This window comes from Primulina tabacum, chromosome 2 (genome assembly GCF_025594145.1).
Source record: "Primulina tabacum isolate GXHZ01 chromosome 2, ASM2559414v2, whole genome shotgun sequence".
Lineage (NCBI taxonomy): Eukaryota > Viridiplantae > Streptophyta > Magnoliopsida > Lamiales > Gesneriaceae > Primulina > Primulina tabacum.
The window spans coordinates 36313103-36457281 of NC_134551.1; the positions used below are offsets into that span (position 1 = coordinate 36313103).

The following is a 144179-nucleotide window of genomic DNA, read 5'->3' on the forward strand; positions in this document are numbered from 1 at the left end:
TCTGACACATCCCTCTGATTAGTTGAAGTACTACCTCGTTCTGGAATTCTTCGAGGAGGTATATCTAGTTACCACAAAAGTTAGCAATCACAGGAGATAAATCCATCTCAGTCCCTTTCTGATCAGCTTACCTCTAACCAAGAATGGGTTCTGATTCATTCTCAAATAATACACATTACCAAATCAACTCAGATATTCAGGTAACATGTAGTTTCAAAAACATTAAAAACATACTGCAATATTAACATATACAATGTAATTCAACATTATAATAAATCACATGCTAGCAATCACATGTAAGGAAAGAAAATTCATTCTACCCCGCTCACTAGCTCCTATCTAAGTCTAAAGGATCTATCGCTCTGATACCACCTGTTGTGGGGACCCGGACGCTAATCATACTCTGAATCATCATTAGGACAATTTAATCAATTATAATAAACACGGTCTAAATTTCTTTTTTTCTTAATGCGGAATGTAATGGGATTCAATCTAATATACATATCAGTATTAAAGTACAAGTCTTGTACTATATATACAATCATTCAACTAAGTTTTAACAACTAAATGTCAAGTGTCCAAATCCTATCTCTAATCCAAGTCCGTAGTTTCCACTCTAATCACGATCTATCTTCATCTCCTCGACCCTGAACCTGTCCCACCTGTTGTCATGCACACATACAAACACGACAACAGCCAAATAACTCCGGTGAGAATAAAATCCCAGTATAAATCAATAAAACATGCAATCATATAAACAAATGTCAAAGCATGTAACAAATATCAGTAATATGTATCAAATCCGAAACATAATCAATATGAAATCGTAAATCATACTCGTGACTCCACGGCTCATACTAGACTCAATCCTAGTCTAGGGATCCCGGTTTCCAGATGTTGGTATTCCTATATCGACCAACAGTAATAGAAGAAACTTCAATTCTATCCACGTCGATATAACCGAACATCCAGTGTCTTGACCTATCTGTCACAGACTTTGGCACTATACTTGCTTTCTATAAATCAATAGAACAAGCATATCAAATCAAATCAATGCATATAATAACAATAAGTATGTGATTTAGGGAAACTCAAGTATATCCTACTTGAGTCGATCTCCCAATACCACATTGACTTATACCTTTATCTTCTTGATCTGATGAAGTCGAAGTCTTGAAGTCAAATCTGTCCATATCAAATCTGAAATAATCATATCGAATATACTGTATCATTGTATAACTCAATTCAAAACCTGTTCCGATCAATACTCAAATCAAACATAATCTGATCCATATCAACGATATCATGATACAATCTCAATCAAAACTGAATCTGATCACAATCAATCTACTGATGTTTCGATGGCATAATAATACAGTCTTGATCGCCCCGTCAATCTCAACATCACAGAAATAATACCATAATTCATAATCGATATCAATAGGAATCATAATCTTCAATAAGAATAGGTCACGATATCAAATCTGTAAATTCTCGATTATATCACTTCAAAAAAAATCATAACAATTACATACACAGCCCGTTCTTCGATCTGTCTTCAGTTATATACTAATCAGTATATCCAGAACACACTATATCAGTCAAATCACAATTCCCCCAATATCATAATTTCAAATGATACAAGAATTCAATAAAACTTACGTCCTATTGTAGCTGTCGTCGCTAGAAACTCGACTGAAGTCAGATTACAAATCAGACGGACGGATTCCACAAAATCCTAAATTGAAACCAAAGTGAAGTTTGAGGGATTTCTGAAGGTTTCTCGATTGTCTTCTCTCAAGAAATGAAGCTGATATATATATATATATACATGTTGCATGAGAGGCTAGGTGGCTCATTGCATGTTCTGCATGTCTCGTCGCGGGTGCGCTGAGCGTGCTGTACTACTTCCACAATTTCAGAAGGCACGACCGCGGGTGCGGTGCATTTTTTACCGCGGGTGCGGTGACTCTACTGTACCAACTCTAAAATATCAGAAGAACCACCGCGGGTGCGCTAGCTCTTTTACCGCGGGTGCATTGGTCTTTCTACTCCAACACTATACTTTGCAACTAAATTCAAATTGCAACGTCGCTTCTCCGTGTCTGTTCTTCCATTCCCTTATTCATAATATAGGATAACTCAAAAGTATTAAGCTAAAATCTCGGGCATTACACCAAAAACTCTTGGCAGCCTCTCTTCATGAGCTTCCTCACACACTTGCAGGAAATGACGTGCGACATCTGTTGGTGTCTGGCTGCCTCAAAAATAAACGGCTTACCGCTGGGCGGTCAGAAAGATACTGGTCTCTGTGGAAAGTTTATGACAGCTAAGTTCAAGAAAAGCAAGTCCATACCCAAAATAATATCAAACTCCAGCAACGGTAGCACAATCAAGTTTGCCTGCACCGCATACTTCAGTAACCGAAGCTCCAATTTCCTCACAATCAGAGAAGTTAACATATGATCCCCGGATGGAATCGTTACTCTGAATCCTAATTCCATCGCCACCGGTATGATTCCTAGTCAGTTGGACAAACGTCTCAAATATAAACGAATGTGTAGCTCAGGAATCTAGCAATGCATACGTGGCTACACCTGAAACATATATCCTTCATGCGACAAAATATACCATCAAATCTGTTCGCGTTGAAATTTAAGAAATCTTCTACCAGCAATTATCCCAAAATCCTCAAAAAATTACTATTTTAACCCAAGTGTCCCTCAAAAAATTTCGAATTTTAAATCCTCAAAATTTTCGAAATTACAAATTGACCCTTAAAGTTTCCAAAAATTAAAGTTTTGGCCCTACAATTTTTCGAATTTTGCAACTTGGCCACATAAAATTTTTCGAATTTAGCCCATAAAACCGTAAAGTTCTCGAAAACTAAGAATTAAGTCCAAAAAATTCAAAAAATTTTAAAATAAACCCTTAAAATTTTTATTTTTTCAAATAGCTCCTCATATTTTTGGTATTACAATTAGGTCACTAAAATTCTCAATTCACGCAATTTAATCTTTAAATCCAACTAGGTAGAGCATGCATCCTAATTTAATTTATGTTTTCAATCCCATAATTTTTTTTCTCATAACAAACTAATAACCCATGCAATCAAGCGATAAATTAAAATCTTAAACAAAAACCGGTGATCAACGTAGAATCTAACTCCGCCTCAACCTCCTCGGCATGCATCACATATGTCCTGTCAGTAGTGGGGCCCTTCTTCCTAGGCTTGTCTATCGTCTTGTGACTCTCCTGCTAGTAAATGAAGCATTTGTAGGTTCCCCATAAACATTTGCCGAGGTGGAACCGGTTGCACTGCTTGCACGGTTGTCCCTCTGCCGGCTTCGGAGCCCCTGATACCTGTGGTGGCCTCTGCTGACTAGGCCTCCTAATCTAGTCCTTGGGGCTTCTCCTGCCCTTGATGCCTCAGTGGCCCTGTAAACTGCCTCTTTTGTGGGTGGGATCTGGACTGAGATCTCTTCCTTTGCATCTCAAAATAAAGGTCCCTCAGGGCCTGCTCAGCCTGAAAGCCACATGCGATGGCCTCACCATAGCTCGCCGGTCTCATCAGCATAACATCCCGACGCAGCGTGGGTCTCAAACCATCCATGAAATGTCTCAACTTCTGGGTGGCATCTCTTACAATAAGGGGCACAAAATGACAGCCCCTGTCAAACTTCAGTGATAAAGTCGACCACATTCAAGTCCCCCTGGTGGAGACTCATAAACTCCCTAATCAGGCAACCCTTGACGTCTGCTGGAAAATACTTGCCATAGAACACATCCTTGAACTGCTCCCAAGTGAGGGTAGTCCAGTCCACTCCATGAGCGGCTCCCTCCCACCAAAGGGATGCGTAAATCTATCAGAATTTAAGTGGCGCACCTGACCCGGTCGCTATCCGTCATCTACAAGTACTGGAAATGCAGATCCATGGATCGAATCCAACCCTCCGCTACGAAAGGGTCAGTAGTAGACCGACCTCCTTCGGGTTGAGCCAACGAAACTGCTCAAAAATGACGGTCTGAGGTCGAGGAGGCTGGTGCGCCTGCTCCAAAATTCTAGCCATAGCCTCCAGTACACGGGTAGCTGCATCCAATTGCAGTGGTAGTAATGGAGGTGGGCCTCCGCCGCCTCCTGAAATATCATCCAGCCGGTCTATACTGGGGGCGCGTCTATGAGGCATGATATCTGAAAACAGTCCAAATTCTAATTGTAACCCATCATGCAATTTAATCTAGTTTTTAAAACATTTAATCATTAAATCATCTAAACATGTCTTGAAAATCGTTGTAAAACGTAAATAATGCAATCATGCAGGTGATAGCAGTAAACCATTTAAAACATAAAAGCTTATAGACTTGATGCCTGATGATTGAGCTACAGAAGCTAGCGGTGGCACAACTTTATACAGGACCTTTGCCCTGATACCAACTGTAACGTCCCAAATTCGACGACTGTCCTCATTGTACCAAGACGAGTCTTTTCAGCGTGCTTATGTTGTAATGCCCGAAATTTTGATTATTGTAATTGGAAATGATTTGTTGATAATTGAGGTGATTATAGACGGAACGGATCGGACCGAAAAAGCCAGAAAGAAGATTGGAAATATGCGCGAGGATGAGCCCTCGCGCATATGCGCAACCCAGCCGGGCGCATATGCGCGAGGTAGGCAGAGAACCTCACGCATATGCGTGACAGGACCCGCGCATATGCGCAAGATTGGCACAGAACCTCGCGCATATGCGCCGGGAGAGGGCGTGCATATGCGTGAGCTGCCGTGAAGATACGCGCCGAAGGATGTCGCGCATATGCGCGAGACGTGTAGCACCTAGAGTGAGCCACCCGTCTTGTGACATGCAATATATATATATCAAAAACGATTTTGTCCCTCAGAATTCAAGAAACAAGAACGAGAGGCTAGAGAAGAATTGTGTTTTTCACGTACTAGAATTTGGTTTGTGAATGATCCGTCCGTTAGAATTTCAATCCGACTTCAGTACTGTGTTTTTATCGACGAGAGCTTTAACTGGACATTAAGTATGGACAGATGTGAATTCGAGACTTCGACTTCGTTAGAACAAGAAGAGAAAGGTATAAATCAATGTCTAACTGGGGAGATACGACTCGAGTTGGATTTGACTTGAGTTTCCCAAAACCACATACTTTACATTATTGCCTTGATATTTGCAATTCATGAGATTTATATGCTTAGTCTATTGACTTATAGCAGAGCATATATTGAGTCATGGGCGGATATTCTTAGTCGTGGGCTGATGTGCCTTATTATTGGCTGAGGTGCCAATGGGCTGATGTGCCTTATTATTGGCTGAGTTGCCAAGTCTTCGGCGGAACCGCCAAGACATTAGACTTTTGGTGAATCGATGTTACGTAGGAGTGGATCCACTTCTATTGCGGAGATTCGATATAAAACGCCAAAGTCGGACTTAGACTGGGATCCCTAGGTTAGGAAAGAGTCGAGTCTGAGATGACGAGTCTAGAGTTTATTTACAGCTTTATATTGATTCATGTCTTTCAGATTTGATACATGCTATTGATATCTGTTTCATGCTTTTATATCTGTTTATATGATTGCAGGTATACATTGTTTATACTGAGATTATATTCTCACCGGAGTTATCCGGCTGTTGTTGTGTTTGTATGTGTGCATGACAACTGGTGGGACAGGATCAGGGTCCGAATAGGATGAGAGATTCAAGTTTAGCGTGGAGATCTGGACTTAGGAGCAGATTTAGTTTCCAGCACTTGATATAGTTGTTGCACACTAGTGGATTTGAATATTTGTTGTACAAGACTTGTACTTTATGTTGATATTTATATCAGACTGATTTCATTATGTTCCGCACTTATGTATTTTAAAAAAAAATTTAGACCCAGGTTAATTAAATGATCCTAATAATGATTAAGAAGATGAATTAGGTTCGGGTCCCCATAGCAGGTGGTATCAGAGCAGTAGGTTACCTTAGCTTGAGATAGCAGATAGTGAGCGGGGTAGAACGAGTTTTCTTCCTTGCTTTTGATTGCTAGCATGTTTTACTGCTTTGAAATGCATGTTTACCTGATTATTTGATTTGATTGGAAACATGTGTTATTGAGAATGAATCAGAACCGATTCTTGATCAGCAGTAAGATGATTAGAGGAGGACTGAAACAGGTTTGTTGTATTTGGTTACTAATCCTTTTGGTAATCAGGTATGCCTCCTCGAAGAATCCCAGAACAGGGAAGTACCTCGAATAATCCGATGGATGATACAGCAACACCGATGGAAACACTACTGAAGAGCTCTCAGTTGTTTGAACCGTCGACTCTGAAGGGACACTGAGACATCTGGTGATTTGGAGAGTGGTGATAGTAGCACTGGGAAGAAGAAAGATCATTTGAAAGCTAGAAGAAGACAGTTTAAGAAGTATGGTAGGGGTTCATCCAGCTCAAGTGGTTCACTACAGAGCCAGAGTTATACCGGAGTCTATTGTAGCACATGTGGAGGGAGACATCCCACAGAGCAATGCTACGGAGTATCTGGCAGTTGCAACATCTGCAAACAGTCGGGACATTTTGCGAGAGTATGTCCACAGAGAGGTTCTCGAAGATCCCAGGGAGCAGAATCATCTGGACCAGTGGCACAGATTGATAGACGATCATCAGTTGTTCACTCTTTCCAGCCACCATCGACTACTCCTCAGTCGCAGCAGAGGCCAGGAGGAAGCCAGACTGTTATTCAGCCTCCGAGACAGCAGGCCAGAGTATTTGCTTTGACTGAAGAACAGGCTCAGGAAGCACTAGATGACGTTGTTGCAGGTAACTCTTATTGTGTGATTATCCTGCTTATGTATTGATTGATACGGGTGCTTCTCATACATTTATTTCTTAGCGGTTTGCATTGAGTTATGCATTGCCTATTGAGTCTTTATCATCTGTAGTATCTATCTCTTCACCTTTGGGAAGAGGTCTTGTATCATTGACTTCTGTTAGAAATTGTATGCTACAGTATGACATACATGAGATTGAGTTAGATTGCATTGTACTTGGGTTTTCTGATTTTGACTGCATTATTGGCATCGATATGCTGACCAAGTACAGAGCTACCGTAGATTGTTTCCAAAAGATTGTGAGATTCAGACCTGATATGGCTGATGAATGGAAATTTTACAGTAAGGGTTCTAGATCTAGAATTCATTTGATATCTGCAATGTCTATGACTCGATTATTACAAAAAGGAGCGGAGGGATTCCTTGTGTATTTAGTTGATTTAGTGAAATCGAGCCCATCATTGGCTGATTTGCTAGTGGAATGTGAGTTTGCTGATGTATTCCCAGATGAGATTCCGGGTTTGCCTCCGATTCGAGAGATAGACTTCAGCATTGAATTGGTACCAGGTACAGTTCCGATTTTTAGAGCTCCGTACAGAATGGCACCGATTGAACTGAAAGAATTGAAAGATCAGTTGGAATATTTACTGGCCAAGGGTTACATCAGACCGAGTGTTTTTCCTTGGGGTGCTCCAGTGTTGTTTGTCAGAAAGAAATACAGATCAATGAGACTTTGTATTGACTACCGGCAACTGAACAAGGCTACGGTAAAGAATAAATACCCTTTGCCTCGTATTGATGATTTATTTGATCAATTGCAGGGTTTTTCTGTTTTTTCCAAGATCGATCTGAGATCTGGATATAATCAGCTGAGAGTCAGAGATTCTGATATCTCGAAGACAGCTTTCAGAACCAGGTATGGCCATTATGAGTTTATTGTCATGCCGTTTGGTTTAATAAATGCTCCAGCCGTATTTATGGGTTTGATGAACCGTGTATTTCAGAATTATCTTGATGATTTTGTGATTATATTTATTGATGATATTCTGATATACTCGAAGAATATGATTGATCATGCTGAGCATTTGATAACAGTGGTGAGAATTCTGAGAAAAGAGAGATTGTATGCTAAGCTGTCTAAATGTGAATTCTGGCTGAAACAAGTTGTATTTTTGGGTCATATTATATCTGAAAATGGTATTTCTGTTGATCCCAGCAATATTGTGGCCGTGATTAGTTGGCCGAGACCGACATCTATACCAGAGATACGCAGTTTTATGGGTTTAGCAGAATATGATCGTCGATTTATTACAGATTTCTCGAGTATTGCTAAACCAATTACTCAGTTGACTTAGAAGAATGCACCATCTGTATAGTCAGAAGACTGTGAGTCCAGTTTCGTTGAATTGAATAAGAAATTGACCAGTGCTCCTGTATTGACTATTCCATCAGATACTGATGATTTTGTTGTTTATTGTGATGCTACTCACAGAGGATTGGGTTGTGTTTTGATGCAGCGAGAACATGTTATTGCCTATGCCTCAAGACAGTTGAAGCCACATGAGTCTCGCTACCCAATTCATGATCTTGAATTGGCAGCCATTGTATTTGCATTGAAGATATGGCGACATTATCTATCTGGTGAGAAGTTTGAGATCTATTCTAATCACAAGAGTTTGAAATATCTATTTTCACAGTCAGAATTGAATATGAGGCAGAGAAGATGGCTTGATTTACTGAAAGACTTTGATTGTGAAATCAAATACTATCCGGGGAAATCGAATGCAGCAGCTGATGTATTGAGTCGAAAGTTATGTTCTTATCTTTATCGACGCTTGGTGTTTCGAATTTGATTGAAGACTGCTGTTTGCCTGTATTAGCATTTGAAACAGATTGTAAACCGTTGAAATTGTATACTATTCAAGTCGAACCAGAGCTGATTTTGAGAATTAAAGAAGCTCAGAAAGTTGATCAAAATGTTCAGAACTCGATTTCGATGGTCAGAGCAGGGCATCGATCAGAGTATCAGGTACGTGATTATGTACTGTATGTGAATAATCATCTAGTTGTGCCAGATGTTTCAGATTTGAAGCAACAGATATTGTCAGAAACGCACAGTAGTCGATTCAGTATTCATCCTGGTGGCAGAAAGATGTATAATAATTTGAAAAGATAGTTTTGGTTGAAACAGATGAAAGCTGATATTGCAGAGTTTGTATCAAAATGTCTGAATTGCCAACAGGTGAAAGCCGAGAGAAAGAAACCAGGAGAATTACTATAGAGTTTGTCCATTCCTGAATGGAAATTGGATCACATTTCCATGGACTTCGTGACGAAACTACCGCGTTCCTCCCGAGGTTGTGATGCGATTTGGGTTGTGATTGACAGATTTACCAAATCGGCATGTTTTATTCCGCACAAGATGACGTACAGACATGACCAGTGGCACAGATGCTTGCAGGTATGACTCAGTTTTTCGCACAGTTTGCGGGGAACCAGACTGCAGTAGACACAGGGGCGAGGCCCAGACCAGAGGCTGTGTACGAAAGGTTTAGGAGGATGAATCCTAAGGAGTTCTCGGGGACTACTGACCCGATGATAGCTGAAGGATGGATTAAGTCTATCGAGGTAATATTTGTGTTTATGGAGCTGTAGGATGCAGACAAATTTAGATGTGCCACCTTCTTGTTGACTGGAGACGCCAGGCTTTGGAGGGAAGGCGCGTCAGTGTCAGTGAACTTACAAATACTGACGTGGAATGGCTTCAAGGAGGTTTTCTACTTCAAGTACTTCACTGAAGAAGTACGATCCCACCTGACCAAGAAGTTCATGTCGCTGCGACAGGGAGACAGCAGCGTGGCAGACTTCGTCAGGGAGTTTGAGAGGGGGTGTTACTTTGTGCCCCCTAATTATTAACGATGCCCGGGAGAATCTGAAGCATTTTATGGATTTTTTGCGGTCGATCCTGCACCGTGGTGTCAGGGTTGCTGGTCCTACGACTTATACAGTTGTCGTGTCGAGAGCTTTGGCGGCAAGGCAGTACCAGATGGACATTGAGGTCGATAGGCGTGGCAAGAGGCCCTATCATGCACCTTGTTTTGAGGAATCTTTGTAAGTCATTAAGAAACTTAGGGTTAAGTGGATATGAGTACTGGAATTAGTTTATCTAAGACTACTAGGGTTGTGTAAGTTTTTATTTCAAGTTTATGAAATAGGTGATCATACGGGGATATTGGGTGAAATAAAAACAAAAGGGAAGTAGTTGTATTCAATATAGGTTACCAATGGTTGAATATTAAGATTTTTATCGAGTAAGAAATCTAAAATCTTTATGTAAGGATTCTAGAATTATGTGGGTTATAAGTGAAGTTGATTTATTAGAATTAGTCCATCATTAACAGGGGGGAAACTTATTAAGCTTTATACGTTAGAATGAATTAAGTATTGAGGATACGTCAAAGTGTGAAATTCGTTCCAATGAGGAAGGTTTAAGTGTCTTAGGCCTCAACTATAATGTAATTGGGAAGGAAATAGTTTAAGCATGTGTTTGATGCTAGGAAGGTTTTATTATTTAAGCAGAATATCGATATTGTATATTTTGGGGTTTTATGGATTAACGTTAATCGAAATTTAAGATTAGCAACAATCTTTATTTGGGATGTACTTATAAATAGCTAAGTTACGTAAGTTTGGTGTCGTAAGGTAAAGATTCGATTCAAGGATCGTAGGTCAATATTATTACGGGGTTAAGATAAGGTTTAACTTTTGAATGTATTACCACGGATAGAAGTTGATCAGTAACTTTTGGTGCTAAGATTTTTTAGGTTGAACTTCATAAATGCTAAGGTAATAGATCGATGAACATTACGGATATAGTATAAGGAAAATAAGATACAATAAGTTTGAACCTCCATTTCTAATATTGGGAATTGTGAGAAAAGTCAGAATTCGAGGTCATAGTAAAGTAAAACTAAGAAAACATTCAGGACTAGATATGGACAGTACGAGATTTTAGTGATGCCGTTTGGACTGACTAATGCTCCAGCTATTTTTATGGGCTTCATAAACCGAGTATTTCAGCCCTGCTAGATCAGTTCGTCATAGTGTTCATTGACGACATTCTTATCTACTCGAAGAGCCATAAGGAGCACGTTCAGCATTTGAGTACAATGTTGCAGATTTTGCAGAGACACGAGTTGTTTGCAAAATTTAGTAAGTGTGAATTCTATTTAGAGAAGGTAGCGTTTTTGGGTCACATAATATCTAGTAGTAGTATCGAGGTGGATCCAGCTAAGGTAGCAGCAGTAAGGAATGGGTTGAACCGAAGAACGCTTCAGAGATCTGTAGTTTTTTAGGTTTAGCAGGTTATTACCGTAAGTTTATTCAGGGGTTTTCGTCGATAGCAGTGCCGCTCACTTCACTGACCAAGAAGAATGCTAAATTTGTGTGGAGTGATGAGTGTCAGAAGAGCTTTGATACCTTGAAGCAAGATCTTATTTCATTGTCAGTGTTAGCCATGTCATCAGGGCAAGGAGATTTTGTGTTATACACCGATGCATCTAAGCTCGGGATAGGCATAGTGTTGATGCAGCATGGTCGGGTTATAGCTTATGCTTCCAAGCAGTTGAAGGTGCATGAGAAGAACTACCTGACTCATTATCTTGAGTTAGCCGCCGTTGTGTTTGCTTTGAAGATATGGAGACATTACTTGTACGGCGAGAAATGCCAGATATTCACTGATCGCAAGAGTCTCAAGTATTTCTTCACGCAGAAAGAGCTGAATATGAGACATAGACGGTGGTTAGAACTGGTGAAAGACTACGATTGTGAAATTAGCTACCATCCAGGGAAAGCTAATGTTGTGGCAGATGCATTGAGCCGTAAAGTTGCAGTCGTAGCACAGTTGTCAGTACAAAGATCTCTTCAGTCAGAGATTCAAAGATTTGGGTTAGAGGTTTATCCTAAGGGCAGAGCTCCTAAGCTGTCTAATCTGACAGTCAAATCCGATTTGCTAGACCGAATCCGTAGAGGACAGCCTTCAGATGAGTAGTTGCAGAAATGGAGGCTGAAAGACGAAGCCAAGGGCAGTGTACTCTACACAGTGTCTGATGGTATTGTGAGGTACAGAGGGAGAATGTGGGTGCCTAGTGTTGATTCGATCAGAGAAGATATCTTGTCAGAGGCACACGCATCTCCGTATTCTATTCACCTAGGAGGTACCAAGATGTACAAAGACCTGCAAATTTTGTATTGGTGGCCAGGGATGAAACGAGACATCCGCAGATTTGTGTCTGAATGCCTCACTTGTCAGCAGGTGAAAGCAGAACATCAGAGGCCAGCAGGATTGATTAAGCCACTCCCCATCCCAGAGTGGAAATGGGAGAATATTACAATGGACTTTGTGGTTGGTTTGCCGAGGTCAGTCAGGGGATCAAATTCTATCTGGGTTATAGTGGATCGACTCACTAAGTCAGCGCACTTCTTGCCAGTGAAGACGACTTTCTCCATGACGCAGTACGCGGAGCTTTATATCAAGGAGATAGTTCGATTGCATGGGATCCCAGTTTCTATTGTGTCCAAAAGGGACCCGAGATTTACATCGTCCTTCTGGAAGAGCCTACATGCAGCCATGGGGACGAAGTTGCTTTTCAGCACAGCTTTTCACCCGCAGACAGATGGCCAATCTGAGTGAGTGATTCAGATTTTGGAGGATTTACTGCGAGCGTGTATGAACGATTTCCAGGGGACTTGGGAATCGAAGCTACCTCTAGTGGAGTTTACATACAACAACAGTTTCCAATCATCGATAGGTATGGCTCCCTACGAGGCGTTGTATGGAAGAAAGTGCAGATCACCAGTTCATTGGGATGAGGTCGGTGAAAGAGCAGAACTTGGTCCGGAGATAGTTCAGCAGACTACAGATGTGGTGGTCAAGATCCGAGACAGGATGAAGACTGCCCAGAGTCGTCAGAAAAGTTATGCTGATAATAGAAGAAGAGACCTCGAGTTTTCCGTAGGTGACCACGTTTTTGAAAAGATAGCACCCATTAAGGGTGTTATGAGATTTGGGAAAAGAGGCAAGCTCAGTTCAAGGTTTATTGGGCCGTTCGAGATCCTTAAAAGAGTTGGGACACTAGCTTATCGTGTTGCCCTTCCGCCGAGTCTGGCCGGGGTACACAATGTGTTCCACGTCTCGATGCTGAGGAAATATTTAGCTAACCCTTCTCATGTTCTGAGTTATGAGCCGTTGCAGTTGGCTCCAGACCTGTCATATGAGGAAAGACTCGTCCAGATCCTAGACAGGCAGGAGCGGAGACTTCGAAACAAAGTGACCAAGTTGGTCAAAGTTCGGTGGTTAAATCAATCAGTGGAGGAAGCCACTTGGGAGGCAGAAGCAGATATGAGAATTCGCTACCCGGAGTTGTTCGGTAAGACTTAATTTCGAGGACGAAATTTTTATAAGTGGGGGAGTAACTGTAGTGCCCAAATTCAGTACACATATAACCTTAGCATTTATTTAATTATTAAAGCATTTATTTAAGTTAAATTGAGTTTTAGCCATGCATGATTTATTTAAATGATTATTTTAAATTAATTATGTTTATGTGATGCACGTTAAAATTTTTTTCGAGTTTCATGTTTCAGGCGATTATTTGAGGCAGGATCGAGGAAAAGACCGGTGACGATTTTGGCAATTTAAAACATGGTATTTTTATTTTAAGATTGAGGATGGGGCATTTTAAAAGATTTACTAAGTTTTAGTATTTTAAAGTCTTATTCATGTAATTAGCGATTTAAGAGTTTAAAACTTTTAAAGTCCAGCATATGTACCTCTTTATTTTTAATTAGAGATTGTGTTAAGGTTAAGGGAGAGTTAGTATTTTAAATTAGTTGCTAATTATTATTTAAGCAAATTTTACTCTCCCTAATTTACTAAAACACACGCACACACACACTTTTACACACACCTGTACACGACTAAACACACACACTCACTTCACATTAAGATTTTTATTATTTTGAGAGTGCAAACCTATGGTTCTTCATCTAGAAAGCGGCCGCCCCTCCCCTTCGAACTTTCCAGCAAATTTTCTTTAATTTCGTTGCAAGATTATAGCGCCACGTTCGTCCCGGATCGACCCTCACTCCGTCTCCGCTTCGATATCGTCGTTACGGTATTCTAAATTATCAAAAGGCACGTATAATCTGTTATTCCTGCGTCGATCTTGTCATAGTATAAATTTTGATGCGTTTTGTATGAAAACATGTGAATGTTATGTAGTAGTTTGAGTAGACATTTTATTGGATGTGCTTTGAAGAGAATTTTAGATCTGAAATTTCGAATCCTTATGTATTTTGAATTACTAGGATTTTTCGATACAGATTTTGGCAAAACTTTCAACACAAAAAACGTAGAATTTTTTGATAGCTTCGATTTGATATAAAATTCGAAATTTTTGGATAAAAAATGAGTGACTTATGACGTTTTTCGTGGAACTGCTCAAGCTGCGACTTTTACGAAAAATTGTGTTTTTGAAGTTATATGTTGCAATCTTCGTTGGGAACGATGGGTAATTGCTGCTACGTTTAGGTAAGTCAAGAAAGATATTGGGAGTATTATGTGGTGTCTTACTTCGTGTCGTTAGGCACCAAGTTGAATCAAGAGTCGTAGGAAGAAAAATGGTGTCGAATTTCGGGTTGTATCATTGGTTGTTGCTTGGCGCTCTTTGGAACAATTTTAATGATTTACTTGGGTTTGGTACAATGTCGTAACGTCCTAGGATGTGTCTCGAGGTGTCGATTCATAGCCATTTGGGTTGGTTGAGGAGAATGAATTATCATGTCAAGTTTTCACGCAGGTTTCGACCTTCAGTGCCTAGCCGGACTCTCACACGGACCCTGACACGGGGTCCGTGCCTTTGTTTCTTCTTGGTGCCATTTTTACCGAGTCTACACGGACCCGGAGCCGGACCTGGGCACGGGGTCCGTGTCCTTTCTCCTTCCAGAGTATTTCTTTTGCGGACCCATACACGGACCTAGGCACGGGGTCCGTGTATTTCATGTTTTGGGAAATTTTATACTTTGCTTTGGGGTTTCATGTCTTGGGTTAGAACGATGATTAAAATGAGTTCAAGTCCCGAGCGTTTTAGAATGCCTTAAGCTATTTAATTGATTCGGGTGAGTACGATTTCCTACGTCTAGGTTATGTAAGTTAAGCTTAAATTCATGTTAGTATGTGCAGCAGCGGCCCCAATCGAAGTCCAACGAATCCCTCAACGCCAAGTAAGTATGTTTGACGTGCAAAGAAAATATTTTCAATTTTTTGAGGTATGCGAAATGTCTTGTGGCCAATGTATGTATGGGGTTGGAAAGCGTTAAATCATGAACGGGGACCAACCCACTTCGTTAAAGCATGAACGGGTTTAGATCAAGATTGGAAAGCGTTAAAGCATGAACGGGGACCAATCCACCCGTTAAAGCATGAACGGAGATCTCATGTATGTGGCAGTGGGTTCGTCCCTGTCATCCCAGTAGTGTGGTTTAGTCTGATCAGGCGATTATGTTATGGGTCACTTGCATTGAAACATATCTCTACGCAAAATAATGAAGTTCATGTATGTTTATGTATGTACAAGTATGCAAGCATGTTTATGAAAGTTTTCACGTTATGGCACGTCTATGATATGTATGAATGTTAAAGTTTACTTCAAGTTCAAGTTTCAAGTATGTATGTTCTATTTTTAAGCTGCATGTGGTTTTACTATGTATTATTCGTTATTCCTAGTTTATACGTGTTGAGTCTTTAGACTCACTAGGCTTGATCGATGCAGGTGAAGATGTTTATGAGGAGACTGGAGGTGGGGACCAAGGAGCAGGCTTGGGCTGAGTGGGTGGCTAAACCAGAGGACCGGCCACGTTTTGAAATTTTTATGAAATGATCAAAAAAAAAAAAAACTCTGATTTTTTGTTTTGTTTTATGAGGCTTTGAACAAGTATTTTTTTAGCAACTTTGTACCTGATCAATTTGAAAGGGTATTTTATGTTTAAAAAAATTTTAAATTTTTTCGCAAATTTTAGTAGTAAAAGTACGGTACGTTACAGATATCATATATATACTACCTATAGCAGAAGCATATGGGATGCGGCTCATGGTTTCTATTTCATCGTCGGTCTTAGAGAACATAGGCTTAGATAGAGTCACACACGACACATTGAGAGATATCTTCTCTTGGACTCTTCCATAGAAAATCTCCTTAGTATGATATCGACATAAGTGGATTGGGTGAGCCCTAAGATCCTTTTTTATCTATCCATATAGATCTGTATTCCTAATACATAGGATGCTTCACCTATATCCTTCATTGAGAATTTACTAGCTAACAATACTTTAGTTGGCTGCAACATCCTTACATAAATCCCAATTAGCAGTCTGTCATCAAATAAATTACTAGGAATGTCACTACACTCCCATTAACCTTCTTACATACACATGGTTCCTCATATTTAACAAAAACAAACTCTTCGATAGTATTGTCAAATCTTAGGTTCCAGCTCCTCGATACATGTTAAGTCTATAGATGGTTTTCTGAAATTTCCTTAGTGAAACGTCCACTACTCGTTTCTCTTTAAAATATACTAGAAATTTTTTTTCCTTACCCTCCTAGTCTCGGCCGAACACATGCATACATGTATAAAATATTTTGACACCATTTTAAAATAAAACATACCAACTATATTTGTAAATTCAAAAGAAAGTAATTTGAATCATAAATTTGTCACGCGTTTACCAATCCTAAATTTAGCAATATTTCAAAATCATCCTAACCCTAACACCCTCTCCAAAACCACTCAAAATCATATAAAAGTCGCAAAAATCTTTTAAGTAAACTTAAACGTAAATCATAATAATAATCATAATCATAATCGTAATTATAATACGGAAAAACTAGTGTTGGTCCTCAGGTTGTGCGCACCTTCAGTCGAGAAAGATCATACATCAAAACCTCCATCAACATTAATATCATTCTCACCTACATCCATCACACCTAATGAATCTAATGACTCGACAAACCATAACCTTGATAACAAGTAATACATATACAATCGCATGCAACAGTGAAAATACTTTTACTTAAAATAACTTTTCATGAACATGCATAAACATAAACATTTTTCCTTTTCATCATTTCATAACATATGTCATTTCATCATAAACATTTTTTCTTTTCATCATAAACATATATTTTTTCCTTTTATTGAATTCAGATCGTTAATTGTGACTTTCATTTCATCATAAGGTCGATGGATCCATCTACATATAACCACAGTACTACGGCGGGTACATCAGCCACACTCTCACCCGTCAACTGAGCATTGGCCTATCATAATCACAAGGAAATACGATCGTCGTGCTCTCTCTTGGGCCTTCTCCCATAGACAGGCTCTTTCTGGGGCATTCTCCCCCAAATGGGCTCCCGATGGGTCTTTTTTCCTCACGATATCCTCAATAATATCATCGTATCATCGTATCATCGTAATAGTCACAATTACTTCACATTCTCAAACGTTTCATATTTTCATCACTTAAATAAATCATGCATATAAATATCATTTTTCTTTTAAGTAAAGCATGCAACATATCTTTTAGCTTTAACATTTTATCATAAAATTCCTTAAACATTTAAAATAAGCCTTTTATCATATATTATAGCATTCAGGCACTGCCATGATGTCTACCTATTTTTGAGTGTAAAAAGATCGTTTTTCCCCTATAAGTATAAATTTTCGTATTTATCCTTAGATCTCAAAACAACATCCCAAATCATTCAAAACTTAACATATAACCTTAAAACAATCCCATATATATTCCTTAGACATAGAATTTTGCCCCTCGACTATTTCCCAAATCGTTTTTAAACTTAGACGTACCTCCCGGTTTTGACTCGTATGGACTCGAAACTTATCCAAAACTTACCAAACATGAACCAAAGCTTAATAACACCTAAATAAACCATATTCAACCTAAACTAAACCCATTAGGACCTTATATCATGCCTAGGAAGATGCTGCATTTTTCTGCACAAGAGTCCTAGTTTTAGTGTGATTCGAACCTAGTCTAGCTTCGACCCCAGCCCTTTTGCTTCATGACCAGACCATTAGCCACCCTCTTAGGACCCTAACCGAACCCTAGGTAAGCTTCTGGAAAGTAGCTAACCCATTGACAGCTGCCCGTCCTCCCCCCTTACATGAACAAGTCATGCGCGGCTCCCATGGAGCAACTCATGCATAGCCTTTGCTCCAGCCCTCTTGCGGTTAACCTAGGATCATGGCTAGCTTCTCTTGAGGCCTCTGGATGAGCCCTAACCCAAGCTTGCAGCTGCCTGCCCCTATGAAGAAAAACCGAAACCCTAGTCTACCCTTGACTCCAAAATTTCATTCATCTTGGTTGCCCTATTTTTCCAGCCTTCAAAGCTGAACCTAAGGGTCATTAAACATGTGAAAAATCATCCCTTCAAGTTCCCATACCATGACAGCCCTTTTGTGCCTCATTAGGAAGAGTTTTAAAAGAAGAAAACACTAGTTTTGTGCATGTATAGCCATAAAATCGAAAATATATAAAGTGTATCATGTTTTTCATGAAATCATGTATCAAACACATAATATGGTGTGAAAGATGAGAAAAAGAAGAGTAAGACGTGCCTTTGAGTATATTACGCACGAAAAATGACTTTCGATGAGAAGAACGTCGGCAGGAGACGAGGGATGAAACCTTGATGATTTTTCCTTCAAATTTCATGGCTTACCTTCACAAAATACGTGTGGTGTGTGGGTTGGCTGATGGAGGAAGAGTCCTTGTAAAATTTAGGGGGATAGGGCGTGTGTTTTGTGGGATTGGGTGAAGGGTTTTTGGCTTTTGATTTTGAATAAAACTCATGGTGTAAGCTTAGGCACATTAGTCTAGTATATTAGGCCCATTAAGCCTATTAATTAATATTTAAAATATTTTATTTAGAAAATTTTGTGAAAATAATAGTCAGGTTCTCAAAAAGTCCCAATTTTTCTCGAAAATCAAATACCGTTTAAAAATATGACTCCGCATATAAAAACACCTCATTTTTCGAAATTTCCATTTAAAATACACCACACCTTGACAAATTAAAAATAATTATTTAATAAAAATATTTTCCTTTATGTGGTCATCGGTCTCCGTTCCTCGATCGCGTCTCGAATAACCTTTAAAACATAGTTTTACGCATTCTAGTAGAGAACCATCTTTTAAACATGTAAACATGCCTACCATATTTACTAGATGCGATTAAAACAACTTAATTAAAATACATAAGAAATTTGATAATCTTGCATGCATGTGGTTTACGTGAACCTTCAAATTTTCGGGACCTTACACTTAGTTTATGCTCACTTCCCACTTATGTTAATCCTGGAGGTTCACATCCACCTGCTATATTTCTTAGTTATTCCGTGCTACAATGGCTATCAATATCCTAATGAACTTAAACATTGCGACTGGAGAAAAGGTTTCCTCGTAGTCAGTATCTTGTCTTTGAGTATATCATTTTGCTACCAATCTTGCTTTGTAGGGTATTACCTTCCCATCCGGCCCAATTTTTTTTTTCTAAATCAATCTGGTTTGTATGGGAACAATTCCTTCAGGTGAATCTACTAAGGACCGTACTTGGTTCGAATATATGGAGTCCATATCGGACAACATGACTTCAAGCCATTTGGATGAATGAACATCAGAAAATGTTTTTTTGAAGTTTCTTGAATCACATTAAGGAATGAGCTCATCTTGTCCTTCTTCAAGAAGCAGACTCATCCTCTTAGATGACCTTGAGAATTTTTAAGATCCTTTAGGAACCTGTGTTTCTTAAAATAGCTATTAGGTTGTGGGTTCTATGATTTCATAAGTGGGTGGTTCCAGAATTTCTTCGAGTTCTATCATTCCACAATTTCTATCCAATAGAAACTCTTTCTCCAAGAAGGTGACATTCCTTGAAACAAACAAATTTATTTCTTTGGGATTATAGAAATAATATCCAATGGAATTTTTTGGATATACCACAAAGTAGCACAAATTGAATTTATTATCCAATTTTTCTCTCGCTGCCTGTTTCACATAAGCAGGACATCAACATTTTCTTAAAAAAATATTTGGATGTTTTCCCATTCGTATCTCATATAGATTTTTATCTACTACATTTGTATATACATTGTTCAAAAGCATTGCCGCAGTTTCAAGCGCAAATTTCCAAAAGGATGGCATCAATATAGTGAATCCCATGATAGATCGAACCATATCCATCAATATTCAATTACGTCATTCAAAGACACCATTCAACTAAGGTGTGATAGGTGGGGCCCATTGTGAGAGAATCTTATTCTCTTTAAGATAATCTTGAAATTCAATACTTAAGTATTGTCCACCTTGATTTGATCAAATTGTAATACTCATTCCTAATTATTTCTCTACTTCAACTTTGAATTGTTTGAAATTTTTAAAGGTTCAAACTTGTATTTTATTAAATACATATACACATACTTCGAAAAGTCATCAATAAAGGTAATAAGTAAGACTGACCATATTTTGTGTTAACACTTAGCGGGCCACATAAATTTGTATGAATCCAATCTAATAGATTATGAAAGCGTTCCATTTGCCTAGGAAATGGGCTTTAGTCAACTTTTTTTAGACATGATTCCATGTTTCAAGAGAGTTAATCTCCGAAATGTCAAATATGACATCTCCCAATAGTTTGTACATCCTTATTGAGAAATATGCCCTAGCGTAGCCTGCTACAAGTGTGCTTGATTTACACTATCTTGTTTTCTTTTGTTTGTTATTGATATCGTGTTTACTTAGATATTGTTAATTGGAATATCTTTTATATTTAAGTTATAAAGATTGTTTTGTAATTCGTCTGTTTCAATTAAACATTCATTCTTGTAAAAATTGCAAATATCTTTAGCAAATAAACAAGAAAATCCATATTTATCAAGTATAGAAATGAAAACAATGTTTTTAACTAATTTAGTATCATATAAAACATCTCTTAAAAGTAACCTAAACTTATTGTTTAATACTAAAATAAACGTTTCCTATGGCATTTGCATCAACTCTTGCTCCATTGCCGATTCTCTGGAAGGTCTCACAATTTTTTAATCTTTTAATTCTTGTCATCACCTGTATATCACTGGATAGATGAGATCCACATCCATCATCTAATACCCTAGAAGTTGAATTAATTAAAACATTAAAATTCAATACAAAAAATACCCTTGACATAACTCTTCTGCGCTAGATATTCCTTGCAATTCCACTTTGAATGTTCATGTTTCTTGCAGTGGAAGCAAATATCTTCTATCTTATCGGGCTTTGTGGGCCTTAAGAAGTGTATGGTGCATACTTCTTTTGGAACGTCTCTAACTCCTTTTTCTTTAAAATGTACTAGAATTTTTTTTTCAAACCCCTCCGAATATAAACATATATATTTGCACCATTAAAATAAACTCAAAATTTATTTTACTCGAAATCTCAAAAGTCCAGTAAAAGTTATAAAACCGATACTGTCATATAATACCTAAAACTAACATTTTTAAAAAGTAGCATAAACATATTAAATCCTATCAAAACCACTCATAAGCTTAAAAGTCACGAAAATGTTTAAAGTACTATTTTATCAATAACTGCGCTGAAAACTAGCAATGCATAGGTCATCGGGCTAGTGTACCATCTGCGCAGCCAATTCAGTCATTCAACCCTCCAGTCTCAACATCAAAATCCTCACTGCGTAATTTACACCTAGTGAGTCTATTGATTCAGCAAGCCTTAACCATAGTAACAAGTAATACCTATACATCCACATGCAATAGTGAAAATACTTTTAAGAAAAATAGTTTTTCATGAATATGCATTAACTTAAACATTTTCTTTTATCATATACGTATACCTATACGTTTTCCCCTTAGATGAATTCATATCATTAATTGCGACTTTCATATCAGTTGTTTGTCGATTGATCAATCTTACGTATTACCATGGTACCAGGTGGCAGGGACATCAGCGACACTCTCACCCGTCAACTGAGCCTTAGCCTTACATGTCATCGTATCATTTAGTATTTGTATTAGTGTTCGTATTAGTCACAACCAAATCACCTGCTTCAAATTTTTTTTATCATATCCATCATTTATAAAAATTCATGTATATATATAACATTTTCTTGAAACCAATCATGCAACTTATTTTTTTAACATTTTACAATTTTCATTAGAAAATTCTACAACCTTTCAAAATATACATTTTAACGTTTTTACTGCATTCAGGACATTTCCAAAACTGCTAACCTAATTTAGGTGCGAAATGATCATTTTGCCCCTGAAACCCTAACTTGAGCATTTTGCCCTTGGATCTTAAAACGACGACCCGAATCCATCCAAACTTATCATGACACCTTAAAATACACTAATATATATTTTTTAGACGTAAACTTAAAATCCTTGACTAATTTTGAAATTCGTTTTAAAACTTGAACTTAAGTCCCTGTTTTAACCCGAATGAACTCGAAACTTAACCGAACTTTACAAAACTTTAATCATAGCTTAACCACACCTAACAATATACTATGCAATCCAAATCAATCCATTTAGAACCCATAGAAAAGCCTAGAAACCTTCTGAAAATTTCTGCACTTTCGAACCAAACCATTGCCCTAACCATCCTCGAGTTCCTTCGATCCTAGTCCTTAACCAACAAGTCCAAATCCTAAGCAACCTTCCTGGGACAAAAAAATGAACCCTAGGGACCCTAATGGTTGCAGACTCGATCGCGATATATGTGTTGAAAGGGCCGTACTATATGCTAATATGATTAAAGACTCTTGGGGGCACTATCAGTGATACCTAGGAGATAATGGGGCAATGCTACTAGACGCTCTTCCATTATCTGATGGGTGCAATCAGAAATGAGTTCTGACATTCTTGATCAAATAGTTGATGAAAAGAATGGAATTAACTAGGGTAAACCCGAATAAGAATAAATGTTATTCTGAATCATATGGAGATGTGAACTGACAGCTAGCTGTATCCCTGATCGATTCAATGCTTTTAGCTATTAGTGGTGGTCTTTGAGAAGTCATAAAAAAATCAACTTTGGCTTTTTCTCATTCAAGATTAATCATCACACGATAAATAATTCAACGCCCGACGCCCGCAAGCTAAAGTTGAAAAAGCAGGTATGTTGCGCTTTAAAAAATTCCATTATGCTGCCTTTAAAACTAGAAATGGATTGGTGGGGATTCGTTTCTATGTGCATGTGGAATTTTCTTTTCTTCCACCACCTTTTTGTTTTGTTGTTTCTTTATTTTCGGCATTTTTATAGCGGCTCTTACTATATAATTCCTCAAAATATCAATCTACCAGCGGAATAAGCTTTCCATACAGATCAAAAGGGATGTGTTAGAATGGAGACTGCAACTATAATGTTGAGTTTACGTGGAGTTGATGTGTAACTATCAGCTCACTCTCATAGTGAATAGTCAGCGCACACACACAGTCAATATATTGAGCACTATAAATTGGGGGGTCAGGTAGTCAAAGTTTAAGCGAGTATTTTCTTGTAATTGGTTTCCATCGCAACATGAGTTTTGCGGTTTTCTCATCAATAAATTTGTTTTTCTGATAAGTTGAAATCAAGAATCTGTGTGATGTGAGCTTAGGAGTGATCACTTCTCTCTGCTGCCAGCCTGCCACCATTTGATTTCATCAAGGTTGGCGAAAGGAAAATGGCGGTTGCTTTTTTTTCTGCCTATTTTCTTCCTTTTTGCAACTCTTACTCTGTATTTAACCTCTGCATTCTTCGCCGCAATTACTGTATTCTTCAACACATGGCTCGCCAATTTCAAGCTACATCTATGTGCCTTCGATCAGGACCCGCTTTCATCAGACCCCACAAAATCCCTTCCCGTTTTCATTATCATAGCCGCATGACTGTTTATGATCTAGCCGAAAAAGAGTACCCCACCGCCCCAAAAATCCAAGAAATTGCCGCTAAATTTAACAACTATATATTTAACCACTGAGATCCCAGTTTTCTGCTGATGTTAGCTGTATTAACTGATCAGAAAGAACACGTCCATCTTATTATTTTGTTACTCGGGTATTATTTTCTAGTATTTTTAATGGTGGATAATATAATTTCGCTATCGAGTTTCTGGGTTCGGATCCTGGTGGGACTGGAGCTCGAGCCCACATCCGACGAGCCCTATGTTGCATCCTCCCTTCAAGAATTATGGGCCAAGAGGTGGAACGTAACAGTCAGCAGTTTACTGCACAAGGTAATATACAAGCCTGTTCGATCTGCAACTGCGGAGGTGCTTGGGAGAGATTGGGCGGCACTCCCGTCGGTGCTGGCGGCATTTCTCGTGTCCGGACTCAAGCACGAGCTTTTGTTTTTGTAAATAACGAGGGCCTGGCCTTCTTGGGAGACCACGGCGTTCTTTGTGGTTCAAGGGGTGGGTGTGGTGGCGGAGTTTAGTTTGAAGGAGACTCTGGATAGGAAGAAATGGCGGCTGCCGCGGTTGGTGAGGTTGGTGTTAACGATAGGGTTTGTGGTGGGGACTAGCTTTTTGCTTTTCTTTCCGCCGTTGATCAGGAATGGAGCTGTAAAGTCCAGGAATTTAATTCACGTAACATTAATGCATGCAATTTAGGATTTTTATTTAAATTATGTGTTTAATTATTTTTATGCATTTTATGCATAATTATTGCATGGTAGGATTTAATTCATGCAATTTTAAAAGTTAATGCATTAGGATTTTTATGTGCATTTCACGCTCAAACGAGGAATGAAGACCAGAAAATTTTCTTGAAAACTATTTTTATTACACGATTAATTTTTATTAATTATTTTAAGATATTTTAAGTTTATTTTTCAAATTGAGATTTATTGGCTTTACCCGCATGATTTTAATTTTTAAAAGTACGTAAATTTTATCGAATCGAAGGACTTTTTTAGGATACGGCTAATATTTTCAAAAATTTTCCAACACGAAATTTTTTTCGGGAGTGTGTTTGGATTTAATGGACCTACTTTTAGACTTATTGGGCTTAAAACTCTTTTAAACTTTTAATTAAATAATTTAAGGCCCATTAGCTAGTTGATTATTATTTAATTAACCTAAACCTAAAAACCATATCAGCCGACACTCCCCTCAAGTCCTTTTCCTCTCGGTTTTCTCATCAACAACCTCAAGGTGCTCGGTTTTCACTTGTTCTTGCAAAGGAAATCCTCCCGGTGTCTCCCTCGTCTCGTTTTTGTTCATCGATCATCAAGGCACGCATTGTACTTTCGTTTTTGCATCACATACATGGTATACATGCTATTAGTTGTTTATTTGTGGGTGAAAGTCTCGATCCAAGTATGAGCATGGTTGGTTTTCGGTTTTTTCATGTATTTTTGCATTCCATGCTTTGCTACTCACGTTTTTCTAAATTGAGGTGCAAGGGGCTGGGGCTTGGGGCTGTTCAGGGTCTGAAGGTGGTGTCATGATGGAGTCTTGGAGTGAAAATTTTTCGGTGTTGCTGTAGGAGGAGAAATCGAGAGGTGGAGTCTTGGTTTTGCTCGGTATGGCAAGATCGAAAGATTTGGGGTGTGCTGCGAGGCATGGGCTATTAGCCATGAGTTTTTGGTCGAGGGAGAAGCTCAATCCTTGGGAGCATGGCGTGAATCGAGAGGGAGGTGATAGGTTCGGCTGGTTCTACAAGTGGCTTGTGCAGCATCTTTTTGTGTCGGTTTGGTTTAGTTTAGAAGGTCATTAGGGTCATTACATCTAAGAAAGCTTTAAAAAAATTTTGGGATATTTTAAGGAGTTTGGTAAGTTTCGGGTCAATTTTAGAGGTCCAGGGTGAAACGATAATTTTGGGTTTCCAGGGGCAAAATGGTCATTTCGCACCGGGGGTGAGATTTTCGTCACGGCAGCGCCCTGAGCACAAATTTATGATATTTTAAATGTTTATGCATCACTTTTATGATTTTATGAAATTATGATAATTGCGGTGCATGCTTGGTTTAAAGAAAAAATTATGTATATGCATGCTTTTATTTAAGTGATGAATATGATGACACGTTTTTGAAGGAATTGATTTAGTTGTGAATAACACGATGACATGATGACACGATGACATGATGACACGATGACATGTAAGACCGGGACTTAGTGGGCGGGTAATGCTGTCGCTGATGATCCTCGCAGCCGGGTACCACGGTTACACGTAGATTGATCCATCGACTAACATGATGATACGAAAGTCACAGCTAATGAACGGAATTCAAATTATGACATTTAACACGTATATGCTGATACGATGATACATGCTATAATTATTACCATGTTTTGACATGACACATTTGCATATACAATTTTACTGTAGACATGAAATGTATGTTGATTATGCTATTTTTCACTGTTGTGTGCTACATATATGCACTCGTTAATTCACGGTACAGGTGTGTTGAGTCCTTAGACTCACTAGGCGTGTGTGATGCAGGTGAGAATTTTGATCAGGGGAATGGAGATGCCGAAGACTGAGTAGGTAGGCGGGAGGCGCGGTGACACGACCCGAGGAACATTATTTTTCAGGATATTGATTCATGCGTTTTGAGAGGAGTTACACATTTTTATACGTTGGTGATATTCGATTATTACACGTTTACTTTTACCTTGATTTTGGATGATGTTAATTATTTCTAAACTGCGCTACTTTTATTGGCAAATAAGTACGATTATTTCAAATGTTATTTTGTAATTGCGAGCTTTTAAAATAAAATATATATATTTCCGCACTTTTAAAATGGTAGATGTTACAGGAGCGGATGTGAGAGTTCTTGAAGAGTTCCGATTTGTTAGCGAGGTTGCGAGGGAGAAGTTGTCAAAATCATGGTTGTGTGAGATCTCTGTTTTCTCGTTCCTAAACGCAGCGAAAATTTTAAAAAATTTTAGATCTTGACATTCAAAATATATTTGCTTGAGCACTCGTATGGTTCTAATAAATAAACTTACATAAGAAGTTCAAAACTTTTACCTTTGGTGAAAGATTCACTAGGCTCCAACTATTCCGGGATTAGCGGAGATAGCTCTTGATGTATTTTCTACGAACTTTCTTCGAGAACTCTTTTCTTTAATCTTCAAATCAGGTCCATGACTAGAAAATTTATTCCTCTTCCAAATAGCACTAGAATATTTGGAAGAAGTTTCAACATTGGAGATTAAATTCAAGAGGCCGCTCAAACCAAAAACTCTTTGATGTGGCCGAAAATTTTGAGAGGAAAGTTGGAGGAATTTTTGAAAATCACAATGAGAGTGGAGGCTTGCTTGGTGGCTAGGGTTATGGTTTATTTACTATCTTTTATAATCAAGCCATGACCTAATTTTCATAATTAACATTAATGATCTTTGTTAATAAATTGGACTATTCCAACTAGTTTAATTAATTAACCAAAGTCCATTAAGAACTTTAATTATTTAGTATGTTAGATTTGTACTCCTACAAGTCCATTAAATATACTTCCCGCTATATTTAATTTAATATTTAATAAACTCAAATTTTGTGTTTAATAAATTAAATTCTCAAATTTTATAAATTCAACTCTTTAAATTTGTTCTCTCCAAATTTTATAAATTCATAAATTCAATTTTTTGAATTTACTATCTCATAAATTAATTTAAAAATTAAATTATCATAAATTCAACTCCTTGAATTTACTCTATCATAATATAAATTCAACTTCTTGAATTTATTCATTCCACGGGAACAAATGATCAAGTCCTTGTGCGACTCTCAATGATGCAGGGATACAGTTAGCCGTGGGTTCACAACTCTTTGTGATTCAGGACATAATCCTTTATTCGGGCTTACCCAAATTTGCCACATTTTATGTATCAACAATTGATCATGAGAATGTCAGAAACCATATTTCTGATTAAACCATCGGATCATGGTAAGAGCGTCTAGTAGCATCGCCCCATGATTCCCTAGGTATCACTGATAGTACCTCCGAGAACCGTCGGTTATGATTAGCGTACAGTACGGTCCCTTCATCTCATATATCACGATCGAATCTGCAACCATTGGTTTATCGAGGGTCACAGAATAATTCGATAACTATGTGACACTTCTTTGAGATTAAATAGTGGCATCGCATGTACAATTGGAGAACTTCTTCTCTAACGTACATCTCATACTCTGGCCAAAGATTCCATGTCTATCATTTCATCATATCACAAAGGATATTCACACTCGTAGGTGAGCGGTGAATTATACAATGCACTAGCTCCTACATGTGTCGCAAATGTACCCAATCTCTCCACCTTATGACCCTCCTGGAGTTGATAAACGAGTCAAAGCACAGCCCTAGCATATAGAACCTCATTGTTGTCCCGGGTCGTGAGGACTAATAGTGTACAATCATAACCACGAACTTATCCTCTCGATGAATGATAACAACTTGAAAAGTCCGAGGGAGGGTAGTTCGGTATAATCATAATATGACTACCCATCTGCATGTTTGGACATCTCAATGTCCTTACCAAGATACGCGATACACAACGTCACAGATGCCAGTCTCGAGCTCAAGAGACCTTTATCCACGTTTTAGGCGGATGAATCAACTAGGAACGAATTTAGATTATACAGTGTTTACAAATTAGTTTCAACATCGAATTACGATTACATGGGTATACAGATAAAGAAATAACAAACTATGAAATAATGAATTATATTAAAATAAAGATAGTTTCTTACAACCTGGTTAATAAATTCTCTAGCCAACAGTTGACTTACATGGCATCTACTTTAACAATCTCCCACTTGCCCTAGAGCCAACTATCCATAAACTTTAATCCCATTGCTTCGCGATGCTTCTCAAACAATGGTCCTGGCAAGGGCTTTGTAAGTGGATCAACAACATTTTCTGCAGAGGGGACTCTTTCGACTGATATATCTCCTCTTCCCACAATCTCCCGAATGATGTGGAATTTTCTCAATACATGTTTGGATCGCTTATGAGACCTTGGTTCCTTTGCTTGCGCAACGACACCAGTGTTGTCACAGTACACCGGGACTGGATCAACTCCATTAGGAATAACGCCCAACTCTTGGACAAAATTCCTCATCCAAACTGCCTCTTTGGCTGCAACAGATGCAACAATATATTCAACTTCAGTGGTGGAATCCGCAACGATGTCTTGCTTGAAACTTTTACAAGAGACAGCCGCACCATTTAGCATGAATAAAAAACTAGAGGTCGATTTCGAATCATTAACGTCACATTAGAAGCTAGAGTCAGTGTAGCCTTCCAATTTTAATTCTCCACCTTGATAGACCATGAATAAGTTCTTAGTCTTTCTTAAGTACTTAAGAATATCTTTCACGGCCTTCCAATGCATTGGACTAGGTTCGCCTGATATCTGATTGTAACAATCAGAGCGTAAGCAACATCCGACGTGTCGATATCATACCATACATGATACTACCAATGGTTGCATATGGAATACGTGTCATCATCTCTATCTCTTCATCAGTTTTGGGACACATAGATTTAGATAGAGTAACACCATGACACATTGGTAAGTATCCTCTCTTGGACTCTTCCATAGAGAATCGCTCCACGATGGTATCGATATAAGTGGCTTGGGTGAGCCCCATCATCCTCTTTGATCTATCTCTATAGATTCGTATTCCCAATACATAGGATGATTCACCCATACCTTTCATGGAGAATTGACTTGATAACCATACTTTAGTTGATTGCAGTAATCCTATATCATTCCTAATGAGCAGGTTATCATCAACATAAAGTACCAGGAAGGTCACAACACTCCCACTAACTTTCTTTTACACTCATGGTTCCTCAAAATTTTTAGCAAAACCAAATTCCTTGATAGTTCTATCAAATCCGAGGTTCCAACTCCTTGACGCCTACTTGAGACCATATATTGATATTTTAAGTATGTATACCTTATGCTCACTTCCTACTGATGTGTATCCCTCAGGTTGAGACATATAAATATTTTCTTTGATGTCTCAATTGAGGAATGCAGTCTTTATATCCATTTGTCTTATCTCATAGTCACACCATCCTACTATGGGTAGTTGTATTCTAATGGACTTTAACATAGTAACTGGTGAAAAAGTTTCCTCATAGTGAATTCCTTGTCTTTTGTAGATCCATTTGCATCCTATGGGAACGATTCCCTCAGGTGGATCCACCAATGTCCACACTTGGTTTGAATACTGATATGATCGATTAACTAGTGAAAGAGTGTTTAGAAGAGGGGGTTGAATAAACACTCACGATTTTCAGTATCTTTTCGAAAGTTGAGTCAGTTTAGTGACAAATTGAAACTCGAAATCTTGTCAGTCGATATCAATAAGTTAACAATAAAGTGCGGAAATAAATTGACTGATAAATAGAATAAAATTGAAATGAGAATACATCGAGATTTTATGGATGTTCGGAGATTTCAATCACTCCTACTTCACCCTTTCTATCACAAGGGTAGGATATCCACTAAAAGACTTTGATCGATACAAACACTTGTAAAGACCCACTTCAGTTTGGACTTAACAATGCCAAAACTGAAACTCTTAGTTTACAAAATGTTTCACAGTACTCAACTGGACTTAGCACAACTGATCTCTTTTAAAGATCGAATGTACAACAAAAAAATTTGTGCTAGAAAGCTCGAAAAGTAGCCTAGAATGCTACGAATAAATATGATAAGTGTGAGCTTCTAATTCTTTTGATATGAGCGAGAATTTCAGCAGAGTAACAGCAAGATTGATAGAATAGTAACTCGTTGATTGTTAGGGTGGTTTTCAACTGCCCTTCTCTTCAACGGTAATAATCAATGTAATTTGAATCTTTATATCTGTTGTTTGCCACGTCAATATTCTTCTGACATTCGTAAATTTCAGCTTTGCGGCTTTCCCACTATTTGTTGCAGTCTGCTTGTACTGTTGTCGGTTGAAAGTCCTTTTTGTTAACTGATGACGTGTACAGGTGAATGATCAGCTGATAAGCAATAGCTGATAAGCTCACAACTGAATGTAGCAACTGATTAGTTTCCAGCTGATCAGTCAGTTGTCTGCGTATGATCAGTTTAGCTGGTTCAGTTGCCTTAATAAGTCTGCGCATCAATTTGATTATTTGTTCAGTTACTTTTAAATTTCTTGATCAGTTAATCCAATTGATTTAAGCAATTTTTTTGTCAAACAACCGAAATTTAGTTTCCAACAATTTCTCCCTTTTAGTGTTTGACAAAACTTGGAATACATGAACTGATCAACTGAACTCACTAAAATAATCTTCGAATTCATTGTAGATAAAATAATCCTTTCAATGTACAGATTCATACAAAGAATGAAAGAAAGAAATAAGCTTCAAGAAACATTAAAATAATTTCTATTTCTTCTTGATGATCTATGAAGATTTTTCTGGCTGATCCTTTCCTCCTTGTTCTTGTTCTTCCCCCTTTTTGTCAAACTCATTAACCTTTTTCGATAACATCCGCACATCTGAGTTGAGTTTTGACACTGCATTTAATAGAATATCTTGAAGTAAATCCATATTTTTGGTGTGCTTTCCAGAAAGTCAAGGCGTCTTGTAACCAAAGCTTGAGTCTGGAAATTAGCTTCAGCTGACACTCTGTCTTTCCGAAGTTCGTCCATTTGAAGGAATAATGCAATGACATCCTTTTGAATTTACTGCAATTTTCCCATGGTATTGTCCTTTATAGAATCAAACCTCATAGTGTGCAAGAATTGAGTTGTCTTGATATCTGAAATGGAAGACACTATACCGACAAGATTGGTCTGGATAGCCTGAATTTCTTCGAACAAGGATTCAGTTGTTATCAAGATGCCAGGAGACATGGCTTCAGAAGTTTCTGGTTCCTGTTCTCTGTTCTGTTCATCGAAGATGATCCTTGTCAGATGTATCTGTTTCAAGTGTCACCATTTCCGAATCATGTTCTGGTAAGTCTTCCTGTTGAAGCTGTTGAGGAGAGGAAAGGTTTGGATCAACAGATGTAACAGTTGGCTCTCTTGTATGAGAATCAGTTGGTTGAAAAGCTAGTTCTCCAGTTGGTTGAACAACTGAAATATTAATCGGTTCTTCAGCTGGCACTTCTTCAGTTTGTGCCGAGTCCAGCTGAGCCTTGTTAGTTTCTTCAAAAACTGCCTGTTCAGTCATGTCAGCTGACTGAACTGGCTCTTCAGATTTAGAGAAATTCTGTACAGTTGGTTCTTCTGTCTGTTCGACTGGTTCTTCAGTTACAAAAATATCCTCAACTGCTTTTGTTGATTGTAGCTGAATGTCAACGGCAACTGATTTTATCACTTCATCAACATTTTCTAGTGATAATTCAGCATCTGAATAGAGTTGTAGTTCAGCATTTGAGGATGGTTGTGCATCCTTGGAAATAGAAGTAGTTGCTTGCTTGGAAGACTCAGCAAATGGTTCTTTGGACTGCTCCTGATGTTGAGCTGATTGAACAGCTGGCTCTTGAGTTGAGAGATATTGGGAATCTGCTTGTAGAGTCAGCTCTTTGTCCATTTCCCATTGTTTGATTTCCAACTGGAGCGAGAGAAGATCCGAGTCCAGTTGGTCATAAACAACTTTATCATTGAATGTTGTTGGACTGGTAGGATCAAAATTGAGTTGCAACTGAACAAGCATTTTCTGTAACTTCTTCTCACACACCTGGTCAATGAAGTATTTCTTCCGCTCCAGAGCTTGAACAATTGAAGAAGCTTTGACCATTTTGAGCACAACCTTCTCCAGTGTTATGAATTTCTCTAGAACTGATTTCTTCAAAAGCTGCGTAGCAAAAACTTGAGTTCTGAATTTAAGCCAATCATCGTAGGCTTTCATCTTTGTCAATGAAAACTCATTGATCTCTTTCCATATTAGATCAATGTGAGTTTGGATTGAATTTAATGGCCTAGGCTCTTCTTGCATTTTCCCTTTGCCTTTTGAATTAGTTAGGGCATGAGGGATGCTTAGACCTGAAGTTGTTGCATCAATTCTCTCCCCGATTACTACTCCTTTTGGTCTAGCAATCGGTAGAGGAGTGTGGCCAGTAATGATGATCAATGGAGCCTTGATTTGTGCTGATTTCTTCTCATCACCAGATTTGGTGATCTTCTCCTTTAGTTGAGCAGCATATTTAGGTAACTGAACCTCGGCTGAAGATTCAATAGGCTGTTGGGGTCCTGATGGTGTCAGCCGTTCAGTAGGGATGATGCTGACAGCAACTGCTCGCTTAGTCTTCAAAGTGCGAGGTTTCTTGGTGATTTTGGGTGGAGGAGTCTTCTCAGAAACAGACTCAGAGACAATTAGTTTACGTTGGTTGTCTTTTCTGGACTGTTTTCTTAGCCTTCTTAACTTACTTCGGAGCCTCCTGCATCCCAATCTCTTTCTTTACCTTCAAAAACTGCTCAGGAGACATGTCCAATTTGAGCTTCGGTGGCTACACATTCTTAGCTTTGAAAACTTTAAACCTGGATGATTTCTCAGCATCATCACCCACTAACTCCTTCACCTTCAGCATATAGCTGAGTTGCACTGCATATCCCTTGGATTGCTTGGTTTATTGAAACATATTCTTCAAAATATTGAAAATAATGTTCTTCTAGTTCGTCTTCTTGTCATTGCAGTCGCGGTTTATATTTTCCCAGAGTTAGGGCAGTAAAGGATCCTGACTTTGCCAATAGCCCCTTGGCTACAATATCAGCCAGCAACTGCACCTCTGGCTTCAGCTCCTACTTGGGATCGGAAACCTTGATCTTCCGACCATCAGCAGAAAGAAGGGTTTGCATCTCTTCAACATCAGATGCCTTCACTTCAGTGGTATATGAAAGCCCATCAGTAGGCAGCTGAAATAGATCGATGAAGAAGTCTTCATCTATAATCAGCAACTGAGTATTGACAGTAGTAGCGATCTTGCCATCAGTAGTGATGTATCCATTAGCGTAGAAGTATTGAATCTCCTTCAGATAAATTTATTGGGAAAATTTTCCCAGAAATCTCTTCAGCCCGGCTGCTTCCAGTTTGAGAAAGATATTCTTGACTCCTTCATCCTTCACAGTCAAGACTGAATCAAAATCAACAACCATAGCATTGAGAATGTAAGCAGGAACTTGGTTGGCCATTTGAGTGAATTGTAATCTGCGAAAGAGAATAAGCTTTGAATAGTGATTGCTCTGAATGCTGATGTGCGCGTAAGAAAGAAAAACTGAAGTGGAGCGGGGTATAGTACATATGTATGTGACGGTTCAAATTTTGGACATGTGTCATTCCAAGAAAATTTGAATAAAAGTGTGTGTACATGTGATGAAAACGTGTATAGAACATAAATGGATAATATGGGTCCACGTTTCAAAACACTATTCATTGAAAGACAACAATTAAATGCGTAAAAAATCAGTCACGTCATTTAATATAGAATATTATTCGATTAATCAGTTAACTTATTGGAGAAGATCAGTTAGGTCAGCAACTGAGTGAGCAGTTATGAGATGAATCATTTTAGTTAAGGACCAACTGACTATTGTCTTCTCAGTTAACCATTTATTCGATATTCCCCCTCAACAAATGCATAAAATTTAAAAGTAGGGTAAGAGAAACTTAGTTTGGATCAGTTAAATCTATTTGGTAACTGATGACTCTTCGTCTTTGTAGAACCCGAAAATCAGATTACGTATAAGCCATGCATAATTTCTATTATTTAATTAAAATTAATTTTTATGAAAATATGAAGTGCTTTATTTATTTTAAAAGAAGATGTTTAGTTTTATCTTTTCAGGGTAAATACGCGAGGTCGGACCGGAGTTTGGAGATTTAAGATAAAAAAATTAATAATAGGAAATATATTCCTAAATTTAATTAAGTCAATGAATAATTTAATTTAAAGAAATAAAATGTTTTAAGATTTATTAAATTAATTAGAATTAAGTTGTTAAATAAATTCTTTTAGGTTCAAAATTTAAGTAAAGCTTAAATTAAAATGTGTAAACAATTCAGGATGAATTAATCTAAGTATAATATAGTCAAGAAATTAAACATAACATTTAAATACTAAAATTGAGGTCAAGCATGCCATACAAAATTTTAAGCAAGATTTTAAACTAAATTAATTTGTTAATGCATTAAAATATACATAATAAAGTTTAAAATCTTAAACAAGTAAAATGCAAGGTTTAAATAAAAATATATCATACAAATGAGTTGTAACTTTCGGTCAAGACAATTCAAAGGTGTAGTAAACCATTCAAACCGTCCTCAATGGTCATTAAGGTGAAGTTATTCCCTCATTTTAATTCTCTAATGGGTAGTAAATTCAAATGCAATAACACACCTCAATTCTACTCAACATATTAGTCTAGAAGTGGTTGATCGTGCAGCAATAATAAGAGAAAAGCTATCGGCCAGCAAGAGAAGAAGAAACAATTCAAAAACTCATTTAACTTCTTCACTTGTAACCTCCCAAATTAATGCATATTATGGTATCTTTAACACCTCCTATAATACTCATCTTCATTGTCTAATAAACCCATACTCTTACCTTTGAAATTAGCAGAAAAACAACAGCTTACAATCAAGAACAGCAGCTAAAAATCGTGAACTGCAGTAGAAGAACAAGAAAGAAATTTCACTCCGACTCCGCCGCTCATATTCGTTGTGTTGATTTGTTTTTGTCAAAACAAATTCCAGGCATGTATATGTTGTTTCTTTTCTCTTTAATCAAGTCCTCTAGATATTTTTAAACCATTATATAACCATTATTCAAGCTAAATCACGAAATTGACAAGTTTCCCAAGCAAAATCTATGCAGATTTTTCTGGACTCTTTGGGTTCCAACTTCACGGTTTGAGATGTTTTGATGATTACAAGAAGTTGCTCGATTCCAAACTCTCAAGGCTACTTCTAGGCATGATTTAGAGGGTGTTAGGGTGTTATTGGTCCATTGGTTTACATCCATACGTTCAGGAATAAATATATGACAGCAATTGTTTTATGAGTACAGAATTTTGGTTCACGGTTTCTGTCATTGGATTGTTTAAAGGGATGTTTGAATCTTGGCTGTCCTAGGGACTGTAGCCATGGTTAGAACCCTTCCTTATCATGTCTAAGACGTGACCAAATCATCTTTTCAAAGCTTGTTTCATAGATCCCTCAGATTTTTACAGAAACATGACAAGTACTCTTCGGTTTTCAAAATCTGATTTTTGGTGTGAGCAACTTTCGGTTTTGGGATGTTGGATGAATTGTGGTGGGCTCCTAGCCCGTAGCCATGGTTCATACAACACTCCATCATGTCTAGATCGAGCCATAGTTGATCAAATGGCCCTTGGAACGAGACAAGACAGTAAAACATTTCAATACAAAACACTGCACAGCAAGTGGTGTTCTCGGCTAGCATGTTGAATTGTCCTAGGTGTTGGCTCGGTTTGTGCTTGGCTTTTAGCCCTTAGCCATGGCCCAAGCCATGCCTTAGGATGTTGGTAAGAGTCTCTGGTTGGTGGTTCAAACCAATGGTCATGAAATTTTGGATTTTTCCCCCTCACACGTGCAATGGCCGCTGCTGTATTTTTAATTTTTTGACAGCAGACTTGAGTTCGGTTTCTGAGGTTGGTATGAGTTCTTTGTTGGCTTTTAGCCCATGGCCTTGGACTGGACAATACCTCAATGAGTTAGGAAAGTCATTTTTTTGTCCGTTCATGATTTGGTCAAGTTTAGAGGTCGTACGAGAATTTACGGTGCAATGTGCTAAAATGACTCTCGAAAGAGTGTTTTATGTTTTTGGATTCCATTCACCAAATTTCGTGTACAGCTATCTTCATGCATATTTTTTAGTATGTTTGGGGTATTTTTAATCATGGTTAAACGTCGGTTTAATGTTGGTCCGGGTTGGTACGATGCCATGATTAAAAATCAAGTTGTTGGTCCGAATCGTCTCGTTTTTGGTTCTATTGTTAAGTTTTGGTCAAGATAAGAATATTTTCATGTGTCACATATTAGAATTAGGTTGCAGCAAGCCTGGTAGCGATCCAACTCATCCGATAAAAATAAGGTTATAAATATATTACGTGCATAAAAATATAAAATGTTTATTTTTGAGATATATGCGATATGTCTTGTGGCCACCTTATGTTTATGGGTTTGGAAGTCGGTAGGCACAACCGAGGACCTCTCCACCTGGTGACTTACGACCGGTTTATGATTATGTATGGGTACGGACATCAAGTCCAAGGGCTGTGATTGATCTCTACCGCCCAGTATACTGTGGTTTAGTCTGATCAGGCGCATACGTTATGTTATGGGCCACTTGCTTAGAAATATTATCTCTACCAGAAAATTATGATATGACATGACAGAGCTCTATTGAGCAAAGCTTTTACGTATAATTTTCAGATATGCCCGTAATTATAATTATTCATGATACGATTTTCACCATGCGCTTTACGATACCATATTTTTACGTTGCATGCGATTTTATTATATATTTACTTGTTATTCACGATATATACATGTTGAGTTTTTAGACTCACTAGACTTGATTGTTGTAGGTACTGATGAGGTCGAGACGAAGGGCGTAGACCAGTGAGTAATCACGTGGCTGCAGTAGTAAACCCGAGGACCTCATGCTTTAGTTTATGCACCTTTTATTATTCAAACTCAGTTTTAATACGTTGGATTATTTTTAAATTGTTGTTTGAAAACAATATTTGCTTCAGCTGTTATTTTAAAGTTAAAATTATTTACATGTTTATTTTATAAATGAGGCAAGAGAATTATTTATTTAGAAAATTTTTTTATAATTCCGCTAAAATATGAATACGAAATACGGGCCTTTACGAAAATTATGATATGACATGACAGAGCTCTATTGAGCAAAGCTTTTATGTATAATTTTCAGATATGCACGTAATTATAATTATTCATGATACGATTTTCACCATACGCTTTACGATACCATATTTTTACGTTGCATGCGATTTTATTATATATTTACTTGTTATTCACGATATATACATGTTGAGTCTTTAGACTCACTAGACTTGATTGTTGTAGGTACTGATGAGGTCGAGACGGAGGGCGTAGACCAGTGAGTAATCCTGTGGCAGCAGCAGTAAACCCGAGGACCTCATGATTTAGTTTATGCACCTTTTATTATTCAAACTCAGTTTTAATACGTTGGATTATTTTTAAATTGTTGTTCAGGTTGGACTATTTTTAAATTGTTGTTTGAAAACAATATTTGCTTCCGCTATTATTTTAAAGTTAAAATTATTTACATGTTTATTTTATAAATGAGGCAAGAGAATTATTTATTTAGAAAATTTTTTTATAATTCCGCTAAAATATGAATACGAAATACGGGCCTTTACGAAAATTATGATATGACATGACAGAGCTCTATTGAGCAAAGCTTTTATGTATAATTTTCAGATATGCACGTAATTATAATTATTCATGATACGATTTTCACCATACGCTTTACGATACCATATTTTTACGTTGCATGCGATTTTATTATATATTTACTTGTTATTCACGATATATACATGTTGAGTCTTTAGACTCACTAGACTTGATTGTTGTAGGTACTGATGAGGTCGAGACGGAGGGCGTAGACCAGTGAGTAATCCTGTGGCAGCAGCAGTAAACCCGAGGACCTCATGATTTAGTTTATGCACCTTTTATTATTCAAACTCAGTTTTAATACGTTGGATTATTTTTAAATTGTTGTTCACGTTGGACTATTTTTAAATTGTTGTTTGAAAACAATATTTGCTTCCCCTATTATTTTAAAGTTAAAATTATTTACATGTTTATTTTATAAATGAGGCAAGAGAATTATTTATTTAGAAAATTTTTTTATAATTCCGCTAAAATATGAATACAAAATACGGGCCTTTACAATCTTCCTATTGTCTCTTTAGTAGCTGTCTATAAATCAGACCGTTTGTTATTTGAAAATAACATTTTAAATTTCGATGGATTGTAAAAGCAGTTCTCACGTCCCTCATCCTTCATGTACTCATCATCGTTTTGAAAGATTTAAGAGGGCTGTTGAAAAGTACGTCTTTTCAGAGGTTATGTCCGTTTGGACCACAGATCATGAACTCCAATCAATTCACATTGGTGAATTTCCTGCTACTGCAAAACAAAGATCAATTGCCAGGAAGTATAAGAGACTTGCTGATGTCAATCATATTTCCGAGCTTGTTAAGGATGATGTGTTGATCCATATTGTAAGGTCCAAAATTAAGACAACGTAATCCAACTGCATGCGAATCTAGGAAATTATGAAAAATTGAGTAATTAATTGATTTTAGCTGCTAATTAATTATGTTGTGCATGATTGCATGTTTAAAATATATTTTTCTACATGGTAGAATTAAAATATATTTTTAAAGGATATTCAAGTGACGATCGAGGAACGGGGATCGAGGACTGAAGAAAACGTAAAATATTTTTATTAAATAATTATTTTTAATTATTTAAAAGATGGTCGATGCTTTTTAGTATTTATGAAAATAAAGGGTTTTTGAGGTGCTTTTATACGCCGGGACGTAAATTTTATCGGTGTTGGTTCTTCAACTAAAATACAAACTTTTTGGCAACCCGGCTAATAAATTCACATGTTTAATTAATCAAAACTTTGGTTAAAATTTTATTAATCCTAATTAAAGCTAATGGGCTTGAATTTGGTGGCTTAATAGGCCTAAAGCCTACTTAGTTAATGAATTAGTATTTAAAGTGTTAATTGTATCAAAAACCCTACACTTTGCAAAAGAAAACTCACGCCTCACTCTGAAAACTCTTCCCTCCCCACACCCACACACACACGGCAGCACACACTTGCAATTAGGAAGGGGTTTTCGAAGGTCTATCAAGAGCAAACCGTAGTCGTCCCTCCGTTCTTCGTCGTCAACGATTATTCGCGCGTATAAAACGCAAAGGCACACCTTAATCTCCCTTTTCTCATCCATTACATCATATTATTGTTTAAAGTATGTGTGCATGAAAAGCTTGAAGTCATACATGTATATATTCAGAATTTTTAAAAAAAAAAAAAGGGAGACCATCTTGTACATGCATTGGATTTGTGATTATATGCAATTTGTTTGATGCCATGACTCACGTTTTTTTTATACTAAGGGGCTGCCATGATGTCTAGGCATGGATAGGTAAGTATTACACGGGTTTTGGAGTCCCACACACCACACATGAATCGACTAAAACCAAGAAAGTGAGACGAAACCAGAACTCGTGCAGGAACCGGTTGTTGCCGTCAAGTTTGGGGTTTGGTTTTGTTGTGCAGGGACGGAGGGCTTGGTTGGCTCGTTCCAGGGGATAGCCAGGGTCATGAGAGAGTCAGGAAGGGAGTCCTAGCCACGCTAGGACTCGCGCACTAAGGCAGGGAAGGAGTCCTAGCAAGCTAGGACTCCCACCCGAGAATCAAGGGGATCGCGTGCAGGGTTCTGTGCTTCGCACAAGCTTGGGCGCGCGGTTCAGGGGGTCTGGGCTGGGTCAGGTCTAGTCCTTAGGGTCCTTAGGGGGTGAAAATCAGGTTGGTTTGGTGGCTGGGTTCGTGGTTAGGGGCTAGGCAGTGCGTGCAAGAGACCTTGTCCAACAAGGTTTCTCGGCCAGCTTTTGTTCAGGAAGTAGAGGGCTCGTTTTTGGCATTAGAAGGGTTTCCTTGATAAAGTTAGGGTCCAGTAAGTTAATTTATTATGTTGGGCACCTTTTGGCTCGACATAGTTCGGGGGTAACTCGTGAAAATCGAGAGTTGGCTCGGGGGTGAAATTTAGGTGTCAAATAGGGTTTTAAGTAAAGAAAAAATTGGAAAACGGCTCACGGGGGTCGAGTCGGGGTCCATAAGGGCTAAAATAATATAAAAAGACTAAATTTAGAATTTAAGAATTTTATATTAAAGTTTGGTATTTTTCGGGATTAAAACACTGTTAAAACAATTAAGAAAAGATAATTGAAAAAGTCTAACATTTATGCCAAATAAAATTATGGAAAAAATTCACGTAAGCTTAAATAATTATTTGGGACATGTTAGAGTCGTGAAATCAAGGAAAAAGTCGAAAACGTAAAATGTTGAGTCCAGGGGTAAAACGGTCTTTTTACACCTAGAAATTAGTTAAGGTCATGGCAGTGCCCTAAATGCTATTTTATGAAAATATGATTATTTTTAAATGTTTATGAATTGTTCATGATTGAATGATGATTTTTAAATGTCTATTTGATTTTTATGATTGAGGGAAGACATTTAAAATACATGTTGCATGCTTGGTTTCAAAAATGAAAAACGTAATGATATTCATGATTTTTCTAAAGTGATGTGAATGAAAAAATGTGAAGGATGTGAAATAATTGTGACTAATTCGTTAATGTTGGCGACGTCGTGAGGGTTATGGTCCCAGTGGGAGCCCGACGATCGTGTTTCCATCATTGCGAATATGTGGTAACGGTTTTGTGGTAACGGAAGAATGGGAATATCGTGAGGGGAAAAGGCCCCAGAAGGAGCCCATTTATGGGAAAAGGCCCCAGAGGGAGCCCCGACGAGCGTATTTCTATTCGAATCATGATAGGCCAGGGCCCAGTTGACCGGTGAGAGTGTTGCTGGTGTCCCCCGCCGCCCAGTACTGTGGTTTTATGTAGATGGATCCATCGACCCTCATGAGCATGATCAGGAAAGTCACAATTAACGATCTGAATTCAACAAAAGGAAAGGAAAAGGAAAAGGAAAAGGAAAAAATGTTTATGATCATGAAAAATGTTTTATGTCATGTCATGTTGAGGAAAAAGGGAAAAGGTTAAGGTTTATGGTTGCATGTCATGACAAAGTATTTTATGAAAATTTTTATGTTTAAAGTTTATGCATCATGAAAATATTTATGAAAATGTTTATGTTTATGCATCTTCATGAAAACGATATTTTAAGTACACATATTTTTCACCGTTATATGTTGACTGTATTACGTATTACTCGTTATCAAGATTATGGTGTGTTGAGTCTTTAGACTCACTAGGTGTGATGGATGCAGGTGGTATTGAGGGATGGCTTGATGAGTGATTTGACTGGACTGAAGGCGCACACAACCCGAGGACCAGCGCTTCTACTTTTTCCGCATTATGACTTTTGACTCATGCTTTATGATTAAAGATTTTTAAGATTACTTATGTATGCTTTTGAGAGATTTTTGAGAGGTTTAGTATGGGCTTTACTTTTCAAATTATTGCTTTTTAGGTTTAGTAAAATGTTTGGCGATTTTATGCTTTAAAATATTTTTCTTTGGATTTTTAAATAGCAGTTGGATGTTTATTTTTAAAATGATGTCAAAAATATTTTATGGTTCGGCCGATGCTAAGTGAGGAAAAAAAAAAAATTTTAGTACTTTTAAAGCAATAAAAAGAGCAGGACGTCTCAGTTGGTATCAGAGCAAAGGTCCTGCAAAGGGTTGTGCCACCATCAGCGCCGGGAATATCAGTCGTCAAGCCTCAAGTTGTAAGATTTACTTGCTTTATGTGATTTTATATGATTTAACCTGCATGACGTTATGGATATTATGTTTATGATACATGTTTAATAGCTTTTTGAGTAGTATTGCCTTGCATGCTTAAAATGCTAATTAAGTCAGGATGTGTTACATGATTAGAGAACTTAGATTTAAATGCATGTTGGTTACGTTAGAATTTGGAAAACATTCAGATAAAATGCCTCCTAGACGCGTACCCGTTATCGAGAATCAGGCAGAGAACAGTGTTAATCGCAGAGGGAATAGTCAAAGAAATGCACCACCACCACCACCTCCTCCAGGGGATCCTGCTACTCGTGCATTAGAGGGTATGGCTCGTCTCTTCGAGCAACAGTTACAGCAGCAGCAGATACAGCAGCAACAGCTACAGCTGCAGTTACAGCAGATGCAGCAGCAGCAGCCACAGCAGCCACCTAGGCCACAACATGATATTTATGAGCAGTTCCGGAGGCTAGGGCCGAAGGAATTTTCTGGCACCACCGATCCATTTGCTGCGGAGAGTTGGATCCGATCACTCGAGGTACATTTTCGCTATCTGAACATGGGAGACGCCGACCGTGTGAGGCGCACTACTTATCTGCTTAGGGATGACGCTTCTTTACGGTGGGAAGGAGCCGAGCATGGTGTTGACCTTGCTACACTCACTTGGGCACAGTTCAAGACGAAATTCTATGAGAAATACTTTACTGCTGACGTCAGAAGCCGGATAAAGAGGGAATTTATGACTCTCCGCCAGGGAGACGTACCTGTTGCCGATTTTGTGAAGAAGTTTGATAGGGGTTGCCACTTTGTACCCCTTATTGCTGGAGACGCGGAAGAAAAACTTAGGCATTTCAAGGATGGCCTAAGACCTACCATTCGGGATAAAGTCATGATGATGCGTCCGGAGAATTATGTTATGGCAGTTACTTATGCATATCAGGCTGAGCAGTCCTTAAAGGACATTGACTTTGAGATTCAGCGCAAGAGGCAGCACTATCAGAATAACAATCAACCCAACAAGAAGCCAAATACGGGTCCTCCTAGACCTCAAGGGCCTTAAAAGCCCCAAGGTCAAGTCAAGAAGCCAGCGCCACCAAAGCCACAGAATCCGGGAGCACCAAAGCCTGCTGAGAGGCAACCATGCAAGGAGTGCAACCGTCTACATTTTGGCAAATGCCAGCTGGGATCATATAAATGTTTCTACTGCAAGGAGGTCGGTCACAAAGCTATTGATTGCCCAAAGAGGAAAGCAGCTACTACGGCCCGAGCTTATGTGATGAATGCCGAGGAAGCCGAGGAAGAGGCAGACACTACACTCATCACGGGTAACCTAGTCATTTAACATTTTTATATTCCTTATTTCGGCTTGAAATGTTAAATTGATTATTAGAATTGAATTGTGATTAAGTTTCAACCTAGAATAAATTAGGTTGCATGTTCTACTTAGTTGGCCTTAAGCGATGATTTTAGAAACCATAGAAAAATGATTCGAATCTTTGTGCCTTATTTTATGTGAAGGATGTTATGATTCAGAATAAAAAGTCTAAGGGCCAAAATTAAAGAAAACCATAACAGGGGGTTTCTAAATTATTGGGGGGCCAATATGCAATTTTCGAAAATTTAAGGGACTTAAGTGCAATAATTCGAAAATTATGGGTCAATAATGCAGACTTAAAAGATTGAGGGACTAAAGCAAAACTTCTCTAAGAAATGTTTAAGTTCAACACGAAATCTTCATTCAACTTTGGGAATTAATGATAGTAAATCCTTAAGTGTCAACACGAAAAGAATTAAAAGACATTTTCACCGCAGGGAGGATCATCATTCTAGGCGTAGCTACCTATGCTTTGCTAGATTCAGGAGCTACACACTCTTTCATATCAGAAACCTTCATCAAAAGACTGAATGTTACTCCTCAAGATATGGGTTTGGGTTTCAAAGTTTCGATTCCATCCGGTGATCAGATGCTCACGTCTAAGATTGTTAAGAATCTGGAGCTTCGTTTATTCAAAGATGTTGTTCGGGCAGATCTTATTGTGCTTCCTATGCCCGAATTCGATATTATACTTGGGATGGATTGGCTATCTGCGAATGGAGCTTCGATTGATTTCCGTCAGCGATCAGTATCTATCAGGCCACCCAGTGGTAAATCTTTTGTTTTCGAGGCGGCAAGAAACCAGCAAATGCCGCACATTATCTCTTGTCTATGTGCGAGGAAGCTTATTAAGCATGGATGTCAGGCGTATTTAGCATGTGTCACTACTACACATGAATCCATCAGCCAGAAGCTAGAAGATGTTGATATTGTGAGGGATTTTCCTAGCGTCTTTCCCGAAGACGTTTCTGGCATTCCGCCCGATCGTGAGGTGGAGTTCTCTATTGACCTTATGCCGGGCACTGTTCCTATATCTAAAGCACCTTATCGTCTAGCACCCGCTGAAATGAAAGAATTGAAAGATCAAATTCAAGAATTGCTAGACAAAGGTTTTATTCGCCCTAGTTACTCTCCATGGGGCGCACCGATTTTGTTTGTGAAAAAGAAAGATGGTAGTATGCGTCTTTGCATCGATTATCGAGAGCTCAATAGGGTCACTATAAAAAATAAGTATCCACTGCCAAGAATTGAGGATTTGTTTGACCAGTTGCAAGGAGCTTCGATATTTTCTAAAATTGATCTGCGATCTGGATACCATCAGTTGAAAGTCAAGGAGTCTGACGTGCACAAGACAGCATTTCGCACAAGATATGGGCACTATGATTTTATGGTCATGCCATTCGGGTTGACCAATGCGCCAGCGATCTTCATGGATCTCATGAATCGCGTATTTCAGCCGTATCTGGATCAGTTTATTATTGTCTTCATTGATGACATATTGATCTATTCCAAGAGCAGAGAGGAGCATAGTCGCCATTTGAGGACAGCACTGCAAGTTTTACAAGACAGAAAGCTTTATGCAAAATTCAGCAAGTGCGAGTTTTGGCTTGATAGAGTAGCGTTCTTAGGCCACATCATTTCTAGGGATGGCGTGGAAGTTGATCCGAGTAAAGTTGAGGCAGTAAAAGAGTGGCCAGTACCGAAGAGTGTCACCGAGATTCGCAGTTTCTTGGGACTAGCTGGCTATTATCGCAAATTCATCAAGGGGTTCTCATCTATTGCAGTGCCTTTGACATCTTTGACGAAGAAAAATGCTAAGTTTATTTGGGGATCCGAGTGTCAAGACAGTTTTGACAAGTTGAAGCAAGCCTTGATATCAGCACCAGTGTTATCCATGCCATCAGGGCAAGGGGAGTATGTTCTTTATACCGACGCTTCTAAGCTAGGTTTAGGTGCAGTTCTGATGCAAAACGACCGAGTTATCGCCTATGCATCAAGACAGTTGAAAATTCATGAAAAGAACTACCCTACTCATGATCTTGAGCTTGCAGCAGTAGTCTTTGCATTAAAGATTTGGAGACACTACCTTTATGGGGAGAAGTGCAAAATATTCACTGATCATAAAAGCTTGAAATACTTCTTCACCCAAAAGGAGTTGAATATGAGACAGCGCAGATGGCTTGAATTGGTAAAGGACTATGATTGTGACATTAGCTACCATCCGGGGAAAGCTAATGTAGTGGCAGACGCATTGAGTAGAAAGGCAGCGGTTATCACTCAATTATCACTCCAAAGACCGTTGCAGTCCGAGATACAGCGGTTTGAGCTTGCCGTGTATGCTAGGGGCGAGGCCCCTAATCTTGCCACATTATCAGTGCAGTCGACTTTGAGAGACAGAATTCGGGATGGACAGCCTACTGATGAGCAGTTGCAAAAGTGGAGAGCAAGAGATGAAGCCAAGGGCCGGAATTTATATTCAGTAGTGGATGGCTTAGTCCGTTATCGAGACCGTCTATGGGTTCCTAGTGACGATTCTTTGAGAGATCTTATTATGAAGAAAGCCCACGACACACCATATTCCATTCATCCGGGCAGTACAAAGATGTATAGAGATTTGCAGTTGTTATATTGGTGGCCAGGCATAAAGAGAGACATCTTGAGATATGTATCCGAGTGTTTGACTTGTCAGCAAGTCAAAGCAGAGCATCAGAGACCAGCGGGAAAATTGAAGCCACTCCCTATTCCCGAGTGGAAATGGGAAAATATCACCATGGACTTTGTTGTGGGATTGCCAAAGACAGTTAAAGGATTTAATGCCATTTGGGTGATAGTGGATCGTCTTACGAAATCAGCGCATTTTCTACCTATTAAGACGACATTCACCATGATTCAGTATGCCGACTTGTATATTCGGGAGATAGTTCGGCTGCATGGGATTCCTGTATCCATCGTTTCTGACCGGGATCCGAGGTTCACGTCGTCTTTTTGGAAAAGTCTGCATGCAGCGATGGGGACCAAGTTATTGTTCAGTACAGCGTTCCACCCTCAAACCGATGGTCAGTCAGAAAGGGTTATTCAGATTTTGGAAGATCTACTGCGAGCATGCGTCATTGATTTCCAAGGCAGTTGGGAACAAAAATTACCTCTAGTGGAGTTCACTTACAATAACAGCTATCAATCATCAATAGGAATGGCTCCTTTTGAGGCACTCTATGGAAGAAAATGTAGATCTCCTATTCATTGGGACGAGGTTGGGGAAAGAAGAGACATTGGTCCAGATGTGATTGAAGAAACAGCTGAGCTTGTAGTCAAGATTCGTGATAGAATGAAGACTGCACAAAGCCGACAAAAGAGTTATGCGGACAAAAGACGAAGGGACTTGGAGTTTGCAGTAGGCGACCACGTGTTTGTGAAGATAGCACCCATGAAGGGTGTTATGCGTTTTGGCAAGAAGGGCAAGCTTGGTCCTATATTTATTGGCCCATTCGAGATTTTGGAGAGGATTGGGACACTAGCTTATAGAGTGGCATTGCCACCCGCACTTTCTGGAGTTCACAATGTGTTCCATATTTCGATGCTGCGGAAGTACATGTCTAATCCGTCGCATGTGCTTAATTATGAACCTCTTCAACTAACTCCAAATTTGTCGTATGAAGATAGACCTGTCCAGATTCTGGCTAGACAAGAAAGACGATTGCGTAACAAAGTAATTCCAATGGTCAAGGTCAAGTGGCTGAATCACTCGGAAGAGGAAGCTACTTGGGAAACTGAGAGGGACTTGAAGAGTCGCTATCCGGATCTATTCGGTAAGTTCTAATTTCGAGGACGAAATTTTATTTAAGGGGGGAGGAATTGTAAGGTCCAAAATTAGGACGACGTAATCCAACTGCATGCGAATCTAGGAAATTATGAAAAATTGAGTAATTAATTGATTTTAGCTGCTAATTAATTATGTTGTGCATGATTGCATGTTTAAAATATATTTTTCTACATGGTAGAATTAAAATATATTTTTAAAGGATATTCAAGTGACGATCGAGGAACGGGGATCGAGGACTGAAGAAAACGTAAAATATTTTTATTAAATAATTATTTTTAATTATTTAAAAGATGGTCGATGCTTTTTAGTATTTATGAAAATAAAGAGTTTTTGAGGTGATTTTATACGCCGGGACGTAAATTTTATCGGTGTTGGTTCTTCAACTAAAATACAAACTTTTTGGCAACCCGGCTAATAAATTCACATGTTTAATTAATCAAAACTTTGGTTAAAATTTTATTAATCCTAATTAAAGCTAATGGGCTTGAATTTGGTGGCTTAATAGGCCTAAAGCCTACTTAGTTAATGAATTAGTATTTAAAGTGTTAATTGTATCAAAAACCCTACACTTTGCAAAAAAAAAACTCACGCCTCACTCTGAAAACTCTTCCCTCCCCACACCCACACACACACGGCAGCACACACTTGCAATTAGGAAGGGGTTTTCGAAGGTCTATCAAGAGCAAACCGTAGTCGTCCCTCCGTTCTTCGTCGTCAACGATTATTCGCGCGTATAAAACGCAAAGGCACACCTTAATCTCCCTTTTCTCATCCATTACATCATATTATTGTTTAAAGTATGTGTGCATGAAAAGCTTGAAGTCATACATGTATATATTCAGAATTTTCGAAAAAAAAAAAAAGGGAGACCATCTTGTACATGCATTGGATTTGTGATTATATGCAATTTGTTTGATGCCATGACTCACGTTTTTTTTATACTAAGGGGCTGCCATGATGTCTAGGCATGGATAGGTAAGTATTACACGGGTTTTGGAGTCCCACACACCACACATGAATCGACTAAAACCAAGAAAGTGAGACGAAACCAGAACTCGTGCAGGAACCGGTTGTTGCTGTCAAGTTTGGGGTTCGGTTTTGTTGTGCAGGGACGGAGGGCTTGGTTGGCTCGTTCCAGGGGCTAGCCAGGGTCATGAGAGAGTCAGGAAGGGAGTCCTAGCCACGCTAGGACTCGCGCACTAAGGCAGGGAATTTCGTGTACAGCTATCTTCATGCATATTTTTTAGTATGTTTGGGGTATTTTTAATCATGGTTAAACGTCGGTTTAATGTTGGTCCGGGTTGGTACGATGCCATGATTAAAAATCAAGTTGTTGGTCCGAATCGTCTCGTTTTTGGTTCTATTGTTAAGTTTTGGTCAAGATAAGAATATTTTCATGTGTCACATATTAGAATTAGGTTGCAGCAAGCCTGGTAGCGATCCAACTCATCCGATAAAAATAAGGTTATAAATATATTACGTGCATAAAAATATAAAATGTTTATTTTTGAGATATATGCGATATGTCTTGTGGCCACCTTATGTTTATGGGTTTGGAAGTCGGTAGGCATAAGCGAGGACCTCTCCACCTGGTGACTTACGACCGGTTTATGATTATGTATGGGTACGGACATCAAGTCCAAGGGCTGTGATTGATCTCTACCGCCCAGTATACTGTGGTTTAGTCTGATCAGGCGCATACGTTATGTTATGGGCCACTTGCTTAGAAATATTATCTCTACCAGAAAATTATGATATGACATGACAGAGCTCTATTGAGCAAAGCTTTTACGTATAATTTTCAGATATGCCCGTAATTATAATTATTCATGATACGATTTTCACCATGCGCTTTACGATACCATATTTTTACGTTGCATGCGATTTTATTATATATTTACTTGTTATTCACGATATATACATGTTGAGTCTTTAGACTCACTAGACTTGATTGTTGTAGGTACTGATAAGGTCGAGACGAAGGGCGTATACCAGTGAGTAATCATGTGGCTGCAGTAGTAAACCCGAGGACCTCATGCTTTAGTTTATGCACCTTTTATTATTCAAACTCAGTTTTAATACGTTGGATTATTTTTAAATTGTTGTTTGAAAACAATATTTGCTTCAGCTGTTATTTTAAAGTTAAAATTATTTACATGTTTATTTTATAAATGAGGCAAGAGAATTATTTATTTAGAAAATTTTTTTATAATTCCGCTAAAATATGAATACGAAATACGGGCCTTTACGAAAATTATGATATGACATGACAGAGCTCTATTGAGCAAAGCTTTTATGTATAATTTTCAGATATGCACGTAATTATAATTATTCATGATACGATTTTCACCATACGCTTTACGATACCATATTTTTACGTTGCATGCGATTTTATTATATATTTACTTGTTATTCACGATATATACATGTTGAGTCTTTAGACTCACTAGACTTGATTGTTGTAGGTACTGATGAGGTCGAGACGGAGGGCGTAGACCAGTGAGTAATCCTGTGGCAGCAGCAGTAAACCCGAGGACCTCATGATTTAGTTTATGCACCTTTTATTATTCAAACTCAGTTTTAATACGTTGGATTATTTTTAAATTGTTGTTCACGTTGGACTATTTTTAAATTGTTGTTTGAAAACAATATTTGCTTCCGCTATTATTTTAAAGTTAAAATTATTTACATGTTTATTTTATAAATGAGGCAAGAGAATTATTTATTTAGAAAATTTTTTTATAATTCCGCTAAAATATGAATACAAAATACGGGCCTTTACAATCTTCCTCCTGTCTCTTTAGTAGCTGTCTATAAATCAGACCGTTTGTTATTTGAAAATAACATTTTAAATTTCGATGGATTGTGAAAGCAGTTCTCACGTCCCTCATCCTTCATGTACTCATCATCGTTTTGAAAGATTTAAGAGGGCTGTTGAAAAGTACGTCTTTTCAGAGGTTATGTCCGTTTGGACCACAGATCATGAACTCCAATCAATTCACATTGGTGAATTTCCTGCTACTGCAAAACAAAGATCAATTGCCAGGAAGTATAAGAGACTTGCTGATGTCAATCATATTTCCGAGCTTGTTAAGGATGATGTGTTGATCCATATTGTAAGGTCCAAAATTAAGACGACGTAATCCAACTGCATGCGAATCTAGGAAATTATGAAAAATTGAGTAATTAATTGATTTTAGCTGCTAATTAATTATGTTGTGCATGATTGCATGTTTAAAATATATTTTTCTACATGGTAGAATTAAAATATATTTTTAAAGGATATTCAAGTGACGATCGAGGAACGGGGATCGAGGACTGAAGAAAACGTAAAATATTTTTATTAAATAATTATTTTTAATTATTTAAAAGATGGTCGATGCTTTTTAGTATTTATGAAAATAAAGGGTTTTTGAGGTGCTTTTATGCGCCGGGACGTAAATTTTATCGGTGTTGGTTCTTCAACTAAAATACAAACTTTTTGGCAACCCGGCTAATAAATTCACATGTTTAATTAATCAAAACTTTGGTTAAAATTTTATTAATCCTAATTAAAGCTAATGGGCTTGAATTTGGTGGCTTAATAGGCCTAAAGCCTACTTAGTTAATGAATTAGTATTTAAAGTGTTAATTGTATCAAAAACCCTACACTTTGCAAAAGAAAACTCACGCCTCACTCTGAAAACTCTTCCCTCCCCACACCCACACACACACGGCAGCACACACTTGCAATTAGGAAGGGGTTTTCGAAGGTCTATCAAGAGCAAACCGTAGTCGTCCCTCCGTTCTTCGTCGTCAACGATTATTCGCGCGTATAAAACGCAAAGGCACACCTTAATCTCCCTTTTCTCATCCATTACATCATATTATTGTTTAAAGTATGTGTGCATGAAAAGCTTGAAGTCATGCATGTATATATTCAGAATTTTCGAAAAAAAAAAAAAGGGAGACCATCTTGTACATGCATTGGATTTGTGATTATATGCAATTTGTTTGATGCCATGACTCACGTTTTTTTTATACTAAGGGGCTGCCATGATGTCTAGGCATGGATAGGTAAGTATTACACGGGTTTTGGAGTCCCACACACCACACATGAATCGACTAAAACCAAGAAAGTGAGACGAAACCAGAACTCGTGCAGGAACCGGTTGTTGCCGTCAAGTTTGGGGTTTGGTTTTGTTGTGCAGGGACGGAGGGCTTGGTTGGCTCGTTCCAGGGGATAGCCAGGGTCATGAGAGAGTCAGGAAGGGAGTCCTAGCCACGCTAGGACTCGCGCACTAAGGCAGGGAAGGAGTCCTAGCAAGCTAGGACTCCCACCCGAGAATCAAGGGGATCGCGTGCAGGGTTCTGTGCTTCGCACAAGCTTGGGCGCGCGGTTCAGGGGGTCTGGGCTGGGTCAGGTCTAGTCCTTAGGGTCCTTAGGGGGTGAAAATCAGGTTGGTTTGGTGGCTGGGTTCGTGGTTAGGGGCTAGGCAGTGCGTGCAAGAGACCTTGTCCAACAAGGTTTCTCGGCCAGCTTTTGTTCAGGAAGTAGAGGGCTCGTTTTTGGCATTAGAAGGGTTTCCTTGATAAAGTTAGGGTCCAGTAAGTTAATTTATTATGTTGGGCACCTTTTGGCTCGACATAGTTCGGGGGTAACTCGTGAAAATCGAGAGTTGGCTCGGGGGTGAAATTTAGGTGTCAAATAGGGTTTTAAGTAAAGAAAAAATTGGAAAACGGCTCACGGGGGTCGAGTCGGGGTCCATAAGGGCTAAAATAATATAAAAAGACTAAATTTAGAATTTAAGAATTTTATATTAAAGTTTGGTATTTTTCGGGATTAAAACACTGTTAAAACAATTAAGAAAAGATAATTGAAAAAGTCTAACATTTAAGCCAAATAAAATTATGGAAAAAATTCACGTAAGCTTAAATAATTATTTGGGACATGTTAGAGTCGTGAAATCAAGGAAAAAGTCGAAAACGTAAAATGTTGAGTCCAGGGGTAAAACGGTCTTTTTACACCTAGAAATTAGTTAAGGTCATGGCAGTGCCCTAAATGCTATTTTATGAAAATATGATTATTTTTAAATGTTTATGAATTGTTCATGATTGAATGATGATTTTTAAATGTCTATTTGATTTTTATGATTGAGGGAAGACATTTAAAATACATGTTGCATGCTTGGTTTCAAAAATGAAAAACGTAATGATATTCATGATTTTTCTAAAGTGATGTGAATGAAAAAATGTGAAGGATGTGAAATAATTGTGACTAATTCGTTAATGTTGGCGACGTCGTGAGGGTTATGGTCCCAGTGGGAGCCCGACGATCGTGTTTCCATCATTGCGAATATGTGGTAACGGATATGTGGTAACGGTTTTGTGGTAACGGAAGAATGGGAATATCGTGAGGGGAAAAGGCCCTAGAGGGAGCCCATTTATGGGAAAAGGCCCCAGAGGGAGCCCCGACGAGCGTATTTCTATTCGAATCATGATAGGCCAGGGCCCAGTTGACCGGTGAGAGTGTTGCTGGTGTCCCCCGCCGCCCAGTACTGTGGTTTTATGTAGATGGATCCATCGACCCTCATGAGCATGATCAGGAAAGTCACAATTAACGATCTGAATTCAACAAAAGGAAAGGAAAAGGAAAAGGAAAAGGAAAAAATGTTTATGATCATGAAAAATGTTTTATGTCATGTCATGTTGAGGAAAAAGGGAAAATGTTAAGGTTTATGGTTGCATGTCATGAAAAAGTATTTTATGAAAATTTTTATGTTTAAAGTTTATGCATCATGAAAATATTTATGAAAATGTTTATGTTTATGCATCTTCATGAAAACGATATTTTAAGTACACATATTTTTCACCGTTATATGTTGACTGTATTACGTATTACTCGTTATCAAGATTATGGTGTGTTGAGTCTTTAGACTCACTAGGTGTGATTGATGCAGGTGGTATTGAGGGAGGGCTTGATGAGTGATTTGACTGGACTGAAGGCGCACACAACCCGAGGACCAGCGCTTCTACTTTTTCCGCATTATGACTTTTGACTCATGCTTTATGATTAAAGATTTTTAAGATTACTTATGTATGCTTTTGAGAGATTTTTGAGAGGTTTAGTATGGGCTTTACTTTTCAAATTATTGCTTTTTAGGTTTAGTAAAATGTTTGGCGATTTTATGCTTTAAAATATTTTTCTTTGGATTTTTAAATAGCAGTTGGATGTTTATTTTTAAAATGATGTCAAAAATATTTTATGGTTCGGCCGATGCTAAGTGAGGAAAAAAAAAAAAATTTTTAGTACTTTTAAAGCAATAAAAAGAGCAGGACGTCTCAGTTGGTATCAGAGCAAAGGTCCTGCAAAGGGTTGTGCCACCATCAGCGCCGGGAATATCAGTCGTCAAGCCTCAAGTTGTAAGATTTACTTTCTTTATGTGATTTTATATGATTTAACCTGCATGACGTTATGGATATTATGTTTATGATACATGTTTAATAGCTTTTTGAGTAGTATTGCCTTGCATGCTTAAAATGCTAATTAAGTCAGGATGTGTTACATGATTAGAGAACTTAGATTTAAATGCATGTTGGTTACGTTAGAATTTGGAAAACATTCAGATAAAATGCCTCCTAGACGCGTACCCGTTATCGAGAATCAGGCAGAGAACAGTGTTAATCGCAGAGGGAATAGTCAAAGAAATGCACCACCACCACCACCTCCTCCAGGGGATCCTGCTACTCGTGCATTAGAGGGTATGGCTCGTCTCTTCGAGCAACAGTTACAGCAGCAGCAGATACAGCAGCAACAGCTACAGCTGCAGTTACAGCAGATGCAGCAGCAGCAGCCACAGCAGCCACCTAGGCCACAGCATGATATTTATGAGCAGTTCCGGAGGCTAGGGCCGAAGGAATTTTTCTGGCACCACCGATCCATTTGCTGCGGAGAGTTGGATCCGATCACTCGAGGTACATTTTCGCTATCTGAACATGGGAGACGCCGACCGTGTGAGGTGCACTACTTATCTGCTTAGGGATGACGCTTCTTTATGGTGGGAAGGAGCCGAGCATGGTGTTGACCTTGCTACACTCACTTGGGCACAGTTCAAGACGAAATTCTATGAGAAATACTTTACTGCTGACGTCAGAAGCCGGATAAAGAGGGAATTTATGACTCTCCGCCAGGGAGACGTACCTGTTGCCGATTTTGTGAAGAAGTTTGATAGGGGTTGCCACTTTGTACCCCTTATTGCTGGAGACGCGGAAGAAAAACTTAGGCATTTCAAGGATGGCCTAAGACCTACCATTCGGGATAAAGTCATGATGATGCGTCCGGAGAATTATGCTATGGCAGTTACTTATGCATATCAGGCTGAGCAGTCCTTAAAGGACATTGACTTTGAGATTCAGCGCAAGAGGCAGCACTATCAGAATAACAATCAACCCAACAAGAAGCCAAATACGGGTCCTCCTAGACCTCAAGGGCCTCAAAAGCCCCAAGGTCAAGTCAAGAAGCCAGCGCCACCAAAGCCACAGAATCCGGGAGCACCAAAGCCTGCTGAGAGGCAACCATGCAAGGAGTGCAACCGTCTACATCTTGGCAAATGCGAGCTGGGATCATATAAATGTTTCTACTGCAAGGAGGCCGGTCACAAAGCTATTGATTGCCCAAAGAGGAAAGCAGCTACTACGGCCCGAGCTTATGTGATGAATGCCGAGGAAGCCGAGGAAGAGGCAGACACTACACTCATCACGGGTAACCTAGTCATTTAACATTTTTATATTCCTTATTTCGGCTTGAAATGTTAAATTGGTTATTAGAATTGAATTGTGATTAAGTTTCAACCTAGAATAAATTAGGTTGCATGTTCTACTTAGTTGGCCTTAAGCGATGATTTTAGAAACCATAGAAAAATGATTCGAATCTTTGTGCCTTATTTTATGTGAAGGATGTTATGATTCAGAATAAAAAGTCTAAGGGCCAAAATTAAAGAAAACCATAACAGGGGGTTTCGAAATTATTGGGGGGCCAATATGCAATTTTCGAAAATTTAAGGGACTTAAGTGCAATAATTCGAAAATTATGGGTCAATAATGCAGACTTAAAAGATTGAGGGACTAAAGCAAAACTTCTCTAAGAAATGTTTAAGTTCAACACGAAATCTTCATTCAACTTTGGGAATTAATGATAGTAAATCCTTAAGTGTCAACACGAAAAGAATTAAAAGACATTTTCACCGCAGGGAGGATCATCATTCTAGGCGTAGCTACCTATGCTTTGCTAGATTCAGGAGCTACACACTCTTTCATATCAGAAACCTTCATCAAAAGAATGAATGTTACTCCTCAAGATATGGGTTTGGGTTTCAAAGTTTCGATTCCATCCGGTGATCAGATGCTCACGTCTAAGATTGTTAAGAATCTGGAGCTTCGTTTATTCAAAGATGTTGTTCGGGCAGATCTTATTGTGCTTCCTATGCCCGAATTCGATATTATACTTGGGATGGATTGGCTATCTGCGAATGGAGCTTCGATTGATTTCCGTCAGCGATCAGTATCTATCAGGCCACCCAGTGGTAAATCTTTTGTTTTCGAGGCGGCAAGAAACCAGCAAATGCCGCACATTATCTCTTGTCTATGTGCGAGGAAGCTTATTAAGCATGGATGTCAGGCGTATTTAGCATGTGTCACTACTACACATGAATCCATCAGCCAGAAGCTAGAAGATGTTGATATTGTGAGGGATTTTCCTAGCGTCTTTCCCGAAGACGTTTCTGGCATTCCGCCCGATCGTGAGGTGGAGTTCTCTATTGACCTTATGCCGGGCACTGTTCCTATATCTAAAGCACCTTATCGTCTAGCACCCGCTGAAATGAAAGAATTGAAAGATCAAATTCAAGAATTGCTAGACAAAGGTTTTATTCGCCCTAGTTACTCTCCATGGGGCGCACCGGTTTTGTTTGTGAAAAAGAAAGATGGTAGTATGCGTCTTTGCATCGATTATCGAGAGCTCAATAGGGTCACTATAAAAAATAAGTATCCACTGCCAAGAATTGAGGATTTATTTGACCAGTTGCAAGGAGCTTCGATATTTTCTAAAATTGATCTGCGATCTGGATACCATCAGTTGAAAGTCAAGGAGTCTGACGTGCACAAGACAGCATTTCGCACAAGATATGGGCACTATGAGTTTATGGTCATGCCATTCGGGTTGACCAATGCGCCAGCGATCTTCATGGATCTCATGAATCGCGTATTTCAGCCGTATCTGGATCAGTTTATTATTGTCTTCATTGATGACATATTGATCTATTCCAAGAGCAGAGAGGAGCATAGTCGCCATTTGAGGACAGCACTGCAAGTTTTACAAGACAGAAAGCTTTATGCAAAATTCAGCAAGTGCGAGTTTTGGCTTGATAGAGTAGCGTTCTTAGGCCACATCATTTCTAGGGATTGCGTGGAAGTTGATCCGAGTAAAGTTGAGGCAGTAAAAGAGTGGCCAGTACCGAAGAGTGTCACCGAGATTCGCAGTTTCTTGGGACTAGCTGGCTATTATCGCAAATTCATCAAGGGGTTCTCATCTATTGCAGTGCCTTTGACATCTTTGACGAAGAAAAATGCTAAGTTTATTTGGGGATCCGAGTGTCAAGACAGTTTTGACAAGTTGAAGCAAGCCTTGATATCAGCACCAGTGTTATCCATGCCATCAGGGCAAGGGGAGTATGTTCTTTATACTGACGCTTCTAAGCTAGGTTTAGGTGCAGTTCTGATGCAAAACGACCGAGTTATCGCCTATGCATCAAGACAGTTGAAAATTCATGAAAAGAACTACCCTACTCATGATCTTGAGCTTGCAGCAGTAGTCTTTGCATTAAAGATTTGGAGACACTACCTTTATGGGGAGAAGTGCAAAATATTCACTGATCATAAAAGCTTGAAATACTTCTTCACCCAAAAGGAGTTGAATATGAGACAGCGCAGATGGCTTGAATTGGTAAAGGACTATGATTGTGACATTAGCTACCATCCGGGGAAAGCTAATGTAGTGGCAGACGCATTGAGTAGAAAGGCAGCGGTTATCACTCAATTATCACTCCAAAGACCGTTGCAGTCCGAGATACAGCGGTTTGAGCTTGCCGTGTATGCTAGGGGCGAGGCCCCTAATCTTGCCACATTATCAGTGCAGTCGACTTTGAGAGACAGAATTCGGGATGGACAGCCTACTGATGAGCAGTTGCAAAAGTGGAGAGCAAGAGATGAAGCCAAGGGCCGGAATTTATATTCAGTAGTGGATGGCTTAGTCCGTTATCGAGACCGTCTATGGGTTCCTAGTGACGATTCTTTGAGAGATCTTATTATGAAGGAAGCCCACGACACACCATATTCCATTCATCCGGGCAGTACAAAGATGTATAGAGATTTGCAGTTGTTATATTGGTGGCCAGGCATGAAGAGAGACATCTTGAGATATGTATCCGAGTGTTTGACTTGTCAGCAAGTCAAAGCAGAGCATCAGAGACCAGCGGGAAAATTGAAGCCACTCCCTATTCCCGAGTGGAAATGGGAAAATATCACCATGGACTTTGTTGTGGGATTGCCAAAGACAGTTAAAGGATTTAATGCCATTTGGGTGATAGTGGATCGTCTTACGAAATCAGCGCATTTTCTACCTATTAAGACGACATTCACCATGATTCAGTATGCCGACTTGTATATTCGGGAGATAGTTCGGCTGCATGGGATTCCTGTATCCATCGTTTCTGACCGGGATCCGAGGTTCACGTCGTCTTTTTGGAAAAGTCTGCATGCAGCGATGGGGACCAAGTTATTGTTCAGTACAGCGTTCCACCCTCAAACCGATGGTCAGTCAGAAAGGGTTATTCAGATTTTGGAAGATCTACTTCGAGCATGCGTCATTGATTTCCAAGGCAGTTGGGAACAAAAATTACCTCTAGTGGAGTTCACTTACAATAACAGCTATCAATCATCAATAGGAATGGCTCCTTTTGAGACACTCTATGGAAGAAAATGTAGATCTCCTATTCATTGGGACGAGGTTGGGGAAAGAAGAGACATTGGTCCAGATGTGATTGAAGAAACAGCTGAGCTTGTAGTCAAGATTCGTGATAGAATGAAGACTGCACAAAGCCGACAAAAGAGTTATGCGGACAAAAGACGAAGGGACTTGGAGTTTGCAGTAGGCGACCACGTGTTTGTGAAGATAGCACCCATGAAGGGTGTTATGCGTTTTGGCAAGAAGGGCAAGCTTGGTCCTATATTTATTGGCCCATTCGAGATTTTGGAGAGGATTGGGACACTAGCTTATAGAGTGGCATTGCCACCCGCACTTTCTGGAGTTCACAATGTGTTCCATATTTCGATGCTGCGGAAGTACATGTCTAATCCGTCGCATGTGCTTAATTATGAACCTCTTCAACTAACTCCAAATTTGTCGTATGAAGATAGACCTGTCCAGATTCTGGCTAGACAAGAAAGACGATTGCGTAACAAAGTAATTCCAATGGTCAAGGTCAAGTGGCTGAATCACTCGGAAGAGGAAGCTACTTGGGAAACTGAGAGGGACTTGAAGAGTCGCTATCCGGATCTATTCGGTAAGTTCTAATTTCGAGGACGAAATTTTATTTAAGGGGGGAGGAATTGTAAGGTCCAAAATTAGGACGACGTAATCCAACTGCATGCGAATCTAGGAAATTATGAAAAATTGAGTAATTAATTGATTTTAGCTGCTAATTAATTATGTTGTGCATGATTGCATGTTTAAAATATATTTTTCTACATGGTAGAATTAAAATATATTTTTAAAGGATATTCAAGTGACGATCGAGGAACGGGGATCGAGGACTGAAGAAAACGTAAAATATTTTTATTAAATAATTATTTTTAATTATTTAAAAGATGGTCGATGCTTTTTAGTATTTATGAAAATAAAGGGTTTTTGAGGTGATTTTATACGCCGGGACGTAAATTTTATCGGTGTTGGTTCTTCAACTAAAATACAAACTTTTTGGCAACCCGGCTAATAAATTCACATGTTTAATTAATCAAAACTTTGGTTAAAATTTTATTAATCCTAATTAAAGCTAATGGGCTTGAATTTGGTGGCTTAATAGGCCTAAAGCCTACTTAGTTAATGAATTAGTATTTAAAGTGTTAATTGTATCAAAAACCCTACACTTTGCAAAAAAAAACTCACGCCTCACTCTGAAAACTCTTCCCTCCCCACACCCACACACACACGGCAGCACACACTTGCAATTAGGAAGGGGTTTTCGAAGGTCTATCAAGAGCAAACCGTAGTCGTCCCTCCGTTCTTCGTCGTCAACGATTATTCGCGCGTATAAAACGCAAAGGCACACCTTAATCTCCCTTTTCTCATCCATTACATCATATTATTGTTTAAAGTATGTGTGCATGAAAAGCTTGAAGTCATACATGTATATATTCAGAATTTTCGAAAAAAAAAAAAGGGAGACCATCTTGTACATGCATTGGATTTGTGATTATATGCAATTTGTTTGATGCCATGACTCACGTTTTTTTTATACTAAGGGGCTGCCATGATGTCTAGGCATGGATAGGTAAGTATTACACGGGTTTTGGAGTCCCACACACCACACATGAATCGACTAAAACCAAGAAAGTGAGACGAAACCAGAACTCGTGCAGGAACCGGTTGTTGCTGTCAAGTTTGGGGTTCGGTTTTGTTGTGCAGGGACGGAGGGCTTGGTTGGCTCGTTCCAGGGGCTAGCCAGGGTCATGAGAGAGTCAGGAAGGGAGTCCTAGCCACGCTAGGACTCGCGCACTAAGGCAGGGAAGGAGTCCTAGCAAGCTAGGACTCCCACCCGAGAATCAAGGGGATCGCGTGCAGGGTTCTGTGCTTCGCACAAGCTTGGGCGCGCGGTTCAGGGGGTCTGGGCTGGGTCAGGTCTAGTCCTTAGGGTCCTTAGGGGGTGAAAATCAGGTTGGTTTGGTGGCTGGGTTCGTGGTTAGGGGCTAGGCAGTGCGTGCAAGAGACCTTGTCCAACAAGGTTTCTCGGCCAGCTTTTGTTCAGGAAGTAGAGGGCTCGTTTTTGGCATTAGAAGGGTTTCCTTGATAAAGTTAGGGTCCAGTAAGTTAATTTATTATGTTGGGCACCTTTTGGCTCGACATAGTTCGGGGGTAACTCGTGAAAATCGAGAGTTGGCTCGGGGGTGAAATTTAGGTGTCAAATAGGGTTTTAAGTAAAGAAAAAATTGGAAAACGGCTCACGGGGGTCGAGTCGGGGTCCATAAGGGCTAAAATAATATAAAAAGGACTAAATTTAGAATTTAAGAATTTTATATTAAAGTTTGGTATTTTTCGGGATTAAAACACTGTTAAAACAATTAAGAAAAGATAATTGAAAAAGTCTAACATTTAAGCCAAATAAAATTATGGAAAAAATTCACGTAAGCTTAAATAATTATTTGGGACATGTTAGAGTCGTGAAATCAAGGAAAAAGTCGAAAACGTAAAATGTTGAGTCCAGGGGTAAAACGGTCTTTTTACACCTAGAAATTAGTTAAGGTCATGGCAGTGCCCTAAATGCTATTTTATGAAAATATGATTATTTTTAAATGTTTATGAATTGTTCATGATTGAATGATGATTTTTAAATGTCTATTTGATTTTTATGATTGAGGGAAGACATTTAAAATACATGTTGCATGCTTGGTTTCAAAAATGAAAAACGTAATGATATTCATGATTTTTCTAAAGTGATGTGAATGAAAAAATGTGAAGGATGTGAAATAATTGTGACTAATTCGTTAATGTTGGCGACGTCGTGAGGGTTATGGTCCCAGTGGGAGCCCGACGATCGTGTTTCCATCATTGCGAATATGTGGTAACGGATATGTGGTAACGGTTTTGTGGTAACGGAAGAATGGGAATATCGTGAGGGGAAAAGGCCCCAGAGGGAGCCCATTTATGGGAAAAGGCCCCAGAGGGAGCCCCGACGAGCGTATTTCTATTCGAATCATGATAGGCCAGGGCCCAGTTGACCGGTGAGAGTGTTGCTGGTGTCCCCCGCCGCCCAGTACTGTGGTTTTATGTAGATGGATCCATCGACCCTCATGAGCATGATCAGGAAAGTCACAATTAACGATCTGAATTCAACAAAAGGAAAGGAAAAGGAAAAGGAAAAGGAAAAAATGTTTATGATAATGAAAAATGTTTTATGTCATGTCATGTTGAGGAAAAAGGGAAAATGTTAAGGTTTATGGTTGCATGTCATGAAAAAGTATTTTATGAAAATTTTTATGTTTAAAGTTTATGCATCATGAAAATATTTATGAAAATGTTTATGTTTATGCATCTTCATGAAAACGATATTTTAAGTACACATATTTTTCACCGTTATATGTTGACTGTATTACGTATTACTCGTTATCAAGATTATGGTGTGTTGAGTCTTTAGACTCACTAGGTGTGATTGATGCAGGTGGTATTGAGGGAGGGCTTGATGAGTGATTTGACTGGACTGAAGGCGCACACAACCCGAGGACCAGCGCTTCTACTTTTTCCGCATTATGACTTTTGACTCATGCTTTATGATTAAAGATTTTTAAGATTACTTATGTATGCTTTTGAGAGATTTTTGAGAGGTTTAGTATGGGCTTTACTTTTCAAATTATTGCTTTTTAGGTTTAGTAAAATGTTTGGCGATTTTATGCTTTAAAATATTTTTCTTTGGATTTTTAAATAGCAGTTGGATGTTTATTTTTAAAATGATGTCAAAAATATTTTATGGTTCGGCCGATGCTAAGTGAGGAAAAAAAAAAATTTTAGTACTTTTAAAGCAATAAAAAGAGCAGGACGTCTCACATATGATGCTCAGGAAGGAGTGGTTCTTGCTTGAAAGTATTTCTACTACAGAAACCTTCAGGAGTATCAAGAGTCATGATTTGAATAACTGGTTCACTATTTGGCAAGATTCCACTGCACTACACATGGATTGTGTAACTTAGTTTCGATTTTATCAGTAATAAAATTTTGCTACGATTCAATGTTGTTGTTTTTTTTCTTATCTGCAAAACTAACTGGCATCAGTTGACAAACAAAGAACTAACTGAATTAGGTAACTGATAAATGATTAACTGACATCAGTTGATAAATAGTAAACTAACTGAATAAACAGCAACTGACATAACAACAATAAACTGATATAATTAAGATAAGTCAATTAAACCAAGAATATTGCGAAAGTGAGAAAACTTAGTCTCTGGTAAAGGTTTGTTGAAGATGTCAGCAGCTTGTTGTTCAGTTGGCACGTATTCCAGTCTGATTGATTTCTTCAGAGCATGATCTCTGATGAAGTGATGCCTGACATCAATTTGCTTGGTCCTTGAGTGAAGAACTGGATTGTATGTGATCGCAATTGTGCTTGTATTGTCACAAATATAGGAGATTATTTTGCATCGACTTCATAATCTTTCAGTTGTTGCTGAATTCAGAGTAGTTGGGCACAGCAACTTCCAACAGCAAAATATTCTGCTTCAGTTGTGGAAGTAGCTATGGATGTTTGCTTCTTGCTGAACCATGAGATCAGTCTGTCTCCTAGAAACTGACAAGATCCACTGGTGCTTTTACGATCTAGCTTATATCATGCATAATCTGCATATGAATATCAAACTAAATTGAAAGAAGAGTCTTTAGCATACCATAATCCCACATTTTGTGTGCCTTTAAGATATTTTAAAATACGTTTGGCAGCTGAAAAATGCGATTGCTTAGGATTTTTCTGAAATCTAGCACACATACAAACAACAAATACAATATCAGGACGACTAGCAGTTATGTACAATAAAGAACCTATTAAACTTCTGTAGAGTGTCGTCTCAACTGATATTCCCCCTTGATCATTGTCAAGTTTAACTGATGAACTCATGGGAGTATTTGCAGCTGAACATGTTTCCATGCCAAATTTCTTAAGCAATTCCTTCGTATTTTTTATATGACTGATAAAAATACCAGTTTCCAGTTGCTTCACTTGCAAACCAAGGAAAAATGTCAGTTCACCCATCATACTCATCTCGAATTTGTCCTGCATTAACTTGGCAAACCTCTCACATAATTTGGGGTTAGTTTGATAGGGGATCGGTTTTAGGGTGTTCAAATACGCAATGGAAGTTCAAAATGTTTTCAAGGCACGAAAATCGAAAATTTTTAAAGAAAAATTTGAACACCTCATGTACTAGCATGTAACATATACAAAAACACAAACTATGACATTCATAGGGTGTTATGAAATTTTACCTATCAATCTCAATGATTGATGTAATGGCTCCAACCAAGTTGTAAACAACTTGGCTCTTCAAAGGCAAGACAAATCTACAAGCTTTCCTTGTTCTTGATTCCTTCCTTGAAAATCAAGCTCACCACCAACTAGCTAGAACCACCTTACACTTGCACTAGAAAATGTAAGGTATTTTTCTATGAGAAGAGTATTGTTTCCTCAACAATCGAAGAACAAATTTTGGAGTAAAATTTCGTCCAACATGTGGGGAGGAGAGAAGGGGGAAGACTTTTCTTAGTTGTGGAAAAAGTTAAAGCAAAAAGGTGCATGTGCATGCCATGCAATTAACTAAAAAGTTGTCTCCAACCCTTCACCTTCCAAGCATGCATTTCACTTGGGCTTGTAACAATTACAAGGCCCATGGACTTTTATTTAAAATTGTCTCAAACACATTTGAGACCATTTAACCTTTACTTGATATTACTCAAGTCCACGAGTTTAATATTTATTTCTAATTGGGCTCTACAAGGCCCAATGTTGTCTAATTAATCCAACACTGAAATTAATTTAATTATTTGGACTCTACTAGACCCACTAGTGTTTAATTAATTCAACACTTGAATTAATTTAATTTAGTCCATAATAATGTTTATGAAAATCACAATTTTCAAATACATTATTTATTTGGCCAACTTTTAATTTAGGAACACTTCCTCAAATTAAAAGTTACATTCTCCTTATAGAAGTCATACTTCTATTTCTCCTTACGCTTATAAACTCCTTTATAAGCCGTTCAACACATTAAACTATTTTACTTCTCAACGGGATCTAGAAAGCTAGCACTTGTGTGGCCCTCAATGGTTCATTGGTACAATTAGCCGTGGGTTCACATCTCTATGTGATTCGGACTAAACATGTCCTTATACGAGCATACCCCAATTGCTCCATTCTTAATTATAAACTCCTTGATAACAAGAACGTTAAAACTCAAGTCTGATAGTATCCAACCAATCATGTTAAACGCCTAGCAACATCGCTTACATGATTCCCTAGGTATCAAAGATAGTGCCTGCAAGAACCATTCTATTATGGTTAGCGTACAGTACGGTCCCTTCAACTCATATATCCCGATCGATTCGACAACCATTGGTATATCGAGAGTTGTCAATGAATCGATACTATGTGTCATGTCGTAGTTGCATCGATGGTGTAATCTATGAAACCTCTTTCATAATTACCACCATACTCTGATCAGATATTTCAAACTACATACACATGATATCACATAGGATATCCATACCCGAAGGTAAGCGGTGAATCCCCTACTACAATGCATCGACTCCTATATGTTTCGACAAAACACCCAACCTTTCCACCTGATGACCCCATGAGAGTCGGTAAACAAGTCAAAGTGTAATGCTAGCACATAGAGTCTCAATGTTGTCCCGGGTCATAAGGACTAATGGTGTACAACCATAAACTAGGACGTTTCCACTCGATAAGTGAGAACCACTTGGAAAGTCCTTTATGGAGGGTTGTTCAGTGCACTCTACCAGGAGCACCTATCTGCATGCTCGGACATCACAATGTCCCCTACCAATGAAACATGGTACTCACATCGCAGATATTAGTCTCGAATTCGAGCGGCCTATATCCTTCTTAGCGGCGGCTGAATCGGCTAGGAACTGTTTAGAATATACAGTATTCCAAATATGAGTTTCATGATACTCATCAGATGAGCATCTCATATTCTTTCTACTATTTGTATATTCAAGGGCTTTATCTATGCAACTAGCATGAGTATACAGATAAAGAAGTGCCAAAACAATAATTTCAAATATTATTAAAATAAAGATTGTTTATACATAGAGTTTAAACATGAACCCTCGGCCAACACTTGGCTCGACGGGCACCTACTCTAACAATCTCTCACTTGCACTAGAGCCAACTACCCATATGCTTCAAACCCATCGATTCGCGATGCTTCTCGAATAATGGTACAGGTAAAGGCTTAGTTAGTGGATCAGCAACATTATCTGCGGAGCCGACTTTGTCAATCGAGACATCTCCTCTTTCCACGATCTCTCAGAGGATGTGGTACTTTCTCAATACGTGTTTGGACTTCTGATGAGACCTTGGCTCCTTTTCTTGAGCAATGGCTCCCGTGTTGTCACAAAACACCGGGACAGAAGAAACTCCATTAGAAATGACGGCCAACTCTTGGACGAAATTCCTTATCCAAACAGCATCCTTTGCTGCAGCTGATGCAGAAATGTATTCTGCCTCAGTGGTGGAATCCGCTGTACTGTCTTGCTTGGAACTCTTCCAAGAGACAGCAGCACAATTGAGCATGAATATGAACCCAGAGATTGACTTCGAGTCATCGATATCGCTTTGGAAGCTAGAGTCGGTATAGCCTTCCAATTTCAGTTCTCCACCCCCATAGACGAAGAACAATTTATTGGTCCTTCTCAAATACTTGAGGATGTTTTTCACAGCTTTCCAATGTGGAAGACCATGGTTCGATTGATATCTACTCTCTACACTTAGTGGGAAAGCCACGTCGGGACGTGTAGATATCATCCCATACATGATGCTACCAATCGCAGATGCATATTGAATGCGTGTCATCGCCTCTATCTCTGCATCAGTCTTGGGAGACATAGACTTGGATAGGGACACGCCATGACACATTGGTAGATGTCCTCTCTTGGACTCATCCATCGAGAACCTCTTCACGATGGTATCAATGTATGTGGACTGGGTGAGACCAAACAATCTTCTTGATCTGTCTCTATAGATCTGAATTCCCAATACAAAAGATGCTTCACCCAAGTCCTGCATCGAGAACTTACTCGCTAACCATATCTTAGTTGATTGCAACATTCCTACATCATTCCTAATGAGTAGAATATCATCAACATAAAGCACCAGGAATGTCACAGCACTCCCACTGACCTTCTTATACACACATGGTTCCTCAGGATTCTTAGTAAAATCAAACTCTTTGATTGCACTGTCGAATCTAAGGTTCCAACTCCTAGATGCCTGCTTTAGACCATAAATAGATCTTTGAAGTTTGCATACCATATGCTCACTTCCGATAGATGTAAACCCTTCAGGTTGAGACATGTAAATCTCTTCCTTAATATCCCCATTAAGAAATGCTGTCTTGACATCCATCTGCCATATCTCATAGTCATACCATGCAGCTATGGCTAGCAATATCCTTATGGACTTGAACATTGCAACTGGAGAAAAGGTTTCCTCAAAGTCAACTCCTTGTCTTTGAGTATATCCTTTTGCCACCAATCGCGCATTGAAGGTCAATACCTTCCCATCCGCCCCAAGTTTCCTCTTGTAAATCCATTTACACCCTATGGGAACAATTCCCTCAGGTGGATCCACGAGATTCCACACTTGGTTCGAATGCATGGAATTCATCTCAGATTCCATCGCTTCAAGCCACTTGGATGAATCGGCATCAGATAACGCTTCCTTGAAGGTCCTTGGATCACATCCATGGTTAGGCTCATCATGGCCTTCTTCAAGAAGCAGACCATACCTCATAGGTGGTCCCGAGACTCTCTCGGATCTTCTAGGAGCTTGTATCTTCTCTCTTGGCTCTTCGGGTGTGGGTTCTATAATTGTGGGTGTCTCTCGAACCTCTTCGAGTTCTATCATCTCCCCTTTTCTATCCAATAGAAATTCCTTTTCCAAAAAGGTTGCATTCCTAGAAACAAACACTTTTGTTTCTTGGGGATGATAGAAGTAGTATTCAACCGAATTCTTTGGATATCCCACAAAGTAACATAAAATGGATCGACTATCCAATTTATCTCTCACTACCTGCTTCACATAAGCAGGGCACCCCCATATTCTAAGATAAGAATATTTGGGTGGCTTACCCATCAATATCTCATATGGTGTTTTATCAACTGCCTTTGTATGGACATTGTTCAACAACAATGCCGCTGTCTCAAGCGCATATCCCCAAAAGGATGGCGGCAACTCCGTGAACCCCATCATAGACCGAACCATGTCCATCAAAGTCCGGTTACGACGCTCCGAAACACCATTCAACTGTGGTGTAGCGGGCGGAGTTCACTGCGAGAGAATCCCATTCTCCCTAAGATACTCTTGGAACTCGGCACTCAAGTACTCACCGCCTTGATCCGATCGAAGTGTCTTGATGCTTCGTCCCAACTGTTTCTCTACTTCACTTCTTAATTCTTTGAACTTTTCAAAGGCTTCAGACTTGTATTTCATCAAATACACATACCCATACCTCGAAAAGTCATCGGTAAAGGTGATGAAGTAGGCATGTCCATGCTTAGTGGTGATGCTAAGCGGACCGCACACATCGGTATGGATCAAATCCAAAAACTCTTTGGCTCGCTCCATGCTACTACTTAAATAATAATTCACCCAAGTGTATGTTGTTTGCAAGTAATATATTTCGTAAGTACGAGATCGATCCTCATAGAGGGTATTTTGAGTTTAAATTTATTAATTTATAGATTACCAAATGCAAGAATGAAGTTTACAAATTATAAATTTTGTCAAGGCTTGAGGATTTATTCTTGGTTTATGTAATATTGTTTAACTAAAAGTAAAACAAAAGAAACCACCATAAATAATGGTTCCAAGAAAATTAAACACACACATAAAATAATATAGTTCCTACTATAGAAAATACCGAATTAACCGATATTTTATATATGGTACCAATGATTATAATTATAACTATATAAATAAATAATTGCATAAAGTAAATGTTAAATTAAATCATTATATTTCATTTAGAACAACCGACAGAGCCACGCTATTGCCTAAATGAAATATATTGATTTAATAAGTTAGTTGCGATAAAGTAAAAGTTAAATGTTAGTTGCGATAAAGTAAATGTTAGTTGCGATAAAGTAAATGTTAGATTGTTAGATGTTAGTATTAAATCATAATATTTCATTTAGAACAACCGGCAGAGCCACGCTATCGTCTAAATGAAATATTATGATATTATTATATAAATATATATATATATATATATATATATATATATATATAATAATTGATGAAATATTTATTGTATCAAAATTAAACAATAAATCAAGATAACCACTTTAATGGTATCAAGCATTTGATGTAAATTGATAACAACAAATAATTCATTTTTATATCTACAATAAAAATAAGTTAGCTAAATGAAAAGAAATAAAGAGAGAATATAAAAAATATAAATAATCTTACTTCACCAAGAATGCATCCTCTTCACCTTAACATAATAGATTTAGCTTGCCATAAGCTTACTTTTGATCAACACTAAAATATCACTCATAGTTGAGAACATGAAAGAAAATATATTGGAACTTAGAACTTTGATACACACTCACACTATATTTAACAATGAGATAGAATGATTCTCAAGCTAGCACAAGGCCTCTATTTATAGGCCAAATGAGAGAAAGGGTCAAAATTTTTATTAATGCCATGTAGTTGCAATAGTATTCTTTGTCTCCTCCAAGTTCAATTCCATGTTCCTTCTTTTAATGCTTTGTTTCACGATTTTAATCACCGAATTTGACTCTGCTCAAAACGGCAAACATGTGGGGAATTGTCTTTAGATGAATTTGGCCACTTGGTTTACCTCATTTGGTTAAATATTGAAATAGTTATGATTTTTTTACTATATGCTGGTCATAGTAAAAGTAAATTTGTCATCCTTTTGATATTTGCACAATTTGATCATCTTAATGAACTTATTAGGCAATCATGTCTTCTGCAAAGTTGTAGATAATTTCTCAAGGATTCCAAACATGTTTGAGTCACCTCCATTTGAATTTTCTAGCTTGAGTTATCATTATTTTACCAACACGTAGAAAACCTGAAAATAAAACATATTTAGTAAGACAATTAAATATATACAAACAATACTAAAATAACATAATTTTATAATTTTAATGAAACTTAAATTTCAAAATACAGGTTTTAACTTATAATAAATTATTAATTTTAAGTTTCATCACACCCCCACACTATCTTATTACTAGTCCCTTAGTAATAAGATTTATCGGAAAATCACAACCTAGATTCTTTATTCCTTTTATATACTCAAATACAAATATATTCATTAAAAACAAAATCATATACCGATTTATATATATATATATATATATATTTTCGTTTAATATAATAATATATAATTAGATGTGTTTTTATTATTATTCTTATTTTCACATAATATATAAAGTAACAATATATATATATAATTTTTTTTAAATTTCTAAATTTTTTATAATAATATAGTCAAAAAGATAATTCACACCACCCACCATAACATGTATAATATCAAGAATATTATTGTAAAAGCCTCAACTCCATATATTCTTTCAGGTCAAAATGTTTAAGAAATAACTAGTTTTCACTCATGGAGTTGGAATGAATATTAACTCTCATTGAAAAAGGTTAAGTATTAAAGCAGACAATTAATTAAACTTATATTGAAAACAAAATATAAAAATTTACAAAGAATAAAATCCCCCTTTTTTCTTTTTTTTTTCTTTTTTTTATTGTTTTTTTTTTAAAATAACGTGACTGCAAAATTTTATAATAACATAAAATTTTTTATCCAAACATTCTACCATAAATATATATATATATATATATGTATATATATAAATATATATATATATATATATGTATATATATAAACATTTATATAACGGATACATCCGACTACCTTTGAAACTTATCTAGCACAAACAAATCTTTTTGTTTGTTTGTTTGTTTGTTTTTTGTTTTTTTTTTTAACACAATAGTGATGTTTTTAGAACACATTGATAGTACATCAATCAAATCTAAAAAAAAATTACAATGAATAAAGTATTTTTACAGTCCGTTATATATTTACTTCTTTTTTTTTCTTTTTTCAATAAATATTTTTTTTAGGGAAGTTATATTCTTGTAATTAACCATTTTTTAATAATCAATAAAAGTTTATTAATTGTTTTCTCATTTCTCACCACTCACTCACAAAAGATGTGTGAGTATATATTATACTTTTACAAAAGAATTCTTTCAATTATACATGTTAACAACCATACAAACCATATCTTTTAAGTATATTCTCATAAAAATTTTAGAAATTATTTTATTTGAAAACACATACAATTATATATATATATATATATATATATATATGAACACATCTATTATATATTTTATATTCATTGATCAAAAAATATATATAATTGGTACATATGAAAAACTAATTTTTCTTTTAGTCTGTATTTTGAATATAATGAATATTAAAATCTAGTGTATTGTGATTTTCCAATAATTATTAACTAATGCGTCTCAGGTGCATTTTACTGACACCTTACTCGACATTGAACTAAAAATTATTATTATTATTACTATATATAAGTATATATTTTAATTTTTATATAAAAAAAACTAAGAGAAGAAGAAGAACAAATTATTCATACCTTAAAGAAAAACATTAAAACATACCGTAGAATCACAAGTTTAGCATCACATTACTTTTGTATGTTGGCCAATTAAGTTGAGATAAGGATGGATCTGGTTCATGACTAAATCCTTGCAGTAAATCAATAAGTTCACCTTCACTTGTAGCAGAAACTAACATCCTTCACGAAGCTTATGAAATAAATCACTGTTCCACAACATCATCAAGAAACAATAACAGTTTATCATAATAATTGTTAACATTTAACAAACCAATTGGCTTATTGTGGATATTTATTTAATCGTGCCCAACAAACAGTATGAAATATTTCTTCCAAAGTACCGAAACCTCCTGGCAAGCAATGAAAGCATCTGAATGTTCAATCATTTGAGTAATTCGTTCATACATGTTGTCCACTTTCATTTCTTCTCCTATTGTTGGTCCTGTAAGATTGGCTAAGGTAATCGGAATAATGCCTAAAACTTCACTTCCACCTGCATGCGCAGCTTTTACAACTTTTTCCATGAGGCCAACTTCACCACCACCATATACCAAATGAATCTTTTTTTTAGCAAGTGTTAGATTTTCTACTACTTCTTCATAAATTGAATCTTTTCCTGCACTAAATCCACAAAATACACAAATATTTTTGATTTTATTTACCGTGGACGTTGACATGTTGAGAAATATGTTTTTTTTGTAATTGTTAGATCACAGCATATGAATTTATAAGCGTAACATGCCAAAAGTCAATATTTGAACAGGATATTATTATTATTAAAAAAAAATAAAAATGACCAAATTAAAACAAATATATACAGCGTAGTTGTGATTGTGGCTCACATCTTCCTCTGATTTTACGTTCAGTAACGGCTTCAACGCCTTCTATGAGTCGAGGATATGCTTTCCATCCAATTTTCTTATAAATTGGCAAACATGGTCTTTTAACGTGAGATTCCCAAGACGAAATTGTGTATATATATTTACTTATCTAAATAGATATGTGTTACTACAGTAGGATCTTTGTAAGGCTGATTCCACCGTCCATATTGATATTCCTCCTGTTGAAATTGCCACCATAGTTTAAGAAGTTCATTTTGCACGTACCCACTAGAATGCGTATTAAGAACCTCTAGAAAATTATCCAAAGGCTCTTTACTCAGACCATTCTTAATGAATAAAATTTTATCTTCTCTATTCATTGATGTCATTCCAACATTTTTCCATTTTCCCTTACAAGTCCACCTTGCACATTTATGACATCCACCTATACATTTAGCTCTTCGCTTTTTGGCATATGTGCTTTACCAAATCCTGGCATATGTCTTATTATTAATTCACTTGCTTCCCCAACCAATCGGACTTTTGCTTCAATTATCAAACGGACATCATTCGGTATGCCATATGACATCATCAACCTTAGCCGCTCACATATAGCTTTATAAATTTTTTTCAACGCATTATCTGGTAAACAAGCAAAATATTTACGAAGATTCATAATACACGCATCCATATTATTATTATTATATATATTTCAATTATTTTGGGAAAACTGAAGAAACCGACTTAAACAGTCACGGAGAACCGTTATCCGCCACTTAACCGGGAAATGAACTAGAGTCTGCAAAACAAAACGAAGATATCAAACAACTATTGTGGATCATATAAAGGCATAAACTCATTATTAAGAATTTCATTTTCTATAAAAGGCTTAAGTCTTTGCCCATTAACTTTAAACACGTCATTATTTTTAGGATTTTCAATATCAACAGCACCATGAGGATAAACAAATTTGACTATAAATGGTCCTGACCACCTCGATCTTAGTTTACCTGGAAATAAATGCAAACGAGAATTATAAAGCAAAATTTTTTGTCCAATTTCAAATGACTTTCTCATAATATTTTTATCATGAAAGGCTTTAGTTTTATCTTTATAAATCTTTGAATTTTCATATCAATCATTTCTTAATTCTTCAAGTTCATTTATTTGCAATTTTCTTAATTTAGATGCATCATCTAAATTAATATTAAATGCTTTAATTGCCCAATAAGCTTTATGTTCAAGTTCAACCGGTAAATGACAATGCTTACCAAAAACTAACCTATATGGTGACATCCCTAATGATGTTTTAAATGCAGTTCTATATGCCCATAATGCATCAGTTAATCTTAAAGACCAATCTTTTCGATTTAGATTAACTATTTTTTCTAAAATTTGTTTTATTTCTCTATTTGCAAGTTCAACTTGACCATTACTTTGAGGATGATATGGGGTAGAAACTTTATGTGTAATGCCATATTTTCTTAACAAAGAAGAAAATGATTTATCTATAAAATGACTTCCCCCATCACTAATTATTGCTCTAGGTATTCCAAATCGGCTAAAAATATTTTATTTTAAAAATTTTATAACAACTTTATGATCATTAGTTCTACATGCAATTGCTTCAATCCATTTTGAGACATAATCAACAGCGACTAAAATGTACGTATATCCAAAAGATAATGGAAATGGACCCATAAAATCTATCCCCTAACTATCAAATATTTCAATAATTATGATTGGATTTAAAGGCATCATGTTTCGTTTTGAAATTGATCCCATCTTCTGACAGTTTTCACAAGATTTGCAAAATAAATGCGTATCTTTGAATAAAGACGGCCAATAAAATCCACATTGTAAGATTTTTGTAGCTGTTTTATTGGATGAAAAATGACCTCCACATGCTTCAGAATGACAAAATTTAATAACATTACTTACTTCATTGTCGGGTATGCATCGTCGAAAAATTTGGTCAGGACAATAATTAAATAAGTAAGGATCATCCCAATAAAATTTTTTAACTTCTATCAAGAATTTATTCTTATCCTGTGAATTCCAATGAGAAGGCATTTTATTTGTCACAAGAAAATTTACAATGTTAGCAAACCAGGGCATAATAGTAGCATAAAACAACTGATCATCTGGAAAATTTTCATTTATTGGTATTTCATTATGAGATGATTCAGTCATTATTCTAGATAAATGATCGGCTACAACATTTTCTTTTTCTTTTTTATCTTTAATTATAATATCAAATTCTTGTAACAATAAAATCCACCGTATTAATCTTGGCTTAGCATCTTGTTTATTTGATAAATATTTTATGGCAGAATGATCGGTGTAAACAATAGTAGTAGAACAAATTAAATAAGATCGAAACTTATCTAATGCAAATACTACTGAAAGTAATTCTTTTTTAGTAGTTGAATAATTTATTTGGGCACTATTTAAGGTTCTACTAGAATAATAGATTGCATAAGATTTTCCTTCTTTTCTTTGTCCTAACACAGCTCCTATAGCATAATCACTTGCATCACATATTAATTCAAATGGTAAAGACCAATCTGGAGGTTGTAAAATAGGTGATGTAAATAAAAGATTATTAATATTTTTAAAAACATTTTCACATTTCTGAGTCCTATTCAAATTGTGTATCTTTTGTTAAAAGATTTGAAATTGGTTTAGATATTATGCTGAAATTTTTTATAAACCTTCTATAAAATCCTGCATGACCCAAGAATGATCGAACTTCTTTGACCGTTTTTAGTGATGTTAAATTAGCAATAACATCAACTTTGGCTTTATCAACTTCAATTCCTATTTCAGATATCACATGTCCTAAAACAATCCCAGATTTAACCATATAATGACATTTTTCCCAATTTAAAACAAAATTTTTTTCTTCACATCTTTTTAATACTTCTTCTAGATTTTTAAGACAATATTCAAATGAGTTTCCAAAAATAGTTATATCATCCATAAAAACTTCTACATATTCTTCAATCATATCACTGAAAATACTTAACATGCATCTTTGAAAAGTAGCCGGATCATTACATAAACCAAATGATATTCTTTTAAATGCAAAAGTTCCGAAAGGACAAGTAAAAGTAGTTTTTTCTTGATCTTCTAATGATATAGGTATTTGATAATACCCCGAATACCCATCAAGAAAACAGTAATAAGAATTTCCTGCTACTTTTTCTAGAATTTGATCTAAAAATGGTAGTGGGAAATGATCTTTTCTAGTTGCATCATTTAATTTTCTATAGTCAATACACATACGCTAACTAGATGGAATCCTAGCTTGTAATAACTCTCCCTTTTCATTTTTTATAACAGTGATGCCTGACTTTTTAGGTACTACTTGTGTTGGACTTACCCATTTACTATCTGAAATTGGATAGATAATTCCAGCGTCTAATAGTTGTAATACTTCATTCTTAATAACTTCCTTCATATGTGGATTTAACCTTCTTTGTGGTTGTTGATATGTTTTAGCATTTTCTTCCAAGTGAATTTTATGTGTACAAATTAAAGGAATCATACCTTTTATATCTTTCAAAGTCCATCCAATTGCATTTTTATATTTTTTAAGTAATTTAATCAAATATTCTTCTTGATTTGGCAAAAGAGTGGAAGAAATTACAACAGGAAATGTTTTGTTTTCACCAAGAAATACATATTTCAATTCTAATGGTAAAACTTTTAATTCAAGTTTTGTATTATCATCTTCTTTAAAATTATTTTTAGACTCAAAACTTTCTATTGAAAAAACTTCAGATTGTTGATTTAAGTTTTCTTCTTGTATTTTTTCTTCCACAATTGTTTCAATTTCTTTATCATATTCATTTTCATTAATACTTGGTTGTTTACATAAATTGAACACATTAAGTTCTAGAGTCATATTTCCAAAAGACAATTTCATTATTCCATTTCGACAATTAATTAAAGTATTTGAAGTTGCTAGAAATGGTCGTCCCAATATTACTGGAATTTCATTATGTACTTCTCTTGGTTGTGTATCCAAAACAATAAAATCTACAGGATATATGAATTTATCAACTTGAACCAACACATCTTCTACAATACCTCTAGGTATTTTGATTGACCTATCCACCAGTAAGAGAGTAACAGAAGTGGGTTTTAATTCTCCTAAATTAAGTTTTTCATAAACTGAATAAGGAAGTAAATTCACACTTGCTCCCAAATCCAACAAAGCTTTTTTAATTTTATTTTCTCCAATAATACATGAAATTGTTGGACAACCAGGATCTTTATATTTTAAACTAGAATTATTTTGAAGAATAGAACTTACTTGTTCAGCCAAGAATGCTTTTTTCTTCACATGCAATTTTCTCTTTACAGTACATAAGTCTTTTAAAAATTTTGCATAAGAAGGTACTTGTTTAATATCATCTAATAATGGAATATTTATCTTCACTTGTTTAAAAACCTCGTAGATATCAGAATCACTTTTTTGTTTTTTATAATTTGTTAATGCATGAGAAAATGGTGGAGGTTTATTTGACTTATATACTATTTCAGATGATTTATCATTCACCATATTATTCATTAAAATTTAAGGTATCATCATTCTCAAAAGTATCAGGATTATCATCCTTACTCTTTGATTTTAAATGATCCTTGTTTTCATTAATATATGGATCATTAACTATTTTACCACTTCTAAGGGTAATAACAGATTTTATTTGATCAATTTTTTCATTTTTTAATTCTTGATTTTGATTTTTAGGATTAGGTTGAGGTTGAGATGGAATTTTCCTTTTTCATGAATATTAAGTGCATATGCAAATTTTGCAAGAGTTTCTTTCAAATCACTCATAGATTGGCTGTTTTGAATATTGATAGATTCTTGCTTTTGGATAAATGCATGAATTACGTCTTCAAAGTTTTTTCTTGGAGGTGTAACATAAGGAATATAACCTTGATGATTTTGGTTATTTTGAAAATATTGTTGTGACGGTTGTGCATTATTATCATTCCTCCAACTAAAATTAGGATGATTTTTCCATCCAGGATTATATGATGGTGAAAAATGATCTAGTATTGGTTTTTTTATAATTGTTAACATAATTTGCTTGTTCATGGAGACATTCTTTAAATGAAAGTAATGTTGGACAATCTTTTGTAGCATGATCATGTGTATCACATATATGACAAACAATTTCTTGAATACTTTTTAATTGACCACTCTTTTCATTTCTAATGACTCAATTTTTCTTGCTAAAGATTCAAGTTTAGCTTGAATATCTATATCATCTTTAAGATTATAGATACCACCCCCATTTGTTGAATTATTGTTTTTAGTTGTTGGTGGTTCTATTGTGCCTATATTATCCCAATTTTGAGCATTTTCTACTAATGAATCCAAATATTCCATAGCTTCATTTGGGTTTTTATCTTCAAAAGTTTCATTACACATGAATTCTATCATTTGCCTATCTTTAGGGATTAGACCTTCATAAGAGTGAGAAACTATTCTCCATGTTTCAAAACCATGATGTGGACATGTATTAAGTAATTCTTTATATCTATCCCAACATTAATAAAACGTTTCTCCTTGTTTTTGAGAAAAAGTTTTAATTTGTCTTTTAAAAGAGTTTGTTCTATGGGAAGAGGAAAAACTTTTTGAGAAATTGTTGTTGCATTTCTTCCCATGATCTTATTGAACTTGATCTTAAATTTTGTAGCCATGTTTTAGCTTTATCTTTTAAAGAAAAATGGGAAAAGCTTTAATCGAACTATATCCATGCTACAATTTTGATCATTATAAGTGTTACAAACTTCCTCAAATTCTTTTAGATGCAAATATGGATTTTAAGAATCTAAGCCATGAAAATTTGGTAAAAGTTGAATAATTTGAGGTTTGAAGTTGAAATTAGATGCATCAGGAGGAAAAACTAAACAAGATGGGGCACTAGTTCTAATAGGGTTCTTATGGTGCCTAAGTGTTCTTAATTAATCATGTTCTTGATTATTATTATTATTATTATTATTATTATTATTATAATTATCTTGATTATTTGAATTATTATCCATGTTTAAATTATTTTCAGATACTCGAATAAGTCTACCACTTTTTTTGGACTCCAAATACTCATACAAAAAAAAAAAAAAAAACAACACAATACTTATAAATAAAACATAATTAACAAATATAAACTTAATTTATACCTCCCCGGCAACGGCGCCAAATACTTGCTACTACTTAAATAATAATTCACCCAAGTGTAGGTTGTCTACAAGTAATATATTTCGTAAGTACGAGATCGATCCTCAGAGAGGTTATTTTGAGTTTAAATTTATTAATTTATAGATTACCAAATGCAAGAATGAAGTTTACAAATTATAAATTTTGTCAAGGCTTGAGGATTTAATCTTGGTTATGTAATATTGTTTAACTAAAAGTAAAACAAAAGAAACCACCATAAATAATGGTTTCAAGAAAATTTAACACACACATAATATAATATAGTTCACACTATAGAAAATACCGAATTAACCGATATTTTGTATATGGAACCTATGATTATAATTATAAATATATAAATAAATAATTGCATAAAGTAAATGTTAAATTAAATCATTATATTTTATTTAGAACAACCGGCAGAGCCACGCTATTGCCTAAATGAAATATATTGATTTAATAAGTTAGTTGCAGTAAAGTAAAAGTTAGTTGCGATAAAGTAAATGTTAGATTGTTAGATTTTAGTATTAAATCATAATATTTCATTTAGAACAACCGGCAGAGCCACGCTATCGTCTAAATGAAATATTATGATATTATTATATAAAAATATATTTATATATATATATATATATATATATATATAATAATAATAATAAGTGTTGAAATATTTATTGTATCAAAATTAAACAACAAATCAAGATAACCACTTTAATGGTATCAAGCATTTGATGTAAATTGATAACAACAAATAATTCATTTTTATACCTATAATAAAAATAAGTTAGCTAAATGAAAAGAAATAAAGAAAGAATATACAAAATATAAACAATCTTACTTCACCAAGAATGCATCCTCTTCACCTTGACATAATAGATTTAGCTTTCCATAAGCTTACTTTTGATCAACACTAAAATATCACTCATAGTTGAGAACATGAAAGAAAATATATTGGAACTTAGAACTTTGATACACACTCACACTATATTTAACAATGAGATAGAATGATTCTCAAGCTAGCACAAGGCCTCTATTTATAGGCCAAATGAGAGAAAGGGTCAAAATTTTTATTAATGCCATGTAGTTGCAATAGTATTCTTTGTCTCCTCCATGTTCAATTCCATGTCCCTTCTTTCAATGCTTTGTTCCACGACTTTAATCACCGAATTTGACTCTGCTCAAAACGGCAAACATGTGGGGAATTGTCTGTAATGAATTTGGCCACTTGGTTCACCTTATTTGGTTAAATATTGAAATAGTTATGATTTTTTTACTATATGCTGGTCATAGTAAAAGTAAATTTGTCCTCCTTTTGATATTTGCACAATTTGATCATCTAATGTACTTTTTAGGCAATCATGTCTTCTGCAAAGTTGTAGATAATTTCTCAAGGATTCCAAACATGTTTGAGTCACCTGCATTTGAATTATCTAGCTTGAGTTATCATTATTTTACCAACACGTAGAAAACCTGAAAATAAAACATATTTAGTAAGACAATTAAATATAAACAAACAATACTAAAATAACATAATTTTATAATTTTAATGAAACTTAAATTTTAAAATACAGGTTTTAACATATAATAAATTATTAATTTTAAGTTTCATCACTCCACATGGCCCTTAAAGGGAATTTTGGTCATCTTTCCTTTCAGACATGATTCACAAGTCGTGAGAGCATTAATATCAGACATATCAAACATGCCCAGTCCCACTAACTTGTTCATCCTTCTTAGGGAAATATGTTCTAATCGAGCATGCCATAATTGTGCCGAATTTAGAGTATCTTGTTTTCGCTTGTTTGTTGTTGTTATTGCTTGGACATTGTTTAGTGGACTATCTTTCAATTTTAAGGTGTAGAGATCGTTTTCAAGTTCTCCAGTACTAATTAAACATTCATTCTTGTAAATGTTGCAAACACCTTTGCTAAATAAACAAGAAAATCCATCTTTATCAAGCATAGAAATGGAAATAATGTTTTTCATCAATTCAGGTACAAACAAAACGTCTCTTAACATTAACTTAAAATCATTGTTTAAATGCAAGCAAACATCTCCTACGGCCTTGGCAGCAACCCTTGCTCCATTGCCCATTCTTAAGAAGGTCTCACATTCCCTGAGCCTCCTACTTCTTCCCATCACCTGCAAATCATTACAGAGATGTGAGCCACAGCCGGTATCCAATACCCAAGAAGTAGAGTTAATTGAAATGTTTACTTCAATATAGAACATACCGTTTCCAGAACACTTCTGGGCAAGATATTCCCTGCAGTTACGCCTCCAATGTCCAGGCTTCTTGCGGTGATGACAGATGTCAACAGTCTTGTCAGCCTTCACTGGTGTTGCTGCCACAACGGGACCCGGAGTCTGCCTCTTCAAGGGCACGTTCTTCTTGGGACGTTGGAAAGAACGCTTCTTTCCCTTCCCAGGTGGACCGGTCTTCGTACCAGATGAAGAGCTCACAAAAAGAACCGGCTTTTCTTTCTTGATTGTGGACTCAAAGGTCACAAGCATGTTAACCAACTCCTCAAGGGTTGGCTCCATCTTGTTCATGTTGAAGTTCACCACAAAAGGATCAAATGAGCTAGGCAATGACAACAGCAAAACGTCGGTGGTCAGCTCCGAAGGCAACATCAAATCCATGCCAACGAGCTTGTCCACAAGCCCAATAATCTTCAGGCCATGCTCATGGACCGAGGCTCCATCTCGCATGCGCAAGGTGATCAGCTCCTTGACTGTAGTATGCCTAAGAAGCCGAGTCTGCTCACCAAAGAGCTCCTTGAGGTGCAAATGAATTGAGGTGCAAATGAATGTCGGCAGCACTCTTTGCATCCTCAAAATGCCTCTGCAGCTCATCATTCATAGAAGCCTGCATATAACACCTGGCCTTCAAGTCATGGTAACAACATTCCTTGTAAGTCTGCAATTCCTCAGGAGTGCAGCTAGTCGGAGCCTCAACAGGGGGCGACTCAGTCAGTGTGTATGCAATCTTTTCCAAGTTCAAGATGATTTTCAGGTTTCTTAGCCAAGTGAGGTAATTAGGTTCGGTTAATACGTGTTTTTCGAGAATAACAGACAGCGGATTGCGAATCGAAGACATTGTCAAATTTATACTGAAAAGTAAAACAAATAAATGTTAATGACTATTTTAAAATAATTAGTAAGATATAAAGTATGGACGTTTACTTTATAAATTTTTGCTTCCACTGTTTTGACATTTTCACTAACCTCTAGTGAAAACGGGAAACTCTTTTCCTCAGTAGGTACGCAAGGTCCAATTAGCGAATTATGATCCCAAATAATATCAGCCAATCACAATCCCTAAAAGATAGTTTCCAATTGCATCACCATGCAACCCTTTACGTAAACTTTTGTCTCACGTTTGATTAGGACCCAATAATATGACGTCGTTCATTTTCACGTGTCAAGCCTTACCCATCGATGTTGAACCTTAATGGACGGTCGCCATGAGTTCCCCCAATAATATGAGCCGAAATCGTGGGAGTTCCACGTAGTTCACATCACCATGTCAATGGATGTCACAGCTTTCCGGCACCCAGGGCCCCCCCAATAATATGAGCCGAGCCCCAAACACGGGTAGCGTTTATCATGCACCAATTGTCGATGGAAGACATGGAAATTATAAAAAAATTTATAATTCCCCTTTTCGGGCTTGATATTAATTTTGAATCTTATTCAAAATGAGGGTTTTTAATTTTGAAAGGTCTCATCATTAATTTTATTTAAAAGCTTGCCATGTTTGATCGTATGTTTGCCGGATTCATGCAACTTTGTTATTATCATAATAATAACGCACATGCTCATTATTTATAACATATCATGCATATATTATAAACAGTAAACAAAACAAGGATGATCAATCGCCTCAAAACTAATGGCCCGTGTGAGCTAAACACGGGCCTAGGTCCAATCCTAGGGAAATGCATGTGATGCAAATGCAACTATTACATAAGATTCCAATATTTACATGTCTTCGATCTTCATAATCATCATGGCCACCATCTTCCAATCTTGATCATCCACTATACTAATATTTACAAATAAATATCCATGACAAATAGGGATACATCTCATGGGGGTGGGAACGGGCCATAAACCAAGCCCACTTTATAAATTGATAATTATTACAACCATTCAACACAAAATATCCTAGTATACACCTAGCAAATTGGGCTTGGGCTTTTGATCCTCCTTCATGCATAATATCACATATCATACACCATCAATTAATTATCACAATAATTAATTGATCCAATATTATATATCTTGATCCAATCACTAACCGCCACGATTATAAACTAAATTAACAAAGTATACAAACACCTTTGTCTACTTTCTAATTAATTTATTTATAACCGAATTTCTTGTAAATCACCATTTACTATAAATAATTAAAGTCCAACTTCAATTATTTATTTCATGAGAAAATATCTGCAACTTTTGTAATTTTAAACTTAAGGGCCCAAAAACACATTTTTCACCAAAAAAACATTTTGGCCAATTTAAAATTCACAATATGTTAGCCATCTAATGACCCAACAACATCAAGGTCCATGACACTTTGATAATCAAAAATACTTTTGGAAACCCTAGTCGTCATCGCCGTCGCCGGGGCTCCATCGCCGGATTTCGGCCAACAAAATTTTTTTTAATTTTTGAGGGGGACATTCGGGCTGAGGGGCTGCCCTTGCTGCGCGAAATGGGCAGCCCGAGCTGCCCGAAACAGGCAGCAACATGCTGCCCGAAATTTGGCCCCAAAATTCCTTGATTTTGTTGCAAAAATTTCATCTCATGTGGTTATAAATCGACCTCAATATAATATTATGTATACGCTACACAAACTAGTACCCTTAGCTATGATACCACTTGATAGGGGATCGGTTTTAGGGTGTTCAAATGCGCAACGGAAGTTCAAAATGTTTTCAAGGCATGAAAACCGAAAATTTTTAAAGAAAAATTTGAACACCTCATGTACTAGCATGTAACATATACAAAAATACAAACTATGACATTCATAGGGTGTTATGAAATTTTACCTATCAATCTCAAAGATTGATGTAATGGCTCCAACCAAGTTGTAAACAACTTGGCTCTTCAAAGGCAAGACAAATCTACAAGCTTTCCTTGTTCTTGATTCCTTCCTTGAAAATCAAGCTCACCACCAACTAGCTAGAACCACCTTACACTTGCACTAGAAAATGTAAGGTATTTTTCTATGAGAAGAGTATTGTTTCCTCAACAATTGAAGAACAAATTTTGGAGAATTTTTGGAGTAAAATTTCGTCCAACATGAGGGGAGGAGAGAAGGGGGAAGAATTTTTTTGGTTGTGAAAAAAGTTAAAGCAAAAAGGTGCATGTGCATGCCATGCAATTAACTCAAAAATTGTCTCCAACCCTTCACCTTTCAAGCATGCATTTCACTTGGGCTTGTAACAATTACAAGGACCATGGACTTTTATTTAAATTGTCTCAAACACATTTGAGATCATTTTACCTTTACTTAATATTACTCAAGTCCACTAGTTTAATAATTATTTCTAATTGGGCTCTACAAGGCCCAATGTTGTTTAATTAATCCAACACTTCAATTAATTTAATTATTTGGACTCTACTAGGCCCACTAGTGTTTGATTAATTCAACACTTGAATTAATTTAATTTAGTCCATAATAATGTTTATGAAAATCACAATTTTCAAATACATTATTTATTTGGCCAACTTTTAATTTAGGAACACTTCCTCAAATTAAAAGTTACATTCTCATTATAGAAGTCATACTTCTATGTCTCCTTACGCTTATAAACTTCTTTATAAGCCGTTCAACACATTGAACTATTTTACTTCTCAACGGGATCTAGAAAGCTAGCACTTGTGTGGCCATCAATGGTTCATTGATACAACTAGCCGTAGGTTCACATCTCTATGTGATTCGGACTAAACATGTCCTTATCCGAGCATATTCCAATTGCTCAATTCTTAATTATCAACTCCTTGATAACAAGAACTTTAGAACTCAAGTCGGATAGTACCCAACCAATCATGTTAAACGCCTAGCAGCATTGCTTACATGATTCCCTAGGTATCAAATGATAGTGCCTGCAAGAATCATTCTATTATTTACAAACTGGTCTTGGAACTAAGTTCCAGACATTGTTATGGGTAAACTGATTCAGTTCTTCTTGCATTGCATTTATTCAGAGTGGATCAGCAAGAGATTCATCGGTTTTCTTCGGTTCTAGTTGTAAAAAAAAAGCTGAATGAATAAATAAGTTAAGCATTTGATTCTAGTTCTTACCGGATCAGATGGATCACCTATCACTAATTCTGGAGAATGTGATTTCTTCCATCTTAGCTCAATATTTGTTGCGTCCATATTAGCAACTGCTTCAGTTGGCAACTGAATGTTTTCTTCAGTTTCAGTTTGTAGAACCCGAAAGTCAAATTACGTATAAGTCATGCATAATTTCTATTATTTAAATTAAAAATGAATTTTTATGAATATATGAAGTGTTTTATTTATTTTAAAAGTAGATGTTTAATTTTATCTTTTTAGGATAAATACGCGAGGTCGGACCGGAGTTTGGGAGATTAGAGATAAGATTAATAGTAAGAAAATATTCCTAAATTTAATTTAAGTCAAGGAATAATTTAATTTAAAGAAAAGAAAAGAGAATGTTTTAAGATTTATTAAATTTATGTGAGCTAAGTAACTAAATAAATTCTTCTAGGTTTAATAGTTAAATAAAGCTTAAAGTAAAATGTGTAAACAATGGAGGATGAATTAATGTAGGTATAATATATTCAAGAAATTAAACATAGCATTTAAATACTTAAATTTGAGGTCAAGCATGCCATGAAAGATTCTAAGCAAGATTCTAAACTAAATTAATTTGTTAATGCATTAAAATATATAATGGAGTTTTAAAATCTTAAACAATTAAAATGCAAGGTTTAAATAAAGATAAACCATGCACATGACTAATAATTTTGGTCAAGACATTCCAAATGTGTAGTAAATCTCATTCAAATCACCTTATTGGTCTTTAAAGTAAATACCATTCCCCAACTTTAATTCACTGGTTATTAGTACATTCAAATACTATAATTCACATAAATTTTTCCTCAAACCATTATCTTAGCAGATTAACGTGCACAGACAGTAGAAATAATAAGAAAGAAACCAACGGCAGCAAGGGAATAAGGAATAATTCAAAACCCATTCAACTCCTTCACTTGTAACTCCCATCTTAATGCATTTTATGACACCTTTACCACCCTTTGTATCAGTCACCTCTATTGTATATTATAGCTAATCCCTGAGTTTCGAAAATAGCAGAGAAACAGCAACCAAAAATCGTGATAGCAGCAGCAGAAAAAGTAAGAGGGAAATCCAACTCCGTTCCGCCGCTCGTATTCGTCGTATTGATTTGTTTTTCTTAAAACAAATTCCAGGCATGTATATATGGTTTCTTGTCTCTTCAATCAAGTCATATAGATAATTTCAAACCATTATATGTTCATGATATAAGCAACAACTCGAAATTTGACAGCAATGTTCTGAAAATATGCACAGGCCTTCTCGGCCCTAGGATATGTATTTCACGGTTTTGTTGTTTTTGTTGCTTACAGGGATTTGCTCGGTTCCAGGCATTCAAGGCTGCTTCTAGGCATAATTTAGAGTGTGTTAGGGTGTTATTGGTCCATTGGTTTACATCCATAACCTCACAAATACAGAAATGACAGCAAATTTTTCCAAAGATACAGATTTGAGCCACGGTTTTTTGTTTGTTCTTGGTTGGTTAAGGAGTGTGTTCGAATCTTCGCTGTCCTAAGGCACTGTAGCCATGGTTAGAACCCTTCCTTATCATGTCTAGGACATGACCAAATCATTTTTTCCAGGCTTGATTCACGGATCCTTAAGATTTTTACATAAACATGACAAGTGCCTATCGGTTTTAAAATTCTGATTTTCTGTATGAGTATGGTTTCGGTTTTTGAGTGTTGCTTGGATTATGGTTGGCTTCTAGCCCATATCCATGGTTCATACAACTCTCCATCATGTCTAGATCGAGCCATGGTCGATCAAATGGCCTTTGGAACGAGACAAGACAGTAAAATATTTCAATACAACACACTACACAACAAGTGGTGCTCTCAGCTGGTATGCTGTGATTGTCCTAGGTGTTTGGTTGGGTTATGTTTGGCTTTTAGCCCTTAGCCATGGTCCAATCCATGCCTTAGGATGTTGGTAAGAGTCTTTGGTCGGTGGTTCAAGCCAATGGTCATTATATTTCAGAGTTTACACCATAAACACACAAGCTGCTACTGCTGTATTTTGACAGCAACTTTCAGTTTCGGTTTTGGTGCTTGTTTGAGTTCTTGGTTGTCTTTTAGCCCATGGTCCTTGGACTGGACAGTACCTTAATGGGTTAGGAAAGTCATTTTTTTGGCCGTTTGTGATTCGGTTGAGTTAGAGGTCGTACTAGAATTTACGGTGCAATGTGCCAAAATGACTCTCGAAAGAGTGTTTTATGTTTTTTGATTCCATTCACCAATTTTCGTGTACAGCTATCATCGTGAATATTTTTCAGTATGTTAGGGATATTTTAATCATGGTTAAACGTCGGTTTAATGTTGGTTCGGGTTGGTACGAAGCCATGATTTAAAAATTAATTGGTTGGTCATAATCGTCTCGTTTTTGGTTCGATTGTCAAGTTTTGGTCAAGATAAGATTTATTGCATGTGTCACATATTAGAATTAAGCCGCAGCAAGCCTGGGAACGATCCAACTCATCCGGTAAAAACAAGGTTATAGTTATATTACGTGCACAAAAATATAAAATGTTTATTTTTGAGATATATGCGATATGTCTTTTGGCCACCTTACGTTTATGGGTTTGGAAGTCGGTAGGCGCAACCAAGGACCTCTCCACCCGGTTACTTACGACCGGTTACGATTATGTATGGCTACGGATATCCAGTCCAAGGGCTATGGTGATCTCTACCGCCCAGTATATTGTGGTTTAGTCTGATCAGGCGCTCACGTTATGTTATGGGCCACTTGCTTAGAAACATTATCTCTATCAGAAATTTATGTTATGATATGACAGAGCTCTATTGAGCAACGATTTTACGTAGGATTTTTAGATATGCACGTAGTTATAATTATTCATGATACGACTTTCACTGTACGCTTTACGATACCATATTTTTACGTTGCATGCGATTTTATGATATATTTACTTGTTATTCACGATATATACATGTTGAGTCTTTAGACTCACTAGACTTGATTGTTGTAGGTACTAATGAGGTCGAGACGGAGGACGTAGATCAGTGAGCTATCTTGGGCAGCAGTAGCAAACCCGAGGACCTCATGTTTCAGTTTATTTACCTTTATTGTTCAAACTCAGTTTTAATACGTTGGATATATTCTTAAAGTTGTTGTTTGAAAACAGTATTTGCTTCCGCTGTTATTTTAAAGTTAAAATTATTTACATGTTTATTTTATAAATGAGGCAAGATAATTACTTATTTAGAAAATTTTTAATAATTCCGCTAAAATATGAATACGAAATACGGGCCTTTACAGTTGGTACCAGAGCCTATGATCTTGTAAAGGGTTGTACTACTACTACTCTGGAGAAGCTCATGAAGTCACGTCTTCGGTCTGTAAGTTTTACGTATACGCATTTCGTTTAAAGCATGAAATATTCTAATCGCCTGTTTTCATGAAGTATTTTATGTCAACATTATGATTATGCAATATTTATTTAAATTTAAATAAAATAGTGGAATTATGCATGTTGGTTACATATGAATTATATATGGAACAGTATGCCTCCGAGATGTATTCCTGATCGTACGAGAGGTGATGAGCATCGTCATGAGGACGGTGAGGATCATGGACAGGAGAGAGATCTACCACCACCCCCTCCACCAGACTTGAATGCCCAGATGTTAGCTGGGATGACTCAGTTCTTTGCACAGTTCGCGGGGAACAATGCTGTGGTAGCCAGACAGACGGGGCCTGAGGCTATCTGTGAGCGGTTCATGAAGATGAGGTCGAAGGAGTTCTTAGGGACGTCAGATCCTTTGGTTTCAGAGGGATGGATTAAATCCCTTGAGGTTATTTTCGAGTTCATGGGGCTTGAAGATTGAGATAGGGTTCGTTGTGCGACATATCTGTTTGGAGGAGACGCTCGCTTGTGGTGGGAAGGAGCATCTGTAGCTTTGGATTTGGCTACTTTGGGCTGGACGCGCTTCACAGAGGTATTCTACTCTAAATATTTTACTGACGAGGTGCGTTCCAGGTTGACCAGGGAGTTTATGACCCTGAGGCAGGGAGACATGACTGTTACGGAGTTTATCCGTAAGTTTGAGAGGGGTTGTCACTTTGTACCCCTGATTGCAAATGACGCTGCTGCCAAATTGAGGCATTTTATGGATGGTCTGTGGCCGATCTTGTGTCGTGATGTTAGGGTGGCTGGCCCTACTACCTATGATGTTGCTGTTTCCAGAGCTCTAGCGGCAGAACAAGACCAGAATGATATTGAGCGCGATCGTCCAGGGTAAACGATCATTTCAGGCACCACACCGTCCTCCTCAGCAGCAGCATCTGAGTAAGAAGCCTTTCCACGGCTCACACAGGAACAGATGACATCATCAGGGATGGGCAGTCCCGAGGACAGTGGAGTATCCAGTCTGTTCCAAGTGCTCACGCCCTCATGCTGGGACTTGTATGTATGGCTCGGGAAAGTGTTACAAATGTGGTAGTACTGACCACATATTGAAGAATTGCCCTCAGAAGAATTTGCCTACCCAAGGCAGAGTTTTTGCTCTCCATGCAGCGGAGACTAATCCGGAGACGATGCTCATGACAGATATCCTAAATCTTTAAGTTGTATTTGAAGTTTAATGTTTTGGGTTAAGATTTTGAACTTAGAATTTATGAAAGGATTGCATGTTCTAATCAGTGTTATTTACGGGAATTTAGGTTAAAAGAACTTTGACCTTTGCATGACTATAAGCATAGTTCTTGTAAAACTATTGGGTTTAGCATGATATTACAATCTTTCAGGGAGAATCTTTATAGCCGGTTCAGCTACGAAAGCCTTGATAGATTCAGGGGCTATTCATTCGTTCATTTCAGAAACCTTTGCAAATTTTCTCAAGATCAAGACAATTGGGCTAGACATAGCGTATTCAGTAGTATTGCCTTCTGGAGAGGAGCTGATAGCTACTAATGTAATCCGAGATATAGACCTCGAACTTCATGGTAATCTTGTGTATGCGGATCTTATCGTTCTGCCGATGACAGAATTTGATATCATTCTGGGGATGGACTGGCTATTGAGGAACAGAGTTTTGATTGATTTCCAACGGAGATCTGTTTTAGTCCGACCGCCTGGGATGGAGCAATTTTTATTCGAGCCAGACATGTATTTTAATTTACCGTGTATAATACCTTATGTCCAGGCTAGGAAACTCATGCATCGAGGGTGCCGAGCATTTTTAGCTACCCTTGTATCTGTTCCCGAGACACCCAAACAGTCAGTATCCGATGTTCCAATTGTCCGGGATTTTCTAGACGTTTTTCCTGATGACGTCTCTGGTCTACCACCTGTGCGAGAGGTGAAATTTTCTATTGAGCTTATGCCCGGTACTGCGCCGATCTCCAAAGCACCGTACCGATTAGCACCGACGGAGATGGCAGAACTCAAGAAACAGATTCAGGAACTTCTTGACAAGGAATTTATTCGCCCGAGTTTTTCGCCATGGGGCGCGCCAGTTTTATTTGTGAAGAAGAAGGATGGTTCGATGAGGCTCTGCATTGATTATCGGGAGCTGAACAGAGTTACAGTGAAGAACAAATACCCACTTCCAAGGATTGAAGATTTGTTTGATCAGTTGCAGGGAGCATCAGTCTTCTCCAAGATAGATCTGCGTTCCGGGTATCATCAGTTACGGGTGAAAGACGCCGATGTTCTCAAGACTGCTTTTAGGACTCGTTATGGCCACTTCGAGTTTCTTGTGTTGCCGTTCGGTTTGACGAATGCGCCAGCGATCTTCATGGACCTCATGAATCGCGTATTTCAGCCATATCTTGATCAGTTCGTGATAGTATTCATAGACGATATTCTCGTCTACTCAAAGAATCAAGAGGATCACAGCAGACATCTGACTACAGTATTGCAGACCCTACAAACGCACAAGCTATTCGCTAAGTTCAGCAAGTGCGAGTTCTGGCTAGAGAAGGTGGTGTTCTTAGCCCACGTAGTTTCTAGTAGTGGTATTGAGGTAGACCCAGCAAAAGTTGCAGGAGTCAGAGATTGGGTTGTGCCGCAAAATGCATTAGAGATCCGTAGTTTCCTTGGGCTAGCTGGATATTATCGGAAGTTTATTCAGGGATTCTCCTCCATCGCAGTTCCACTCACGTCGTTGACAAAGAATAATGCTAAGTACGTGTGGACCGATGAGTGTCAGAAGAGCTTCGATTCTTTGAAGCAAGCTCTTATTTCAGCACCAGTGTTGACCATGCCTTCAGGGCTCGGAGATTTTGTTCTGTATACCGATGCTTCGAAACTCGGGTTAGGCGCAGTATTGATGCAGTATGGGAAGGTGATAGCATATGCTTCTCGTCAGTTGAAGATTCATGAGAAGAATTATCCTACCCATGATCTAGAGTTGGCAGCCGTTGTATTTGCAATGAAGATTTGGAGGCATTATTTGTACGGGGAGAAGTGCCAGATCTTTACCGACCACAAAAGTCTCAAATACTTCTTTACACAAAAAGAGTTGAATATGTGGCAGAGGCGTTGGTTGGAGCTAGTGAAAGATTTTGACTGTGACATTAGCTATCATCCTGGCAAAGCTAATGTAGTTGCGGATGCGTTGAGCAAGAAAGTCGCAGTGATGGCTCATTTGGTGGTTTCGAGACCTCTTCATTTTGAGATGCAGAGGTTTGATCTAGAGACATATCCTCGAGGTAGAGTTCCTCGACTATCTACTTTGACGATTCAGTCTTCTCTTCTAGACCGTATTCGCAGTGGACAGTTAGCAGACGAGCAGTTGGCAAAGTGGAGGCAGAGAGATGAGGCCAAGGGCAGTATCTTGTATACAGTCAGGGACGGTATTGTGAGATATCGGGACAGAATTTGGATTCCTAGCAGCGATTATATCCGAGCAGATATTTTAGTTGAGGCCCATATGTCGCCGTACTATATTCATCCAGGGAGTACGAAGATGTACAAAGATCTGCAGTTATTATATTGGTGGCCCTGAATGAAGAAGGATATCAGACGTTTTGTGCCCGAGTGTCTGACGTGTCAGCTAGTGAAAGCGGAACATCAGAGACCAGCAGGTATGCTCAAGCCTCTTCCTATTCCCGAGTGGAAGTGGGAGAATGTTACCATGGGCTTCGTTGTCGGGTTGCCGAAGTCAGTCAGAGGGTCAAATGCTATATGGGTGATTGTTGATTGTCTTACTAAATCAGCGCACTTCTTGCCTATTAAGACGACTTTCTCCATGATTCAGTATGCAGAGTTGTATATCCGGGAGATCGTCAAACTTCATGGTATTCCCGTTTCTATAGTGTCTGACCGAGATCCTAGATTCACTTCCTCATTTTGGAAGAGTCTACATTCAGCTATGGGTACGAAGTTGTTGTTTAGCACATCTTTCCACCCACAAACAGATTGTCAGTCAGAGAGAGTTATCCAGATTTTGGAAGATCTTCTTCGTGCATGTGTCCTAGATTTCTCCGGAAGTTGGGAATTAAAGCTACCGTTGGTGGAGTTTACCTATAAAAACTGTTTTCAGTTGTCTATAGGTATGGCTCCATATGAGGCACTGTACGGTCTTAAGTGTAGATCGCCTATTCATTGGGACGAAGTAGGGGAGAGATCAGAATTGGGCCCGAAGATTGTGCAGCAGGCTGCTGATATAGTAGTCAAGATCCGTGATAGGATGAGGACTGCTCAGAGTAGACATAAGAGTTATGCAGATCAGAGGAGGAGAGATCTGGAGTTTGCTGTTGATGACCATGTTTTCGTGAAGATAGCACCGATGAAAGGTGTCATGCGATTCGGGAAGAAAGGAAAGCTCAGTCCGAGATTCATCGGACCATTTGAGATCCTCGACAGAGTTGGGACATTAGCTTATCGTGTTGCTCTTCCGCCGAATCTGGCCGGAGTACACAACGTGTTTCACGTCTCCATGTTGAGGAAGTATATGGCAAATCCATCGCATGTCTTGAACTTTGAAACGTTGCAGCTCACTCCGAAACTGACTTATGAGGAAAGACCAGTGCAATATTAGACAGGCAGGAGAAAAAGCTTCGGAACAAATTGGTTAGGCTAGTGAAAGTCAAATGGCTTAATCACTCGGAGGAGGAAGCTACGTGGGAATCTGAGCCAGAGCTGAAGAGTCGATATCCCGAGTTATTCGGTAAGTTTTAATTTCGGGGACGAAATTCCTTTAAGGGGGGTAGAGTTGTAGAACCCGAAAATCAGATTACGTATAAGTCATGCATAATTTCTATTATTTAGATTAAAAATGAATTTTTATGAATATATGAAGTGTTTTATTTATTTTAAAAGTAGATGTTTAGTTTTATCTTTTCAGGATAAATACGCGAGGCCGGACCGGAGTTTGGGAGATTAGAGATAAGATTAATAGTAAGAAAATATTCCTAAATTTAATTTAAGTCAAAGAATAATTTAATTTAAAGAAAAAAAAGAGAATGTTTTAAGATTTATTAAATTTATGTGAGCTAAGTAACTAAATAATTCTTCTAGGTTCAATAGTTAAATAAAGCTTAAAGTAAAATGTGTAAACAATGGAGGATGAATTAATCTAGGTATAATATATTCAAGAAATTAAACATAGCATTTAAATACTTAAATTTGAGGTCAAGCATGCCATGAAATATTCTAAGCAAGATTCTAAACTAAATTAATTTGTTAATGCATTAAAATATATAATGGAGGTTTAAAATCTTAAACAATTAAAATGCAAGGTTTAAATAAAAATAAACCATGCACATGACTAATAATTTCGGTCAAGACATTCCAAAGGTGTAGTAAATCTCATTCAAATCACCTCATTGGTCTTTAAAATAAATATCATTCCCCACCTTTAATTCACTGGTTATTAGTACATTCAAATACTATAATTCACATAAATTTTTCCTCAAACCATTATCTTATCAGATTAACGTGCACAGGCAGTAGGAATAATAAGAAAGAAACCAACAGCAGCAAGGGAATAAGGAACAATTCAAAACCCATTCAACTCCTTCACTTGTAACTCCCATCTTAATGCATTTTATGACACCTTTACCACCCTTGTATCAGTCACCTCTATTGTCTATTATAGCTACACCCTGAGTTTCGAAAATAGCAGAGAAACAGCAACCAAAAATCATGATAGCAGCAGCAGAAAAAGTAAGAAGGAAATCCAACTCCGTTCCGCCGCTCGTATCCGTCGTATTGATTTGTTTTTGTCAAAACAAATTCCAGGCATGTATATATGGTTTCTTGTCTCTTCAATCAAGTCATATAGATAATTTTAAACCATTATATGTTCATGATTTAAGCAACAACTCGAAATTTGACAGCAATGTTCTGAAAATCTGCACAGGCCTTCTCGGCCCTATGATATGTATTTCACGGTTGTGTTGTTTTTGTTGCTTACAGGGAGTTGCTCGGTTCCAGGAATTCAAGGTTGCTTCTAGGCATAATTTAGAGTGTGTTAGGGTGTTATTGGTCCATTGGTTTGCATCCATAACCTCACAAATACAGAAATGACAGAAACTTTTTCCAAAGATACAGATTTGAGGCACGGTTTTTTTTTGTTCTTGGTTGGTTAAGGAGTGTGTTCGAATCTTGGCTGTCCTAGGGACTGTAGCCATGGTTAGAACCCTTCCTTATCATGTCTAGGACATGACCAAATCAGTTTTTCCAGGCTTGGTTCACGGATCCTTAAGATTTTTACATAAACATGACAAGTGCCTATCGGTTTTAAAATTCTGATTTTCTGTATGAGTATGGTTTCGGTTTTTGAGTGTTGCTTGGATTATGGTTGGCTTCTAGCCCATAGCCATGGTTCATACAACTCTCCATCATGTCTAGATCGAGCCATGGTTGATCAAATGGCCTTTGGAACGAGACAAGACAGTAAAATATTTCAATACAACACACTACACAACAAGTGGTGCTCTCAGCTGGTATGCTGTGATTGTCCTAGGTGTTTGCTTGGGTTGTGTTTGGATTTTAGCCCTTAACCATAGTCCAATCCATGCCTTAGGATGTTGGTAAGAGTCTTTGGTCAGTGGTTCAAGCCAATGGTCATTATATTTCAGAGTTTACGCCACAAACACACAACCTGCTACTGCTGTATTTTGACCGCAACTTTCAGTTTTGGTTTTGGTGCTTGTTTGAGTTCTTGGTTGGCTTTTAGCCCATGGCCTTGGACTGGAAAGTACCTTAATGGGTTACAAAAGTCATGTTTTTGGCCGTTTGTGATTCGGTTGAGTTTAGAGGTCGTATGAGAATTTACGGTGCAATGTGCCAAAATGACTCTCGAAAGAGTGTTTTATGTTTTTTGATTCCATTCACCAATTTTCGTGTACAACTATCATCGTGAATATTTTTCAGTATGTTAGGGGTATTTTAATCAAGGTTAAACGTCGGTTTAATGTTGGTTCGGGTTGGTACGAAGCCATGATTGAAAAATTAATTGGTTGGTCATAATCGTCTCGTTTTTGGTTCGATTGTCAAGTTTTGGTCAAGATAAGATTTATTGCATGTGTCACATATTAGAATTAAGTCACAGCAAGCCTGGGAATGATCTAACTCATCCGGTAAAAACAAGGTTATAGTTATATTACGTGCACAAAAATATAAAATATTTATTTTTGAGATATATGCGATATGTCTTGTGGCCACCTTACGTTTATGGGTTTGGAAGTCGGTAGGCGCAACCGAGGACCTCTCCACCCGGTTACTTACGACCGGTTTACGATTATGTATGGGAACGGATATCTAGTCCAAGGGCTGTGGTGATCTCTACCGCCCAGTATACTGTGGTTTAGTCTGATCAGGCGCTCACGTTATGTTATGGGCCACTTGTTTAGAAACATTATCTCTATCAGAAAATTATGTTATGATATGACAGAGCTCTATTGAGCAAAGATTTTACGTAGGATTTTCAGATATGCACGTAGTTATAATTATTCATGATACGACTTTCACTGTACGCTTTACGATACCATATTTTTACGTTGCATGCGATTTTATGATATATTTACTTGTTATTCACGATATATACATGTTGAGTCTTTAGACTCACTAGACTTGATTGTTGTAGGTACTAATGGGGTCGAAGCGGAGGACGTAGATCAGTGAGCTATCTTGGGCAGCAGTAGCAAACCCGAGGACCTCATGTTTCAGTTTATTTACTTTTATTGTTCAAACTCAGTTTTAATACGTTGGATATATTATTAAAGTTGTTGTTTGAAAACAGTATTTGCTTCCGCTCTTATTTTAAAGTTAACATTATTTACATGTTTATTTTGTAAATGAGGCAAGATAATTACTTATTTAGAAAATTTTTAATAATTCCACTAAAATATGAATACGAAATACGGGCCTTTACACAGTTGGAGCTGTATCAGTTGGTAACTCAATATTATCAATAGGCTCCACCAACTGATTATCAGGAACAACTTCATGTTCAACTGATTGATCTAGTAATTATGTTCAGGTGTTTGAAGGATGTTTCGATTGATATGATTCTCTTCTTCATTATCATCCTCCAAGATAACATCTATAAATCGATCAACTAGCTCAACTGGATCAATTGGCTTATCAGTTAGCACAGTTTCATCAAATACAACATGTATTGATTCTTCAACATTTAAAGAGCTTTTATTAAAAATTCTATAAGCTTTACTCACTGAAAAATATCCAAGAAATATTCCCTCTGCAGATTTAGCAGCAAAGGTTTTTAAATGATTTTTTGCATTGTCAAGAATAAAACATCTGTAGTCGAATATTTTGAAATTGGAAACCACACTTTTGCGTCCATGCCAGATCTCATAAGGTGTTTTCAAATGATTCTTATTAATCATTGATCTGTTATGAGTGTAACATGCAGTGTTTACTGCTTCTGCCCAAAACCTTTGAGAAATACTAGAATCAGCAAGCATTGTTCTAGCAGCTTCTTTAAGGGTACGATTTCTTCTCTCAGCTGCACCATTTTGCTGAGGAGTTTTAGCTGCTAGAGCTCATGCTTAATTCCAATATTTTCTAAAAATGTTGAAAGATTTTGATTTATGAATTCATTCCCTCTATCATATCTTATTCGATCAATCCCAACTGATTTTTCATTTAAAAGTCTTTTTAAAAGCTTAATCAGTTGTGCAGCAGTTTGGTCTTTGGATTTGAGAAAAATAACTCAAGTAAATCTTGAAAAATCATCCATGACTACTAAGGTGTATTTCATTCCCCCTAAACTCATGACTGATATTGGACCAAAAGATCCATATGTAACAGTTCCAAGTATCAGGAGGATGATTTAAAACCTCTATTTTTGAATGAAGATCTTACTTGCTTACCAAACTGACATGCTGAACAAATTTATCTTTTGAAAAATCTATTTTGGGCAAACCAGTAAAAAGATCATTGTTACTCAGATAGGCAATAAATTTAAAGTTTAAGTGGTTCAACCTCTTATGCCACAACCAGTTTTTTTAGAAGATTTAGAAGCAATGAAACAAACTGGTGCATAAGGTCGATCAGTCCAACTGACTTTGTAAGTATTTCCACAAAGATTGCCAGTTATGATGACCTCATCAGTTGAGTCTCTAACTGAACAAGTGTGTTTGTCGAACTGAACTGAGAAATTGTTTTCGCATAACTGACTGATACTAATCAGGTTATACTAAAAATTCTCAACTAGTAAAACATCTTTGACAGTAAAGTTACCATGGATAAGCTTACACTTACCCACAGTTTTACTTTTGGAGTTGTCTCCAAAACTGATGTTTGGTCCAGTGTATTTGATCAGTTGAGATAACAGATTTGCATCCCTTGTCATATGCCGTGAGCATCCACTGTCTAGATGCCAGGTATATTCCTTGTTTTTACCTGTCACCTGCAATCACACACAATATATGATCTTGATATTCATTCATTTGGGTCCTAAACTGATTAGTTCTTTAGGAACCCAGACTTGGATTAGTCTAACTAACTTTCGAGTTACTGTGTTCCAAATAGTTTTTCTCGTCTTTTGGGTATTAAGTGTGTGATGTGAGGAAGAAACAGTATGATTTATACCCTTTTCAACTGGCTGTTCTTTTGATACCGTTTCTGAACTAGCTTACATTTGTAGTAGTCGAAATCTCAGAGTTATATCCAATTCCATAACGTTTGGCTCTGTTCATACTTTCAGAATTCATTTACCATAGTTGATTTTACAAAGGTATTGTACTTTCATTTGTTTTTATTCAACTTTGGTTGTGTATCACTTGCAGAATTTTCAACATGACTGTTAAAGCCTAAACCGGTTTTATCATCAACTGATTTTTGTGAATTTTGCATTTCACTTAATGCAACTGAAGACTTGTTCCAAGCTTGAATTAGTTCAGTATGTTTTGAAATCTCAGTTTTTAACTGATATATCAAAGCTTGGTTCTCAATCATTTCAGTTTTCTACTCTGCAATCTTCCTTTTTAGATTCAACACTTCAACTGACTCATCAGTTTCAATTTTGTCATTATTGGGATCATTTTGCTCAGCTCTGATCTTCTCAAATGATCGAGCAAGTTTGTGATACTCATTTACCATGTCATGCAATGTGGTAATGAGTTCCTCACAAGTGAAATCAGTAGAGCTGAAGTCAAATACCTGTTCACTTGTTGACTTCAGTTCAGCATCATCTTCCATTAAGCACCTGACTTCTTCTTCATCATCACTCTAAGTGATCGGGCTTTCTGGTTCTGACTCCTCACTATCAGTTTCTGCCCACTTTGACTTACTCTCCTCAGCTAGAAGCACCTCATGTTTTTCTCTGAGAGGTTTCTTGTCATTCTTGGTTCTTCTTCTGTGCTTATAGGGCTTCTTTTCCTTTTCAGTTGATCCTCGACTATCCTTCTTTTTCTTGGGACAATAGGCAATAAAATGGCCAGTCTTGCCACAATTGTAGCAATTATAAGGTTCTTCTTTGGAGTGATTTTTCTGATACTTCTTTTGGAAGTTTCCTTGAATTCTCCTCATAAACCTTCCAAACTTCTTGAAAAAGAAATGACATTAAGTCATCGCTCAACTGATCAACAGATTTGTCAACTGAACCAGTTTGTTCCAGCTTGACAGCAGTTAAAGCAGTTGTGACATTTGATGTAGAAGGTTCATCTTCTCTGGTTTGTAGTTCAAACTCATATGCCTTTAGATCAGCAAACAAATCGTGAAGTTCAACCTTGTTAAGGTCCTTTGATTCACCCATAGCCATAGTCTTGACATCCCACTCTTTGGTAAGACCTCTGACCACCTTCAGTGCTATTTTTTTATTAGAGTACACCTTTCCTAGTGCATTCAGCTCATTTATAATACCACTGACCCTCTCATCATATTCGTACATCGATTTTCCAACCTTCATCTTGATATTACCAAATTTCTGAAGAGAAACTGATAACTTGTTTTCCTTGGTTTGCTCGTTTCCTTCACAAAGCTGAATCAGTTTCTCCCATATCTCTTTAGCAGTTTTGCACATTTTGATTTGCTGAAAGTGACTTTATCCAGCGTTTTATATAAGATGTCCTTAGTCACATTGTAAAGGTTGGCTTTCCTTTTATCCTCAGTTGTCCATTCCTCTCTGGGCTTCTCAATGCGGCACGTCATCAGTTATTGCAACTGTTGTATTTGCTTTTAAGATATTCATAAGACCTTGAGTAATGACATAACACATGTCGTCGTTTTGTGCAGCTAAATGAGCCTGCATTCTGATTTTCAAGTCATCGAAATCTTCTCTGGAAAACATTGATATTTTTTTGAATGAAGACATGGTGATCAGTTTGTGGATAAGAATATTCTGAGACAAGATTCAACTGCTCTGATATCACTTGATATGATCGATTAACTTGTGAAAGAGTGTTTAGAGGGGGGGTTGAATAAACACTCAAGATTTTCAATATCTTTTCGAAAGTTGATTCAGTTCAGTGATAAACTGAAACTCGAAATATTGTCAGTCTATATCAATCAGTTAAAAATAAAGTGCGGAAATAAATTGACGAATAGATAGAATAAAACTGAAATGAAAATACACGAGATTTTATGGATGTTCGGAGATTTCAATCACTCCTACGTCACCCCTTCTATCACAAGAATATGATATCCACTGAAAGACTTTGATCGATACAAACACTTGTACAGACCCACTTCAGTTTGGACTTAACAATGCCAAAACTGAAACTCTTAGTTTACAAAATGTTTCACAGTACTCAACTGGACTTAGCACAACTGATCTTTTTTAAAGATCGAATATACAACAAAACAATTTGTGCTAGAAAGCTCGAAAAGTAGCCTAGAATGCTACGAATAAATATGATAAGTGTGAGCTTCTAATTCTTTTGATATGAGCGAGAATTTCAGAAGAGTAACAGCAAGATTGATAGAATAGTAACTCGTTGATTGTTAGGGTGGTTTTCAACTGCCCTTCTCTGCTATTTATAAGCTTATATTCAACGGTAAAAATCAATGTAATTTGAATCTTTATATCCGTTTTTTTCCACGTCAATATTCTTCTGACATTTGTACACTGCAGCTTTGCGACGTTCCCACTATTTGTTGCAGTCTGCTTGTACTGTTGTCGGTTGAAAGTCCTTTTCGTTAACTGATGACGTGTACAACTGAAGGATCAGCTGATAAGCAATAGCTCATAAGCTCACAACTGAATGTAGCAACCGATCAGTTTCCAGATGATCAATCTGTTGTATGCGTATGATCAGTTCAGCTGGTTCAATTGCCTTAATAATTCTGCGCATCAGTTTGATTATTTGTTCAGTTACTTTTAAACTTCTTGATCAGTTAATCTAATCGATTTAAGCAATTGGTTTGTCAAACAACCTAAATTTAGTTTCCAACAAATACATAGAGTCAATTTCAGACTACATGGTTTCAAGTCATTTGGTTGAATCAGTATCAGATTTTTCTTCTTTGAAATTCATTGGATCATATCCAACACAAGCCTCATCATGGCTTTGTTCATGAAGAAGCGTATATCGTGCAGGTGGTCTAATAACCTCATCAGACCTTTTAGGAGCTTTTACTTCAACTACTGGTTTTTGGGGATTAGGTTCAACTTCTACAGTTGAGGGAGTATTTTGAATATCTTCAAGTTCTATCATCTTGCCTTTTCTATCTAATAGAAATTCTTTCCCAAAAAAGTGGCATTTCTTGAAACAAACACTTTTTCTTCATTATGGTGATAGAAATAATAAACAAAAAAATTATTTGGATATCCTACAAAGTAGCACAAAGTGGATCTGTTTCCCCCACTGTCGCTTCATGTAAGCAGGACATACCCATATTCTCAAGTAAGAATATTTGGGAGTTTTTCCCATCCATATCTCATATGATGTTTTATCCACTGATTTAGTATGGACATTATTCAACAACATTGCCGCAGTTTCAAGTGCAAAGCCCCAAAACGATGTGGGCAATTCAGTGAATTCCATCATTGATCGAACCATGTCCATGAAGTTCGATTACAATGTTCAAAAACACCTTTCAATTGTGGTGTTGCTGGTGGAGTTCACTGTGAGAGAATCTCATTCTCTTTTAGATAACCCAAAAATTCAGCACTCAAGTATTCTCCACCTCGATCGGATCGAAGTGTCTTAATACTTCTTTCTAGTTTGTTTTCTACTAACTCAGTTCTGAATTCTTTAAACTTTTCAAAAGTTTCAGATTTGTGTTTGATCAAATAAACATACTTATACCTCGAATAGTCATCAGTAAAGATAATGAAGTAGGATTGCCCAAATTTTGTGCTAACACTTAGCGGGCCAAAAACGTCTGTGTGAATCAAATCCAGTAGACCATGCACACGTTCCATGCTTCCATTGAATGGAGTCTTGGTCATTTTTCCTTAAATAGGACCCACAAGTAGGTAGAGAATTTATGTCTGACAAGTCAAACATGTCTTCTCCCACTAGCTTGTACATCCTTCTTTGGGAAATATGATCAAGTCTAGCGTGTCATATTTGTGCGGGATTCGGATCTTCCATTTTTCTTTCGTTTGTTGTTGTTTTCGTATGCGCTTGGATATTGTTTAATGGAATATCTTTTAATTTTAAGTTATAGAGATCGTTTGTTAATTCGCCGGTTCCAATCAAACATTTGTTCTCGCATAAATTGCAAACACCTTATCATAAACACAACAATAATCATCCTATCAAGCATAAAAATAGAAATAATATTTTTAACCAATTCAGGAACATATAAAACGTCTCTAAAAAATAGCTTAAAAACATTGTCAAAAATTAATGTAACTGTCACCAATGGCAGTGGCAGCAACCCTCGCTCCATTTCCTAGTCTTAGAAATGTCTCACCATCTCTAAGTCTCTTGCTTCTTCCCATCACCTGCAAATCATTGCACAACCATCCGGTATCCAATACCAAACAAGAGGAATTAATAGAAACATTAACTTCAATGTAAAAATACCATAGCCAGAACGCTTCTGGGCAAGATACTCCGTTCAATTATGCCTCCAATGTCTAGGCTTGTTGCCGTTGAAACAGACTTGTTATGACTTGTCAGGATTTGCGGGCCCTGGAGTTGGTTTCTTGTATGACTTTTTGTTGGGCTTGTTCTTCTTCAGAGGGGCAGAATGCTTCTTGCCCTTATTTGGGGTTCCCTTTTTCGTACCGGATGAAGAACAGGCTTCTCCTTTTTGATTGTGATCTCATAAGTAGTAAGCATATTGACCAACTCTTAAATGGTTGCCTCAAGCTTGTTGATATTAAAATTAACCACAAATCCATCAAACGAGGGGGGAAGTGACAGCAGGAGAATATTAGTCACGATCTCACCAGGAATAACCACGTCGAGCCCCACCAATTTCTCAATGAGTCCAATCATTCTAACTCCATGCTCATGGACAAAAGCCCTATCTCGCAGACGTGTAGTCATGAGTTCTTTCACAATATCATGTCTTTCTGAGCGAGTCTGTACTCCATACAACTCTTTCAAATGAAGATGAATGTCAGCAGCATTCACAGCCTCCTCGAATTTCCTATGCAATTCATTCGACATAGAAGCCAAAATATAAATTTTAGCTTGGAGATCATGGTCCCACCATTTCTCAAGCTTAGCTAGTTCAGTCTCACTGATGTTCGAAGCTGCCTCCTTCGGTGGCTTCTTATCAAGCACATACACAATCTTTTCCGAGTTCAGAACAATCTTTAAATTTCGAAACCAGTCATTATACTTAGGGTCAGTCAACTTGTTTTGATCTAGAATGATTGAAAGCGGGTTACGAGCAATCATCGTAAATATACTGAAAAAGAAAACAGATAATGATTACTGATAATTTTAAAAATAATTCTAAGATATAAAATATGGATTTTTATTTTATAAATTTTCCTCCCACTATTTTGAAATTTCCACCACCCTCTAATGAAAAAAGAGAAATCTTATTTCCTTAGTGGGCACGTAGAATCCAATTAGCCAATTATAATCCCGAATTATACCAGCCAATTAAATTTCTAAAAGGTAGAATCCATGCAACTATATTATTAAATATACATACACGCATACTACTATATATCGCATATATATCATAATATGACATTCAAAAATAAATAAAGATGATCGATCACCAACACTATTAGATCCATGTGAGCCACAGATGGATCAAAGCCCAAAACCTAGGTGAATGCAGGGATGCAAATGCAACTTATTACAAAATCTTCCAACAATTTACATGTTTTCATCTTGTGCATCGGGCCCACCATCTTCCAGTCTTGATCTGCCATTGAGCCAGGTAATTTACAAGCCTGTTTGATCTGCACCCGTGGAGGTGCTTGGGAGAGATTGGGCGGCACTCTCGGCGGTGTTGACGGAATTTCTATTGTCCGGACTCATGCAGGAACTTTTGTTTTGGTAAATAACGAGGGCATGACCTTCCAAGGAGACCACGACGTTCTTTGTGGTTCAAGGGGTGGGTGTGGTGGCGGAGTTCGGTTTGAAGGAGACTCTGGATAGGAAGAAATAGCGGCTGCTGCGGTTGGTGAGGTTTGTGTTAACAATAGGTTCATGGTGGGGACTAGATTATGGCTTTTCTTTCCGCCGTTGATCAGGAATGGAGCGGATGTGAGAGTTCTGATTTGTTAGCGAGGTTGCGAGAGAGAAGTTGCCGGAATCATGGTTGTGTGAAATCTCGATTTTCTCGTGCCCAAACGCAGCGGAAGTTTTAAAAAATTTTTGATCTTGACATTCAAGATATATTTTTTTAAGCACTCGTATGGTTCTAATAATTAAACATGCATAGAATTTTCAAAACTTTTACCTTTAGTGAAAGATTCATTAGACTCCTCTATTCCGGGATTAGCGGAGATAGCTCTTGAAGTATTTCCTACGAACTTTCTTCGAGAACTCTTTCCTTTAGTCTTCGAATCAGATCCACGACTAGAAGAATTGTTCCACTTCCAAATAGCACTAGAATATTTTGAAGAGGTTTCAATGTTGAAGATTAAAATCGAGAGGCGGTTCAAACCAAAAAAATATTTAATGTGGCAAAAAATTTTGAGACGAAAGTTGGTAGAATTTTTGAAAATCACAATGAGAGTGGAGGCTTGCTTGGTGTCTAGGGTTATGGCTTATTCACTATCTTTTACAATAAAGTCATGACCTAATTTTCATAATTAATATTAATGGGCTTGATTAATTAATTAGACTTAGTCCAACTAGTTTCATTAATTAATCAAAGTCCATTATGAACTTTAATTATTTAGTATGTTAGACTTGTACTTTACAAGCTCATTAAACATACTTCACACTTTATTTAATTTAATATTAAATAAACTCAACTTTTGAGTTTAATAAATTAAATTCTCAAATTTTATAAATTCAAATCCTTGAATATATTCTTTCCAAATTTTATAAATTCTTAAATTCAATTTCTTGAATTTACTATCTTATAAATTCAACTCCTTGATTTTATATTCTGAAAATTTAATTATAATAAATTTAAGTCCTTGAATTTACTATATCATAATATAAATTTAAATTCTTGAATGTATTCTCTCCACGGGAACAAATGATCCAATTCTTTTGTGACCTTCAATGGTTCAGGATACAGCTAGCCGTGGGTTTACAACTCTTTGTGATTAAGGACATAATCTTTTATTCAGGTTTACCCTAATTTATCCCATTCTATATATCAACGATTGATCATGAGAATTTCCGAAATCATATTTCTGATTAAACACATCGAATCATGCTAAGAGCATCTAGTATCATCGCCCCATGATTCCCTAGGTATCACTGATAGTGCATGCAAGAACCAGTCGATTATTATTAACGTACAGTACGGTCCCTTCATCTCATATATCCCGATCGAATTTGCAACCATTGGTTCATCAAGGGTTGCATAATAATTCGATAACTATGTGACACATCTTTGAGAATAAATAGTGGCATCGCATGTACCATTGGAGGACTCCTTTTCTAACGTACATCTCATACTCTGGTCAGAAATTCCATGCACTATTATTATCAGATCACATAGAATATCCACACCCGTAGGTGAGAGGTGAATTCCCGACTACAATGTACTGGCTCCTACATGTGTCGCAACTGTACCCAATCTCGCCACCTTATGACCCTCCTAGAGTTGGTAAACGAGTCAAAGCACAGCCCTAGCATATAAAGCCTCAGTGTTGTCTGGGGTCGTAAGGACTAATGGTATACAATGATAACCACAAACTTATCCTCTCGATGAATTATAACCACTTGGAAAGTTTGAGGGAGGGTAGTTCGGTATAATCATCATATGACTACCCATCTGCATGTTTGGACATCTCTATGCCCTTATCAAAAAACGCGGTACACAACATTACAGATGCTAATCTCGAGCTCAAGTGAACTTTATCCACGTTTTAAGCGGCTGAATCGACTAGGAACGAATTTACATCATACAGTGTTTATAAATGAGAATCAACATCGAATTACTATTCATTTGTATTTAAAGTGTACTCAAGGTCTTTATCTATGTTGTTGACATGTGTATACCGATAAAGAAATAACAAAATAATGAATTATATTAAAATAAAGATTGTTTATTATAACTAAGTCAATAAATTCCCTAGCCAACAGTTGGCTTACAGGACATCTACTCTAACAGGTTGCGTATTGGCCGGAGACGGGGATGATACGTTTAGAATTTACCGATCGAATCGAACTTAAATAAAAAAATAGCTTTGATCTCCAAGAATAAGTGGGAATAAACTTTTCTATGAAGTGATTTAACATCATATTATATTCTCCCTAGTCATGAGTTACTCGACTGTTTCGGCACCGGTGGTTCCGAATTTGTCAGAATCAATATCCGGAAACTTTTGAGCATCCCATAATATACCTTTCTAGTGCTTAATCAATTTTATTTATTGTATATGGTCTCAACAATTCATTTCATTTCATGATCTGGATAGGTGACGATATATTTTGCACATAAAAAAGGTCTTTGGTGTTATCTTTACATTAATAAAAAATCATTATATTAATAACCCTCTAGCCCAAATTATTTTGTTCTATAGTTCGCGAGCTTTAGTATTTAATTAATAAAATATAATTATATATTAAATAAATAAATTTCAAGTCTTTTGAATACTTATTTTCGAACAATAATTAAAATAGTTCGGGAACATGTTCGAATCTTTCAAGCCGAACTCCAGCTTTAATTTGAGATAAAAGTTTTAAAAAAATATAACTTCAAATCAATCTCAAACTAGAATAAAACAAATTCGAGACTCCAAATTTTTCGTCAAATTTCACACGATTCGGTTCCATTTACAATCCTAATTAACTAACAGCCAATCACTCATGAATGCAAGAAGCGCTAATCATGGTTTGAACTTCGATTTCGTGGCTAAATTATTTATCTACCTAAAATAGAATATAATACACTTTGAATTAACATATTTGTTGAAAGGCACATGAGCCTACCCTTTTAGGGTCCTGCAATCACATATCTCATGATAGCTCATGCGACACTTACTCACAGAACTCTCCTCCCCTCACTGTGGAGTATGTGTCTCACCAAGTTTCGAACCCAAGACCTCATCCAGTCCATAAGTACTTGGATTATCGAAACCTTGGGAGGCACGTACTCCACAGCTAGGTGTGGGGAGTTCTCTAAGTAAGTGTCTTATGTATTATTATGAGTGCTATAATTGCAGGACCCAAAAGGGGTAGGATCATGGGCCTTACATTTGTTGAAACAATTTAAGACACAAAAAAAAAAGTATAAATCACGAAGAAACTTTAATAAAGGGATTTTTCATGATGTGAAAATTGCATAGGCATACTGAAACCTCCACTACTTTTAACTTTAAAATCATACTAATAATTTTTTTGCAAAATTCGAAACATGAAATTTAAAATACTCAACATTTCCAAAATCCAAAAATTAATTTAACATTTAAAATCTCAAGTGCATAAAATCCCTAAATCGTCAATTAACAAAAATCATACGTCAACCATTAACATGATCAAAACTAAACTTCAAAATAAAGTATAAAAATCTCTAAATAAATAATTCTCAAAATCTTTGTTTCAAAATTTTAATTATCAAGCTATGCGGAAAATAAATTTTCTTCAGGAGTGTACTGTAACACTCGATCCACTCAAGCGTCAGCGCCTCCCTCAATATCATCCTCACCTGCAACCATCCAAACCTAGTGAATCTAATGAATCAGCACGTTCTAACCATATGCAACAAATAATACATATACATGCACATGCAACTTTAAAATAATATTTTAATAAAATAAGCTGGAGTAAAAGCCCGTAATCATATATCAGATCATAAATCATTAAATCGTAAAGCTTTTCATCATCATATATCATTTTGGGCGAAGTTTGATCCTCGAAAATGACTACCTATAATCGTATCAAGGGCCTTTTTCCCACATGCGGGCTTCCTTCTGTGGCCTTATCCCATAGACAGGCTCTCTCACGATATTTCCAATCATATCATATCATGTTTGTCACAATCATTCACATCCCTCAAAATATTTCCATAAAGTATCGCATCCTTTCCAATTTTGTAAAATAGCATTTTAACAAGAAAAATCGTACAGCTTTGACATAAATAATAAATTTCCATATTTTCATCATAAACATTTTAAAATATCATTTAGCTTGTATTATGATTTTTTGGGGAGATTCCAAGCCTTTCATACCACTAGGGACGCAAAAGTGACCATTTTACCCCTGGACTGCAAAATTCCCGATTTTGACTTTCTCTTACCTTTATTGACTCGAGCTTATCCCATAGTATCATATAATATTAAAATTGACTTCTAATATTTTTCTAAAAACGTAAACCCTAGCCTTTCGATTTAATAACTTAATGACTAAACCAAGAAACGTTTTTAACCCGAATAAATTCAAACTTTAATATTTTCTTCCAAAATTTTAAACCTAAACTTTTCATCCTTAAACTCAACTTGACACCTTAAAATACACCCACAAATATTTCTTAGACGTAAAATTAAGCTCCTCAACTAATTTTCCAATGCGTTTTAAAACTTAACCATACGTGCCGGTTTTAATCCATATCAACTCAAGCATACCTTATAAAACCATATTCAAGCCATTTAAGACCCTTGATCAAGCCTAGGAACCTTATGAAATTTTTTGCACATATTTCGAAAACCCTAACCTCATCCAACCATAAATTCCTTCGACCCTAGACCTTACCCGAGTGGACAAGACCCTGACCAACCCTACTAGGACCTAGACCGAACATTAACAAGCTGCTGGACCAGCCTCTACAGCTCATGCACTTGCAACCATAAACCCACGCCAAACCCGTGCTCTACAGGGCTAGCGCGACTAGGCTTCAAACCTACAGCCTTCCTCCTTGCACCAGCCTTCCCTCAACCCCTGGACACGTCCCAACAGTAGCCCGCAGCCGTGCCCTTCTAGGAACCAAAACTTTTCCTTGGCTTGTTTTGAAACCAGAATTTTAGTTCAGCCTATTTCCCGATCTTGCACAACCATTATCATGCCTCTAAGAACCCTTAAATGTACTGAAAAACGTCTCATCTAATAGCCCTACCTTGGCAGCCTCTTTGTTCATCAATACCATGAATTTAAAATAATGAAAACTGAAGTTTTATCATCTATGTGCCATAAAAACGAAACTAAAATGAGGGTTTCATATTTTTCATGCAAACATGATTAAACAAACATAATATGATTTTATTGTTGCAAAAAAAAGTTTAGAAACGTGCCTTTGCATTTAAAACGCTCGAAATACGAATATTGAAGCGGTGGAAGTCTGTGGAGACCCGGATGCTAATCATGTTTTTAATTATCTTTGGGACAATTTGATCAGTTATAATAAATAGGTTCTAAATTTTTTTCTTTTTAAATTACAATAATAAATGCGGAACGTAATGGAATACATTCTAACATACATATCAGTATTAAAGTACAAGTCTTGTACTATATACAATCATTCAAAACTAAGGTTTAACGACTACATATCAAGTGTTTAAACCATATCTCTAATCAAAGTCCGTAGTCTCCACTCTAATCACGATCTCTCTTCATCTCCTTGACCCTGAACCAGTCCCACCTGTTGCCATGCACACATACAAACACGACAGCCGCATAACTCCGGTGAGATATAGATCCCAGTATAAATCAACGAAGCATGCAATCATATAAACAATATAAAGCATGAAACAGATAACATTAATATGTATCAAAATCTGAAAACATAATCAATATAAAATCATTAGTCAGACTCGTGACTCCGCAGCTCAGACTAGACTCAGTCCTAGTCTAGGGATCCCGGTTTCCAGACGTTGGCATTCCTATATCGAATTCAGTAATAGAAAAAACTCCGATTCTATTCAATCGATATAACCAAACATCCGGTGTCTTGACCTATCCGTCACAGACTGTGGCACTATCGTCAATTCACTATCTTGTAACAATGTGCAATGTGCCAGTGACGATTCCATCACTATCGGCACTTATGTCACAAGATCACTCGTCTAATACTCATCTAATACGTGCTTCTATAAATCAATAGAACAAGCATATCAATTCAAATCATTGTAAATAATAACAATAAGTATGTGATTTAGGGAAACTCAAGTATATCCTACTCGAGTCGTTCTCCCAATACCACATTGACTTACACCTTTCTTTTATTGCAGTTCTGACGACGTTCCTGTCTGGAATTCAAGGTCTCTCAACCCTCAATCTGGCAATGACAATATCAATCATACCATATCAATATACCGCTCAATCAATACTAATCTGCTTAATCTGAATTTAATTCAAAATCAACGGCATAACGGCACAATCCCGATATCCCAGACAATACAATCTCAACAGATATTAATTACAATCCATAACCAATATCCAATACAATCTGTAATCAATCAACAATTCAAATCTGTCCAACATCAATTGATATACTCTGAAAAATCATAACAATTCCATAATCAATCTGTTTCTCAATCTGACTTCGATTCTACGACGTCTAACATGTGAAGAATATCACATAGGAATCATATCCGATTATGACAATATCATAATTTCAAGACATAACAAAACTTAAGAAAACTTACGTCTAGTTGAAGCCTGCGTCGATAAGAACACAGTATCGAAGTCGGTTTACAATTCGGACGGACAGATTTCTCGTAAATCAAAATCTAGTATCAAAAGTTGGAAATTTGCTCTGAAATCCTTCGTTCCTTCTTTCTGATTGTTTGAGGAATAAACGTTTCTTTATATATATATATATATATATATATATTGCATGTTGAAGGCGAATGGCGTAACCTCACTCAACATGTCTCGCGCTCAGGCGGTCAAAAATATCCGCCCGAGCGCGGAAGGTTCGGCCCTCGCATTTCATACAGTCGCGCTCGGGCAGTCAAAAACTTCCGCCCGGGCACGAGGTGTTCGACTTTCTGGCATGATTCAATGGCGCTCGGGCGGTCAAAGACTTCCGCCCGGGCGCCAACCCTTCGGTCCAAATTTTGAGCTTTTCATATTCTTTGCCCAAATCTGATCTCGGAATGGCCCGGCTATAACTACATCAGTTCATAATCAATAATCTCAGATTAACAGAATCCAAATCTCGGGCATTACATTTCTCCCCCCAAGATACGATTTCGTCCCCGAAATCCTAGGCAATCAAATCATATCATAAGGAAATGTATATAATAAAATACTGAATAGAAAACTCTCATCAGTTAAATAATGCTGGGAATTCCTGTCTCATATCTGATTCAGTCTCCCAAGTCGCTTCTTCCGTACCATGACGAGTCCATTGAACTTTTACAAGAGGAATAGTCTTCGTTCTAAGTTGCTTTTCCTTGCGGTCGATAATCTGGATTGGTTTTTCGACATAACTTATACTTTCATCAAGTTCTGCCTCGTCTGGCTGAATAATGTGAGAATCATCAGGAAGATATTTCCGCAGCATAGATACATGAAAGACGTCATGTATCCCCGATAATGAAGGCGGTAATGCGAGTCGATAGGCACGATCTCCTATCTTCTCGAGAATCTCATATGGACCAACGTATCGTGGAGACAACTTCCCTTTCTTGCCAAATCGGACAACTCCTCTAAAGGTGAAATCTTCAAAAATACTCGGTCTCCTGCCTCAAATACCAATGGTCTACGTCGAATGTTGGCATATTTGGCTTGTCTGTCCTGTGCTGCCTTCATTCTTTTCTGAATCAGTTTCACTTTCTCAGTCATATCTCTGATCATGTCAGGTCCAATCTCAGTAACCTCAGAGATATCATCCCAATATAAAGGGGATCGACATTTCTTACCGTACAACGCCTCGAAAGGAGCCATCTCAATACTTGTCTGATAGCTGTTGTTGTACGAAAACTCACAAAGTGGTAACGCATCCTGCCAATTAGTGCTAAAATCAAGCACTATAGCTCTAAGCATATCCTCCAATGTCTGAATCGTCCGCTCTGACTGTCCGTCAGTCTGAGGATGATATGCGGTACTCAGATGTAACTTCGTACCTAGAGCCTGCTGTAAACTCTGCCAAAAGTGCGAAGTGAACCGAGGATCACGGTCTGAAACAATCGACTTCGGCACTCCGTGCAATCTGACTACATCTCTGATATAAATATCGGCAATCTGGTCATATCTGTACATCATCTTGTATGGAATAAAACATGCGGATTTGGTCAATCTGTCAATCACAATGCAAATCGCATCACAACCTCTGGAGGAACTTGGTAACTGCATCACAAAGTCCATGGAAATGTGATCCCATTTCCATTCAGGAATAGATAAACTCTGCAGTAGACCTCCTGGTTTCTTCCTCTCGGCTTTCACCTGTTGGCAATTCAAACATTTGGATAAAATGTAGCAATATCAGCTTTCATTTTTTTCCACCAGTATCGTGTCTTCAAATCTAGTACATCTTACTGCCACCAGGATGAATGCTAAAACGACTGCTGTGCGCTTCTGTCAGTATCCGCTGTCTCAAATCTGAAACATTCGGCACAACAATACGATTATTCACATACAAAACACTGTCATGAACCTGATATTGATATCTAGTTTTGACCATAGCAATCGAATTCTACACATTCTGATCAACTTTCTGAGCCGCTTTAATTCTCAAAAATCAGCTCTGGTTCGGCTTGAACATCATATAATCTAATCGGTCAGTAATCTGTCTCAAATACCAATCCAGAAAAACAACAATCTTCTATCCAATTCGAAACACCAATCGTCGATAAGGATAAAGAACATACCTTTCGACTCAGTGCATCTGTTGCTGCATTAGATTTCCCCGGATAGTACTTGATTTCACAATCGAAGTCTTTAAGCAAATCAAGCCATCTTCGCTGTCTCATATTCAACTCTGACTGTGAAAAGAGATATTTCAAGCTTTTATGATCAGAATAGATTTCAAACTTCTCACCGTAAAGGTAGTGTCGTCATATCTTCAAAGCAAATACAATGGCAGCCAATTCAAGATCATGAATTGGGTAGCGAGTCTCATGTGGCTTCAGCTGTCTCGAGGCATAAGAAATAACATGCCCTTGCTGCATCAGAATACAACCATATCCTCGGTGAGATGCATCACAATAAACCACAAAATCACCAGTACCTGATGGAATAGTCAATATTGGTGCACTGGTCAGTCTTTTCTTCAATTCAAGAAAACTGGTCTCACATTCTTCAGACCAAACAAATGGAGCATTCTTCTGAGTCAACTGAGTAATTGTCTTGGCAATACTCGAAAATTCTTTAATAAATCGACGATAATATCCTGCCAAACCCATAAAACTACGAATCTCGGGTACTGATGTCGGTCTCGGCCAAGAATCACTGCCTCAACCTTACTGGGATCAACTGATATACCGTCTCCGGATATAATATGCCCCAGATATACAACCTGTCTCAACCAAAACTCGCATTTTGACAGTTTAGCATACAATTTCTCAGCCCTAAGGATTTTCAATACAGTTCTTAAATGCTCAGCATGTTCAATCATATTCTTCGAATAAATCAAGATATCATCAATGAATATAATAACAAAATCATCAAGATACCTCTGGAATATACGGTTCATCAGACCCATAAACACAGCTGGAGCATTCGTCAACCCAAATGGCATGACAATGAACTCATTATGTCCATACCTGGTTCTGAACGCTGTCTTCGCGATATCAGAGTCTCTGACTCTCAGCTGATGGAATCCAGATCTCAGATCGATCTTGGAATATACTGAAGAATCCTGCAACGGATCAAACAAATCATCAATGCGAGGCAAGGGATATTTATTCTTTACCGTTGCTTTATTCAGTTGCCGGTAATCGATACAGAGTCTCATCAAACCGTCTTTTTTTCTCACAAACAGTACTGGAGCACCCCAAGGAGACACACTCGGTCTGATATACCCCTTGGCCAATAAATCATCCAACTGTTCTTTCAACTCTTTCAATTCAATCGGTGCCATTCTGTATGGAGCCCTCGAAATCGGAACTGTACCTGGCATCAACTCAATACTGAAGTCTATCTCTCGAATCAGAGGCAAACCAGGAATCTCATCTGGGAAGACATCAGCAAACTCACACACCACTGGCAAATCCGCCAATGATGGGCTCGATTTCAGTAAATCAACTGAATAGACAAGGAATCCCTCCGCTCCTTTCTGTAACAATCGAGTCATAGACAATACGAATATCAAATGAATTCTAGATCGAGAACCCTTACCGTAAAATTTCAACTCATCAGCCATATCCGGTCTGAATCTCACAATCTTGTGGAAACAATCAACAGTGGCTCTGTACTTGGTTAACATATCGATATCGATAATACAGTAAAAATCAGACAACCCAAGCACAATATAGTCTAACTCAATCTCATGTCCATCATACTGTAGTATACAAGATTTAACAGATTTCACTGATATCAAACCTATCCCCAACGGAGAAGAGACAGACACTACAGCAGATAATGACTCAATAGGCAAAGAATGCATCAAAGCAAATCGCTCAGATATGAATGTATGCGATGCACTAGTATCTATAAACACATATGCAGGATAACCAAAAATAAAACAGTTACCTGCAACAACATCGTCTGGTGCCTCCTGAGCCTGCTCCTCTGTCAAAGCGAATAATCTGGCCTGCTATCTAGGAGGTTGGCTCACCTTCTGGCTACCTCCTGGCCTCTGCTATGACTGAGATGGTGCTGGCTAGAATGAATGAACAGCGGCTGATCGTCTGTCAGTCTGTGCTGTTGATCCAGATGATTCGGCACCCTGTGACCTCTGAGTATCTCTCTGTGGGCAGACTCTGGCAAAATGTCCCTGTTGCCTACAATTATGGCAACTGCCAAACACTCCTCGGCACTGCTCTGTGGAATGCTTCCCACCGCAAGTGCTGCAATAAGGTCCTGTATGACTCTGGCCCTGACCAGTCTTTCTCGAGCCACCAGAACTGGATGAACTGCTTCCAGATCTCTTAAATTGCTTCCCTTTGGCTTTCAGGAAGTCTTTCTTTCCACCACTGCTGCTGCCACTCTCAAATCGGGGAGGTGGTTGTTGTGGTCTCGGTGCCGGAAGTACAAACGAAGCTCCCTTATGTCTCATCAGACCGGCTTCGGCTCCCTTAGCTCTGTTCAAAGCATCGGTAAAATTGTTCGGTCTCCCGGTATTCACCATGGTAAAGATTTCCGGATTCAGGCCATTAATGAACTTATCAGCAACGGCTTCGTCATTCTCGGCCACATGTGGAGCAAATCGTAGCATTGTAGAGAACTTGGCCACATATTCTTCGATGTTCAGCTAACCCTGTCTCAAATTCGCAAATTCTTCTCCCTTATCTTTCCTGTACGACACTGAAAAGAACCTCTGATAAAATTCAATTCTAAACACATTTCAGGTAATAGTCGTACCTCGATGCTCAAAGGTCCGCTTTGTTGTAATCCACCAGTTCTTTGCAACATCATGCAGCTGGTGCCCTATCAGTTTCACTCTCCTCTCATCAGTATAATCCAAGGACTCAAACAGCATCTCAATATCGTCCAACCAACTCTCGCAATCAACTGAAGTCTCAGTACCCTTCAGAGTCGGTGGACGGAATGACTGAAATCTCTTCAGTAATGTCTCCATCGGTGTTGCTGTCACATCCATGGGAGGATTCGAAGTGCTACCCTGTTCCGGTATTCTTCGAGGAGGCATATCTGATTATCAAAAGGGTTAGCAACCAAATACCACAATATGTATATATCAGTTCCCTTCTGATCATCTTACCTCTGATCAAGAATTGATTCTGATTCATTATCAATAACACATGTTTTCAAGCCAAATCAAATAAATAGATAAACATGCGTTATAAAGCAGTAGAACATGCTAGCAATCAAAAGCAAGAAAGAAAACTCAATCTACCCCGCTCACTAGCTCCTATCTCAGTCTAAAGGATCTATCGCTCTGATAGCACCTGTTGTGGGGACCCGGACGCTAATCATGTTCTTAATCATCATTGGGACAATTTAATCAGTTATAATAAATAGGGTCGAAATTTTTTTCTTTTTAAATTACAATATTAAATGCGGAACGTAATGGAATACATTCTAACATACATATCAGTATTAAAGTACAAGTCTTGTACTATATACAATCATTCAAAACTAAGGTCTAACGACTACATATCAAGTGTTTAAACCCTATCTCTAATCAAAGTCCGTAGTCTCCACGCTAATCACGATCTCTCTTCATCTCCTTGACCCTGAACTTGTCCCACCTGTTGCCATGCACACATAAAAACACGACAACAGCCGGATAACTCCGGCGAGATATACATCCCAGTATAAATCAACGAAACATGCAATCATAACAGTAATATTTATCAAAATCTAAAAACATAATCAATATAAAATCATTAGTCAGACTCGTGACTTCACAGCTCAGACTAGACTCAGTCCTAGTATAGGGATCCCGATTTCCAGACGTTGGCATTCCTATATCGAATTCAGTAATAGAAGAAACTCCAATTCTATTCAATCGATATAACCAAACATCCGGTGTCTTGACCTATCCGTCACAGACTGTGGCACTATCGCCAATTCACTATCTTGTAACAATGTGCAATGTGCCAGTGACGATTCCATCACTATCGGCACTTATGTCACAAGATCAGTCGTCTAATACTCATCTAATACATGCTTCTATAAATCAATAGAACAAGCATATCAATTCAAATCATTGTAAATAATAACAATAAGTATGTGATTTAGGGAAACTCAAGTATATCCTGCTCGAGTCGTTCTCCCAGTACCACATTGACTTATACATTTCTTTTATTGCAGTTCTGACGACGTTCCTGTCTGGAATTCAAGGTCTCTCAACCCTCAATCTGGCAATGACAATATCAATCATACCATATCAATATACTGCTCAATCAACACTAATCTGCTTAATCTGGATTTAATTCAAAATCAACGGCATAACGGCACAATCCCGATATCCCGGTCAATACAATCTCAACAGATATTAATTACAATCCATAACCAATATCCAATACAATCTGTAATCAATCAATAATTCAAATCTGTCCAACATCAATTGATATACTCTGAAAAATCATAACAATTCCATAATCAATCTGTTTCTCAATCTGACTTCGATTCTATGACGTCTAACATGTCAAGAACATCATATAAGAATCATATCCGATTCTGACAATATCATAATTTCAAGACATAACAAAACTTAAGAAAACTTACGTCTAGTTGAAGCCAGCGTCGATAGGAACACAGTATCGAAGTCGGTTTACAATTCGAACGAACGGATTTCTCGTAAATCAAAATCTAGTATCAAAATTTGGAAATTTGCTCTGAAATCCTTCGTTCCTTCTTTCTGATTTTTTCAGGAATAAACGTTTCTTTATATATATATATATATATATATTGCATGTTGAAGGCAAATGGCGTAACCTCCACTCAGCACGTCTCGCGCTCGGGCGGTCAAAAATATCTGCCCGGGCGCGGAAGGTTCGACCCTCGCATTTCATACAGTCGCGCTCGGGCGGTCAAAAACTTCCGCCCGGGCGCGAGGTTTTCGACTTTCTGGCATGATTCAATGGCGCTCGGGCGGTCAAAGACTTCCGCCCGGGCGCCAACCCTTCGGTCCAAATTTTGAGCTTTTCACATTCTTAGCCCAAATCTGATCTCGGAATGGCCCGACTATAACTACATCAGTTCATAATCAATAATCTCAGATTAACAGAATCAAAATCTCGGGCATTACAAAGTCGGTGACGAACGAAGGACTATTTCTATATTTTTTTCTACCCTTTTTTTCTTGTTAAAATCCCACCTGAAACCCACTTTCGATGCAAAGGAGTCGAGTGATCGTTGTTGGAAGGAAGGAGGAAGAAAAGAGAAAAACGAAGGAGAAAAAAAATTCAAAACTTCTTTGCCCCAAGAGTTAAATGTCTCGACCTGTCTCCTCCACTTTACGCAAATGGTGTGTGTGGGGGTGTGTGTGTGTGTTTAGAGTTTTTAAATAAAAAAGAAAAAAAATTGCTTTTAATAACTACCCTAGTTTTTAAATAATTAATTAAGCCCATTAAGATTAATAAATTCATTACGCCCCAAATTAAAAGATTTAAAAATATTTATTTCAAAAAAAAATCCCTTATAAAATACATAATTCCCTTGCTCCAATTATTTAATTTAAATTTGACTTTAAAAATGTAATAATTTTTAAATTATTTAAAATAAATATTTTCTTAACTAAATATAAAAATTTAGCTTTTAAATCTTTAGCACATTAATCGTCCCTGGCCTTTCGTTTCGGCTAACCACCAATATTTGTCTAAAAATCTTAAAATCATGAAATCAAACAAAATTACATAGTTAATCATTTATTTACTCAAAATATATAATTCATGCATCCAAAATCATTTAACTAAAATTTTTACAATTTAATAATATTCTTGCATGTGGCCTACGTGGATTGATTTTCGGACGTTACACATACATAAAAAAATGTTATTGGAGTATCATTTTCTCGTACACAAAGCACAACGGAAGTTTAAAACTTTTGTTTTGATGTTCAAAATCTTCCTTGGGAGTCGTATGAAATAAAAAAATTCATAAGATGTTTAGAATATTTACCTAGTATTCTAAACATTGGACATCAATCTATTCCGGATTTTAAGCGAAACGAGTCTTTCTTGTAATTCTCTATGAGGGATCCTCCTCCTTCGATCATCAAATAAAGTTCACAATCAGAAACTTTGTTCCTCGTATAGATCGCACTAGAGATCAAAATGAAGTTTGCGAAGAGATTAAATTTTCGGAATTTTATATGTCTATGAGGGCTGTAATGATGTCGGGACGATGTACAATGGAAGGGGTGGAGACCGAAACCTCCTTGTGAAATAATGGGGGTTGGTCGAAATTTTCCCAGAAGGAGGAGATGAATTTTTTTGTGCATTGTTATGTCAACTATCATCAACATTTGAAAACATATTAACAAAAATACACTAATCTAATTCTACTAGGACTCATAATTCTAATATCATTACGATTTTTTTATTTTCGTTAATTAAAATTCTCATTAATTATAATCATACAAAATTAACTCTTGGTAATGTATAATATATATGTATATATATAAATTAATTAATTTATTTATTTATATCTCCATATAAGTATGTATATAAGTGTATATATATGTGTCGACATATATATATATATGTTTAAACATATATATAAGTCTACTAACATTATTATTTAATTAATCAACTACTTTTTTAACTTTAAATCCTATTATAATTTATTTTCTTCATACATACTTTCGATATTCACCGTTTAAAACAACTTTACATTTCTATATATCAAAATAATTTATCATTTAAAATCTCAAGTGCATAAAAATCCATAAATCGTCAAATAGCGAAATTCAACTCCAACCTTTGACATGATCATCCTAACTCCAAAAATAAAGCATAAAAATATCTAATAAATTCAGTAACAAAATATTTAAACTTTTAACTTTAAAGCTAATGCGAAAAATAAAATCCCTCGGGAGTGTACTGTCGGACTCGATCCACTCAAGCGTCAGCGCCTCCCTCAATATCATCTTCACCTGCAGCATTCAAACCTAGTGAGTCTAATGACTCAGAATGTTCTAAAAATGAGTAGCAAATAATACATGTACAAGCACATGCATTAAAAATCATACTTTTATTCAAAATAAATTTGTAAGCATAATTTAATAATAAATCTTCAAATCGTAAATCTTTCATGCATTTATCATTTTGGGCGAAGTTTGATCCTTAAAAATGACTAGCATAAATCCTCTAGTCGACCGATCAATCTTAGCTCATCATCACGCATTGGGATGGTCACTAGGCACCGACGTAAAATGGAAATACGATCGTTGGGCTCCATCTGGGTCTTTTCCCGTAAACGGGCTACATCTGGTGCCTTCACCCTCAATATATTCCCAAAAATCATATATCAAATCCTTTATGTCACAGTCAATTCACATCCTTCAAAATACTTTTATTTTCTTTTTAATCATAAAATATTGTGTCTTTTCCACATTGAAAAATAGAATTTTTAACAGTCAAAATTGCGTAGCTTTACCATAATTCCTAAAATCTAATATTTTCATCATAAACGTTATAAAAATATCATTTAACATGCGTTATGATCCTTCGGGACACCGCCAAACCTTTTTGCACTACTTAGGTGTAAAATGATCGTTTTGCCTTTGCACCCTAAAATTCTCGATTTTGACTTTTTCTCATTTTATTGACTCGAGACTATCCCAAGTAATTGTTTAAGCTTAAATTAAACTTCTAATATTTTTATTTAACGTAAACTCGAGCCTTTTGATTTAGTTCCTTATTTACTAAACCGTAAAGCGTTTTAATTCCGAGTTAATCCCAACTTTAATATTTTCTTCCAAACTTTAAACATAAACTTTTTATAACTAAACTACTCTCGTGAACCATGAATCGACCACCGTGGACCATGGTTAGAACCACTTCTTCTCATAGCCTCAAAACTGAACCCTAATCCCTAAAACAAGCCACGACTCACCCTACACCTGAGCCACCCTCGAGCCACCTAGGATAAGATCCTCACCAGCCCTAAGCGTTGACTCCCCCAGCCGAGCACCAACATCCAACAATCAATGGGAACCCTTAGCCTCTAACCATCAGCCATGCATGGTCCATTCAAGCTCTTGTCTAGCCCTCGTCTCGTGCCTAAACGGCACTTGTTCAATCCCTAAACATCCTATGTTGGCAGTGTACTCGTTGGGAATCCTTACACGTTATTATACACGTAAAAATCTTCAAAATTTAAAAATAATCATCAAAACGATAAGCAATGAAATCCAATAATTTTCATGCAAAAATAAACAAAACATGCATAATATGGATTAAATGATGCATGAAAGAAATTTATAAACGTGATTTTGCATTTTAGAACGTTCGAATATGCGATCGTTGGCGTGGGGAGCGAAGAAGATCGAACAGACGACGAAGACTCCTTGTTTTTTCCCTCTCGAATTTTTCGAAAATTATTTTGTGTGAAGTGTGTGATTTTGGCTGCTATCTCAAGAAAATACCCAGGAATCCTTTTTATAGATTATAATTTGCATGTTAATGGGGTTAGGTTTTGAGCCTTTCAGTTTAGGAGCAACTCGGCCTACTAATCTTAGGTAAATTAGGCCCAATAACACCTATTTAATTGAAAAATGAAATTTAAAAAAAATTAGTTTTCAAAAATAATACTTTTGATCTTTTAAAAGTCCCTCGTTTGCCTAAAACCGGTTTCTCGGATAAAGTCAAGCTCTTCTCGTAAAATAATTTGAATTTTATCGTTTTTAGAAAAATTTAATCATATTAATAATCCTTGAAAATATTTATTTTATCTCGGTCGTCCCCGGTCTCCTTCCCTAGTCTATTATCGAATATTCAGATAAAATCTACAGTTTTCATAAAATCATTCAATTATATCATTAATCATGTAATATGCATCATGTAAGCAAATAAAATCAATTAATTAAATTAAATTTTAATTCATTTGTATGCATGTATTTACGTGGGTGGGCTTTTGAACTTTACAAATCATCCCCCTCCCCTTAAATAAAATTTCGTCATCAAAATTAGGATGTATCGAATAATTCGGGTTAGTGACTCTTCATCTCTGACTCATTCTCCCAAGTGGCTTCTTCCTCCGAGTGATTCAGCCAATTTACTTTTACCATTTTTATCACCTTGTTCCGCAACTTTCTCTCTTGTCTACCCAAGATTTAAGTAGGCCTCAACTCATATGACATGTTTGGCGCAAGTTTCAGTGGCTCAAAATTCAGTACAAGCGAAGGATTTGACATGTATTTGCGGAGCATCGATATGTGGAAGACATTGTGAACTCCTGCGAGATTAGGTGGCAACGTCACTTGTAACATCTCGAAAATTTGAAGGTCCACGTGAACCACATGCATGCAAGTTATCAAATTTCTTATGCATTTTAATTAAATTATTTTAATTGCGTGAATTGATTATGGTAGGCATGTTTACATGTTTAAAATATACTTTTATTTTAGAATGCATAAAACTGTATTTTTAAAGGTTATTCGATATGCGATCGAGGAACGTTGACCAATGGCTGAAAAAGGAAAAATATTTTTATTACATAATTGTTTTAATTATTTAATGTGTGGTGTATTTTAAATGGAATTTTCGAATATGAGGTGTATTGAGGTGATTTTATACGCCAAGACGTATTTTTAAACGGTATTCGATTTTCGACGAAAATATGAACTTTTCAATAACTCGAATATTAATTTCACAAATTTTCAAAAAAAAAATATTTTAAATATGTACAAATGCACTTAATGGGCCTATTATACTAAACTAATGGGCCCAAGCTTGCACACATGTTTAATTAACAATAAAAAGCTTTAAACTTTTAACCTAAACCGTTAAAACCCACGTGATGCGATCCCGCCCACGGGATCTTTAATTTTTCCCGATCTTTGAAACAAGTAATTGATAGGTGTGAAAATCACCTCTAGATCACGCGGTCTAGCAATAATTCATCAACGATAGAAACAATCTCGTTCAAGAGAACCTTCAAAGAACCCGTCCTTGGCAACCCTCGTGATATTCGATTGACAAACGGCAAAAAGATAAATCTTTTGATAAGTTTGATTTGATACAACGCAAAAGTTATAACGAAACTTAAGCTTGTTTTTGAGAGAATTCTCAAAGAAAGTTTTTATAAACTCAATCAATAATGAACAAAAGTTGTTTTCAATCAATAAAATTCGTCTATATATTGATACCAAATCAAAAAGATATGAAATCTACTTGCCTAGATAATAAAAACTCTAAAATAGGAAACTAGGATTCTTCCCGAAACTGACTCGCGCTCGGGCGGTAGAATATTACCGCTCGAGCGCCAAGGCTTCTGTACTACTCGCGCTCGGACAGTAAGTATGGCGCTCGGGCGGTAATATTTGACCGCTCGGGCGCCGATGCTGCTGGACTCAACTTCATCTATCACTTGAATAATGTTCTTGTGACTTCCGAACTCACTTCCATGCATCAAAAACCCTCCAGCACTTTGCACCTTGCTTGTAAGACCTTCTTCATTGCTCATAAGTCCGTGCAACGCTTCCTTGAACTTCTTCAATCGTCCCCTCGTGATTGGTCCCTCCGGCAACTCCAAAGGGTCCCATGCTTTCCTTGGCGCCTGACCATCCGTGTTCGCATCATCCTCCCCTTCTTGAAAAGGATTTGTCCTCAAATCTTTGATTCCTACACAAAAACGAAGCAAGTTAGTAATAACAAGAATTGTATGACTAATATGCTTACCTTTAAACTCAAGTTTGTAGGTGCTATCGCTTGCTCGCTCCATCAACACTGAACTTTCCAACATCACCATTGTCTTTCCTATAAACTCATCAACTTTTCCACATATCAAGTAACAAATGACACCAAATAATAACAACAAGATATCATTAAGTATCACAAAAATCAGATTTCTCCCCTCCTTAGACCTAGTCAACACCAAAATAATATCCACACACGTGTACGACCATAGTTCACTAGGAATAAGATATAACTGATGCCTGACATATGAATACACTCGACATGTCATTCTCCTGTATGTAATGCATATACCCCAATCACACTCAACATGTCGTTTCATGTGCAACCAACACATAAATTCATTCATTTTATCAAAGGTAAAAACACCACTATATGCATCACTAGTACGTAACTCATGCAATGAATGTAGAATGACGAATTTATACTCCTTAAAATTGTACTCATTATGAACATAAAAATTCTTATGTTCGATGCATGATTCACAATTCCACCCAATAGACCTCCTCATATGCAACCATAGTAAAAATTCATGCATCCTATCAATGACCCTATTTACTTCATGGCTACCAATCAAACAAAGGTCATGCGCCTCAATATCAAGCAGAAACTCATGCAATAGGTGTGTGATGAAAATTTTATTCTCTTTAAACATATATTCATCATAAACAAAGAAATAAGCATCTTCATCCCTGCACCTCTCAAAACCATAACCAAACCAATATAAATCATGCAAATAGAACACACTAAATGTACTACCCATGTAATCTTCACACCCATCACCACTCAAATATAAATCATGGAAATAAGACACGTCCCATGTACTATCAATGCAATATCTCATCTCATCACAAAAATCTAAGTCTAATGTATATAAACCATTGTAGCAAGAAAACCCCATCAACTTAGTAAATAGTGAGACATCAAAATTCATAGTAGGTACATGCAATTCATCCATGGTCTCAAATTCATAACAATCAAGGAATAAGGGTAAATTTACATCCGACCCCTTAACCACCACATTTTCAACATGCTTTCCAAGTCCTTGAAAACGGTACATCAAAGAAGTAAGATAAGGACGGAAGTCATACCTCATGGTTGTTGCGTTGGCAACTAACTTTACCTCACCTTGATTGCTCTCGAAGTCATATGGATCATCCCATGGCTTTCCAAAATCATCAACACTTGCTCTTCTCCTCATCATGAGGGCACCCAAGTCCTGCAAAGAAGAATAAATACCGCTCGGGATTGAACCGGCTATATCATCACTAGATATATAAATCTCATCTTTGTACAAAGGTACTTGGAGAGATTTATACAAAATTAAATCACTCTCATACTTACTCTTTTCACTCTTTTGGGCCTTAAAATTATTTTTCTTTTCTTTTTCTTTTTCTTTTTCTTTTTCTTTGGCCTCTTTTTCTTTTTCTTTTCTTTCTATGGCCATCTCACTCTTTTAATCACTCATTCTTTCAGCCATTTTAAATTCTTTTTCACTCTCACAATTAAATTGCAGTTGATCATCAGTAATTACAATTGAAATAGATGGATCAATAAAGGTACATGATGAATCATAACATGCGTGCAACAAATTATTACTATTTTCTTCTTTCTCCTCCGTAGCACACACATTAGAAGAAAATTCACCATCTAAGGATTCACCCTCCACATCACAACATTCTATGCTCAAGTCAGACATCAGTGGGGTACCAACCTCCTCAATTCTCTCAACCTCCACTTTAGGTTCAACAACAATGCTCACATCAACTCCACACTCGACTGCATTCTTAGATTCACATTCAACTCTAGACTCCAGTACATTCATCTCCTCCTTTGTACATTGGCTAATATCATGTCCAAACTCTAGACACCAAATACATTGAATATCATAAGTACTAACATTTGAAATTTTAGATGTACCTTGATACCCATGCTTCAGAACCAACTTCGGTCTAGTTATGACCTTCTTCTCTTCACTCGACCTTCGTGCGGATGTCAAGAACTCCTTCCACGAGTCAATTCCCTGCCTACCACTCGATTTGCACCTCCTATCATCACGATCCAAATGCAATGCTCTATCCCCACCAAATCTACTACCTCGTCTCTTCTCATTAGCACTACCCTCAAGCCTATCCAACCTTTCATGTAAAGGCTTAAGCTCCTTCTCCCATATTCTATCAATCCCCCTTAACATTGTTTGAAATTGAAGATCGTCAATCATTATACATGCAAGAAAAGGTTAGTAGAAACAATAAAATAAATAAACTTCCTCACCACAAATCCTCACTAGTCACTCCAATGAAAATTCACTCGCACTCGTCTTTTTCCCTCACCACAAAACCTCACAAATCACTCCAATGAAAATTCACTCCACTCAAATATTTTCACTCAAGTGAGAATCCTCAAGGGGGCGCTTAAGTCTCGTGGCTTCCACGTATCAAAACTTATGAGATCAATCATGTGACGCTTGAAACTCGACTCACTTAGACCACACAAGAACAAGCAACTCTGGAAATTAACTAGAATGCGATTAAATGACAAGGACAAACTTAACGCTGAAATATAAGCGCTAAAATTCCAACAAACACCCGATTCAAATATATATATATATATATTTTTTCTGCTTCTTTTTTTTATTTTTTTTTTCCGTGTGAACAGTACGCTACAGTAAATCTGGAGATGAAGAGTTATGAATAATTTCGGCGGATGAACAGTAACTCCGGCGTGAACAGTAACCCCAGTGAACAGTAATTCCGGCGATGAACAGTAAATCTCGAATTTTTTTTTTTTTTTAGATTCAACAAATCCGTAGAAATCGCTACACGAAAATCGGTATTGAAAATCCTACGAAGAATTGAACGGATACGCTTACTTGAATCAAAAACCAAAAGCTCTGATACCAAATGATGCGATCCCGCCCACGAGATCTTTAATTTTTCCCGATCTTTGAAACAAGTAATTGATAGGTGTGAAAATCGGCTCTAGATCACGCGGTCTAGCAACAATTCATCAACGATAGAAACAATCTCGTTCAAGAGAACCTCCAAAGAACCCGTCCTTGGAAACCATCGTGATATTCGATTGACAAACGTCACAAAAGATAAATCTTTTGATAAGTTTGATTTGATACAACGCAAAAGTTATAACGAAACTTAAGCTTGTTTTTGAGAGAATTCTCAAAGAAAGTTTTTATAAACTCAATCAATAATGAACAAAAGTTGTTTTCAATCAATAAAATTCGTCTATATATTGATACCAAATCAAAAAGATATGAAATATACTTGCCAAGATAATAAAAACTCTAAAATAGGAAACTAGGATTCTTCCCGAAACTGACTCGCGCTCGGGCGGTAGAATATTACCGCTCGAGCGCCAAGGCTTCTGTACTACTCGCGCTCGGACAGTAAGTATGGCGCTCGGGCGGTAATATTTGACCGCTCGGGCGTCGATGCTGCTGGACTCAACTTCATCTATCACTTGAATAATGTTCTTGTGACTTCCAAACTCACTTCCATGCATCAAAAACCCTCCAGCACTTTGCACCTTGCTTGTAAGACCTTCTTCATTGCTCATAAGTCCGTGCAACGCTTCCTTGAACTTCTTCAATCGTCCCCTCGTGATTGGTCCCTCCGGCAACTCCAAAGGGTCCCATGCTTTCCTTGGCGCCTGACCATCTGTGTTCGCATCATCACGCCCCTCCACTCAAAAATTACAAGAGCTTTTCCCCACCAGCAAACAAATTCACCAAACGTAACTTTGAAGGGTAAGCCACTAAAAGTTTGAGGAAAATTCAGCAAGTCCTCTCCATCGACGTCTCTCGAATCGCCACAACGTTTTCGTGCATAATATACGCAAAAGCATACCTTAAATTTCTTTCAAACATCTTTCACACCATATTATGTTTATTTGATTAAATTTATGTTGAAAAATATGTTGCATAAGTTTTATTTTCGTTTTTATGGGCATACATGCATACAACTCATGTTTTGATGATATAAAAATATTTCTAATGATGTATAAAGGGGTTGCAATGGTAGCGGAACTTGAAGGGATGTTTTTCAACATGTTTTAGGGGCCATATATGAAGGTTTAAGGGTTGGACAGTAGGGTGATGCATGTAGAACGAAAAATAGACTCCTTAAGGGCAATGACTCTTCGACTAGGAGTCTTCGAGGGTCATGGCTACTAGCTACAGTTAGGGAGGGTCCAGTGGACTTAAATGGTCTGCATGATGTTCCTAATATGGTGGCATGAGGGGGGCTCGAACGGCAAGGTCTATGTGCATGCACTTTGACGGGTTTGGGAGGAAACGGGAGCATGCGTTTGGACGAGATTGAGGGGCTGTGGGTTTAGGCTTCTCAAGCTCGTTCCAGTATAGTCATAGGGGTCTAGAACAGTCCTAGGGTGGTCAACTGGGGGCTAATCGAGTTGCTTTAGGTCTAGGAGCGAAGGAATGCATGGCAAGTTAGACTAGGGTTTTCGAAAATAAAGGGTAGAAATTCAGTAGGCTTTCAGGGCGATTCTGATGATGTTAGGTAGATTGATTTGGGTTGAATATGCTTTATTTAGGTGTTATTAAGTTTTGGTTCAAGTTTGGTAAAGTTTGGTTAAGTTTCGAGTCAATACGAGTCAAAACCGGGATGTACGTCTAAGCTTTAAAAACATTTTGGTAATTTAGTCGAGGGGCATAAGTTTGCGTCTAAGGAAAATTTATGGGAGTGTTGCAAGGTTATATGTTAAGTTTGGAATGATTTGGTACGTCGTTTCGAGGGCTAAGGATAAATACGAAAAAATATACTTCTAGGGGTAAAACGATCATTTTGCACTTGAAAAATTGTTAGACTTCCTGGCGGTGCCCCGAATGCTGTAATATATGTTAAAATTTTTATGGAATTTTATGATAAAACGTTAAAGCTAAATGACATGTTGCATGCTTTGTTTAAAAGAAAATGATATTTATATGCATGATTTTTATAAGTGATGAAAATATGAAACGTTGGAGGAGGTGAAGTAATTGTGACTATTATGATGATACGATAATATGATTGCGGATATCGTGAAGGAAAAGGCGCCAGAGGGAGCCCATTTACGAGGAAAAGGTCCCAGAGGGAAATTATTTATTGGAGAAGACCCCAAAGGAAGCCCGTCTATGGGATAAGGCCTAGAAGGAGCCCGACGATCGTATTTCCAATGACATAATATGATGGTAGGCCAAGGCTAAGTTGACGGGTGAGAGTGTCGTTGATGTCCCCGCCGCCCAGTACTGTGGTTACATGTAGATGGATCCATCGACCTTCACCTGATACGAAAGTCACAATTAACAATCCGAATTCAATAAAAAGAAGACTTATACGTATATGATGTAAAGGAAAAAGGTTTATGATGAAAGAAAAATGTTTATGATGAAAGGAAAAATTTTTATGTTTATGCATGTTCATGAAAAGCTATTTTAAGTAAAAGTATTTTCACTGTTGTATGTGGATGTATATTGATTACTTGTTATCATGGTTAAGATTTGCCGAGTCAATAGATTCACTAGGTGTGATCGATGGTTGTGAGCATGATGTTGATGTTTATGTTAATGAGGGACTTAATGGTTGATCTTGCTGGACTGATGGTGCACAAAACCCGAGGATAAAATAAAGTTTATGATTTAAACTACTTTAAGGTTTTTATGACGTTTATGATTTTTATGCTTTTGAGGGATTTGAATGGTTTGGTTTTTTCTGCTTATTTTGAAAAATGTTAAATTTAGTTTTGGTTGACGTTTTACGATTTTATGATTTGAATTAATTTCTTTTGGATTTTAAAATAATAGTTGTTTGGTTTAAACGATGCAAAATTTAAATATTTTAAATATTTAGTGTTTCGGTGGAATGAATTAGAAAGAAAAAAAATTTGTACATTTTTAAAGAAAAATGAGTAGTAGACGTTTCAGTTAGTATACAACGTTCTTGCAAAGGGTTGTGCCACCGCCAGTTCTGGAAAGCTCAGTCGTCAAGCCTCAAGTCTGTAAGTTTAAATATTTTAAATGTTTTTAATGTTATCACAGCATGTTTACATGGTTTATACGTTTATGCTACATGTTTAAACACTTTTTGAAGTTAAATGACATTTATGTTTAAGTTTGTATGATAAATGATTTTTATGAATAAACCTGCAGGGTCTCATGATTTTTCTCACGCTAAAAGATTATATGCTTTAGAATTTTTAAGCATTTTACGATATAGAATCAGAAATTATATGATTTTCATTTATGCTGGCCTTGTGGGGTAATAGGATATGTTTAAGAATTTGGTTAATGAGCGTTAGGAAATGTTGAAAATGATTTGACTATATTGATTTTTAGATTTTAGTACTGATGTTCTACTTTTTGGGTCATGAGTTAAGCATGAAGACTCTGAATGCTTTTGAGAAATGTAGATTTTCTAAGAAAATACTGATGATTCGTTTAGGCTTGAAGAGATATTTAGAACCTTGAAATATCTTGGTTATAATATTATTAGAAATGACAATCAAGGACATTGTAGGATGAATCAATATTGGCCTTGAAAATCTAAACGTTAATGGATTAAGTTTGTGGCAAATTAAGAAGTTAAAATGAGGAAAGATTAAGGTAAAGTTGATCAATTAGATAAGTTTAGGGGTGAAAGTTTATGTTTAAAATTTGGGAAGAAAATATTAAGTTTTTAATTTATGCGGGTTAAAAATGCTTCGTGATTTATTCATTAAGTTATTAAATCGAAAGGCTCGGGTTACGTCTAAGAAAAATATTAAAAGTCAAATTTAAGCTTATAGGATACTGCGGATAAGCTCGAGTCAATAAAGGTAAAAGAAAGTCAAAATCGAGAATTTTTGAAGGTCAATAAGAAATTTGGGATTAAGTGGATAGGTGTGTTGAAATTATGTTATCTAATGACTATATGGGTTGTGTAAGTTTGAATTACAAGTTTATGAGATGGATATTTATATGAAAATTTTGGGCGAAATTTAAGATTTGGAAAAATTTTATATTTGGGATGTACTTGATCATAGTTAAGCTACGTTAGTTTGGTACGGTAAGATAAAGATTCAATTCAAAGATCTAGACTACTACTATGATGGGGTTGAGATAAGGATTAACTGTTAAGAGTATTACCATGATAGAAGTCTATTAGTAAATTTTGGTGCTAAAATGTCTTGAGTTGAACTACATAAATGCTAATATTTGGATTTAAAACCTTAGCATAGCTTGAGTTCAAAAAATTTAAGAAATGATGCTTTTGGGATGTTAAAGTTGAAATATAATAGATTGATTAACATCTTGAGTATAGTATAAGGAAAGTAAGATACAATAAGTTTGCCCATCCATTTCTAATATTGGGACTTGTGAGAAAAGTCAAAATTCGAGGTTATAATAACATAGAATTAAGTCACCATAGGTTGTCATAAGTTTCGGTTCGCAAACGATGATCTTGAAGGCAAATTTAATTAAGATTGAGGGGACACAAGGACTATCTAAAACTTATTTTATCATAGCGGCGCAGCAAAAGCGTGGATTAAAGGGATACAAGAACTAAGTCTAAACTTTTGATTATCGAGGATAAGTGAATTTCGCGGACGAATTTCAATTTAAGGGGGGTAAATTGTAACGTCCCGTAAATTTGAATGTTCACGTGAACCACATGCATGCAAGTTATCAAATTTCTTACACATTTTAATTAAATTGTTTTAATTGCATGAATTGATTATGGTAGGCATTTTTACATGTTTAAAATATAGTTTTATTTAGAATGCATAAAACTGTATTTTTAATGGTTATTCGAGATGCGATCGAGGAACAGAGACCGATGGCTGAAAGAAAGAAAATATTTTTATTAAATAATTATTTTTAATTTTTTAATGTGTGGTGTATTTTAAATAGAAATTTCGAATATAAGGTATATTGAGGTGATTTTATACGCCGAGACGCATTTTTAAACGGTATTCGATTTTCGACAAAAAATTGAACTTTTCAATAACTCGACTATTATTTTCACAAACTTTCCCAAACAAAATATTTTAAATATGTACAAATGGGCTTAATGGGACTAATATACTAGACTAATGGGCCCAAGCTTGCACACATGTTTATTTAACAATAGAAAGTTCTAAACCCATAACCTAAACCCTTAAAACCCACGCCCCTCCAATCAAAAATTACAAGAACTCTTCCCCACCAGAAAACAAACGCACGACACGTAACTTTGAAGGGTAAGCCATGAAAAGTTTGAGGAAAATTCAGCAAGTCCTCTCCGTCGACGTCGCTCGAATCCCCACAACGTTCCTTAACTTTCTTTCAAACATCTTTCGCACCATATTATGTATATTTGATTAACATGCATGAAAAATATTTTGCACAAGTTTTATTTTCGTTTTTATGGGCATACATGCATATAACTCATGTTTTGATGATATAAAATTCTTCCTAATGATGCACAAAGAGGCTGCCATGGTATGTGAACTTGAAAAGATGTTTTTCAACATGTTTTAAGGGCCATAGATGAAGGTATAAGGGCTGGACAGTAGGGTGATGCATGCAGAACAAAAATAGACTCCTTAAGGGCAAGGACGCTTCGACTAGGAGTCTTCTAGGATCACGGCTACTAGCTGCGGTTAGGGAGGGTCCAGTAGACTTAAGTGGGCTGCATGATTTAACTAATATGGCGGCATGAGGGTGGCTCGAAGGGCAAAGTCGATGTGCATGCACTTGGACGGGTTTGGGGGGAAACAGGTACATGCGTTTGGATGGGATTGAGGGGCTGTGGGTTTAGGCTTCTCGAGCTCAGTCCAGTAGAGTCCTAGGGTGGTCAACTAGGGGCTGGTCGAGTTTCTTTAGGTCTAGGAGCGAAGGGATACATCGCAAGTTAGACTAGGGTTTTCGAAAATAAAGGTCAGAAATTCAATAGGCTTTCACGGCAATTCTAAGGGTGTTAGATTGATTGATTTGGGTTGAATATGGTTAATTTAGGTGTTATTAAGCTTTGGTTCAAGTTTGGTAAAGTTTGATTAAGTTTCGAGTCAATACGAGTCAAAATCGGGATGTACATCTAAGCTTTAAAAACATTTTGGGAATTAGTCGAAGGACATAAGTTTACGTCTAAGGAATATTTATGGGAGTGTTGCAAGGTTATATGTTAAGTTTGGAGTGATTTGGGACGTCGTTTCGAGGTCTAAGGATAAATACGAAAAATTATACTTCTAGCGGTAAAACGGTCATTTTACACCTGAAAAATTTTTAGATGTCTTGGCAATGCCCTGAATGCTATAATATATGTTAAAATGTTTATGGAATTTTATGATAAAACGATTAAAGATAAAAGACATGTTGCATGTTTGGTTTAAAAAAAAATGATATTTATATGCATGATTTTTATAAGTGATTAAAATATGAAATGTTGAAAAAGGTGAAGTAATTGTGACTATTACGATAATAAGATGATATGATTGGGATATCGTGAGGGAAAAGACGCCAGAGGGAGTTCATTTACGGGAAAAGGTCCCAGAGGGAAACTATTTATTGGAGAAGGTCCTAGAGGGAACCCGTCTATGGGATAAGGCCCAGAAGGAGCCCGACGATCGTATTTGCAATGACATAATATGATGGTAGGCCAAGGCTAAGTTGACGGGTGAGAGTGTCGCTGATGTCCCCGCCGCCCAATACTGTGGTTACATGTAGATGGATCCATCGACCTTCAGCTGATACGAAAGTCACAATTAACAATCCGAATTCAATAAAAAGAAAATGTATACGTATATGATAAAAAGAAAAATGTTTAGGCTGAAAGAAAAATGTTTATGATGAAAGGAAAAATGTTTATGTTTATGCATGTTCATGAAAAGATATTTTAAGTAAAAGTATTTTCAATGTGGATGTATATGTATGACTTGTTTTCATTTTTAAGGTTTGCTGAGTCAATAGACTCACTAGGTGTGATCGATGCAGGTGAGCATGATGTTGATAAGGGACTTGATGATTGATCTTGCTGGACTAAAGGTGCACACAACTCGAGTATCATCGCTAGTTTTCCGCAAATAAAATTAAGTTTATGATTTAAACTACTTTAAGTTTTTTATGACGTTTATGAATTTTATGCTTTTGAGGGATTTTGAATGGTTAGGATGTTTTATGCTTATTTTGAAAAATGTTAAATTTAGGTTAGGTTGACGTTTACGATTTTATGTTTTGAATTACTTTTTTTGGATTTTCAAATAATAGTTGTTTGGTTTATTTTAAAACTATGCAAAATATTAATATTTTAAATGCTTATTGTTTCGGTCGAATGAATTAGAAAGAAAAAAATAGTACATTTTTAAAGAAAAACGAGTCGTTGACGTTTCACCACTTGATATGCTAATACTCCCAGTCTTTCGAGTATTGCAAATGGTCCAATGAATATTGGACTAAGTTTGCTTTCCTTTCAAAATCTCGTAACACCCTTCATAGGTGCTATCTTTATAAACACGTGATCACCTACTTCAAACTCAAGATCTCTCCTTCTTTTGTCCGCGTAGCTCTTTTGTCGACTTTGAGCAATTTTCATTCTGTCTTGGATCTTGGCGACCATTTCTGCAGTGTGCTTAACTATCTCGGGCCCCATCGAATCCCTTTCTCCTACCTTGTCCCAATGGATAGGCGACCTACATTTCCTTCCGTAGAGTGCCTCGTATGGAGCCATTCCTATATATGACTGATAACTGTTATTGTAAGTGAACTCCACTAGAGGTAGTTTCGGTTCCGAACTCCCTTGGAAATCGATCAAGTATGCTCGGATTAGGTCCTCTAAAATCTGTATGACTCTCTCAGACTGACCGTCGGTCTAAGGATGAAATGTGGTGCTGAATAGTAGCTTAGCTCCCAATGCTACATATAGAATTTTCCATAACAATGAAGAGAAACGTGTATCTCTATTCGAAACTATAGACATTGGAATCCCACGCAGTCTAAATATCTCTCGAATATATAGCTCCGCATACTGAGTCATTGAAAAATTCGTCATCACTGGTAGGAAATGTGATGACTTAGTAAGATGGTCCACTATTACCGAAATGGCATTGAGACCTTTCACCGTCTTTGGAAATCCTACTACAAAATCCTTAGTAATGTTTTCTCACTTCCACTCGGGAATGGGAAGTTGTTGAAGCATTCTCGCTGGTCTTTGATGCTCTGCCTTCACTTGTTGACATTTCAAACATTTGGATACGAAAGGCATAATATCTCGTTTCGTTCCTGGAACCAATATAAAAGTTTCGAGTCCTTGTACTTCTTGATACTTACGGGATGAACAGAATAAGGGTTACTGTGAGCTTCAGTCATAATGTCAATTCTAAGTGAATCGCCACTGGAACACATATTCGACCTCGATACTTAACAATGTCATCCTCGACTAAATATAACATGTTGCCCTTCGATTCATCTCGCTGTTTCCATTTCTACAATTGCTCATCATTCGAATATCCGGCTCAAATTCTATTTTGTAAAGTAGAATATACTGTCAATGTAGCGAGATTAGGGGCCTCTCCTCTAGTATAAACTTCAAGATCAAACCGCTGAATTTCTACTTTTAGAGGCTTTTGTACTGAGCCTACTCAAAGCATTTGCAACTACGTTAGCTTTGCCCTGATGATAGCTAATGTCACAGTCATAGTCCTTAACAAGGTCTAGCCACCATCTTTGTCTCATATTCAAGTCCTTTTGGGTGAAGAAATACTTGAGACTTTTGTGATTCATAAAGATCTTGCATTTCTCACCATACAAGTAGTGATTCCAAATTTTTAACACAAATACGACTGCAAAAACTCCAGATCATGTGTCGGATAATTCTTTTCATGTACTCTAAGTTATCTAGATGCATACGTTATGACTTGGTCATTTTGCATGAGGAGACCAAGTTTTGAAGCATCATTAAATACCACATATTCCCCTTGTTCTGTCGGCATAGCTAAAACATTTTGACATTCTGGTCCCATACAAATTTCGCATTCTTCTTCGTCAATGACATCAAGGGTACTGTAATGGATGAAAAACATTTGATGAACTTGCGATTGTAGCCAGCTAAACCCAAGAAACTGCGGATTTCCGTCACACCTTTGGACACTGGCCACTGCTTGACTGACTCGACCTTAGATGGGTTGAACTCTACTCCATCTTTTGACACGATGTGGCCTAGGAATGCCACCCTCTCCAGACAAAACTCGCACTTGCTGAACTTTGCATATAATTTCTGGTCTATTAAAACTTGCAAGGTCGTCCTCAAATGCTGATTATGCTCCTCACGGCTCTTGGAATAGATCAAGATATCATCGATGAAAACAATAATGAACTGATCAAGATACGGCTGAAATACGCGATTCATGAATATCGCTGGAGCATTTGTCAATCCAAAAGGAATCACTAAAAATTCATAATGCCCATAACGCATTCTGAAAGCCGACTTGTGCACATCCGACTCCTTAACTCTCAACTGGTGATATCCAGACCTAAGATCTACCTTTGAAAATACCGAAGCTCCTTGCAATTGATCAAATAAATCCTCGATTTGGGGCAATGGATAGTTATTCTTCATTTTCATTCTATTTTTCTCCCAATAATCGATGCACAACCTCAGTTTTTTTTTCCACAAATAACACTAGCACGTCCCATGGAGAGAAACTAGGGCGAATAAATCCCTTGTCTAGCAGCTCTTGAATCTGATCTTTTAATTCTTTCATTTTAGCAGGTGCTGATCGATATGGTTCTTTGGAAATTGGCACTGTACCGGGCATCAATTCAATAACAAATTCCACAACTCTTTCAGGTGGGATGCCATAAACATCGTCAGGGAACTCGTCCAGAAGTTCTTGACAATCCCCATATCCTCAATAGATCAATTGTTAGTGTCGGGTATAGATACAATACTAGAGAGAAAACCTTGGCAACCCTTGTGAATAAGCTTATTCGCATGCATGCATGAAATAATATGCGGCATTTGATTGTTTTGCGCCGCCTCAATGATAAATGTTTTTCCATTCGGTAGCCTAATAGACACTTACCTCCACAGAAAATCAATAGTAGCCCCATTTAGTGCGAGCCAATCCATTCCCAAAATAATGTCGAGCTCGGGCATTGGTAGTACTATAAGGTCCGCTCGCATAATGTTCTTTTGCAATTTAAGATCCACATTCTTAACCATGCTACTAGAGACCATATGTTTGCTAGAAGGCACTGAAACTATGGATCCCGACTCTACGTCCACTGGTAAGATTACCAATTGTTTCACGAAGGACTCATATATAAAAGAATGCGTAGCTCCAGAATCTAGCAAAGTGTAATTAGCTATTCCCACTAGCAATATTCATCCTGCTAATATTTGTTTTTTATCTCGATTAAGGCCATAAAAATTCAAAAGTTTTCCTACCATCTAGGCCCTTCTATTTTTCATATTAGCATTTCAAACCCTTGAACTTTTGTAAATTACTAATTAGACCCTTAAGTTTCAAAAATTTCAAAATGACCCCTTAAATTTTTCGAAGTTTACAATCAGTCCTAGGAAATTTCGAATTTTCACTAGGTTCTCATTAATTATTTTTCATAAATTTCAATTTAGCACCTAAGAATTTCAATATTTTTCAATTTGATTCAAGTAACTAGTGTTTGCAAGAATTCAATTTCTTAAACCCTAGAGTTTGTAGCATGCAATTCTAATTAATCAAGTTCCATGAACCTCAATTCGATTATAGCATTCATGCTTATTATTTTAAGAATTAAGGAAATTTTGTAAATGCTTGAATAGTCGGAGTACCTGTAATAAGTGTAATGTCTGGCTCCGCTTGCTCAGCATGTATCACATAAGCCCTTCCAGTCTTGGGTTACTTGAGTTTTGGAAAATCACCAGCCTTATGCCCCATTCCTCCGCACTTGAAGCACTTGTAGGTGCCCCACATGCACTTGTCGTGATGGAGATCACACTCCTTGCAAAGTGGTTTCTCAGCAGTCTGCAGGACGTTTTCTCTAGGTGGTGGTCCTTGTGGTTTCGACGGTCCCCGCCACCTAGGTGGTCCCATAAATGACTTTTTATTATGTTGACTAACTAGCTTGGCACAATTCCTCTTACGCTGCATCTCCCAATCAATATCCTTAAGTGATTGCTTGGCTCGAAAAGATTTAGCAACGGCAGCAGTATAGTCAGTAGGATCAGTGAGCATCACATCGAGAAGGATCATCGGCCTCAATCCATCCAAGAAGTGTCATAATTTCTCCGCAGCATCATTAGCAATCAAGGGCAAATAATGACAGTCCCTATCAAACTTCTGCACAAACTCAGCCACAGACAAGTCCCCCCTAACGGAGACTAATAAACTCTCTCCAACCTCGAATAAACGTCGATAGAGAAATATTTATCTTAGAACACCCTCTTGAAATCCTCCCATGTCAGAGTCGCTAGATTCACTCCACGCACAGCTCCCTCCCACCTTAAGAAAGCGTCGTCCTTCAGCAGATAGATGGTACAACGAACTCGATCAGCGTTGGCCATATCCATATATCATAAAATCACCTATAGAGATCTAATCCATCCCTCAGCCACGAATAGATCAGTAGTGCCACAAAAATCCACGGGATCCAACCTCCTATATCTCTCATAGACAGCTTTCGTTCGGACCCTCGCCCCATTTCTCACGTGCTGCTCTAATAAACAAGCCATACCGGCTAGTACACAGGCACTAGCATCTTGATTAGGTGAAGGCTGTGGAATCTCCTCCTCATGTCTATCCTCATTATTACTAAGTAGAATTCGTCTAGGAGGCATCTCTGTACAAATCGTCCATACTACGTAACCAACATGCATTAACATTTGAAATCAAACTTGCATCTTACCTCTATTTCATGTATCTTAAAAGCATTTAAAGTTCAACATATAATATCTTAAGCAGAAAAAACTCACAGACTTGAGACGTGACTTCTTGAGCTACTCGTAGTAGCAGTAACACAACCTTTTGGGGATCCTCGGGTCTAATATCATCTGAAACGTCCACTAGTTTTTTAACTTTAAATCCTACTAGAATTTTTGTTTTCTTTCATACATACTTTTGATATTCACAATTTAAAATAACTTAACATTTTCATATATCTAAATAATTTAACATTTAAAATCTTAAATACATAAAAATCCCTAAATCGTCAATTAAAAAAATTTAACTCTAACCTTTAACATGATCATCCTGACTCCAATAATAAACCATAAAAATCTCTAATAAAATCATTAAAAAAATCTTTAAACTTTTAACTATCAAGCTAATGCAGGAAAATAAAGTCCCTCGGGAGTGTACTGCCGGACTCGATCCACTCAAGCATCAGCGCCTCCCTCAAAATCATCATCACCTGCATCACTCAAACCTAGTGAGTCTAATGACTCAGAATGTTCTAAACATGGGTAGAAAATAATATATATACAAGAACATGCATTAAAAATCATACTTTTATTCAAAATAAATTTTAAGCATAATTTTATCATAAATAGGCAAATCATAAAGCTTTCAATCATTTATCATTTTTGGTGAAGTTTGATCTTTGAAAGTGACTAGCCTTTATCATCTGGTCGACTGATCAGTCTTAGCTCACCATTGCACATGGGGATGGGCACTAGGCACCGGCGTAAAATGAAAATACAATTTTTGGGCTCCCTCTAGGCCTTTTCCCGTAAACGGCCTCCCTCTGGGGTCTTTTCCCTCACGATATTCCCAAAAAATCATATATTAAATTCTTTATGTTACAGTCAATTCACATCTTTAAAAATATTTTTCCTTTCTTTTTAATCAAAAAATATCATGATCTTTCCCCATTTGAAAATAGCATTATTAACAGTAAAAATTGAAAATCTTTACCATAATTCATAAAATCTCATATTTTCATCATAAACGTGATAAAAATGTCATTTAACATGCTTTATGATCCTTTGGGATACTGCCAACCCTTTTTCCACTACCAAAGTGTAAAATGACCGTTTTGCCCTTGCATCCTAAAATTCTCGGTTTGACTTCTTTTCATTTTATTGACTGGAGACAATGCCAAAAAATTATTTAAGCTTAAATTAAACTTATAATAATTTTATTTAACCTAAACTCGAGTTTTTGATTTTGTCCCTTTTTTACTAAACCGTAAAGTGTTCGAATTCTGAATTAATGCCAACTTTAATATTTTCTTCCCAAACTTTTAACATAAACTTTTTTTATACCTAAACTAGCCTCGTGAACCATAAATCAACCCCCGTGGACCGTGGTTCGAACCACTTCTTCTCCTACCCTCAAAACCGAACTCGAATCCCTTAAACAAGCCACAGCTCACCCTAGACCCGAGCCATTCTCGAGCCACCTAGGACCAGACCCTCACCAGTATGTCCTGGACCCTTCCTGACCTAGCCTAGACTAGCGCACCAACCTCTTGGCCCAAATCCTAGTCGCGCGCTCCTTTCCTTTAAGCCTTCACGTCGCAGCCCTCACCAACCTAAGCTATCATGAACACTGGCTGCACCAAGCCTTGTCCTAACCCCGAGCCATTATCCCTAGATCCTACTGGACCAGCCTAGCCGCCTAGACCAGCCGTGTGCCCTTTTCTGCAAGACAAAGCCTTGCTCGAGCCCTAGTTCCCCTAGGGTTTGCGCATGGCTTCAGCCCACCAAGCCACGAGTCCAGCCCTCCATGGACTCCTCCTAGCCTCTCAAGCAAGCCATGCACGGGCCCTGAACCAAGTTCTAAGGGTTGAATACCCCCAGCCGAGCCAAAACATCTAACAATCCATGGGAAAACCCTAGCCTCTAACCATCAGCCATGCACGGCCCCTTATAGCTCTTGCCGAGCCCTCATCTCGTGCCTAAACGGAACATGTTCAATCCCATAAACATCCTATGTTGGCAGCATACTCGTTGGGATTCATAACACGTTCATATACACGTAAAAATCTTTAAAATTTTAAAAATAGTCGTCAAAACGATAATCAATTTGAACTCCAATAATTTTCATGCAAAAATAAACAAAACATGCATAATATAGATTGAATGATGCGTCAAAGAAATTTCAAGCTCATTTCATAAAATAATTTGAATTTATCACTTTTAGAAAAAAGTAATCATATTTTAATCGTATAAATAAGCATTGAAAAAATTTATTTTAAAATATTTATTTTATCTCGGTCGTCTCCGATCTCTTTTCCCCAGCCTGTTATTGAATATTCGGGTAAATTTACAGTTTTAATAAAATCATGAAATTATACCCTTAATCATGTAATATACATCACGTAAGCGTATAAAATCAATTAAGCAAATTAAATATGAAATTTAAATCATTTGCATGCATGTAGTTTACGTGAGTGGGCTTTTGGATGTTACATCAGTATATTCTAAATTTACAAAATAAATAAATGTGAACTTTATAACACCAATCGATGATCACACTGCGCCGATATATCGAGGATACAAATTTTGTTCATGTAATTAAAATTGAAAATTTCGAAAAACAAAATTTTCAATGATTCATTTTTGGCCGCGGTCAGTTTTGTGTATTCTTTCACTAAAACAGGCAGTTTTCACTCTATTAACTTAATTTGCAATTAAGTTAATTTCCACATCTTCCATTATATGAAATCTACTTATAAACTCCTTTATAAGTCTATTTGATCTCCATCAAAATATAGACACCAAATTCAACTCCTTGAATTTGACTATCTCAACAGGAACACAAAATACAATACTTTGTGACCTTCAATGGTTCAGGGATTCAACTGATTGTGGATTCACAACTACATTGTGATCCAGAATACATTTCTTCTTATCTAAGTTTACCCTAAATAGTCTCATTCTGTAACGCCCCGAAAATTTAAAGGTCCACGCGAACCACATGCACAAATTATTAAATTCTTTGTGTATTTCAATTAAATGATTTAATTGTATTAATTAATTATGTTGTGCATATTTGTATGTTTAAATTATATTTTTATATATGGTTGCATTAAAATGTATTTTAAAGGTTATTCGAGTTGCAATTGAGGAACGGAGACCGAGGGCTAAAAAATAGAAAATGTTTTTATTGGAATAATTGCTTTTAATTATTTAAATTATGGGTGATGCTTTTTCTTATTTTTGAAAATATGGGGTTTTTGCAGTGATTTTATACGCCGGGACGTAATTTTTATCGGTGTTGGTTTTTCAACAAAAATGCAAACTTTTTGGCAACCCGGCTAATAAATTTACAAACTTATTTAAGCAAAATTATTTTAAATATTTTAATTTAACACTAATGGGCTAGATGGGCCTAATTAAATTATTAATGGGCCAAGTCTTTAATTAGTGATTTAATTAACTATATAATATTATAACCTACCCCATAATTCACACAATTCAAAACACCTCTCACCAAAAATCACACGCCACACACTTCACAAATTCCCTCAAGGACACGGCACCACACACATCACAATTTGAAGGAAAAATTCGAGAATTTGCTAAGGGTTACAAGCCAAGGTCCCGTCGTCCCCGTTCTTCGCAATCGTCAACGGTTTTTCGTGCGTTAAATACGCAAAGGCACGCTATATTCTTCTTTTACTCATCATCACACCATATTATGCATTTATATTTTAAATTGCATGAAAAATAAGGGAAACTGTGTTTTATTTTCGTTCATACATCAAAGGTGATTTTTAAAGCTTGATTATTGTACCAAAAACATGTTTATATGGTTGCTAAAAGGGCTGTCATGGCTAGGATATAATTAAGGATGATTTACACAAGTTTTAGAGTCATTGAAATCCACTAAAAACAGTGCTCAAAACAATAACAGAAGCTGGAAATCCAATCACGTGTGTTTGTGTCTTGAGGGTTCGGTTTATGGGGTGGGTTGCTTGGCTTGGAGACGGCTTGGGACAAGGGCTAGCTAGGGACGTGGTTGAGTCAAGGGAAGAGTCCTAGCCATGCTAGGACTCGAAAACCAGGGGCTGGGAGGAGTCCTTGCCAAGAAGGACTCCACCCGAGAGGGATCAAGGTAGCAGCGCTTGTGTGCAGCAACGTGCAGATGATTAAGGGGCTCGGTCTGGGGCTTTGGCTGGGCTAAGCTAGGTCAGTTAGGGTCTAGAGAAGGTGGTCCACGGTTGGGATAGGGGCTGGAGTGGTGGGCTGGCTGCTGGCTCGAGAGAACACAAGAAAACGTGAGGGAAGCAGGTACTGCACGAGAAGTTGCTGTCATGGGCAGTGATTCGGGCGTGAGTTCAAGGGCTTGGGATGGCCTGGGCTGGGTCTGCGCGTGGTCCAGAGAGGGTTAGGTTCAGCAGGGGTCGAGTGGTTAGCAGCTGGTAGTGTCCTAGAGGGAAGAGGAGTCCTATTGTCCAAGGGAAGCTCACGTACACACACGCATGCAGCAGGGTCCAGGGGCTATAACGCGGGCCAGGGGCTGGTTCTTTGGCGTGGGGCTGGTCAGTAGGGTCCATAGATGGGTTGGCTAGGTTTTGGCTCGAGGTGGCTCGGGCGTGGCTCGAGTAAATTAGGAGATGGCTCGGTGTGTTTGATAAGGTGTCAAAAACGAAAATTAAAGAACAAAAATTGAATCCATGGGTCCACGGGGGTGGCTCATGACTTGTAAGGGTAGAATAAATAATAAAAATGTTATGTTTAAAATTTGGGGTCAAAATAATGAGTTTTGGAATTATTCGGGATTTAATCGCCGTACGAAACGCTAATTAACGAGTTAATTGAAAAGCCTAGTTTTAAGCTTTATAAAATTATGAAAAATTAGGTTTAAGCTTAAATAATTTTTATAAGTCTAATTTTTTTAATTTGGGAATTTTATATTAAGGTTTGGTTTAATTCGTGATTAAAACGCATTAATACGTCACATTTAGAGATTAATTTAAAAGTCCTCGATTCAAGCTAAATAAAAATATGAGAAAATTCATCTAAGCTTAAATAATTATTTGGGACATGTTATAGTCAATGAAATTAAGAAAAATTCAAAAACGTGAAATTTTACGTCCAGGGGTAAAACTGGTCTTTTTACACCTAAAAATTAGTAAACGTCATAGCAGTGCCCTATTTGCTGTTTTATATGCTAATATGATTATTTCATATGTTTATGAATTTTTATATGTTGAAATATGATTTTTAAAATGTTGATGGATGTTTATGATTTTTAATATGTTAAGTTATGATTTTTAAATGTCTATGATTTTTTTTATGATTTAAATTGAAAATTTAAAAGATATGTTGCATGCTTGATTTCAAAATAAAAATGATATTATGCATGTTTTTATTAAGTGATGATAACATGTTGAAGGAAGTGAAGGGATTGTGACTACTACATGTTGGAAATATCGTGAGGGTTATGGTCCCAGTGGGAGCCCGACGATCGTGTTTCCTTGGATACGGATACGAATACGAATACGTGATACGAATACGAATATGTTAATACGTAGACCAAGGCCCAGTTGACCGGTGAGAGTGTTGCTGGTGTCCCCGCCGCCCAGTACTGTGGTTTCTTTAGATGGATCCATCGCCCAATACGTTTAAGAATACGAGTCACAATCACGATCTGAATTCAACAAACACGAATATGAATATGATGATATGAATATGGACATGAATATGAATATGTTTATGTTTATATGAAAATGTTTATGCATAAGATTATGAAAATGTTTTTATTTAAAGGTTTTGTGCATCATGAAAATGTTTACGGAAATATTTATGTTTATGCATCTTCATGAAAACGATATTTTAAGTACAAATATTTTTCACTGTTATATGTTAACTGTATTACGTATTACTCGTTATCAAGAATATGACGTGTTGAGTCTTTAGACTCACTAGGTGTGATTGATGCAGGTGATTATCATGATTATGTTTATGGAGGTCTTGATGGTTGATCTGACTGGACTGAAGGTGCACATAACCCGAGGACCGACGCTAGTTTTCCGCACTAGTTATGATTTATGATTTTAAGTAATGTTAAAGATATTTTATGACTTTTTTTATTTATGTTTTGAGAGATTTTTGAGAGATTATAGTATGGGATGTATTTCTCAAATATATAGTTGGTTGTTTTATTT

At 37.0% G+C, this 144179-nt stretch overlaps 1 pseudogene; it reads left to right on the forward strand.

Moving 5' to 3' along the window:
* The first annotated feature begins 23058 nt into the window (after positions 1 to 23058).
* On the forward strand, positions 23059 to 105973 carry LOC142531769 (long-chain-alcohol O-fatty-acyltransferase-like; annotated as a pseudogene).
* The last annotated feature ends 38206 nt before the right edge of the window (positions 105974 to 144179 follow it).